A 144179-nucleotide genomic window follows, 5' to 3' on the forward strand; every position below is an offset into this window, starting at 1 on the left:
GGTACGAGATGGTATTTCATTGTGTTTTGATTTGCATTTCTCTAGTGATCAGTGGTGTTTAGTTTTTCTTCATATGATTGTTGGCTGCATGTATGTCTTCTTTTGAGAAGTGTCTGTTCATGTCCTTTGCCTACTTTTTAATAGGGTTGTTTGGTTTTTTTTTCTTATACATTTGTTTCAGTTCTTTTTTTTTATAATTATAACAAATAATCTTTGTGACTATCTATTTTCCTGTCCTACTTTTTTTAAATTTTTCTTCCCCCCCCCTTTTTTTTTTAAATATACTTTAAGTTCTAGGGTACATGTGCACAACGTGCAGGTTTGTTACATATGTAACAACATGTGCCATGTTGGTGTGCTGCACCCATTACCTCGTCATTTACATTAGGTATATCGCCTAATGCTATCACTCCCCGCCCCCCCTCCCCACAGTAGGACCCGGTGTGTGATGATCCCCTTCCTGTGTCCAAGTGATCTCATTGTTCAATTCCCACCTATGAGTGAGAACATGCAGTATTTGGTTTTCTGTTCTTGCAAAAGTTTGCGGCAAATGATGGTTCCAGCTGCATCCATGTCCCTACAAAAGACATGAACTCATCCGTTTTTGTGGATGCATAGTATTCCATGGTGTATATGTGCCACATTTTCTTAATCCAATCTGTCACTGATGGACATTTGGATTGACTCCAAGTCTTTGCTATTGTGAATAGTGCTGCAATAAACATACGTGTGCATGTGTCTTTATAGCAGCATGATTTATAATCCTTTGGGTATATTCCCAGTAATGAGATGGCTGGATCAAATGGTATTTCTTGTTCTAGATCCTTGAGGAATCGTCACACTGTTTTCCACAATGGTTGAACTAGTTTACACTCCCACCAACAGTGTAAAAGTGTTCCTATTTCTCCACATCCTCTCCAGCACCTGTTGTTTCCAGATTTTTTAATGATTGCCATTCTAACTGGTGTGAGATGGTCTCTCATTGTGGTTTTCATTTGCATTTCTCTGATGGTCAGTGATGATGAGCATTTTTTCATGTGTCTTTTGGCTGTATGAATGTCTTCTTTTGAGAAATGTCTGTTCATATCCTTTGCCCACTTTTTGATGGGGTTGTTTTTTCTTGTAAACTTGATTGAGTTCTTTATAGGTTCTGGATATTAGCTCTTTGTCAGAGGAGTAGATTGCAAAAATTTTCTCCCATTCTGTAGGTTGCCTGTTCACTCTGATGGTAGTTTCTTTTGCTGTGCAGAAGCTCTTTAGTTTAATTAGATCCCATTTGTCAATTTCAGCTTTTGTTGCGGTTGCTTTTGGTGTTTTAGACATGAAGTCCTTGCCCATGCCTATGTCCTGAATGGTATTATGTAGGTTTTCTTTTAGGATTTTTATGGTTTTAGGTCTAACAGTTAAGTCTCTAATCCATCTTGAATTAATTTTCGTATAAGGAGTAAGGAAGGGATCCAGTTTCAGCTTTCTAGTTTTAGACGAAGGGCTGTTGAATTTTGTCAAAGGCCTTTTCTGCATCTATTGAGATAATCATGTGGTTCTTGTCTTTGGTTCTGTTTATATGCTGGATTATGTTTATTGATTTGCATATGTTGAACCAGCCTTGCATCCCAGAGATGAAGCCCACTTGATCACGGTGGATAAGCTTTTTGATGTGCCGCTGGATTCAGTTTGCCAGCATTTTATTGAGGATTTTTGCATCGATGTTCATCAGGGATATTGGTCTAAAATTCTCTTTTTTTGGTTGTATCTCTCTCAGGCTTTGGTATCAGGATGATGCTGGCCTCATAAAATGTGTTAGAGAGGATTCCCTCTTTTTCTATTGATTGGAATAGTTTCAGAAGGAATGGTACCAACTCCTCCTTGTACCTCTGGTAGAATTTGACTGTGAATCCGTCTGGTCCTGGACTTTTTTTGGTTGGTAGGCTATTAATTATTGCCTCAATTTCAGAGCCTGCTATTGGTCTGTTCAGGGATTCAATTTCTTCCTGGTTTAGTCTTGGGAGAGTGTATTTGCATAGAGGTGTTTATAGTATTCTCTGATGGTAGTTTGTATTTCTGTGGGTTCGGTGGTTATATCCCCTTTATCATTTTTTATTGCATCTATTTGATTCTTCTCTCTTTTCTTTATTAGTCTTGCTAGCGGTCTATCAATTTTGTTGATCTTTTCAAAAAACCAGCTCCTGGATTCATTGATTTTTTTGGAGGATATTTGGTGTCTCTATCTCCTTCAGTTCTGCTCTGATCTTAGTTATTTCTTGCTTTCTGCGAGCTTTTGAAAGTGTTTGCTCTTGCTTCTCTAGTTCTTTTAATTGTGATGTTAGAGTGTCAATTTTAGCTCTTTCCTGTTTTCTCTTGTGGGCATTTAGTGCTATAAATTTCCCTCTACACACTGCTTTAAATGTGTCCCAGAGATTCTGGTATGTTGTATCTTTGTTCCCATTGGTTTCAAAGAACATCTTTATTTCTGCCTTTATTTTGTTATGTACCCAGTAGTCACTCAGGAGCGAGTTGTTCAGTTTCCATGTTGTTGAGTGGTTTTGATTGAGTTTCTTAGCCCTGGGTTCTAGTTTGATTGCACTGTGGTCTGAGAGACAGTTTGTTATAATTTCTGTTCTTTTACATTTGTTAAGGAGTGTTTTACTTCCAAATATGTGGTCAATTTTGGAATAAGTGTGATGTGGTGCTGAGAAGAATGTACATTCTGTTGATTTGGGGTGCAGAGTTCTGTAGATGTCTATTAGGTCCTCTTGGTGCAGAGTTGAATTCAATTCCTGGATATCTTTGTTATCTTTCTGTCTTGTTGATCTGTCTAATGTTGACAGTGGAGTGTTGAAGTCTCCCATTATTATTGTATGGGAGTCTGAGTCTCTTTGTAAGTCTCTAAGGACTTGCTTTATGAATCTGGGTGCTCCTGTATTGGGTGCATATATATTTAGGATAGTTAGTTCTTGATGAATTGATCCCTTTACCATTAGGTAATGGCCTTCTTTGTGTCTTTTGATCTTTGATGGTTTGAAGTCTGTTTTATCAGAGACTAGGATTGCAATCCCTGCTTTTTTTTGTTTTCCATTTGCTTGGTAGATCTTCCTCCATCCCTTTATTTTGAGCCTATGTATGTCTCTGCATGTGAGATTGGTCTCCTGAATACAGCAAACTGATGAGTCTTGACTCTTTATCCAATTTGCCAGTCTGTGTCTTTTAATTGGAGCATTTAGTCCATTTACATTTAAGGTTAATATTGTTATGTGTGAACTTGATCCTGTCATTATGATATTAGCTGGTTATTTTGCTGGCTAGTTGATGCAGTTTCTTCCTAGCATCGATGGGCTTTACATTTTGACATGTTTTTGCAGTGGCTGATACCTGTTGTTCTTTTCCATGTTTAGTGCTTCCTTCAGGATCTCTTGTAGGACAGGCCTGGTGATGACAAAATCTCTAAGCATTTGCTTGTCTGTAAAGGATTTTATTTCTCCTTCACTTATGAAACTTAGTTTGGCTGGATATGAAATTCTGGGTTGAAAATTCTTTTCTTTAAGAATGTTGAATATTGGCCCCCACTGTCTTCTGGCTTGGAGAGTTTCTGCTGAGAGATCCGTTGTTAGTCTGATGGGCTTCCCTTTGTGTGTAACCCAACCTTTCTCTCTGTCTGCCCTTAACATTTTTTTCTTCATTTCAACTTTGGTGAATCTGACAATTATGTGTCTTGGAGTTGCTCTTCTCGAGGAGTATTTTTGTGGTGTGGCGTTCTCTGTATTTCCTGGATTTGAATGTTGGCCTGCCTTACTAAGTTGGGGAAGTTCTCCTGGATGATATCCTGCAGAGTGTTATCCAACTTGGTTCCATTTTTCCCGTCACTTTCAGGCACACCAATCAGATGTAGATTTGGTCTTTTCACATAATCCCATATTTCTTGGAGGCTTTGTTCATTTCTTTTTACTCTTTTTTCTCTACACTTCTCTTCTCGCTTCATTTCATTCATTTGATCCTCAATCACTGATACTCTTTCTTCCAGTTGATTGAGTTGGTTACTGAAGCTTGTGCATTTGTCACATAGTTCTCGTGTTATGGTTTTCATCTCTATCAGTTCTTTTAAGGTCTTCTCTGCATTGATTATTCTAGTTATCCATTCATCCATTCTTTTTTCAACGTTTATAGTTTCTTTGCGCTGGTTATGTAGATCCTCCTTTAGCTCTCAGAAGATTGATCGACTGAAACCTTCTGTCAACTCGTCAAAGTCATTCTCCATCCAGCTTTGTTCCATTGCTGGTGATGAGCTGCGTTCCTTTGGAGGGGGAGATTCGCTCTGATTTTTTTAATTTCCAGCTTTTCTGCACTGCTTTTTCCCCATCTTTGTGGTTTTATCTGCCTCTGGTCTTTGATGATGGTGATGTACTGATGGGGTTTTGGTGTGGGTGTCCTTTCTGTTTATTAGTTTTCCTTCTAACAGTCAGGACCTTCAAACAGGTCTGTTGGAGTTTGCTTGAGGTCCACTCCAGACCCTGTTTGCCTGGGTATCAGCAGCAGAGGCTGCAGAAGATAGAATATTGCTGAACAGCGAGTGTTGCTGTCTGATTCTTGCTCTGGAAATTCGTCTCAGGGGTGTACCCTGCCGTGTGAGGTGTGAAGTGTCGGTCTGCACCTAGTGGGGGATGTCTCCCAGTTAGGCTACTCAGGGGTCAGGGACCCACTTGAGCAGGCAGTCTGTCCGTTCTCAGATCTCAACCTCCATGCTGGGAGATCAACTGCTCTCTTCAAAGCTGTCAGACAGGGGCATTTACCTCTGCCGAGGTTTCTGCTGCTTTTTGTTTAGCTATGCCCTGTCCTTAGAGGAGAAGTCTACAGAGGCAGGCTGGCCTCCTTGAGCTCTGGTGGGCTCCACCCAATTCGAGCTTTCTGGCAGCTTTGTTACCTACTTAAGCCTCAGCAATAGTGGGCACCCTTCCCCCAGCCTTGCTGTCACCTTGCAGTTAGATCTCAGACTGCTATGCTAGCAATGAGGGAGGCTCCGTGGGCGTGGGACCCTCTGAGCCAGGTGTGGGATATAATCTCCTGGTGTGCCGTTTGCTAAGACCCTTGGTAAAGTGCAGTATTAGGGTGGGAGTTACCCAATTTTCCAGGTGTTGTGTGTCTCAATTTCCTTTGGCTAGGAAAAAGAATTCCCTTTCCCCTTGAGCTTCCCAGGTGAGGCGATGCCTCGCCCTGCTTCAGGTCTCGCTGGTCAGGTTGCACCCATGGACCAATGCCAACTGTTTGACACGCCCCAGTGAGAGGAACCTGGTACCTCAGTTGAAAATGCAGAAATCACCCATCTTCTGTGTTGCTCATGCTGGGAGCTGGAGGCTGGGGCTGTTCTTATTTGGCCATCCTGGGTGTTCCCCTCTGTTTAAGTTCTTATAGATGCTGGATATTGGACCTTTTTCAGATGCATATTTTGCAACCATTTTCTCCAATTCTGTACGTTGTCTGTTTACTCTGTTGAGTTTCTTTTACTGTACAGAAGCTCTTTACTTTATTTAGTTCTCAGATGTCAATTTTTTCTTTTGTTGCAATTGCTTTTTGCATCTTTGTTATGAAAGGTTTGCCCATGCTTAAGCCCTGAATAGTATTGCCTAGGTTGTCTTCCAAGGTTTTTATAGTTTTGGGTTTTACATTTAGAGAAAAGGTCATAATAATTTACTGAGTGAGTCCCAGGCAGTGATAATATATAGTTTTCAATGCAGTTCTGTCAATATGATTGCATGTTATTCCACCAAAGCTATTAGGTTTCCCAATGATAATATGCGTCATTTTCTTGCAGCACTGTTAAGTCTAGTTTACTTCAGTATTGAGAACCTCTTCAGAAAGGGGCCAGCTATATTGCCATTGATCCCCTAGTAGTCTATACCCAAAACCCCTTCTCCCTGTTGACTTTCTTATCTCTTGTTGCTAACTTCATACTCTTTCAGATACAGATGTAAGAAGTAAAAGGGTGCTGTTCTATATCTTTCAGACATCACAGAAAGCTGTTAAGTTTTGAGCAGCTTTGGTCATCTTTTGTTAAAATGTTATTTGACTGAAGTTTTAGGTTCACAGCAAAATTGAGAGGAAGGTACAGAGACATATACCCCTTGCCCTCATATAGGCATAGCCTCCTTCCTTATCAACACCCACCACCAAGGTGGTACATGCATTATAGTTGATGAACCCACACTGACATATCATGATTATCCAAAGCTTATGGTTTACATTAGGGTGTACTCTTGGTATTGTACATTACATGAGTTTTGAAAAACATATAGTATCATACCGAATAGTTTCACTTCCAGAAAAACCCTCTTTTTATCCCCTAAACATCTGGTAACCACTGCTGTTTTTATTATCTATAGTTTGTTGTTTTCCAGCATGTCAAGTAGTTGGAATCATAGAGTATGTAGCCTTTTTAGGTTGACTTCCTTTACTTAGCAATATAGATTTATGTTTCCTTCATGTATTTTCATGGCTTGACACCTCATTTCCTTTATACCACTAAATAATACTCCATTGCCTGTATGTATCACAGTTAATTTATCCATTCACCCTCTGAAAGGCAGTTTGGTTGCTCCCATGTTTGGGTAATTATAAATAAAGCTGCTAAAGACACCTGTGTGCACTCTTTTGTATAAACAAAAGTTTCAATTCCCCTGGGTAAATAACAAGGAAAATGATTGCTGGTTCACACAGTAAGGATATTTTTAGTTTTGTAAGACACTGCTAAATGGCCTTCCAAAATGGCTGCACCATTTTGTATTCTTATCAGCAATAAATGAAAGTTACTGTTGCTCCACATCCTTGTCAGCATTTGGTATTGTCACTGCTCTATATTTTGGTCATTCTAATAGGTGTGTAGTGTTATTTCATTGTTGATTTATGTGAATTTCCCTAAGGACATAGGATGTGGAACATCTTTTCATGTATCTGTTTGCTATTTGGATATCTTCTTTGATGAGGTATCTGTTAAGGTCTTTGGTTCATTTTTAAGTTGGGTTGTTTCTTATTGTTGAGTTTTAAGAGTTCTTTGCATATTTTGGATAAAAGTCACCTGTAAGTTGTGTCTTTTGCAAATATTTTCTTCCAGTCTGTTGCTTCTTCCTTGTTCCCTTAACACTCTCTTTTACTGGGCAGACTTACTAATTTTAACAAAGTCTAGCTTATCAATTTTCTTTTTTCATGGATTGTGCATTTGGTGTTATGTCTAAAAAATCATCACCATACCCAAGGTCATATGAGTTTTTAACTATGTTATCTTTTAAGATTTTCTATAGTTTTGCATTTTACATTTAGTCTCATGATTCATTTTGAGGTTGTTTGTTTGTTTTTGTTTTTGTTTTTCCAAAAACTATAATGTTCTGTCCAAATTTCTCTTTTACTTTTTTATATGGGGTTGGTGGTGGGTACTGGGTATATCTAGTTGTTCCAGCATCATTTGTTAAAAAGACTAACTCTTCTCCATTGCATTACCTCCATATTTATGTGAGTCTCTTTTGGAACTCTCTATTCTGTTCTATTGATTTATTTGTCTATTCTTTCTCCAATACCACACTGTCTTGAACTATAACTTTACAGTAAGTCTTGATGTAGGATGATGTGAGTCCTCTAACTTTGTTGTGCTCCTTCAATATTGTGCTGGCTATTCTGGGTCTTTTGTGTCTTTACACACATTTTAGAATCAATTTGTTAATATTAAGAAAATAACTTGATTTGATTTTGTTTGGGATTGTGTAGAATCCATAGGTATATTTGAGAAGAACTAATATCTCAACAAATATTGAGTTTTCCTATCCATGAACATGGAATATCTCTTCATTTATTAAGATCTTCTTGGATTTTGCTCATCAGAGCTTTAAGTACTCTTTATATTGCTTTCAAACTCTGCATTCAGAGACTCATCCCGTGAACCTCAAACTTACAGTAATAATTGGATGTGAAATGGCTCTAGACTTTACGCTGGCAAATCTTCCCAAACTTCAGGTTATTCAAGTCAAGCTCTGCCTTGAATGTTTGGTCATTTAAAGCTTCACTCAGATAGAAGTACCTAAGTTGGTCACAGGGACTACATCTCAGCATCCAGCTAGAGAACTATAGTTAAGTTTTACCTTTTTACAGAAATCTATATTTTTAAGAAATGATTCTCGTTGATGCACCCCAAATATAATTTGGTGTACTTACAGTGCTCTCTTCTTATCTCCTTGTGAATCTTGCAATTCTATAACAGTTATAATTGCATCATTTTCTCCCTAGTCTTCCTCATGTACAAATGGGTACATATTGGTGTCTAGAGTGATTTTTCTAGCTTTTTAGTAAACCTAATAATTAGTGGCTTATTTTTAATTCTCTTTAGACTTTAAAATATCTATTTCCTTTTGCTTTGTTGTCATCTGATATTACTAAACAAGTGAAAAATATCCACTCCACACCTGTCACATATTTAAAACAATAGCCCAGTGAATATAACATTGACTTTATCATAGATAATTTTTAAATGCTTTAACATCTTAAAAACATGGAATAAAAATTGTAATAACAGGTTTTATCATTTTGGAGGTTTATGGAAGTCCTGACTACCGGAAATTTCTAGTACCTAAAGTAAGTTTGGTTGTGGAAATGGTTATGTTAAGTATTCTTAACATGAATGAGTTGAATGCTAGGCAGTTCTGAGAAGTACACATTTGTTAGGAAAACATCTCTTTGGTGTCCATAAGTTTTTATTATTTAAATTCCAAATCTACACATATCTGTACATTTTACAACAGGGTATTTTTTGAAGTTGCTTTTTGGAACCTCTCCACATTATTCTTTTTTTTTTTTTTTTTTTGAGACGGAGTCGTCGCTCTGTCGCCCAGGCTTGAGTGCTGTGGCCGGATCTCAGCTCACTGCAAGCTCCGCCTCCCGGGTTTACGACATTCTCCTGCCTCAGCCTCCCGAGTAGCTGGGACTACAGACGCCCGCCACCTCGCCCGGCTAGTTTTTTGTATTTTTTTTAGTAGAGACGGGGTTTCACCGTGTTAGCCAGGATGGTCTCGATCTCCTGACCTCGTGATCCGCCCGTCTCGGCCTCCCAAAGTGCTGGGATTACAGGCTTGAGCCACCGCACATTCAACAGCCAGTATCTATTTGCCTCTCATGATATGTGTAGCAATTATTCTTTAAACTTTTAACTTAGAGAGAAACTGCTTTAAGTACAAGCAATATAATATAACACAAAGTTTGGTAAAGAGATTTTTTTTTCATTTTTTCCCCTGGGAATTCAGTACCATTCTGGAATCCCAGGCGATTGGAGTCTAAGAATATTTGGAAACATTACTTCTGGCCAAAGCATTGATTTTGTAATAGTCTACTGAGTAAACAGCAAGAGCAAAGCTTTTCTATGTGGCTTTGCAAAGCAGCCAGGGTTTAGATATATGGGTACATGCACAGGTGTGTTACATGGGTATATTGTATGACCAAACTTATAAATCTTTCATTGAACATTTTTAAAAACAAAAGTTTGGCGTGTAATTCAGTAATGCACCATTTTTCACTTGATTGTTTTTGCCCAATATGACAAAAGTTTTCTTCAGTATGGTGCAAAGTTAATTATTTGGTATAAGTGTGAATGAAGATAGGCCAAATATGTTTTGTAACATAGTTTTTTATTGGAAGTGATTAGAGATTTATTTTACTTGTTTTAAATGTAGGTGTACCCAATGGAAGATTTTTTTAAAAGAATAGATTTTGGCCTGGTGCAGTGGCTCATGCCTGTAATCCCAGCAGTTTGGGAGGCTGAGGCGGGCAGATCACCTGAGTTCAGGAGTTTGAGACCAGCCTGACCAATATGGTGAAACCCCGTCTCGACTAAAAATACAAAAATTAGTCTTAGTGGCGGGTGCCTGTAATCCCAGCTACTCGGGAGTTTGAGACAGGAGAATTGCTTGAACTCAGGAGGCGGAGGTTGCAGTGAGCCGAGATTGTTCCACTGAACTCCAGCCTGGGCGACAGAGCGAGACTCCGTCTCAAAACAGAACAAAGCAAAAACAAAACAAAACAAAATTAGATTTTAACCTATTATACTATTATTTAGTTTCCTGGGAAAATAAGGGTTAAGGAATTTTCCTTCAACTTCTACAAATATAGGAAGTTTTTTTTTTATTTTCTAGAAAGAAGTAAAATTAGGAAATGGTGAACCTTCCTATCTAGCTGTTTGTTAAGGCTTCTGTACATGCATTGGTTAACCTGAAACTCCAAGGGCCTTTTTAAGGTTGTTTTTTTTTTTTTTTTTTTGCCTCCAAAGACTTATTAGAATTTTTTGAATTATTCCCACTGTGCTGATTTTTAACTGTTTTAAAGTTTATATTTATTTATAAAAGTTGCTTCTGCAAAAAAGATAGTGTAAGGAAATAAAGGGAGTTATTTACACAGTTCTGTTTGCTCATTACAAAACACTTCGAAGTGTCATGTTATTTCTCGATATTAAAATTACCTCAAAAATTCCAAGAATAAACAATCCCAAGGAATAAAAAAATTGCTTACTCCTTCCTGACAGTAACCATGTTAGACATTATAAGGTACCACTGACTGAAATAATACATGAATCATCATGTTGTTTACAATGTTCTCATAGTAAAATGAACCAATAGCCAAACAACTTAGGATATAAGACAACAATAAAATACATGCCAATTATCAGATGAATTTGATGTATTTAATTATTTAAAAATATTATTATGGAAATAAGTTTAAAATATTAACATTTTAAAAATCAGTTAAAAATAAAATTTAAAAATCATGTAAGTTTCATGAGCATGGTACATTTCTCTCACCAGTACTGAACCAAAATCTATCCCACAAAAAATACAAAAATATTATAGGGCAAATTAAAGTCTGTGTTCTTCACACAGCCCGGCATGTTAAAAGTTGCAATTCCAAGGGACTTGATCAGTGTGTCCAGTAGCCCCACCACAAAATATCTATTATTGAGAAATGCATATTCAATTGCAAATATGACTTACAGGAAATATAGATAATTGTATGAACATTCTGTATTTCCCCTGTGAGATAAAAGCAGTTGTTTAATTAACCATCGTCCTTTCTAGTGATCCAGGGATCATTTCCCCAAAGCCAGTCACACTTTTAAATGCAAATATAGCAACCATGTAGTGCCAGTGCAAGGCATGTTAGACTGTCTAAGGTATTAACTTCATTAGGAAGATTTGAGCTATCAATAGATTTCAAGATCAGTGAACATTTCTCTGAAAATACTGCATATCTTTAAAAAATCATTAAATTTCTAATTACCGAAGAAATATGAGGTTTCATTTGGTAAGATACATCCAGATTTTTTTATGATGTTATATTTCTCAATTTTGTTAAACATCTCCATTTATCTGTACATCTGTGTATTACAAAAGCATTCTCTGAAAAATAAATAATGAAATATTAATTATCAGAAAAGGAATAATTTTATACTTCACTAAATAAAAGAAAACAAATAATGAGACCTTCATTCTGGAAAGCAACAGAATGCTAAAGAAGAGAGTATTAATAAAACAGTAGCTATGTAATAACGAAGTGCTGTGGTTTATAACTACACAAAGTACTTTTAAGTTAGGTACTATGGCAGTTTATTCATTTACATGTAGGATTGTTAAAAGTGCTGCTCCATTTAGATACATTTCATAACAATCTCAGATTCCTGTTGTACTCCAAATACTGAAGATACAATTGCATTCGTCCATAATAATTTTATGAGAAAACATATATTTATAAAAAAGTTAGCTAAAATAAGAGGTAAAGTCTATTTTCTAAAAAAAAGGCCAAAGTTGGCCTGCTTAATGGGACATGAAAAAAACTATTTGGCCTCATTAAAATATTACCAACTAAATTAGTGAACTTAATTAAATGACATTAAGTTATCAAAATGCCATGCAACAAATAAGACAGTACATTCTCTAGAGTGATGTAGTAATCATGGCAACTCAACATCAGTTTGCAAGTTTTTTTTTAAATCAATATAAATTTGTGGTAGTGACTGCAACATCACTGCTGATTAATCTGTTTAGCGAATATATTCAAAGTAATCTGTAGGCTTTTTAGGATATAGAAAGACTGAGAGGAGTATTTAGAGGTACATCGTATGACATTATAAACCTCTAATTGTCTAAACTTTTGTTAAAATTTAAATGCCTCCAGGAAAGATGAAAAATGTGCAATGGTAATTATTAAAAATTCAAGAAACTGACCATTTTTGGATATCCTTATTCATATTTCACATGGATTGTACACTATAGAACTTATTACTCAATGAAAAGCCATTCATCCTAGTATTGCTTTCTGCCACTGTTAATATCAGAATTCTGAGAGGCAGTTGGTTGAGGCATTTTAGGATGTACTAGATATTGTAACTGCTATAAAATCTTGATGCCTTCATCAACTCCCATATTTTTTCAAAACAAAATATGGCATAATTTTAGACCCATAACAAGTTTAGAATTGTTCCAAAATGTAGGTAAGCATGATAATGCATATGAAGTTTTTCGTAAGTTTTGATGAATATAACAGGAATATGATGTTGTTTCTAATCCTGATGACAAGAATGATAGTGAAGCTGGTTTTGCAATAGCAGTGAGAGAGTAATGGTTGTAATCACTGTCACACGTTACCTATTATTTTGGGACTTACAAGGGCATGGGAAGCCTGAAATCACCAGAGTTGTTCCTTTCCTTTTGGTACTGAGGACATTCCTTTGAGAACTTACAATACGGAAAATACACAGGTAAGATGTTACATATCTTAAGAGTAGAATTAAAACATAGAATTACTTAAATAAGCCACAGTTTAGAAAGATTCCGTACACCATAAATTTTTACCTACTCACTTCAGAAGGGGATATCTATTTGAAATTATTTTGACTATAAAATGAAATATGCATTTTTGGAATTAAATTTAAAAAGTATATAAAATAATTGATACAATATTTACCCAACTCCAATTTTGAAAGAAATTATTTTTCTAACACATGCTCCTGTAATTGCTAAATTTTGGTACTAAGAATGACCTCTTGTAAAGAAAAAATTTGCATAATTTAATGTTAGCCAAAATATTTTGTTCCAAGTAAGATATAGTATTTGAGTTCATAATAGTTGAATTAGTGCTTTTGTGACTGGATCAGCTGACGTACAAAAGTAAGTGTATGTACCCTACTTCTGATAATGAAGTTCTAAAGAAGATGGACAGTCATGAGAGGAGCTATTTTGGGGGAGAAAAGTTGAGATGAGTGTTGGGAGGATACTTCTCTATTGTAAATCATATTTGTTTGGAAGTTTTAAAAAATATAACTTAAACAATGTAACTGTAACTCTGTGTATACTAAGAAATGGGGGCCCAGTGAAGTTGAATTATGGTTCAAAAGACAATATAAAAATGTCATAAATTATTAGGCTCATGGAGACTACAGAGAAGCACCAAAATCATAAGCATATGTTATGTTTATTTATTAAGTTTCTTGTGTATGTGTGTGTGTGTACTGAGCATGTTGGTATATGTATATATAGTGGATGAATGGTGTAAAATGCACTGTATTTAGTAGAAATGTGATTAACATAATTTAATATTAGAATGTCAAACTAGCCCATTATTTATCTTTATTGCATCCTGAAATCACTTAAAAATTGGTACACTATTCTATTTTAATTATCTACACTTTTTCTACTTTATCCTACAAAATAGCACGCCTATGATGAAGAATACGAGTGCAGACTATGACTACTCATGAGAGAAAAGTTACATCTAGGTGGTAAACAATGAGTAAGATTTATACAAAATGTTTATTTTTCCTTAATTTTATCTTATTGTAAACATCATTTCTGCTTCAGAGAAACAGAATGGTGAGACAAGTGAGAATAAAGATGTTTTATTGATGTTATTAATATTTTTGAGATTATCTCTATATTGATTTAATACCCTTTGATGTACATACTTCGATTTTTAGAGAGAAACTCATCTAAGATATGATCTGTGAAAATCACACCAGGGTCACTGAATTTATTCTTCTTGGTTTTACAAACAATCCCGAGATGCAAGTTTCCCTCTTTATTTTGTTCCTGGCCATTTATACAGTCACTTTGTTGGGCAACTTTCTTATTGTCATAGTTACCAGTGTGGATCCCGCACTTCAAACACCCATGTACTTCTTTCTTCGAAATCTATCACTTCTTGAAGTATGTTTCACCTTGGTTATGGTGCCAAAGATGCTTGTAGATCTAGTGTCCCCAAGGAAAATCATCTCTTTTGTGGGCTGTGGTACCCAGATGTACTTCTTCTTCTTATTCGGCAGTTCTGAATGTTTCCTTCTCTCCATGATGGCTTATGATCGCTTTGTGGCCATCTGTAACCCTCTCCGTTATTCAGTCATAATGAACAGGTCCCTATGCTGGTGGATGGCCATGGGCTCTTGGATGTCCGGTGTTCCTGTGTCTATGCTACAGACGGCTTGGATGATGGCCCTGCCTTTCTGTGGACCAAATGCTGTGGACCACTTTTTCTGTGATGGTCCCCCAGTGTTAAAACTAGTCACAGTGGATACAACCATGTATGAAATGCAAGCACTTGCCTCCACACTCCTGTTTATCATGTTTCCCTTTTCTCTCATTTTGGTTTCCTACACCCGCATTGTCATAACAATTCTGAGGATGTCTTCTGCCACTGGTCGCCAGAAGGCATTTTCTACTTGTTCCTCACACCTCATTGTGGTGTCCCTCTTCTATGGAACAGCCAGTCTGACCTACCTGCGGCCCAAATCAAACCAGTCTCCTGAGAGCAAGAAGCTAGTGTCATTGTCCTACACTGTCATCACACCTATGCTAAACCCTATCATCTACAGCCTGAGGAACAATGAAGTGAAAGGGGCTGCCAAGAGGACAATCATTCAAAAAGTCTTACAGAAGTTAGATGTGTTTTGACTTATTTTTATTATTTTTTATTATTTTATTTTTTAATGATACTTTAAGTTCTAGGGTACATGTGCACAACATGCAGGTTCGTTACATATGTATACATGTGCCATGTTGGTGTGCTGCACCCACTAACTCGTCATTTACATTAGGTATATCTCCTAATGTTATCCCTCCCCCCTCTCCCCACCCCATGACAGGCTCTGGTGTGTGATGTTCCCCTTCCTGTGTCCTAGTGTTCTCATTGTTCAATTCCCACCTGTGAGTGAGAACATGCTGTGTTCAGTTTTTTGTTCTTGCAATAGTTTGCTGAGAATGATGGTTTCCAGCTTCATCCATGTCCCTACAAAGGACATGAACTCATCCTTTTTTATGGCTGCATAGTATTCCATGGTATATATATGCCACATTTTCTTAATCCAGTCTGTCATTGATGGACATTTGGGTTGGTTCCAAGTCTTTGCTATTGTGAATAGTGCCACAGTAAATAAAATGTCAGGAAACAACAAGTGCTGGAGAGGATGTGGAGAAATAGGAACACTTTTACACTGTTGGTGGGACTGTAAACTAGTTCAACCATTATGGAAAACAGTATGGCGATTCCTCAAGGATCTAGAACTAGATGTACCATATGACCCAGCCATCCCATTACTGGGTATATACTCAAAGGATTATAAATGGTGCTGCTATAAAGACCCATGCACACGTATGTTTATTGTGTTTTGATTTCTATTGTGTAAGAATGCTTCCAAAGTAGGAACAGCAGAACCTACTAACTGAAGCTGAAAACAGAGTGGAAGAGTTGCTCTTATTTCATCACTAACTGGTGGGTGCATTTCTGTATATCATTCAGGGTCCTAGCAGGAAAGAGATGGTATTCCTGAATTGGAATAAGTGAGAAAACGCTTTATGAGAGGGCTATTTAAAAATTGTGAACAAGGTTAGGTAATAGCCACACAGATCATATAACAGAAATTTTACACTTCTTGGCCTGAAGGGGCAAGTAGAAGGAGTGTTAACTGGAACCAGTGGAATGCTACAACTATGTAAAAAAAAAAAAAAAGTCACCTAATAGGATATCTGTTCTTTAGTACAGCAAGGCAGTCATCCCAACCTTCTTTTGATCTGATTCTCTCAAATCTATTGCTGGCTTCTATTCTCAGCCAAACCAAATACAACATGGGGACAAAAATGTCTGTTGATGCAATGTATAAATGCCAGCCACCTGGGGCACAGAGCAAGATGAAAAAGGGTAAGAAAAGTTATGAAAGATAAGTAAAAACAGCCATCACAAACCACTGTATAATCTGCAGCTATTGCGATGTAACAATGAATCATGGCATCTAACCTTACAAAAATTATAAAAAGTAAAGTTTTGCAGATGCCAAGAGTTCAGAATACAAATTCTTTATATGGGTTGTATGCTTAAATAAAGTTATTTAATAAAATTACCTTAGTATTAATATTTCGTGACATGATTTTGGGCTTCTTTGGTCGTTGGCTAAATTGTCCATTAATTATTTAATAATAAGCTCTTCTTAGAGTTTAAACAACAAATATTTGCTTGACACCAGAGTAAAGCAAAGAGTAATAGTAATAGCAAACATGGTTTATTGAGGCATGAGGCATTGTCTTTGACACATGCCCTTGCAACAACTCAAGAGATAATTATTATATCTATATTTTTCATAAAAGATAAATTACAATTAGAAAATGGAAGCAACTTGGTAAGGCAAAAGCTATTGAGAAGTGGCCACAATAGTTTGAACAGACTCTTCTGAATTTGAAATTCATTATGTTAATCTCTTAAAAATATCTAGTCACATTTTTATTAAGGTAAAGTTGCCACCTACAAGGGAATTTGGCTTTCGAAACCATGGAGGAGACAAAATAAGATTGTCAAATTTAATTATGCAAAATTTATATTTCCAGTAGAACAAGCATATATTGGCTTTGAATATGCAACTTGAACAATAATATATGTTCCTGTAAGTCTTCCTTAGCCAAGGTTTCTGTTCATTGTACCGCTTCTTCTTCAAGCAGTAACTAACCTCCATGTGTATTTGTCAATTTTCAGAAAAATGTAAAAGCCACCACAAATTTGCAACTGGTGTTGACTATTTTAGTTTAATTTTGATTTGCTGAAGTACATATCTATTGCATGTAATGGGAGTTTGAGGTAAAAAAATCTATTCCTTTAAATCTTTCTCCTTCAATAATCTCTTAATTTTTAAGCCTAACCCAGATATTCTTGAATTAACATAACTAAGTTCAATAACCATCTCATAAGACTCCATTACAATGGTTTTCTACCAGCTGCATGTAACTCACAAGTAGATTGGGAGGCCATAAAATGAATTTAGTAGTGCATGTTAATGTGTCCAAGAAACTAGCACAGTAAAAATAAGTATATTATTGACAATTAAAGCTTGTATATATTTAGGGTGTACAACATGATGTTATATGTATAACAATTATGAGAACAAAAAATATATATTTAAGACATATATGCCTATGTATATACCCATACACACACATTGTGGAATGGCTAAATCAGCTATTTTAACATATGCATTACTTCACATACTTATCAACTTTTTGTGGTGAGAAAACCCACAGGCTATTTCTGGTTCTTTCATTCACTATCTTATTGTTTTTGGTTGAAACAGAAACTATTTGAAAATCACTCTAATAATCTATAAAGAAGGTTCTAGAACTGTAAGAAACTAAAATTTGACAACAATAAATAATAAGGAATGCTTTGTAATTGAAATGGGGACACTCATAGTGGAGGTCTAGTAGGACTTAATCACTTTGCAAGTTAACTGATGTTTCCTCTTTTTCTTACACACTTTCTTACAGATTCAGCTTTTACATCTTTCATAAATTTACAGGCTATATTTATAGCCTGTGTTATTTATGGTATTTTGTTTCTCTTAAGCATTTTTTATAAAATATACATAGTCACTATAGTGGACTGGATTGTTTTCCCCAAAAAGATATGTTGATGTTCTCATCCTTGATACTTGTGAATGTGACCTTACTTAGAAACAAGGCCTTTGCAGTGTAAGCAATTTAAGATGAAGTTAAACTAGACTAGGGTGGATCCTAAATCCAATGGCTAATGTCGTCATATAAAAAGAGAGAGAGAGAGATTTGAAGACACAGAGTCGTACAGACAGGGAAGACAGTTATGTGAAGATGGATGTAGAAATTGGAGTGATGACTGTGCAAACCAAGGAACACCAAGGATTGTTGACCACCACATCGAAGGAGAGGAACATGGAACAGATTTTCCCTTAGAGACTTCAGAAGAAATAGACATACTGACATCTTAATTCCAGACTTCTGGCTTCCTGAATTGTAAGAGGATAAATTATTGCTGTTTTAAACCACCCAGTTAGGTGATTAGTAATTGGGTGATTTTTCGTGAGCTGTGTGGTAGATGGATTAAAAAAGAAAAAAAAAAAAAAAACCCAGCCATGCCCTTTATGGTGTGACTCAGGAGTGCCTCTCATCAGGATTGTGTCCATTTCCTTATCTCTTGAATCTAGTCTAGATGTGTGACTTGTTTTACAAAATGAATGTGACAGAAGGAATATTCAGAGTGTAAGGGTCAAGAAACCATGCATGCCTCTACTCTCTCTCTCTCTGGCATACACGTGATTCTCATGAGAACAAGCCAAAGCCAGGATGCTGGAAAAAGACAGATGTTTTGAAGCAGGGTTGGATTATCCCAGAAGAGTCCATTCTAGATCAGCTTATAGCTAGGGGATTCCAAAAAATGTAGAGGAACCTAGTTCAGAACCCATCATATCTGCCTAGCCAACCTATAAGTCAAGAACAATTACAAATAATTATTGCTTGAATACACTATGTTTAATGGAGCTCTGTTACATAGAAATGGCTAAGTGATAAAAGATGCACTCCAAATAATAAGTTAAGGATCACATCTGTCAGACTCATCCTTAACTCAATAACTGAAATTGTTCCCACTGTGAAGCCTGGTGCAGAGAAGCCATAACAGATCTGGTACTTACTTTTCTTTTCTTTTCTTTTTTTTTTCTTGCATGAACTGAATAATATCTTGCTCTATTTATTGGTTCAATTAAGTTCAAATAATTTCCATTTAAATTTAAAGTGAAATATTTTAAATATTCTTTTCCATTAGAAATACATAAGCTCCCCAGTGTCACAATTCTCTATGGATGCCAGACATTTTGGTAGCTATTCTGAGCATTACAAATCTTATCAGAGCTTTAACTGGTCTCAGTTAAAGAAATTATTTCAAGGGTCATCAGGTTCAGAGAAGAGGTTCCTCCTGAAGAGTTCAAGGAATAAAAGTGCTAAAATTTGCAGTATCTCTAAGTTTTCAGTCCTGTGCATTTGTCACCAGCCTCTCAGAGCACAGCACATTTTTTTCTTTTTAATGTTTTTTTAAAATTGTATATATTTATGGTGTTTTGAGATATGTATACAATGTGTAATGACTAAGCTAATTAACATACACTTTACCTCACATTTTTGTGAGCACACAAAATCTACTCTTTTAGTTCATTGATTTCTTCCTTGAATATGTATTTATTGCATGCTTGCAATGGCCCTGGCACACTTCTATACCCTTAGCATAAAGCTGCCATCAAGATTTATGAATATAAATGTAAAATTGAGAATATGAAGGATTAAGAACAGGTACAGAGCACTTGGAGAGGACTTCCAGTTTTAGCACCTACATGTAAAGATCTTGGAAGTCTTCACTTCCATCCCTACAACAAAAAAAAGCAGAATAAACTGAAAATCAATGACTTTCCTTGTACCCATCTAAGAACTGAGGTCACAAGATAAACCATGACCCCCAAATCTGGAAACGGGCTCATCCATACAGACACAATCAAGATTTGCTTTCCAGGAGCAGAAGCTGCTGAAGCCATAACTTGTAGAAGCACTTCGATGGTAACTTTGATGAATTGCTGGAGGCTGAGTGTGGTGTAACATGAGTGTGAGAAACTCCTGGGGGTTGCAGTCTTTGGGGGGCAAACTTTCATGGATCTTGCTTCTAGAATCCTACCACATTACCTGGATGAAAAGTCAAGAAAAATCCCCTTATGGCCCTGGAAGGAGGAAAAGAGTTATTATTGTGAAATATGACCAGAGTATCCCCGATGACAAAGGCCTGTTCTCCATGGTATAAGACTTAATTAGAGAGGCTCACCCCATTGCAGGGAAGGGCATTTCTCACAATCCAACCCCCCTTTTCTTGACTCACCCAAAGGTGGGGGAAATCTGTGTCACTGGAGAAACACTTGTGAAGATCACAACCCTAATATATTGGCCTACTAAACACTGAGATTTAATCATAAATGTACAGATGCTTCCTCTACCCACACCTTGACACAACACAACAGGATGGCAGAATAAGTAGTGAATTACAGCTGAAAAGGCTGTACAATGCAGACTTTCTCTGAAGAGGTATACCTAGAGAAACCTAGAGTAGGCAGGGGCACCACAAAATAGGACACTGGAGGAATTTGAAACCATTGAAATATATAGCTACAGAAAACAGGAAGCACAACCCAAATCCTAGACAGATTAATATAAAACTTCACATTGAAGGCAATTTACTTTAGCTCCTATTACTTTATATGTTATGTCCAGCTTTTAAAAATCTTACAAGGCAAGAAAAAAAACACAATATATGCCAAAAGGCAAGAAAAAAGCCTAGAGAGGGAAGGCAAACATCAAAACCAGAATCAGAAATTATACAGATATTAGAACTGATTAATGTATCAAAGGTTATAATGAAAGACAAAGGTAACATGCAAGAACAAAAGGATAAATTATCAAGAAGGATGTGAATTACAAGAAAGAATCAAAAGGAAATGTAGGAAAAAGAGAAATAAAGAACTTCTTTGGTGGGCTTATCAGTAGATTACACATGGCCCAGAGAAGAATCATCACGTTGAAACTGGAATGCAAAGGGAAAAAAAAGAGTGAAAAACAAAACATCCAAAAATTATGGGAAGATTTCAAGAAATATAACAAATGCAAAATTGGAAAACTAGCATGAGAAAAAAGAAATAGTAGAGACGAAGTATTTAATGTAATAATGGCTGAGAACATTCCAAAATTCATGTCAGACACCAAATCACAGCTTCTGGAATTTCAAAGAACATCAAGCAGAATAAATAACCCCTGTTATTCCCCAATAATAAAACAAAACTTTATGAGTTATAACATATTCATACTGCAGAAAACTGAATACAGAGAAAAACAACTTGAAAGAAGAAGAAAAGTACTTATAAAGAAAAAGGATTAGAATTACAGTGACTTCTCATTAGATGCCATGCAAGCAAGAGAAGAATGGAATGAAATATTTTAAATTTTGAAATAAAAAGACAATCACCAATTTAGAATTCTATACAAAATAAATTATCCTCCAAAAGTGAAGGAGAAATAAATCCTTGCTCAGAAAACAAAACCACAGACTTCACTGTCAATGAACTTACCTTGCAAGAAATGTTAAGAGAAATTCTTCGGGGAGGCCAATAATATATATCAGAAACTCAAATTTACATGAAGAAAGGAAGTGTTTTGGAGAAGGAATAAATGGATAAGTGCATTGAATTAGATTTTTCTACTAACTGATATTTTTTGAGTAGCACCAAATACTATTATTTGCTATTTAATAACATTAATTAAAAATCCATTAGTTACTAGAATGCTTCTGTTGTTAAGGGATGGCAATATTCTGACATCCCTCGACTAGACTATCTCTGAATGTCTGTTTCTCTGCTCTCTCTGCCTTTGTCACTATTTGTTTTTCTCCTTCCTCTTTGCTTCCATTCTTCCTTTTTTACTACCTTTTTTTGGTCTCTTATTTATTTCTTGCTTGCTTAAATCAACAGACAGCTTTTGCAAAGCAATACTATTGAATGGACAAGACTGGCAATTAGGGTTCTGGAAATTTACACAATGCCTTTCATAGTGACAACTTGGAAAGTTGATAATTTGGAAGAATCCATGCCCCCAGTGTTTCCACATTTGATGAATGTCATTAATTTAAAGAATCAAGAAGTCAAGCTAACTTCAAGTGTGAAAAAAAAAAAAAAAATGCCTCAGCATTTTCAAACAGCCAAACAACAAAAATAAAGAGAATATCTTAATGTGGCCGGAGGAAAAAGGACCAATACATTCCATGAATGTGAGGAACAATGGCTTGAACAATTGCTGCCTTCTAATCACAGACTATGGATACTAGTAAATAAAGAGGAATTTTTAAAGTGCTAAAAAAAAAAAAAAAAAGCAATTGTCAACCCATAATTCTATACAGCAAAACTATTCTTCAGGAGTGAAAGCTTAATAAGGATATCTCAGATAAACTAAAATTGAGTATTTGTCAGTAAATACCTGCACTACAAGGAATGCCATGTAGCTGCAGTGCATGAATGCCACAGGAAGTTTTCAGGCTTAAGGAAAAGTAATCCAGCATGAAAGCTAGAACTATAAGAATAATCAAAACCATCAAAAACTTTAAATGTGTGTATAAATATTAAATACTTTTTTCTTTTATTCTTTAATAAATTTAAATTAAATAAGAAATAATTCTTCCCAGAGGTATTTAAATATGTATCTATTTTTTAAATATAAATGAAAATATTGTAACCCACCAAAAATGTTATCTAAAATTTCACTAGATAGACTGAACACCAAAAATAAGATTATAAGACAAAAAGGATGAGGGAAACTACATAGAGAATAATAAAAACCATTCAATTTGAAAAACAAAGAAAAAATGATAAAAAAAAAAAAAAAAAAAAAAAAAAACAGAACGGATCCTCTATGACCTGTAAGACAATATCAAAAGGTCTAACATATACATAAGGCGTCAGGAGCAGATAATGAGGTAACTGACTTATTTTTCAAGCAAGAGAGTGCCAGCAGTCTTTAATAGAGAGAATTAACCTGTTTAGCATGCCCAGAGTGTTCATGGAAATCTGGATATTCAAAATTTTTGAGGAGATTGGCTCAACTGCCCTATCCCATGTCTCAGGATCCCACATACCTTCTCAATCAGAGTCTCTATGTAGGCACTGCAGAGTTGCCAAAGTTGTCTCTCAGTTCTTTCTGCCTTTCAGCTGTTAGATATCTTTATTGGCTGTCATTGAGGCCTTCTGATTGTCACACTTGATCTTCAATTAGTGGTAAATCACTCTCAGTTCTCAACTATACTTCTCCAAGGCTTGAATGCTTTCAGTGGTGACTATCCAACTTTCGGGTCTTTATTATTATTATATGATTTGTACCTCCCAAAAAACTGACAACTTGCACATGCCAGTGCAATTTCTTCCAACAATATTGCATTCCAATTTATTACTGATGAAATTTTAACAATTTCACTTATATTGTATATGAGGATTATCAGTGCTTCTCCTGCTACCCAGTAGCTGGCTTGTGGGTTATCCAGCATAAAAAATTCAATTGTACAGTCTGCTTTGTCAGGTGAATCTTGGTGCCAAACATTTCAGATTGGGTCTCTCAAGACACAGACTCTTTTGTAGATGAACTTTAGTGAACAATCCAATAAGAATAAATACCTGTAAGGATGCGAAAGAAGCACAGGTGGGCAGAGGGAGAAATCTAACACTTAAATAGTCCTAACAAAGCCTCAGTCAATCCAATGGGCATCTATGGGGGTAGGATTGCCCTTCACAGTTGTTCCAAATTGAGGAAATATAGCTAAACATTTGTTCTTCTGCATGGACCAATTATTAGAAAAGGGGTATGGCTTTTGGTGAGTTGATGACATCAATTGCCAGGAATGGGAACTAGATTATCTGCTATCAACCAGAAAAATTCAACAGCTTAAGGAATGAGTGTGTATGTGTATGAAATATGTATGTGTGTGTTGGGGAAAGATTTGGGGAGAGGTGGGTAGTAGAGCATCCACTACATAAAACACTTGAGACCTTCCAAGGATGATGGATTTGTAGAGCAATGTGAATACTGATGCAGAAGATGCAACCTTAAAGAATAAATTGAAAGTTATTTGAATATATAAGATAATTATACACATTATTAATTCACTCAACAAATGTTTATTGAGAGTACACATTGTGAACAACATATTTAAAACTCGTTTTTTCCATAGGGCTTATATTCAACTTTTCTTCTAGCCTCCCACTCCTTTTGCTTTCTGTATTTCAATCATAATAAATGGCTCACTCTTCCCTGTTGTCCTTCATACACTTGTTTTTCTTTTTCGAGATTGAGTCTTGCACTGTCACCCAGGTAGGAGTGCAGTGGTGCAATCTCAGCTCACTGTAAACTCCACCTCCAAGGTTCAAGCAATTATCCTGCCTCAGCCTCCTGAGTAGCTGGGTTTACAGGCAGGTGACACCATGCCCAGCTAATTTTTGTATTTTTAGTAGAGATGTGATTTTGTCATATTGGTCAGGCTGGTCTCAAACTCCTTACTCAAGAGATCCACCTGGCCCGGCCTCCCAAAATTCTGGGATTATAGGCATAAGCCACCATGCCTGACCTGTCCTTCATACACTTTTAAACCTAGAATTGATGGATAAATAAACCTTATCTAGGTTATTATAATTATTATTATAAATAAACCTAGACAAAATTTATTTATCCATCAAGTTGCAACTCAAATATTACCTACTGTATTAGTCCATTCTCATGCTGCCATGAAGAAATACCTGAGACAGGGTAACTTATAAAGGGAAGAGGTTTAATTGACTCACAGTACCACATAACTGGGGAGGCTTCAGGAAACAAAATGATGGCAGAAGTCACCTCTTCACAGGGCAGCAAAAGAGAGAATGAGTGTCCAGTAAGGGGAGAAGCCCTTTATAAAATCATCAGATCTTGTGAGAACTATCTCACTATCAATAGAACAGGATGGGGGAAACCACCCCCATGATTTAATTGTCTTCACCTGGTCCCTCCCACAACATGTGGGGATTATGAGAACTACCATTCAAGATGAGATTTGGGTGGGGACACCACCAAGCCATATTATTCTGTCCCTGGTCCCTCCCAAATCTTATGTCGTCACATTTCAAAACATAATCATGCATTTCCAATAGTCCCCCAAACTCTTAGCTCATCCCAGCATTAATGCCAAAGTCCAAGTCCAAAGTCTCATCTGAGATAAGGCAAGTCCCTTCCACTGACGAACCTGTAAAATCAAAAGCAAGTTAGTTACTTTTTGGATACAATGGGGATACAGGAATTGGGTAAATATGCGTGTTCCAAATGGGAGAAATTACTCAAAAAAAGGAACCACAGACCCCATGCAAATCCAAAATCCAATAGGGCATTCATTAAACCTTAAAGCTCCAAAATGATCTCTTTTGACTCCCTTTTCACATCCAAGTTACACTGATACGAGAGGTGGGCTCCCACAGCCTTGGGCAGCTCTGCCTTTGTGACTTTGCCAGGTACAGTCTTCCTCCCAGCTGCTTTCATAGGCTGGTGTGAGTGCCTGTGGCTTTTTAAGACTCATGGTGCATGTTGTCAATGGATCTACCATTCTGGGGACTGGATTATGGCAGCCTTCTCCTCACAGCTCCACTAGGCAGTGCCCCAGTGAGGACTCTTTGTAGGGGCTTTGATCCCACATTGCCCTTTCCCACTACCCTAGCAGAGGTTCTCCATGAGGGCTCCACCCCTGAGCAAATTTCTGCTTGGACATCCAGGCATTTCCATACATCCTCTGAAATCTGGGTGGAAGTTCCCAAACTTCAATTCTTGACTTCTGTGCACCTGCAGGCCCAACACCACGTGTAAGCTGCCAAGACTTGGGGCTTGCATTTTCTGAAGCAACAACCTGAGCTTTATATTGGCTCCTTTTAGCCGTGGCTAAAGTTGAAGCAGCTGGGATGCAGGGCACAATGTCTTGAGACTACATGGAACAGGGGAGCCTAGGCCCAGGCCAGGAAACCATTTTTCCCTCCTATCCCTCCAGGTCTGTGATGGGAGGGGCTGCCATGAAGGTCTCTGACATGTCCTAGGGACATTTTCCCCATTGTCTTGGTGATTAACATTTGGCTCCTCATTACATACGTAAATTTCTGCAGCAGCCTTGAATTTCTCCTCAAAAGTTTTCTTTTCTATCACATCATCAGGCTGCAAATTTTCCAAATCTTCACACTCTGCTTTTTTTTAAATGCTTTGCCACTTAGAAATTTCTTCTACCAGATACCCTAAACCATCTTTCTCAAGTTCAAAGTTCCACTGATCTCTAGGGCAGGGGCAAACTGCCTCCAGTCTCTTTGCTAAAGCATAGGAAGATAGACCTTTACACCAGTTCTCAATAAGATCCTCATCTGCATCTGAGACAACCTTAGCCTGGACTTCATTGTCCATATCACTGTAGGCATTTTGGTCAAAGCCATTCAACTGTCTCTAGGAAGTTCCAATCTTTCTACATTTTCTTGACTTCTTCTGAGCCCTCCAAACTATTCCAATATTGGAATATTCCAAATTCCAACTGCCTTTTACCCAGTTCCAAAGTTGCTTCCACATTCGTGGGTGTCTTTATAGTAGCAACTCACTCTCTGTAGTATCAATTTACTGAATTAGTCCTTTCTCATGCTGCTGTGAAGAAATACCTGAGTCAGGGTAATTTATAAAGAAAAGAGGTTTAACTGACCCACGTGGCTGAGGAGGCCTCAGGAAACTTACAAGCATGGCAAAAGGCATCTCTTCACAGAGCAACAGGAGAGAGAATGAGTACCTACCAAAGAGGGAATTCCTTTGTACAATCATCAGATCTTGTGAAAAGTAATTGACTATCATGAGAACAGGATGGGAGAAACTGCCTTCATGATTCAATTATCTCCACCTGGGTATCTTTACATGATATGATTTGGTTGTGTCCTCACCCAAATCTCATCTTCAATGGTAGTTCCCATAATCCTCATGTGTCATAGGCGGGACCAGGTGGAGATAATTGAATCATGAGGGCAGATTTCCCCGATCTGTTCTCACAATTTATCACATTTTATAAAGGGTTTCCCTTATAGTTATCACATTTTATAAGGGGTTTCCCTCTTCACTGGGCACTCATTCTCTCTCCTGCTGCCCTGTGAAGAGATATCTTCCACCATGATTGTAAGTTTCCTGGGGCCTCCCCAGCAATATGTAACTGTGAATCAATTAAATCTCTTTCCTTTTTAAGTTACCAAGTCCTGGGTATTTCTTAATAGCAGCATAAGAGGATGGACTAATACAACTTCTCTGTGAAAACTTTTCTGATTCATCCAGACAATATTAATAACTCCATTCTTTATACATCCTTCACAATCAGATTTTGTCATGTTAAGGACTAAATTTGGCTTTCAGTATCCTAGTTAACATGTTATGAATCTCAATATGACATTCTACTCTATTTAATTACTTAGCACTGCTGTAACTTCCAGTTGCTCATGCCAAAAACATAGGCATTATCTTTATTATTATTTTTATCTCACCACCTGTTTACTATTCATCAGCAATTCCTGTCTCGCCTTTACATCTTAAAACATTTTGAACCTGTCCATTTATTTTTATCTCCACCAACATCATCCCAATTCAATATGCTCTCCTCTCCATAAGCTAGTGTCCTGAACTTCTAATTGAGCTTCAGCTTCTTGCTATTTTTCCACTACTATACGTTATTCAGAAAGAGAGAGATTTTCACTGAGCATATGTCAGACAATCCTCCCCTTAAAATCCTCCAGAACCCTCCTATAACACTGAAACATCCAAATGTCTTCAGTTTATCTTACAAATTATACAAAATTGTTTTCTTATCCCTCTGTCCATTGTCCTTTAGGGAACCCCTCTGGTCTTCCTTTGGCTTCGTGCCCATGACAAGATTTTCTCTGCTTTAATGATTTTGCACTAAGTATGCCCTCTTCTAATGTAAAATATTCCTTTCCTTTAAAAATAAGTTCTCACACACCCCAAAACAATGGCTACTCAGATAAAAATAAGAATACAGGCTAAGCATTCCTAATTTAAAAATTCAAAATTCAAAATGCCTTAATATCTAAGATTTTTTGAGCACTAACATGATGTCACAGTGGAAAATTCCACATCTAACTTTATGTTGGATTGCAGTCAAAATGCAGGTGGATTGCAGTCAAAATGCACACGGTTTATTATGGCTCCAGAGGAAAAAAAAATCTTTCTAGCCTCCTGTAACTGTTATATAATTTTTCCCACACACCCGGATTTCCCCACATAAGCATACTCACAAAGGGTAATAAAATGGCACATGCACAGGCTGGATGTGTTGTAGCAGGTTCCCCACGTGCCCCACATGGGACCAAGACCTATGTGCATTACTCACCGTGTGTTTTTTAAAACTCTTTCCTCTGTGGTGTAAAGATATTGATGAAAATTTCAAAAAGGCCTGTATATACCCCTAGGACTTTCAGTGATTAAGAAAGGGAAGTATTTATGTTCATCTATAGCACAGAAAGTGAAGCAGTTGGAGAAACTGGAGAGTGTTAGTGTGAGCCATCTTACAGAAGAGTATGGTGTTGGAATGACCTCTTTATATGACCTAAACAAACAAAAAGAGAAATTGTTGAAGTTCTATGCTGAAAGTGATGAACAGAATTTTTTAAAAAAGAATAACACTGCATAAGGTACAAATGAAGATCTCAATCATGTTTTGAGAGAGTGGGCCCATTAGTGTCACAGGAACACATGCCACTTAATGGTATGCTAATCATGAACCAATCAAAGGTACATCATGATAAGTTAAAAATTGAAGGCAACTGTGAATATTCAACAGGCTGGTTGCAGAAATTTCAGAAAAATATGCGGCATTAAGTTTTTAAAGATTTGTGGTGATAAATCTTTAAACAGATAAGCATCTGTTGAATACGAAGCAGCAGAGAAGTTCATTGACAAGTTTGCCAAGGTGATCACTGATAAAAATCTCCTGCCAGCATAAGTCTATAATGCTAATGAAATATTATTGGTTTGACATTATTACCCCACAAAAACACTGACTACAGCTGATGAGACAGTCCCTGTGGGAATTATGGATGCCAAGGACAGACTAACTGTGCTGGGATGTGCTGCAGACAGTAAGTGTAAACTTGCTGTGTTGGGCAACATTGTCTACTGTTTTCAAAGAGCGAATTTCTTACAAGTCCATTATTATGCTAACAAAAATGTATGGATCAACAGGGTTACCTTTTCTGACTGGTTTCACAAACCTTTGTACCAGTGGGTATTGCTAACTGCAAGGAAGCTGGACTGAATGATGACTACAAGATTTTGTTATTTCTTGACCACTGTTCTGCTTATCCTCCACCTAAAATTTCTGTCAAAATAATGTTCATTCCACATAAATGTCTCCCAAATATGACCCTTTTGATTCAACAATGTGGCCAGGATATCCTTGGATCAATAAAGAGTAAATATAAAAATGCTTTCCTCAACAGCATACTAGCAGCAATGAACATAGGAGTGGGTGTGGAAGGTTTCCAAAAGGAGTTTAGCATAAAGGATACCATATATTCTGTTGCCAACACTTGGAACATGGTGACTAAAGGCACAGTTGTGCATGCTTGGACAATCTCTGGCCTGTGACTATGTTCAGTGATGATGATGAATAAGGTGATAACTGTGAAGCATACCATATGTCAAGTGAAAACAAATGTCAGACCTCCATACATATGTGGAGTATACACCTTCAGAATCCATTAGTAAGCTGGAAGAAATGGATATTGAAAAGTTTTTAACACTGATAGTGTGGCTCTGATTGTTCGTTCATTGACTGATGGTGAAATAGCCAAAATGATTCTGAATCAAGATGATTTTGACAACAGTGACAATGAAGATGACATTGTTACCCTGCAGAAAAAGTATCTATAGATGACATGGTGAAAATGTATGATGAGCTTATTGAAAGACTAGAGCAGTTTCCATTCATAACAGAACAAGAAGTCATGCCAGTTTATAGAATCAAAGAGAGATTTCTAAGATAAAAATGATAGTTAATGAGACAGATGACTGTGAAAGAAACATTTAAAAAAAATCATCTAGTAAAATGCTTCCTCATCTATAGAAGACCCCCTGCCTGGTCCCTTAACTGCTTCTGATGTTTCTTCTCACCTAAAAAGTAAAATACAGTGTACATTAACCTTTGAATCAAAACAGCATTTTAGGTGAAGACTGAAAGCCTGCTATTGTTGTTGCTTTTAACAGCTGATACTGGCATTCTAGTGATGCTACTATGATGCATGCTGCCAAGTTACCCTGAACACATCATTTTCAACTGTATTAAAGGTATTAATTTTTTTCTGTTAAGTACTTTTGTGTGAATAAGTGTAAGAAAATAATTGCACCTATATGCAACATTTATATGCACCAATGTAGCACATAAATTTAGAGCCAGAAATGATGGTGATGCCAATAAGCACAGAGTGTCCACACGTTGGCTGAGACAGTGATATGCTTTCTGATGGTTCAATGTACACAAGCTATGTTTCATGCACAAAATTATTAAAACTATTGCATAAAATTAACTTTAGGCTATGTACATGAGGTATATATGACATAGATGAATGAATTTCATGTTTAGACTTGGGTCCCATCCCCAGGATATCTCACTATATACATGCAAGTATTCCAAAATCTGAAAAGAAATCTAAAATTTAAAATACTACTGGCCACAAGCATTTTGTGTAAGAGATATTCAATCCATAATAATAATAACAATAATAATTAATTTTAATTAGTATAGCTAACACAATTTTTGTCTCTCATCCTCCCTTTGCTCCAGTAAAAACTTCACCAAGTAAAGAAATTTATTTTACACTCTGTCTTTCCCTCTTTCCTTTTTTAGAGTTTCTTAGGAATTAATAGAAAAATAATTAGGGAAAGTCAAACCCAGACATTTTTTTCTCCTCTGAAAATGCTACTTCAAATGAAATAAAAGCAATAAAATTTATAAATCAACAAGAAAAAAGAGTGGTAGAAGAGATAAAATAAAAACTTGGAAGCTGAAGTAGGTGATAAGGGAATTATCAGAGAAACAAAAGGAGAAACTAAACCAGTAGAGAAATCCTAGAAGTAAGCAGATTTCCAAGGTCAAACACACATGAAAGGGCCACAAGGAAAATTATTTCTAATGAAGGCTTGAAAACTTGTATATAAATGAATTAGTTAGAATTTTTTCCATCTGAGAAATAACTTTTGCTCTTGCCAGCAACTGTTCCTTACTCATTCCAGCACAATGCTGGAGGGACTCTGAAATCAGACAGAAATGTCACAGTTTAGAGATGGTGTGGAGGAGGAGGTGCTTTACTAAAACCTGCAGAATTAAGTGGAAGGATATGTACTGAATGATGAGAATCCCAGATTCTTCTGCCACTCAGATCCAGAACATTAGCAGGCAATCGGCTGTTTACTTTAAAGGCTGAAATGTAGAAGATTTATTTCTGGAGAAACTTAGCAATCAGAAACAAAATACTATAGAAAAACTGGATAACCCTGAAGTACAACACTCTAACTGATGAGCATTTTCAATATACACAGAGATTCAGAGAGTATTTCCCCGCCTCACACTTAAATATAGACCAGAATTTGAGAAAATTTATAACACCAAAATAGAGACCAAAATACATAAATGAAAAAGGAAATTTAAGAAATATCAATAGAAGACAGGGAGTAGAAAGAATGGCTCTTCGAAAACCAGTAATAGTTTCAGAAATATGAGAACCTAAATCACCTTCATGAAATAAGAATAAAGGGGCATAAAAATAACACAGAGAAGTATTAAGAGAACTTTTGAAAACTGTGTATTTATTAGGTAAAAATTTAATAAACAGTTATGAATATAAAGGTGAAAAATTTTATAAACTAGAACAAGAATTTTTAAAAGACTAAAAAAGAAGAAAAATAGAGTTATCCAGGGAGTTCAGCACCTGAAAACTAAAAATTTCAGCATCTGTGAACAGAGAAAATAGAAGGTAACACCCTCAAAATAATATAAGAAAATTTAAATTAGGATTATCTAAAATAAAGGAAAAAAAAAAGAAATCCCATTTTAGCTAATGCAATAATAGAAAATAAAATAAAAGGTATAGTGATCAGAAAGGAAGCTATATAACTGTATATTTTGTCAGATGACATGATTGCCCATGTAGACAAAAGAATCAACAAAAAATCTCTTCGAACTAAGTGATTACAGCAAGTTTACAAGCTACAAGATTAATACACAAAAGTCAATCATTTTACTATATACCAGCAATAAACATTTAGAATTTGAAGTAGTTCAACCATTGTGGAAGACAATGTGGTGATTCCTCAAGGATCTAGAACTAGAAATACCATTTGACCCAGCCATCCCATTACTGGGGATATACTAAAAGGATTGTAAGTCATGCTGCTATAAAGACACATGCACATGTATGTTTATTGCGGCACTATTCACAATAGCAAAGACTTGGAATCAACCCAAATGTCCATCAGTGACAGACTGGATTAAGAAAATGTGGCACATATACACCATGGAATACTATGCAGCCATAAAAAAGGATGAGTTCGTGTCCTTTGTAGGGACATGGATGCAGCTGGAAACCATCATTCTCAGCAAACTATTGCAAGAACAGAAAACCAAATACTGCATGTTCTCACTCATAGGTGGGAATTGAACAATGAGATCACTTGGATACAGGAAGGGGAACATCACACACCGGGTCCTATTGTGGGGAGTGGGGAGGGAGGAGGAATGGCATTGGGAGTTATACCTGATGTAAATGACGAGTTGATGGGTGCTGACGAGTTGATGGGTGCAGCACACCAACATGGCACATGTATACATATGTAACAAACCTGCACATTGTGCACATGTACCCTAGAACTTAAAGTATAATAAAAGAAACCCCACAAAATCCATTTACATTAGTACTCCCCAAAATGAAATAGTTAAGTATAAATGTAGCAAAATATGCCCAAGAAGTATATGAGAAAAATTATAAAACTCCATTGAAAGAAATCAAAGAACTAAATAAAGAGAGAGAACTTCCATGTTAATGGATTGAAAGACTCACTACTGTCAAGATGTCCGTTTTTCCCAACTTTATCTATAGATTGAATGCATTTACCATCAAAATTCCAGCAAGTTATCTTGTAGATGACAAACTAACTTTAAAGTTTATATGGAGTGCCAGTAGACCCAGAATAATCAACTGACAAATTGAAGGATAAGAAAAAGGTTTGAGGATTGGCACCACCTGACTTCAAGACTTGCTGCAAAGATACAGTAATCAAGACAGTATAGTACTAGTGAAGGAATAGACAAATAGATCAATGGGATACAATATAGAAATAGATCCACATAAATATAGTTAACTGATCTTTGGCAAAGGAGAAAAGGCAATACAATAAAGAAATTTATAGCCTTTTCAACAAATTATGCTGTGTCTTAGTCTTTTCGGGCTATTATAACAAAATACCATAAACTGGGTGGTTTAAAAACAGCAGAGTTTATTTCTCACAATTCTGGAATGTTGGAGGCCCAAGATCAAGGTGCCAGTAGATTTGATGTCTGGTAAGGGCTCACTTCCTCATGAAAAGCCACTTTCTCACTGTTGCGTTTTGTGGTGGAAGAGGCAGATGAGCTCTCTAGAGTCTGTTTTATAAGGGCACTAACCTCATTCATGAGAGTGCTGCCCTTACTCATGACCTAGTCACCTTTCAAAAGGCCCCACATCCCAATATCATCACCTTAGGGATTACTATTTTACAGTATGAATTTGGGGTAAGACAAACACTCAGATTATAGCATTCTAAAGAATAAACTGGGCTCACATGCACATTACACTCTTCACAAAAGAATAACTCAAAATGTATCACAGACCTATATGTAAATGCAAAACAACAAAACACTTTGACAATAACATAGGAGAAAATCTAGATGACCTTGGGTATGGCAATGACTTTTTAGATATGACACCAAAGACACATCTATGAAAGAAAGAATTGATAAGCTGGACTTTATTAAAATTAAAGTTTCTTCTCTGCGAGATACACAGTCAAGAGAGTGAAAGCAAAGTTTCAGACTGGGAGAAAATATTTCCAAAATACATTTCCAATAAAAGACTGTTACCCAAAATATACAAAGAACACTTAAAAACAAAAATAAAGAAATCAACAACCTGATTACAAAATGAGCTAAAGGCCTGAACAGACTTCTCACCAGAGAAGATATACAGATGGTAAAAAAAGCATATGAAAAGATGCTCAAAATTGTACGTAATAAGGGATATGCAAATTAAAACAACAGTGAAATGTCACTACACACATATTAGAATGACCAAATTTCAAAATACTGATAACACCAAATGTTGAAAAGAATAAAACACAACCGAAACCTTCATTTATTGCCAATGGGAATGCAAAATGGTACAGTCACTTTGGAAGACAGTCTGGTGGTTTTCTACAAAACTAAACATTCTCTTATTATTATACGATTCAGCAGCAATCGTGTCACTTGATGTTTACACAAAAAAAGCTGAGAACTTATGTCCACACCAAACCTGCATGCAATATTTATAGACATTGTTTTATAATTGCCAAAACTTTGAAACAACCAAGATGTCTTTCAGTAGGTTTATGGATAAAGAAACTGTCATACATCTAGACCACAAAATACTATTCATCACTGAAAAGAGGTAAGCTATAAAGCCATGAAAAGATATAGAGAAAACTTAAATGCATATGACTAAGAAAGAAATCAATCCGAAAGAGCTACATACTATATGATTCCAGCGATATGACATTCTGGAAAAGACAAAATTATGGATATAATAAAAAGAGCGGTGCAGGGAGGGAAAGATGAATAGGTAGGTGGAAGACAGAGGATTTTAGCACAGTGAAACTACTCCATATAATACTATTATAGTGAATACATGTCATACATTTGTCCACACCAATAGAATGTACAACACCAAGAGTGAACCCTAATATAACTATGGACTTTTGGGTAATAACAATGTGTCAAGAAGGTTCATCGATTGTAATAAATGTTCCACTTTGGTGAGGATAATGATAATGGGGGAGGTTATAAATGTGTGGGGGCAGAATATATGTGAGATATATGTGAGACGGAGATATATGCTCCATCCTCTAAATTTTGCTGTGAACTTAAAACAGCTCTAAAAATAAAGACTTTAAAGATACAATACAATAAACATTTTCCTCTCAATTTTCAATATGATGAAATATATTTTGGCACATCATTGCATATTCCATTACACTAAATTGATAGAAAAATCCTTTGGTAGTGAGAAGAGAACATCATGATTGGAAGTACTTATAGTTTGGGAGAGTTGTTTTTATTTTACATTATGTACTTTATTTTTAAAAATTTTATTCAAGTTATCCATGTAAATAATGCAAAATATTTAATAATATTTATTATGACAAACAGCTGTGATTCTTTTACCTTTTCTTAGAAAATTTTTGGCCGATTCTTTTGGCGTATATCTCTATAGTTTTAGTTAATGTTCACGTATTAGTTATTCCTAAGTTTTTAGTGCAGGTATGATTTCTTGCCTTCATGCTACAGAGGTTGAAGATGTGGCTCTCATTAACCTATTTCTCACCTCCCAGCATGTGTGCACCTTTTTTATCTGCCCCATCATAGGTTACTTTTTAAAATATATATTTATGCAGTTTGCCATCATGTTTATTTATAAGTCCCTCTAGCCATCTCAGTGAAGAAATTGCTTTCGAGAAGAATTTTACTGCTTTCTTGAAAGATTACCTAAAATTGCGATACAATTCTAGTCAGAGACAGAAAGGACGTTTCAAAAAATAATGCCCCCAAGTTTTCTAATTTGATAAAATACATGAAACAACACATTCTGAAAGTTCAACAGACCACAAAGATAAATCTGAGATCCACAGAGACACACGATAATCAAACTGTCAAAAGCCAAAGACAAAAAGAGAATCTTGAAAGCAGCAAGAGAGAAGTAAGGCACACAGAAGACATCCTCAATAAGATTAATAGCTGATTTATCATCAGAAACCATGGCAGCCACAAGTTAGTGGGATGATGTATTTAAAGAGCTAAGGTAAAAAAAACAAGTAAATCTATCAACCAAGAGTTCTATATCTGGCAAAAAATCTTCCAAAAATCAATGAAAAATTAAGATATTCCCAGATAAACAAAAACTGAGGGAGTTTTTTGCTAGTGGACATGCCTTACAAAAACTACTAAAGGTAGTGTTTTGGGTTGAAATAACAGGATACTCATAAGCAACTCGAAACCATATAAAGAAATAAAGAACACTGATAAAGGTAACTACATTGGTAAATACAAAAGTCAGTATTATTGTATTTTTGATTTTAAACTCTACCTTTCTCTACATGATTTAAAAGACAAATATACAAAAAAAAGTAGTTATAAATCTGTGTTACTGGGTTTCCAATATATAAAGCTGTGATTTGTAACAACAGTATAAGAGAGAGAAATTGGAGCTGTATAGAAGTATATTTTTGTATACAATTGAAACTAGCATTGTATAAATTCAAAATATATTGTTATAAATTTAGGATATTAATCATAATCCCCAGGGTCAGCATTAAGTAAATAAATGAAAACATAACAGGATAGAAAATGAGAAAGAAATAAAAATATACTACAGAAAATCAATTGAACACAAATAGAGAAGTAACAAAAGAACAGAGAAACAAAAAATTAAAACACATGGAAAAACAATAGCACAATGTCAGAGATTATCCCTTCTTTTTATTTATTTATTTATTTATTTATTTATTTATTATTATTATACTTTAAGTTCTAGGGTACATGTGCATAACGTGCAGGTTTGTTACATATGTATACTTGTGCCATGTTGGTGTGCTGCACCCATCAACTCGTCAGCACCCATCAACTTGTCATTTACATCAGGTATAACACCCAATGCAATCCCTCCCCACTACCCCCTCCCCATAATAGGCCCCGGTGTGTGATGTTCCCCTTCCCGAGTCCAAGTGATCTCGTTGTTCAGTTCCCACCTATGAGTGAGCACATGCGGTGTTTGGTTTTCTATTCTTGTGATAGTTTGCTGAGAATGATGGTTTCCAGCTGCATCCATGTCCCTACAAAGGACACAAACTCATCCTTTTTTATGGCTGCATAGTATTCCACGGTATATATGTGCCACATTTTCTTAATCCAGTCTGTCACTGATGGACATTTGGGTTGATTCCAAGTCTTTACTATTGTGAATAGTGCCGCAATAAACATACGTGTGCATGTGTCTTTATAGCAGCATGATTTATAATCCTTTGGGTATATACCCAGTAATGGGATAGCTGAGTCATATGCTACATCTAGTTCTAGATCCTTGAGGAATCGCCACTGTTTTCCATAATGGTTGAACTAGCTTACAATCCTACCAACAGCGTAAAAGTGTTCCTATTTCTCCACATCCTCTCCAGCACCTGTTGTTTCCTGACTTTTTAATGATTGCCATTCTAACTGGTGTGAGATGGTATCTCATTGTGGTTTTGATTTGCATTTCTCTGATGGCCAGTGATAATGAGCATTTTTTCATGTGTCTGTTGGCTGTATGAATGTCTTCTTTTGAAAAATGTCTGTTCATATCCTTTGCCCACTTTTTGATGGGGTTGTCTGTTTTTTTCTTGTAAATTTGTTTGAGTTCTTGGTAGGTTCTGGATATTAGTCCTTTGTCAGATGAGTAGATTGCAAAAATTTTCTCCCATTCTGTAGATTGCTTGTTCACTCTGATGGTAGTTTCTTTTGCTGTGCAGAAGCTCTTTCATTTAATGAGATTCAATTTGTAAATTTTGGCTTTTGCTGCCATTGCTTTTGGTGTTTTAGACATGAAGTATTTGCCCATGCCTATGTCCTGAATGGCACTACCTAGGTTTTCCTCTAGGGTTTCTATGGTATTAGGTCTAACATTTAAGTCTCTGATCCATCTTGAATTAATTTTCATATAAGGAGTAAGGAAAGGATCCAGTTTCAGCTTTCTACTTCTGGCTAGCCAATTTTCCCAGCACCATTTATTAAATAGGGAATCCTTCCCCCATTTCTTGTTTTTCTCAGGTTTGTCAAAGATCAGATGGCTGTAGATGTGTGGTATTATTTCTGAGGACTCTGTTCTGTTCCATTGGTCTATATCTCTGTTTTGGTACCAGTACCATGCTGTTTTGGTTACTGTAGCCTTGTAGTATAGTTTGAAGTCAGGTAGCGTGATGCCTCCAGCTTTGTTCTTTTGACGTAGGATTGTCTTGGAGATGCCGGCTCTTTTTTGGTTCCATATGAACTTTAAAGCAGTTTTTTCCAATTCTGCGAAGAAACTCATTGGTAGCTTGATGGGGATGGCATTGAATCTATAAATTACCTTGGGCAGTATGGCCATTTTCACGATATTGATTCTTCCTATCCATGAGCATGGTATGTTCTTCCATTTGTTTGTGTCCTCTTTTATTTCACTGAGCAGTGGTTTGTAGTTCTCCTTGAAGAGGTCCTTTACATCCCTTGTAAGTTGGATTCCTAGGTATTTTATTCTCTTTGAAGCAGTTGTGAATGGAAGTTCATTCCTGATTTGGCTCTCTGTTTGTCTGTTACTGGTGTATAAGAATGCTTGTGATTTTTGCACATTAATTTTGTATCCTGAGACTTTGCTGAAGTTGCTCATCAGCTTAAGGAGATTTTGGGCTGAGATAATGGGGTTTTCTAAATATACAATCATGTCATCTGCAAACAGGGACAATTTGACTTCTTCTTTTCCTAACTGAATCCCCTTGATTTCTTTCTCTTGCCTGATTGCCCTAGCCAGAACTTCCAACACTATGTTGAATAGGAGTGGTGAGAGAGGGCATCCCTGTCTTGTGCCAGTTTTCAAAGGGAATTTTTCCAGTTTTTGCCCATTCAGTATGATATTGGCTGTGGGTTTGTCATAAATAGCTCTTATTATTTTGAGGTACGTTCCATCAATACCGAATTTATTGAGCGTTTTTAGCATGAAGGGCTGTTGAATTTTGTCAAAAGCCTTTTCTGCATCTATTGAGATAATCATGTGGTTCTTGTCTTTGGTTCTGTTTATATGCTGGATTATGTTTATTGATTTGCATATGTTGAACCAGCCTTGCATACCAGGGATGAAGCCCACTTGAACATGGTGGATAAGCTTTTTGACGTGCTGTTGGATCCAGTTTGCCAGTATTTTATTGAGGATTTTTGCATCGATGTTCATCAGGGATATTGGTCTAAAATTCTCTTTTTTTGTTGTGTCTCTGCCAGGCTTTGGTATCAGGTGTTGGCCTCATAAAATGAGTTAGGGAGGATTCCCTCTTTTCTATTGATTGGAATAGTTTCAGAAGGAATGGTACCAGCTCCTCCTTGTACCTCTGGTAGAATTCAGCTGTGAATCCATCTGGTCCTGGACTTTTTTTGGTTGGTAGGCTATTAATTATTGCCTCAATTTCAGAGCCTGCTATTGGTCTATTCAGGGATTCAACTTCTTCCTGGTTTAGTCTTGGAAGAGTGTACGTTTCCAGGAAATTATCCATTTCTTCTAGATTTTCTAGTTTATTTGCGTAGAGGTGTTTATAGTATTCTCTGATGGTAGTTTGTATTTCTGTGGGGTTGGTGGTGATATCCCCTTTATCATTTTTTATTGCATCTATTTGATTCTTCTCTCTTTTCTTCTTTATTAGTCTTGCTAGCGGTCTGTCAATTTTGATGATCTTTTCAAAAAACCAGCTCCTGGATTCATTGATTTTTTTGGAGGGTTTTTTTGTGTCTCTATCTCCTTTGGTTCTGCTCTGATCTTAGTTATTTCTTGCCTTCTGCTAGCTTTCGAATATGTTTGCTCTTGCTTCTCTAGTTCTTTTAATTGTGATGTTTGAGTGTCAATTTTGGATCTTTCCAGCTTTCTCTTGTGGGCATTTAGTGCTATAAATTTCCCTCTACACACTGCTTTAAATGTGTCCCAGAGTTTCTGGTATGTTGTATCTTTGTTCTCATTGGTTTCAAAGGACATCTTTATTTCTGCCTTCATTTCGTTATGTACCCAGTAGTCATTCAGGAGCAGGTTGTTCAGTTTCCATGTAGTTGAGCAGTTTTGATTGAGTTTCTTAGTCCTGAGTTCTAATTTGATTGCACTGTGGTCTGAGAGACAGTTTGTTATAATTTCTGTTCTTGTACATTTGCTGGGGAGTGCTTTACTTCCAATTATGTGGTCAATTTTGAATAAGTGTGATGTGGTGCTGAGAAGAATGTATATTCTGTTGATTTGGGGTGGAGAGTTCTATAGATGTCTATTAGGTCTGCTTTCTGCAGAGATGAGTTTAATTCCTGGATATCCTTGTTAACTTTCTGTCTTGTTGATCTGTCTAATGTTGACAGTGGAGTGTTGAAGTCTCCCATTATTATTGTATGGGAGTCTAAGTCTCTTTGTAAGTCTCTAAGGACTCGCTTTATGAATCTGGGTGCTCCTGTATTGGGTGCATATATATTTAGGATAGTTAGCTCTTCCTGTTGAATTGATCCCTTTACCATTATGTAATGGCCTTCTTTGTCTCTTTTGATCTTTGATGGTTTAAAGTCTGTTTTATCAGAGACTAGGATTGCAACCCCTGCTTTTTTTTGTTCTCCATTTGCTTGGTAGATCTTCCTCCATCCCTTTATTTTGAGCCTATGTATGTCTCTGCATGTGAGATGGGTCTCCTGAATACAGCAGACTGATGGGTCTTGACTCTTTATCCAGTTAGCCAGTCTGTGTCTTTTAATTGGGGCATTTAGTCCATTTACATTTAAAGTTAATATTGTTATGTGTGAACTTGATCCTGCCATTATGATATTAACTGGTTATTTTGCTAGTTAGTTGATGCAGTTTCTTCCTAGCCTCGATGGTCTTCACATTTTGGCATGTTTTTGCAATGGCTGGTACCGGTTGTTCCTTTCCATCTTTAGTGCTTCCTTCAAGGTCTCTTGTAAGGCAGGCCTGGTGGTGACAAAATCTCTAAGCATTTGCTTATCTGTAAAGGATTTTATTTCTCCTTCACTTATGAAACTTAGTTTGGCTGGATATGAAATTCTGGGTTGAAAATTCTTTTCTTTAAGAATGTTGAATATTGGTCCCCACTCTCTTCTGGCTTGTAGAGTTTCTGCCGATAGATCTGCTGTTAGTCTGATGGGCTTCCCTTTGTGGGTAACCCGATCTTTCTCTCTGGCTGCCCTTAAGATTTTTTCCTTCATTTCAACTTTGGTGAATCTGGCAATTATGTGTCTTGGAGTTGCTCTTCTCGAGGAGTATCTTTGTGGCGTTCTCTGTATTTCCTGGATTTGAATGTTGGCCTGCCCTACTAGGTTGGGGAAGTTCTCCTGAATGATATCCTGAAGAGTGTTTTCCTATTTGGTTCCATTTTCCCCCTCACTTTCAGGCACCCCAATCAGACATAGATTTGGTCTTTTTACATAATCCCATACTTCTTGCAGGCTTTGTTCATTTCTTTTTCTTCTTTTTTCTTTTGGTTTTTCTTCTCGCTTCATTTCATTCATTTGATCCTCAATCACTGATACTCTTTCTTCCAGTTGATCTAGTCGGTTACTGAAGCTTGTGCATTTGTCACGTATTTCTCGTGTCATGGTTTTCATCTCTGCCATTTCGTTTATGACCTTCTCTGCATTAATTACTCTAGCTATGAATTCTTCCACTCTTTTTTCAAGATTTTTAGTTTCTTTGCTGGGTACGTAATTCCTCCTTTAGCTCTGAGAAGTTTGATGGACTGAAGCCTTCTTCTCTCATCTCGTCAAAGTCATTCTCCATCCAGCTTTGATCCATTGCTGGCGATGAACTGCGCTCCTTTGCAGGGGGAGATGTGCTCTTATTTTTTGAATTTCCTGTTTTTCTCCCCTGCTTTTTCCCCATCTTTGTGGTTTTATCTGCCTCTGGTCTTTGATGATGGTGACGTTCTGATGGGGTTTTGGTGTAGGTGTCCTTCCTGTTTGATAGTTTTCCTTCTAACAGTCAGGACCCTCAAATGTAGGTCTGTTGGAGATTGCCTGAGGTCCACTCCAGACCCTGTTTGCCTGGGTATCAGCAGCAGAGGCTGCAGAAGATAGAATATTGCTGAACAGCAAGTGTACCTGTCTGATTCTTACTTTGGATGCTTCCTCTCAGGAGTGTACTCCACCCTGTGAGGTGTGGGGTGTCAGACTGCCCCTAGTGGGGGATGTCTCCCAGTTAGGCTACTCAGGGGTCAGGGACCCACTTGAGCAGGCAGTCTGTCCCTTCTCTGATCTCAACCTCCATGTTGAGAGATCCACTGCTCTCTTCAAAGCTGTCAGACAGAGTTGTTTGCGTCTGCAGAGGTTTCTGCTGCTTTTGTTGTTGTTGTTGTTGTTTAGCTGTGCCCTGTCCCCAGAGGTGGAGTCTACAGAGACAGGCAGGTTTCCTTGAGCTGCTGTGAGCTCCACCCAGTTCGAGCTTCCCAGTGGGTTTGTTTACCTACTTAAGCCTCAGCAATGGCGGGTGCCCCGCCCCCAGCCTCGCTGCTGCCTTGCGGTTAGATCGCAGACTGCTGTGCTAGCAATGAGGGAGGCTCCGTGGGCATGGGACCCTCCCGGCCAGGTGTGGGGTATAATCTCCTGGTGTGCCCGTTTGCTGCTTAAAGTGCAATATTGGGGTGGGAGTTACCCAATTTTCCAGGTGTTGTGTGTCTCAGTTCCCCTGGCTAGGAAAAGGGATTCCCATCCTCCTTGCGCTTCCCAGGTGAGGTGATGCCTCGCCCTGCTTCAGGTCTTGCTGGTCGGGCTGCAGCAGCTGACCAGCACCGATTGTCTGGCACTCCCTAGTGAGATGACCCCAGTACCTCAGTTGAAAATGCAGAAATCACCAATCTTCTGTGTCACTCACGATGGGAGTTGGAGACTGGAGCTCTTCCTATTCGGCCATCTTGCTCCGCCCTCGAAACTTATTTCAAATGAGTGAAAAGTTTTCAGTAATGTGGCAGGTAGGACTTATTTAACTCTGGACAAGAGAAGAATCTTTTAACATTCTTATAAACATGACTGATGAATTGGTGGATGGGTTCATTTTTATGAAATCTAAGTTGACTTGTGAAAATATTTGCACGTGGGTAACTTTCTAAATATGAAACTTTCCAGGGCTAAGAATGAAGTAATGTATTTTCTTACTTGTGATATTAGTTTTTATTTTCTGCAGATTTCACAGGACAAAAGAAAAATGAAGAACCAATCAATGGAGATAGTGTTCACTCTGCTTGGACTGACAAATGACCCTCTACTACAGACTGTGATTTTTCTGTTTCTATTTTGTAATTATATCCTGAGCCTGATGGGAAACTTAACCATCATTCCCCTCACCCTGCTGGATCCACGGCTCAAGACTCCAATGTATTTCTTCCTCCAAAATTTCTCCTTCTTAGAAATTTCATTCACAACTGTTTGCATTCCACAATTCTTGACAAGCATTCTGACTGGAGACAAGACAATTTCCTACAATGCTTGTGCAACTCGATTATTCTTCTTCCTTTTATTAGGAGTTACTGAGTTTTACCTCCTGGCTGCCATGTCCTATGACTGCTACATTGCCATCTGCAAGCCACTGCATTATCCAATCATTATGAGCAGCAAAGTGTGCTACCAACTTCTATTCATCTCTTGGGTAACTGGATTCCTAATCATCTTTCCCCCTTTGGTCTTGGGACTCAAGCTGGATTTCTGTGCTTCCAAAACTATTGATCACTTCTTATGTGACACTTCTCCTATTCTACAGATTTCTTGCACAGATACATGTTTTATAGAATTAATGGCTTTTATTTTAGCTGTGCTGACACTCATCATCACGTTGTTGTTAGTGATCTTCTCCTACACATACATCATCAAAACCATTCTAAAATTCCCTTCTGTTCAGCAACAAACCAAGGCTTTATCCACTTGTTCTTCACACATGATTGTTGTCTCTATTACTTGTGGGAGTTGTATCTTTATGTATGTGAAACCATCAGCAAAAGAAAGGGTGACTTTAACTAAAGGAGTAGTTGTGCTCAATACCTCTGTTGCCCCTTTACTCAACTCCTTCATTTATACTCTAAGGAACCAGCAGGTGAAAGAAGCTCTCAAGGATATGCTTCAAAGATTTTGTTATTTTCGAAACAAGACAAAATTTGGATATAAATAATATACTGTTGGAACATGAATGGGAAAATTGAATGCAGTCTTCAACAAATTACCTTAGTTCAGAGTTATTCCATTTCTCTGCTTGAATAATATCGTATTAGGTTTACTGCATCTCTGTGTTCTCTGCAGCTCTCTGTGTTGTTCTTTCTGAGTAGATCTTCCTACTCTCTAGTGATAAACTACCTTCTTCAATCTAAAATATTAAATTTCCTCTACGCCTAGAAATAGCTCTTCCATAAATAATAGTTTTATATACTGAATGTTTTGTACCCGTGAACATCGCTAGATATACTGAGACAATTACTTCAACATGTGTGTTAATTGCTAAGCATCATATCTGCTCTTAAGTATCTTGCATTCCTAAAACAGTCAAAAACACAGAATCTGATAATTATTATGTTATGTAATTCATGTTGTGATAAAATCGAGGTAGAAAACCTGATTAATTTTAAAGATCAAAGTAGCCACCCAAGAAATCATTTCTTTTGATGGACCCTGAAAGATGAAGAAAAAAATTAAAGGTTCCAGGATGCTGTAACCAGAGTATAAAATAGGCAAATAAATTAGTCTATTGTAGAAGATCCACCTGGAGAGTTACAATGATTAAGAATATTAAGAATATGATATTTGTAAACATTTTTGGTTGTTTTGGGGTTTAAAAATAATTTAACTTGGCCAGGCATGGTGGCTCATGCCTGTAATCCCTGCACTTTGGGAGGCTGAGGTGGGTGGATCTTCTGAGGTCAGGAGTTTGAGACTAGCCTAACACGGTGAAACTTTGTCTCTACTAAAAAGGACAAAACTTAGCCGGGTGTTGTGGCATACACCTGTAATCCCAGCTACTCAGTGGCTGAAGCAGGAAAATCACTTGAACTAGTCATTCTCCATCTCCCACCTCTAACCCCATCTGTCACTGGATTGAGGTATTCACTGGTGTTCTTTCAGTCACTATAGACTTGTTTTGTCTTTTCTGGAATTTCTTTATATATTTTATATAAAATATATATGTATATTTAAGACAATGTCTCAGAGGCTGGAGTGGAGTGGCATAATCATGGGTCACTACAGCCTCAAACTCCTGAGCTCAAGCAATCCACCCGCCTCAACGTCCCAAGTAGCTGGGACTACAGGTGCACACCACCACACACAGCTAATTTTTTAATTTTTGTAGAGATGAGGTCTTGCTGTTTCCCAGGTTGGTCTTAAATTCCTGAGCTCAAGCAATCCTCCTGCCTCTGCCTCTCAAAGTGTTGGCATTATAAGCATGAACCATGGTACCCAGCCTGGAATTTCTTATTAAAGAGGGCATACTGTGTGAACTTTATGTATGTCTGCTTTTGCTCAGCATAGTATTTTTTGAGTTTCATTCATGCTATTGCATGCATTCATAGTTCATTCCTTTTTGTTGATAGAATTTCGCAGAATATCTAGTGTCCTTATGTGACAGCCAGCATTCTCTCCTTTATCCCATACTTTGGTATTTTTATTCTCTGAGGAATATCTTCACATAACTGAACCATTTAGTTTGATCAGTGTGAAAACTGATTACATTCTATACTCTGAATTGCCAATCCCTGAAGGCCTCTATCCTCCTATAATGTCTTTTAGAAATAAGCTGATCCAACAAATGGGAGTTAGTTGGAAGGAATTTTTTGCCCTATATCTTGGTGACTCTACTTCTCAATCCTAGCCTCTGAGGCAGTGGAGCTTCAAAAATTGTCTCTAAAGGAAAAGAAAACGGATACACATGGAGGATCTCAGTTCCTCATTTTGTTGCTCATTTTAGTGGCCCATTTCAACCTAAATTAACTTGTACTCTTTTTTATGCAGCAGGCTCCAAGACTCAACCTTGTTTTGAAGAGTGGAAGGGAAGCAAAAGTCTGAGAACCAGAGATGAAGGTTGAGGAAACTAGAACTAGAGATTTCAGCTCAAGGCCCTACAGAGAATGATTCAGGAAAGCTCAGTGGGAAATGGCAGTGACTTTCAGTAATTTCTGGGAGAGTTCTAACCAATAGCCTTAGCAGTAAAGCATGTAGTTCTCAAACACTTAAGAAGTTAGTATGGATCTCACCTTGCTCTCCAGTTTGACTATAAATACCTCTGGAAAATAATGACCTCTGCTTCTCTTACAACTTCCAAATTTCGAGCAAAGTACTTTCACTGAAAAACTTTAAGATAGAACTATACCGATGAGGGGATTCTGGAAAATGGCCTCCCAGTGTCTTCTCTGCATTTATAGAACAATTAAAAATGTCAAATATGAGAATACTGGACAACCATAAAAAAAGAATTAAATCATGTGTTTTGCAGCCACGTGGATGCAGCTGCAGGCCATTATCCTAAATAAATTAATGCAGAAACAGAAAACCGAATACTGCATATTCTCACTTACAAGTGGGAGGTAAACACTGGGTACACATGGACATAAAGATGGCAGCAATAGCCACTGGGGACTACTAGAGAGGGAAAGGGGAGTGATGGTTAAAAAATGACCTATCAAATACTATGCTCACTACCTGGGTGATGGGATCATTTGTAGCCCAAACCTCAGCAACGTGCAATTTACTCATGTAACAGACCTGCACATATACCCCTTAAACCTAAAATAAAAGTTGAAAAAAAAGTCATATGTAGGGGTCACACCCAAGATGGCCGAATAGGAACAGCTCCAGCCTCCAGCTCCCAGCGTGAGTGACACAGAAGACAGGTGATTTCTGCATTTTCAACTGAGGTACCAGGTTCATCTCACTGGGGTGTGTCATGTCGGACAGTTGGCACTGGTCAGCTGGTGCAGCCCGACTAGTGAGAGCTGAAGCAGGGTGAGGCATCGCCTCACCTGGGAAGCCCAAGAGGGAAGGGAATTCCTTTTCCTAGCCAAAGGAAATTGAGACACGCAGCACCTGGAAAATCGGGAAACTCCCACCCTAATCTTGCACTTTACCAAGGGTCTTAGCAAACAGCACACCAGGAGATTATATCCCACACCTGACCCAGAGGGTCCTACGCCCACGGAGCCTCCCTCATTGCTAGCACAGCAGTCTGAGATCTAACTGCAAGGCGGCAGCAAGGCTGGGGGAGGGGTGCCCACAATTGCTGAGGCTTAAGTGGGTAAACAAAGTCCCCCAGAAGCTCGAATTGGGTGGAGCCCACCAGAGCCTTCACCTCCCGGATTCAAGTGATTCTCATGACTCAGCCTCCCAAGTAGCTGGTTGTCTTTCAACTAGTAAATTCTATCCGAGCATTTGCAAGGTCTAATCTAAATCAAAACTACCTCATGCATCATCAAGGATGGAGAGAGAGAATTACAGATCTGCTATTAATGCTTTCATTCTCAGCAATTTTGATTTTGTACAATGATCATTCCCTTTCAAAACCGATAATGTGTTATATGAAAAAAGTTATATTTGGAATCATTAGAAACATTACAGCTGAATATTTAATTTTTTCTTAATTTTCAAGGTGCCTATTTGATTCTGTAATTGAAACAGAACTATAAAAATACTTTATTAAATGTCATCTACATGCTTAAGATGTTATCATAGCTATCACTTCATAATTTTCTAGCAATGTATTATTAAAACTGAGTGGTAGAATAAAGGAATTGAACATAAATTAAGATTTGATACAGAAATGTGGTAAACAAGAATAGCTTTCGCCTGCTTTTGTCTATATACAGGAAACCGGAGAATGAATAAAGATGATAATAACATTCCTATGTCAATAAGAAATATAAATCAGTTCTGTTCATACATTTGAATGTTTTAGATATGTGATCATGACAATGATGACAATGGCAAAAAAAGATGAAGATGGTGATGAAAATGAAGATACAATGATGGTCCTGGGGATGAAAGTCTTATACCATTAGCCAATTACATCACCTGAAGAAAGTTATCTGAAATCATGGGGCCTGAGTTTTCTCAGAGATAAATGAATACATGAAAGGATATTTTCATACTGAAAATCAAGTGATACTATAATTTTGTATTATAAAGATACAGTCTAGATTTTCAGAAAGTGGTGATGAGATTTGTATACAGAATAAGAATTAACGCCTAAGCATTAGGCTGTTTCAGAACTTCTGAAGAAAAATAAATCTCATTTCGTTGGGATCAAATCTCTCTCTCTCCCTCTCCCTCTGTGTGTCTCTCACACTGTCTTCCTCTTTCTCTCTCTCCTTATCTCTCCCCACACTGTTTTTATCCAGATGCATGAACATAATAAGATTAAAACTAGTGGGCAAATTGTTTCTCTGGAGGACATCAAAGGATTATCTTAATTCAAAAGCAAAATGCAAAAGTCTGAATTGCTATATACTGTGGAGTAAAATGACCTTCCTTAAAATCATTTACTGTATATATGGTTGGGAGTGAAAATGGAGAATTAAACCCAATCCCTTCCATTCAATTATTCTCACAATCCAAAAGTTTATTAAAATCTCTAATTTCTTTCTTGCAAATGTATTTGACTCTTTACCTGTATTCTAGTCCCACTGTCACATTTATACTCTAAGATTTAAAATTTATAAATAGTTTAAAGTAAAGGCCCCCTCACCTACTCCCTGTTAATAAGACAGCCCATATTCCATATGATTTCCAGGAGTAATCTCCCTAAAAACAAGAGGTTAATGTTAAAATTTTCATCTTAAATACACTTTCAATGACTTCTCTCTAGTTGGAAATGTCAATGAGATTGTAGTCTTTACTTGACATTTAACATGCACGTTATCTACAGTAACCTGGAGTGCTTTCCTTTTTTTTTTTCAGACAGAGTCTTGCTTTGTCACCCAGGCTGGAGTGCAGTGGTGTGATCTTGGCTCACTGCAACCTCCACCTCCCGGGTTCAAGCAGTTCTCTGCCTCAGCCTCCTGAGTAGCTGGGATTACAGGTGCCCGCCACCACACCCAGCTAATTTTTTTGTATTTTTAGTAGAGACGGGGTTTCACCATCTTGGCCATGCTGGTCTTGAATTCCTGACCTCATGATCCACCCGCCTCAGTCTCCCAAATTACTGGGATTACAGGTGTGAGCCACCATGCCCAGCCTCCTGGGGTGCATATTAAACATAGGCCACATTAACTCTATCCCAGAAATATTGACTTCAGAAGCAGTAAAAACGATAACTCAAAATTACATTTACAAAACTCCCTAGGTCAAGCTTGTCCAACTCACCACCCAGGGGCCGTATGAGGCCTTGAATGTGGTCCAACATCAATTTGTAAACTTTCTTAGAACACTGTGAGATGTTTTTGCAATTACTTTAAACTTCATCAGCTATCATGAGTGTTAGTGTGTTTTATGTGTGGCCCAAGACAATTCTTCTTCCACTGTGGCTCAGGAAAGCCAAAACATTGGACACCCTGATCTGGGTGATTCTTGAAAATCAAACCTTTGAAAATTTCTGATATGATAGATTTAAGTCCAAAATACTATCCTGGCAAACAGGGCCCTTTATGCTTTCACCCTTCAACCTCCCCAAACTTATTGTTGACTTTACTTTCATCAGCACACAAAAATATTAGTTGTACCACATTCTTGAATTGTTCAAAAATGTAAGTGCTATCCTTTATTGAGTGGCAAATAGTTCTAATAGCATATATTTAATGAGCAATGAGGTATGGGGTACATTTCTCCCACTCTACATATGGAGAAACTAAGGCATAAAAAGTGTGCATGATCTGCGTAGTGTTCCAGAGTTGTAGAAAAACTTTTACTGAACCTAATTGAATATCCTGAAGCCATTTTCTAAATGTGGTTATCTAATACCGCTGTGTTATTTGCATATATTTATATCTCAGTCATCTTTCCTTATGCATATTTTTAGTCTTAGCATAATTATTACTTTCTCCTGAAAGGCCTCTCTTATCTCCAAAATTCCATGGAAGCCATCCTTTCTGCCCCATAAGTGTTTTTGTAGACCTTTATTACAACACGAATTAGCTGCTATATATCAATACAGTCATGTCCCACATAATAACATTTTGGTCAATGACAGACTGCATGTACAATATGGCCCCATAATATTATAATACCTTATTTTTACTGTACCTTTTCTGTATTTAGACATGTGTAGATGTATAAGTACTTACCATTGTGCTACAATTGCCTACAGTATTTACTACAGTAACATGCTGTACAGGTTTGCAGCCTAGAAACAACGGACTACACTATATGGCGTAGGTGTGTAGTAAGCTGTACCACCTAGGTTCCTGTAAGTACACTTGGATGTTTGTACAACAGAATTGCCTAGCGATACGTTTCTCAGAAGTATCTTCATTGTTAAGTAATGTTTGATCGTATTTTATGTGTTTATGTTCTTTAAACACTGAAAGTTTCTTAAAGGTACTGATTGAACAGTTCACAATGTCTGCAATAACATAGATTAAAATAAATACATGGTGAGCTAGTTATCAAATTACATATGCCAAGTTACATTTATACAAGGCATATTTTATTCGAAGTCATGGTTTCTGGAAACTGATACACCATAAAGATGTATTATTTAAAAGTTGGATTAAAGAATTGAAGAAAGTTATTGTAGCAGTGTGAAACATTTCATGAGAAGGAATATAATGTAAGAGTGGAACTGAGCTATAAAGTTCTTCGAGAGACTATCCTATGTGAGATAACTCTTAAGGTGGGAGAACATGATCAAATAAATGTACCAAACATGTTTTCCAGTTTTTCTACCTTATCAGTTATCAGTTATAGGATAGTCTCTTAAAGAACTTCACGGTTCTCTTAAAGAACTTCACTCTAACTTTCTTCGATTTTTTAATCCAACTTAATTAATTAATTAATTTTTGAGACAGAGTCTCACGCTTGTCACCCAAGCTGGAGTGCAGTGGCGCCATCTGGGCTCAATGCAACCTCCGCCTCCCGAGTTCAAGCGATTCTCCTGCCTCAGCCTCCTATATTCTTTATAACACCTTTGAAAATCCCTGAAGAAATATTACTTTCGATCCTTTCTACATGTAAGAATTCTATTTAGTCCCAGTTTGTATTATTTTTCTGTTATATTAAATGCATCAGTCTACTTCATTATATTGATGCAACAGTATATTAATAAAATAGATTTCAACACTTATTAGTATATAACTATAAAATTAATGTATTAAAACACATTTATAAAGCATGAAAATTCAGTAGCCAAATTTAACTCCCTGAATTACATTTACTGTGCATTTGCCTTAATTTCTGATTTTAGACTAAGTTAAAATTATAGCTTACCTTTTTGGATCTATTATTCATTTCTTTCTGTATGCACAGAAGAGACGCATGCTAACATAATTAGTGACAATTTTACTCATTTTATGACCATATTTTGTTATCCAATAGGCAGATTTATTACCAATGATTTTTGTGGGAGATGCAATGGGTACATATTGTGTTTCTGTAGAGAATTTCCACATTTCCTCAAGTTCATCCTCACTATGAAGATTGAGACTCAGGTATTAATAATTTTAATGGGCATCTATCTTTCATTCCAAATAAGTTAAACTTGGTGAAATTTTGTTATTACAATTGGGATTGCCATCACTCAAAGCCTCAAACAAGATAGACACATATTCTTTGAAATACAATAAAATTAGGAAGTGAAAATTAAAATCAAGGCATTATTTGATGAAAGATAAACAATTCTTGCAAGAAAGAGATATTGTATATTACCAATTGTACATTTATAAAATGCTGCAGTTTTGTTTTTATTTACTACAGACTCAAGGGAATCTATTGAAATAAAACAAAGACAAACTTGTCTCTGGGGGTCAGTGTTACAAAAGCACTAATTATCGGCAATAAAAGGCACCACTCTAGGCTACCTTAGCTGAAGAGAAAGTATCCCAGAGGAGTCCTGTAAGTGATTTAGAAAAATCAAAGAGATATTTAACAGTAACATCAGCAGTTCACTGTCCAGGGCAACATCGGACAATCTTAAACTGGTTTACACATATATCGGAATAAACTACCTACACATAAAAAAACACTAATCTTAAAAATGGTATTCTAAGTGAAAGAAACAGATACAAATGATCTGTAATCATATAAAAGTACTATATGGTTTCATTTATATGATTCTGGGAAAGACTAAACTACGGGAACAGATATTTGATCAGTAGTTCCAGAGGCAGAAAATTAGCTACAGAAGAGATTAGCTACAGAAGTTAAAAAAGGGAACGTTTTAGGATAATGAAAATGTTTTATATCTTGATTGTGAGGGAATTACATGACTATATTTAGCAAAGCACATCAAGTGATGTACCCACAAAAGGTGAACTTTTTCATTAAATTCAACCTCAATCATTAACCATTAAAATTGTTTTGATATTATTTGCCTCTTTTTTTAACAAGCTATTTAGAAGACTACTTGGGTCCACACTGGCCCATAAGATAGATATATTAGATATAGATATAGATATATGGAGAGAGAGAGAAGAGAGTTGATTTTATACATGCTATGTAAATAATGATGCAATGAACATGGGAGTGCAGATATCAATTTGAGATCCTGGTTTCAATTCTTTTGTATGTGTACCTAGAAGTGGGATTGCTGGATCTTATGATAGCTCCATTTTAATGTTTTTCCCCATGACTGCACTGTTTTCCATTCCCAACAACAGTGTGCAAGAGTTCTAATCTCTCCACATTCTCACGAACAATACCATTTATTTTTAAAGGAAAACATTTATTTTAGGTTCCGAGGTACACTTGCAGGTTTGTTATACAGGTAAATCGCATTTCATGGGGCTTTGGTGTACAGATCATTTTGTCACCCAGGTAATAAACACAATACCCAACAGGTAGTTTTTCAATCCTCACCCTCCTCCCACCCTCTACCCTCCAGTAGGCATTGGTGTCTGTTGTTACCTTCTTTGCGTCCATGTGTACTCAATGTTTAGTTCCCACTTATGAGTGAGAACACGAGGTATTTGGTTTTCTGTTTCTGCATTAGTTTGCTTAGGACGGAGGGGGCGGAGCAAGATGGCCGAATAGGAACAGCTCCAGTCTCCAACTCCCAGCACCAGCGACACAGAAGACAGACTCCACCTCTGGGGACAAGGCACAGCTAAACAACAACAACAAAAAAAAGAAAAGGCAGCTGAAACCTCTGCAGACGCAAATGACTATGTCTGACAGCTTTGAAGAGAGCAGTGGATCTCCCAACACGGAGGTTGAGATCTGAGAAGGGACAGATTGCCTGCTCAAGTGGGTCCCTGACCCCTGAGTAGCCTAACTGGGAGACATCCCCTACTAGGGGCAGACCAACACCCTACACCTACACCTCACACGGTGGAGTACTCCCCTGAGAGGAAGCTTCCAAAGCAAGAATCAGACAGGTACACTCGCTGTTCAGCAATATTCTATCTTCTACAGCCTCTGCTGCTGATACCCAGGCAAACAGGGTCTGGAGTGGACCTCAAGCAATCTCCAACAGACCTACAGTTGAGGGTCCTGACTGTTAGAAGGAAAACTAACAAACAGGAAGGACCCCTACACCAAAATCCCATCAGTACCTCACCATCATCAAAGACCAGAGGCAGACAAAACCACAAAGATGGGGAAAAAGCAGGGCAGAAAAGCTGGAAATTCAAAAAATAAGAGCGCATCGCCCCCTCCAAAGGAACGCAGCTCATCGCCAGCAATGGATCAAAGCTGGACGGAGAATGACTTTGACCATATGAGAGAAGGCTCCAGTCCATCAAACTTCTCAGAGCTAAAGGAGGAATAGGTACCCAGCGCAAAGAAACTAAAAATCTTGAAAAAAGAGTTTGCTTAGGACAATGACCTTCAGCTCCACCCATGTTGCTGCAAAGGACATGATCTTGCTCTGTTTTTTATAGTTGTGTAGTGTTTCATGGTGTATATGTACAACATTTTCTTCATCCAGTCTACTGTTGATGGGAGTTTAGGTTGATTCCATGTCTTTGCTATCCTGAATAGTGCTACAATGAGCATACACATGCATATATCTTTATGGTAAAACAATTTGTATTCCTTTGGGTATTTACCCAATAATGAGATTGCTGGGTCGGTGCTGGGACAACTGGCTAGTCATATGCAGATTGAAACCGCATCCCTTCCTTACACTATATACTAAAAACAACTCAAGACGGATTAAAGACTTAAATGTAAAACCTAAAACTACAAAAACCCTGGAGGATAACCTAGGAAATAACACTTTGGACATAGGCCCTGGCAAAGATTTGATGATGAAGACACCAAAAACAATTGAAACAAAAACAAAAATTGACACGTGGGACCTAATTAAATTAAACAGCTTCTGCACAGCAAAAGAAACCATCTTTTGCTTTTTGATAATAGCTATCCTAACAGATGTGAGGTGATAGCTCATTGTTGCTTGAATATGCATTTCCTGATGATTGTGATGCTGAAGATATTTTCAAATACCTCTTTGTTATTTGTGTGTGTGTGTATGTGTGTGTGTGTGTGTGTGTGTGTGTGTGTGTGTGTTTTTGGAGTCAGGTCCTTTGCCCGTTTTCTAATTGAGTCATTATTTAGGGTTGTTTACCTAAATGCAGGGTTGTTATTCAATTGTAGAAGTTTAATTTATATTTTGGAGATTAATCTTTCATCAGGGTTTTACAATTACAAATACTTTCTCCAATTCCATAGGTTGCCTTTCCACCTTATAGATTGTTTGCTTTGCTGTGCAGAAGATTTTTATTTTGGTGTAATTCTACTTGTCTATTTTTTTATTTTAGTGCCTGTGCTTTTGGTGTCATATCTAAGAAATCATTGCCAAGACCAATATCACAAGCTATCTTCCATGTTTTCTTATAAAAGTTTCTTCTAAGAGGTTCAGGTTTTATGTTTACATATTTAATTTATTTTGAGATGATTTTTGTGTATGGTGTAATATATGCCTAATTTCATTTATTTCTATGTGGATATTCACTTTTCCCAACACTATTTGTTGAAGAGACTATCCTTTCCACATTGTGTGTGTGTGGCACACTTGTCAAACATTCACTGTATATGTGTGGATTTAGTTCTGGGCTTTCTATTCTGTTCCATTGTCTACATGTCTCATGTCTGTTTTTATGCCAGTCCAGTACTCTTTTAATCACTGTAGTTTTGAAATCTATTTTAAAATCAAGAAGTGTGATGTCTTCAGCTTTGTTTCATTTTCTCAACAGTGGTTTGACTATTTGGGGTCTTTTGTGGGTCCATGTAAATTTTAGGATTGTTTTTTCTATTTCTGCAAAAAAGTCAATGAAATTTTGATAGAGTTTGTTTTGAATGTGTAAATAATTTTGCATTAGTATAAAATGTTTGATGGAATTGCCCAGTGAAGCGATCAGGTCCTGAGCTTTCCTTTGTTGGAAGAGTTTTGAATACTGATTCAATCTCCTTTATCATTACTGTTCTGGTTAGGTTTTCAATTTATCCTATGATGATGTTTATGTGGGCAATAAGCACATGAAAAGATGCTCAAAATCATTAGATATTAGGGAAATGCAAAATCAAAACCACAATGACATACATACCACTTTACAGCCACTAGAATGGTTACTGCGTGCGCGCACACACACACACACACTCATACATATATAAATTGTCTTGTGTGTGTATATATGTACATATATATATATAATTTCTCTACCAGCAATGTATAAAAATTCCAATTTATCTATATCACCAATGCATGCACACACACAAATATATATAACATATAATATGTAAATATATATAACACACAAATATATATATTATATATGTGCATGGATTGCACACATATATGTGCATGGATGGTGATGTAGAGAAATTGGAACCCTCATACATTGCTGGTGGGAATGTAAAATGGTGCCAATACTATGGAAAACAGTGTAGCAACTTCTTAAAAAGTTAAATATAAGGGTCGGGCATAGTGACTCACACCTGTCATCCCAGCACTTTGGGAGGACAAGTCAAGAGGATTGCTTGAGCCCAGTAGTTCAAGACTAGCCTGGCAACATAGCAAAACCCCCATCTGTACAAAAAATAAAAGTAATTATCCAGAAACAGTGACATGAATCTGTAGCCTGTTACTCAGAAGACTGAATGGGGAGGATCCCTTGAGCCCAAGGACTTGAAGTTGCCATGAGCTATGATCACACCACTGCATTTCAGCCTGGGCGACAAAGTGAGACTCTGTCTCAAAAAAGAGAAACCAATGAACAGTTAAATATAAACTTACCTATGTCCCACAAATTGTATTTCTAGCAATTGAAAACATGTTCACAAAAAAATTTGTACATAAACATCAATAGTTTAGTGAAGAACAGGAATGACCTGATAGAGCTGAAAACCATAGCACAAGAACTTCGTGAAGCATACACAAGTGTCAATAGTCAAATCGATCAAGCAGAAGACAGGATATCAGAGATTGAAGACCACCTTACTAAAATCAGGTGTGAAGACAAGATTAGAGAACAAAAGAGTGAAAAGGATGAACAAAGCCTCCAAGAAATATAAGACTATGTGTAAAGACCAACCCTACGATGGATTGGTGTACCTGAAAGTGATGGGGAGAATGGAACCAAGTTGGAAAATACTCTTCAGGATATTATCCAGGAAAACTTCCCCAACCTAGCAAGAGAGGCCAATATTCAAATTCAGGAAATACAGGGAACACCACTAAGATACTCCTTGAGAAGAGCAACACAAAGACACATGATTGTCAGATTCTCCAAGGTTGAAATGAAGGAAAAAATGTTAAGGGCAGCCAGAGGGAAAGGTCAAGTTACCTACAAAGGGAAGCCCATCAGATTAACAGTGGAACTCTCTGCAGAAACCCAACAAGCCAGAAAAGAGTAGGGGCCAATATTCAACATTCCTACAGAAAATAATTTTCAAGCCAGAATTTCATATCCAGCCAGACTAAGCTTCACAAGTGAAGGAGAAATAAAATCCTTTACAGACAAGCAAATGCTGAGGGATTTATGTCACCACCAGGCCTGACTTACAAGAGCTCCTGAAGGAAGAACAAATATAGAAAGGAAAGAGCGGTACCAGCCACCACAAAAACACACCAAAACATGAAAACCAATGACACTATGAAGAAACTACATCAGCTAATACATAAAATAATCAGTTAGCATCATAAAGACAGGATCAAATTTACACATAACAATATTAACCTTAAATGTAAATGGGCTAAATGCCCCAGTTAGAAAACACAGAATGGCAAATTGGAGTCAAGACCCATCAGTGTGCTGTATTCAGGAGACCCATCTCACGTGCAAAGACACACATAGGCTCAAAATAAAGGGATGAAGGAATATTTATCAAGCAAATGGAAAGCAAAAAAGAAATCAGGGGTTGCAATCCTAGTTTCTGATAATACAGACTTTAAACCAACAAAAATAAAAAAAGATAAAGAAGGGCATTACATAGTGATAAAGGGATCAATGCAACAAGAAGAGTTAACTAGCCCAACTACATATGCACCCAATACAGGAGCACCCAGATTCATAAAACCTTCTTAGAGACCTACAAAGAGACTTAGTCTCACACACAATAATAGTGGGAGACTTTAACATCCCACTGTCAATTTTAGACAGATCAACGAGACAGAAAACCAACAAAGATATTCAGAACTTGAACTCAGCTCTGGAGACATCTACAGGACTCCCTACCCCAAAACAACAGAATACACATTTTTCTCAGGGCCACATAGCACTTATTCTAAAATCGACCACATAATTAGAAGTAAAACACTCCTCAGCAAATGTAAAAGGACAGAAATAATAATAAACAGTCTCTCAGACCACAGTGCAATCAAATTAGAACTCAAGATTAAGAAACTCACTAAAACTGCACAACTACATGGGAATTGAAAAACCTGCTCCTGAAAGACTACTGGGTAAACAACAAAATTAAGGCAGAAATAAATAAACACGTTCTTTGAAACCAATGAGAACAAAGAGACAATGTACCAGAATCTCTGGGACACAGCTAAAGTAATGTTAAGAAGGAAATTTATAGCACTAAATGCCCATATCAGAAATCTGAAAATATCTGAAATTGATACCCTAACATTGCAATTAAAAGAACTGGAGAAGCAAGAGCAAACAAAATCAAAAGCTAGCAGAAGACAAGAAATAACTAAGATCAGAGCAGAACTGAAGAAGATAGACACACGAAAAACCCTTAAAAGAACCCAATGATTCCAGAAACTGATTCTTTGAAAAGATTAACAAAATAGATAGACTTCAGCTAGACTAATAAAGAAGAAAAGAGAAGAATCAAATAAATACAATTTAAAAATCATAAAGGGGATATCATCACTGATAGCACAGAAATACAAACTAACATCAGAGAATACTATAAACACCTCTATGCAAATAAGCTAGAAAACCTAGAAGGAATGGATAAATTCCTGGACAAATACACGCTCTCAAGACTAAACCAGGAAGAAATTGAATCCCTGAATAGACCAATAACAAGTTCTAAAATTGAGGCAGTAATTAATAGCCTACCAACCAAAAAAAGCCCAGAACCAGACAGATTCACAGCCGAATTTTGCCGGAGGTATGAAGAGGAGCTGGTACTTCCTTCCAAAACTATTCCAAACAATAGAAAAAGAACTCCTCCCTAACTCATTTTATGAGACCAGCATCATCCTGATGCCAAAACCTGGCAGAGATACAACAAAAAAAGAAAACTTCAGGTCAATATCCCTGATGAACATTGATGCAAAAATCCTCAATAAAATACTGGCAAACTGAATCCAGCAGCAGATCAAAAAGCTTATCCACCACAATCAAGTTGGCTTCATCCCTGGGATGCAAGTCTGGTTCAATGTATCCAAATCAATAAACATAATCCATCACAGAAACAGAACCAATGATAAAAACCACATGATTATCTCAATAGATGCAGAAAAGGCCCTCGATAAAGTTCAACACCTATTCATGCTAAAAACTCTCAATAAACTAGGTATTAATGGAACATATCTCAAAATAATAAGAGCTATTTATGACAAAACCCATAGCCAGTATCATACGGAATGGGCAAAAGCTGGAAGCATTCCCTTATAAAACTGGCACAAGACAAGAATGCCTTCTGATACCACTCTTATTCAGCATAGTTCTGCCCAGGGCAATCAGGCAAGAGAAAGACATAAAGTGTATTCAGATAGGAAGAGAAGTCAAATTGTCTCTGTTTGCAGATGACATGAATGTATATTTAGAAAACCCCATCATCTCAGCCCCAAAACTCCTTAAACTAATAAGCATCTTCAGCAAAGTCTCAGGATACAAAAACAATGCAAAAATCACAAGAATTCCTGTACAGCAACAATAGACAAGCAGAGAGCCAAATCATGAATACACTCCCATTCACAATTGTTACAAAGAGAATAAAATACGTGGGAATACAACTTACAGGGGACGTGAAGGGCCTCTTCAAGGAGAACTACAAACCACTGCTCAGTGAAATAAAAGAGGACACAAACAAATGGAAAAAAGTTCCATGCTCATGGATAGGAAGAATCAATATAGTGAAAATGGTCATACTGTCCAAAGTAATTTACAGATTCAATGCTATCCCCATCAAACTACTATTGATTTTCATTACACAATTAGAAAACTCTACTTCAAATTTTACATGGAACCAAAAAAGAGCCCGCATAGCCAAGACAATCCTAAGCAAAAAGAACAAAGCTGGAGGCCTTATGCTACCTGACTTCAAACTCTACAAGGCTACAGTAACCAAAACAGCATGGTACTGGTACCAAAACAGATGTATAGACCAATGGAGCACAACAGAGACCTCAGAAATAACACCACACATGTTGTACAACAATCTGATCTTTGACAGAGATGACAAAAACAAGCAACAGGGAAAGGATTCTCTATTTAATAAATGGTGCTGGGAAAACTGGCTAGCCATATGTGGAATAAGACTTAAATGTAAAACACAAAATCATAAAAACCCTAGGAAAAAACCTAGGCAATACCATTCAGGAAAGACTTCATGACTAAAACACCAAAAGCAATTGCAACAAAAGCCAACATTGATAAATGGGATCTAACAAATCTAAAAATCCTCTGTACAGCAAAAGAAACTATCATCTGAGTGAACCTAAATTTTCTCCCATTCTTTAGGTTGCTGCAATCTACCCATCTGACAAAGGTCTAACATCCAGAATCTACAAGGAACTTAAACAAATTTACAAGAAAAAAACAAACAACCCTGTCAAAAAGTGGGCAAAGGATATAAACAGACATTTCTCAAAAGAAGACATTTATGCATCCAGGATATATATGAAAAAAAGCTCATCATCACTGGTTAGAGAAAAGGAAAAAAACACTGCAATGAGATACCATCTCATACGTTAGAATGGTAATTATTAAAAAGTCAGCAAATAACAGATGCTGGTGAGGGTGTGGAGAAATAGGAATGCTTTTACACTGTTGGTGGGAGTGTAAATTAGTTCAACCATTGTGGAAGACAGTGTGGGGATTCCTCAAGGATCTAGAACCAGAAACACCATTTGACCCAGCAATCCCATTACTGGGTATATACCCAAAGGATTATAAATCATTTTACTATAAAGACACATGCACACGTATGTTTATTGCAGCCCTATTTACAATAGCAAAGACTTGGAACCAACCCAAATACCCATCAATGATAGACTGGATAAGGAAAATGTGGCACATAAACACCATGGAATACTATGCAGCCATAAAAAAGGATGAGTTCATGTCCTTTGCAGGAATATGGATGAAGCTGGAAGCCATCATTCTCAGCAAACTAACACAGAAAACCAAACACTGAATGCTCTCACTCATAAGTGGGAGTTGAACAATGAGAACACATGGACACAGGGAGGGGAACATCACACACCAGAGCTGGGCCTGTTGGGGGGTGGTGGGAAAGGGGAGGGAGAGCATTAAGAAAAATACCTAATGCATGCAGGATTTAAAACACAGATGACAGGTCAATAGGTGCAGCAAACCACCATGAAACATGTATACCCTATGTAACAAAACTGCACGTTCTGCACATGTATCCCAGGAAAAAAAAAAAAGAATGCCCTGTAGCATTGTAACTAATGAAAATAGTAACAATAAAATTCCCTAAATTTTAATCAATAATATTATTAAATTACATATAAGTATTTCTCTGGTATTCTATGCAACTAATACACAAAGATGACTCTGTTTAGATAACTTGAGAAGGAATGATATTCATTATATCTGGTTAACTAAAAAATAAAAAAATACAGCATATTTTCTGTAATAAAAATTGCATAACTGTACAAAGAAAAAAAACTCTTCTCTCTGAATTTGTTACTGTGACTGTTTATTGATGAATATACAGAACAATACCTGGTAGAACATACTATAAATGCTTAATACTGGTTTATTTGAAAACTTGAGGGAAAATGAAGGTTTGGTGGGAAACATAAGGGCCATTCCATGTACATGATATACTGCTGTGACACTTGATTCTCATAACCTTAATCATAAATTAGTTTTAAAATTAAAAATGAAATGCTGAAGTTTTAAATACTTTCATGATTTTTTGTAATATTAAAATGTTTTATTTAGTCATTCATTCTGCTCAGTGCATGTAGAGATGTATGAATGAATAAAGCATTGTTGGTACTACCCTCAAAGAGTGGTCCACTGTTGAGTAGTTCAGCTCTGGAATTAACCAGCCCCGAAGGAATGGAGAATAAATTATCTCCTGAGTGTAGACTCTGAGTGCCATGTGGGTATCAGGAAATTTAAGCATAGCCAAAGGGAAAGCAGATTGACTGTATAAGCTGTTAGTACATTTTTATCTTGTTACATTGTTTGGCTTTCCAAAATGGTATGTGATGACTCATTACTTCTTTTGAATGTATCTCTCCATGCATCCTTCCTTTCTTCACTCTAGTCTCCCAGGGATCTATATGGTGACCAGAGAAGGTAAAATAGTGTTATCTTGGTTTAGTATTCAATCTTTATCTTATTCACAGACCTTTGAACTGTTTTATCTTCCAATTTCTTAAATATTCCCTGAAAATTTACTTAAAGTCTCAGAATTACAATAATAGTTTCTTGGAGTTCAGGCCAGAGCAACATTTACATTTGTATGCAAAGATAAAAGATAAATTTATTTTTATTAATAACAGAACCTGCTAAAAATCTTACATGTAATTCGGCCTGTATTTTCTCAATGTGAGAGATTTTTACATAATAGTGACAAGGGTAAACTAATGACAAAGAAAGTCTCCTGAAATGTATTATAAATGCATTATAGTTCATATTTTTAAATAAAATAAGAAAAATGTATAATTATATTTATGACTAGCATAATTATACCTATCACAAAGTATTTTTCTTATTTGTCAATAAATAGACAAAGTTTTATCTTTTTTATCCAAAAGTTTATTTTGTTGCAATAAATACCAGGGATTCCCAAATTATCATTTTAACATCTTTACTACTCTTAATTTTACATTTAATATGTTTCAGCATTGTTCAAATCACAGTAACAATCTCTATCTTTGATCTGCCAGTTTTGCTGATATGCTAATGAACAAACATGTATTTTCTTGAAAGAAAAGAATGCTAATTAACAGAAAAATAAAACGAAAAGTAGGAAAAAATGCACAGTAACAGCTTTGATACTTATCACCCCCTGAGTGACTCAGTTCATGCTACAGAAAGAAGGTAATACAACAAATATTCAGAACTCATATCACAGACACAATGCCATTTGCTAAGGATAAGGAGAGAACAAGACAGGTAAAAGTCATATAGATTACATTTTAGAGATTTGTGGTTTCTATAAAGTAAATCCTACATAAAATTTATTCAATTATTTAGTCTTCAAAGAAGGAAGCCATGTGATTGTATGGCATCAAAAAAACTCCCTTATGAGTTGCTTCTTGTCATCAGGCAAGTTTAAGATTAAAAAGATTAAGTTAATATAGTTTTTTTTAAAGTCAATTTTTAATTTAAATAACAATCAAGAAAATTATACACATGGATCATCAGTATGTTTAGAACTATATTATTGAACTATATCTATGTGACAATCAATTTCTCTGGCTTGTGTTTTCTTTCCCATAAGTTAAAAACTTTACTCTTGTTTGCAACCACAGCAACTCTAGTCTTATATTTCTGTGACTGCAAACACATTTATTTTTGTTGATCATATTTAGAAGAATATAAGTTAAGGACAAAAATAATCATAGCTACTATTAAGCTCAGAAATTGTGATTAGGTAATAAATTTAGACCAATAAAATTTATGTTTGTAAATAACATTGGAATTCAAACTAAAATCAGATATTTCAGTCCTAAAAACACTGGAAACTGAAAAATCGTATGTAAAAATAAAAATGACATATATAATTTAAAAAATTGCTGTAGAAATCTGTAATTCAAAGGTATATTGCACATGTGGAAGATTTTATTAGACGAAGAGGTTTTATATAAAGTCACCAATAAGAAGACTTCATATATGTGAATACATGTTTTCATTTTAATAGAGGCTACGTAGAATTTTTCTGCTTTAATAGGAATGAGTGGATATTGCAAAAATTACTACAAGGAAAAGCATCCATTGCTTCATGTCACTGAAGCCAGTTATAACCAATATTTAAATTTTAATTCCTTTAAATTTCACTTATTCTTTTTGTGTGTTTTATTTTTCACCAACAGATCTTCTTGAAAGAAAAAAATCTCAGCATGAGAAACCACAAAACAATTACAGAGTTTGTACTCTTAGGCATATCAGACAGCCCAGAGCTTCAGATTGTAATTTTTATCTTTTTATTTATAACTTATGTATTAAGTGTGACTGGCAATTTAACCTTTATCATATTTGCCTTGATAGACTCTAGTCTAAAGATTCCTATATATTACTTCCTCTGGAATTTCTCCTTCTTAGAAATTACAGTCACCAGTGTTTCCATCCCCAAATTTTGGGGGGCAATTATTACTAAAGTCAAGACCATTTCCTGTAACAACTGTTTAGCTCAATTATTTTTCTTCATCTTCATGGATGCGTCTAAATTTTTTCTTCTAGCTGTGATGTCTTATGATCGTCATGTGGCCATCTGCAAGCCTCTCCACTACACCACCATCATGAACAAGAAAATTTGCACCCTGCTTGTCTTTAGTTCATGGCTGGGAGGATTTCTGACCATTTTTTCACCACTCACACTTATCTTCAAATTAGATTTTTGTGCTTCCAATGTCACTGATCACTTCTCTTGTGACTATTTCCCCATCTTACAACTTTCGTGCTCAGACACGTGGCTTTTAGAGATGATTGGTTTTTACTTTGCCTTTGTTACTCTGCTGATTACCTTAGCATTAGTAATTCTGTCCTATGTGTGCATCATTTGCACTATTCTGAGAATTCCATCTGCCAATCAGAGGAAAAAGGCTTTCTCCACTTGCTCCTCTCATATGATCGTCATCTCCACCTCTTGTGGAAGCTGTATATTCATGTATGTCAAGCCTTCAGCAAAAGAAACAGCATCATTGACCAAAGGAGTAGCTATTCTCAACACTTCAGTTGCCCCCATGCTGAACCCTTTTATTTACACCCTGAGAAACCAGCTAGTAAAACAAGCTTTTAAAGATTTGGTTCACAAAGTAGTGTTTTATAGAAACAAATGAAAGTATGTACTAACACGAATGAATGTCATCATAAAGATTCAATAAAGGAAAAATGAAGTTTTAACTTGTCCACTATCCTCCTATACCCATCTCACAACTACCAGAAATGCTGAGTTCATTTGCTTCCGTTTTCTTTTTAACTTGAAAGTGACTGTGTTGTGTCTTCCTTTAAAACCATCTATCAGTTCCATGTAACCACTAATTTCCAATTTTAGTTAAAAAGTCAGTGGCTATTGAACATAAATCACCTCGTTGATTATTCTGAACAATAAAAATGGTTTATACCATAATGACTTAAAGAAGTAAACACTTTTAATCAACTTACTCTTAAAATTTCTCTTCTTGGTTACTAATATAACAATTTTTTTCAAATGTTCTCCATATATGATATATGAAATGATATACGAAATAAATTACTATCTGCAACAAACGTTTTTTGCAAGCAGTTTTCATCCAATTCTTCCCACTCATCTGATGGACTTGAGTATTTATTTTCCTACTCACGAGTAATTGGAAGTTCATAATATACTCTATTCTCTAGTTATGCTGAAAGTACACACTATGTCTAATTTATATGTTCTCCTATTCATTGTGTTTTTGTTTTTGAAAATGTATAAAAAGATAAATATTTAGGCAGCCATCATTGCTCTCGGGCATGCTGAGAGTCTGATATAAACTTCCTAAATAATAATAGCTCCTCTATAGAGAGTACTTATTCTGTTCCATATGCTGGAGTAGGTATGTTCCATCTCATATCTCATTTAATCTTTATAGCTACATGCAAAATAGACATGGTTATCTGCTTTGTATAAATGTGTAAATCGATACTTAGAAAAGTTGTGTAATTTGCCTAAGGTAACTGAGTTATAGTACACAATATAATAGTCTATTTTAAAAAACAAACCAAAAAACTGATCTTTGCTCTATTTTTACACATAGTGGAAACTCTGCAAGGACTTGCAAATTTTGCATAGCTTTTACTAAGAATCTGCACAATTTTGTTGTGTTGTTCAGTTATACTATCTCATTTGGGCATGATTATACTATTATAGTCTAGACAGACACTAACTCCTAAAAATATATTTGGTATATAAATGGTAACATTAATCAATCAAAACAAGAAACTCTTCAACTGCCATTGCTAGTGAGCAATATAGTGAGCAGAGAAAAAGGGGGGCAGTATTACAGTAGTAAAAGTTACTAGAAGGCAGATTAAAAATAGTGGAGGTAAGGAAGTATGTAGTACAATGCAGTAGTTTCCCAGTTTTACAAATGGCATAGAGTATTGAGTAGAGATCTGCATTAAGAATTAAGATATTTGATTGCTATCTCTATATGCCATATAATGTCAAGGGAAAAAAATCTTCACACTTAGTATTGTTTGTTTGTTGTTATTTTCTTTTCTGTCTCATTGGACACTGTCCCCCAAGCTTCCCTTTCCAATTTAAATACTAATGTGTATTATGTTTTATATTCCTTAGTGTTTCATGTACATTTCTCTTCTGGCAATTTTGATTCACTGAATTAGTCCCCTTGAGCCAGTGGCAGAGAGACTAGATAAAACATGAAGTACCTCGTGGTGTCTAATATCTATGTAGAAACCATGCCAGACAGTTCTAAAACACTTTCAGATACTTTCTCTATTTTGTATTTTTGCTCCTTTCTCACTCTCTACTATCAAAGAAACATATCCCCTCTGGATAAAATGGGAAAATTAAGACAAAAACACTGAAAATAGGAAGAACATTTGTTCAATGAGAAAGTGAATGTTTTCAGAAATCCTGGTTTTACTGGATAGCAATGGCATCTGCTAATATTTTTACTATTCCAGCCATTCTGAATGTTAGTGAAACTATATGAAAATCAGAGGTAAGTAAAACCTATGGAAGGCAATGGAAATCTCTCAAATCATAGCATTGAATCATTACATAACAGCTCAACTTTTAATCAATGTAAATAGGTGTTATACTTTGAAACCTGACATATTAACGTGTATAAAAAGGATTAGCATGTCCTAGTATACCAGCTTATTCATTCTCTAATAATTAAAAGCAGGAAATTACTATCTCTGTCTCTGTGTTTTTAATCAAATATAGCTATACAGTACTGTGCTTAAGAGAACAGGCTAAGTAGTCTGAGACTCTACTTAATTTTTGCTAGCTATATGAATTAAGTTATATAATTTCTCTGAGCCTCAGCTCTTCATTTGGGAATAAGGATAAAAACTTCAGAAATATGTTGTAAAGGCTAAGTGAGATAAAGAAAAAAAGTCCCTAGTTCCGAATAGATAGTGCCTTTAATAAATCAAAACTACAATGAATATTTTCCCAAATTAATTTCCAATAAACAAAAAATAAATAATGTAACTATTCCTAGAGCCTACTAAATGCTGCATGATTTATGGAACACTTATTTATAGTATTTCAATTAATTCTCAAAAACATCCTTGAAGTTTCAACTCTGTTTTAAACAGAGAAAACTGAAGTTTAAAGACATTAAGTAACTCACCCAAAGTCACAAATCCATTAAATGTCTCATTCATATCTCTCTAATGTTAAAGCTCATACTTTCTGTGATAATAAATTGGCCTTATAGGTCATAAATAAAAAATTAATAGTATGTTAATACCACAATTTTCTGTTAATTAATGTCCTTTTCCTATCTTGTTTAAATTATAAATGGCTAGCTCATGAACCGAAGGAATGAGGTTATGAGTATTTGTTTTCCAGAAAACTTGACAGAAATGAATGTTACTATTTATGAAAGTAAGTGCGATTTGGTGACATCTCTTTTCCCTTGATTTGTTTCTATGCACACTTGTATGAAGGTTGAGAATTAAACCTGCCCATCATTATCGAAAGGAAGAAATATAAATTTTTCATATTTCTCCAGGGAAATAGTCATCTAAAACTATAATAAAAACAGTCAAAAACAGATTTAGTAAAATAATTCTTTCAACCACTCAATGACTTTTCCTGAAGAGCCACTGTTTCATTCAGGCCTACAGAATTTCTCAAAGTAATCCTTGTGTCATGGCCCAGAACCTAGAATAACTGAGCGGTACCGAAGTGTATTTTAGCATAATTATAAAACTGAGCTATATATTGCCCACAACATTTAGCTAAATAATTTTCTTTTTCATTAGTATATTAACCTAAGCTCTAAATAAATCTTTAAATTTATAAAGTTGAAAAAAACACCAGGGTGATACGAGTAATAAAGGTTTTGAAGATATGCTCTGCAAAATTTTTTCAGTGATCTCTATTAAGGTAAAGGAGAAATAACTGAGTAAACACAGAAAAATTTAAAAACTAGATTTTCAAAGTATTTGCATTGCTAAGGGAGGTCTCAACTCAGTGTAATTTAAAACCATATTAAACAGTACACACACACACACAGAGAGAGACAGAGAGAGAGAGAGAGAAATAAAATGGAACCAGTCAGCCCCTTATCTCAGTCTCTTAAAAGCACATCCCTAGATTCTTCAAACTGATTTACTCTCCAATAGTCCCTTTCTTACCAGGCACATCAAATAATTACCAATATCTAACCTAGTTTATTTAAAGGGTCATCGTTAATATTTACTTGATGGCTGACCAAGATACAGGGTTGTTTTTAGAAAGCTCTGAAGATGCTTTGTAGTCACTTTATTCAGCAATTATTAAGCATCACCCTTAATTTTCATTTTAAATGGCTCAAAGGATTTGTTGCAGGAATCTTTAGAAAACAAGTAAGTAATTTGTTGAAATGGTAGAAGGAAGTGAAAACTTAATAAACTAAGCCATATTCTTCCAGGAGAAAATATGGATTTGTATTCAGATATAAAAATCCAAGATAATGAATTAAATGCTTGGAGGTATTCCTCATTATCTGTATGAATACGTCCTGAGATCTTTTAACTCTCTAGGAATTGATTGCAACTTGTTAAACATTGAGGTTGAACCCTCTCAAAGGACTATGGATACTGATAATTTTTATCAAGCTTGTTTTATATTGGCAAATGAATATAATTCATTAAACTTTCATAAACATTTCTACATAAAAGCATGATATACCACATCCAGTTCTTGTTATTGGATCACATACGACTAGAGCTTCTTTAAGCCTGTTTCCCTGGTCTTTGAAGACCAGCTATAGAAGTGTCTATTTTTTTGTGAAGTATCTCATGAACCCTTCAAATAAAGACTTACACCTTCCATCATAGCTTTTCCTATGTTCCCTCACAGCTTTCATCTGAAGCAAAAGAATGAGTCATGGTATTGTTATTGAGTAAAGTGTTAAAAAATAGCAGGGAATTTAAGAGGAAAACAGACATACAAAAAAGTTGAAATAAGGTGAATAATACAGTGTAATAGACCAGTAATAATCTGATATATATTTTTTTAAAACTTGAGTCTCTCATGTCAGTAAGTTGTTGAATAAAACCGAATCTTCAGATCGAATCTAAATCTTGTATATTTGATATGAATATATTTTGTGACTTCAAAGTGTTAAGAAAAACGCATGCTTTTAATGAAAAATAAACCCTGATGAAATAAGAGTGATGTTGCTGGAGCTGGAGTGAAGTCAATTGAAAGGATGAATTGTAAAAAAATTTAAAGACAGTAATTCGAAAATAACGTTTCTTGAAGTTTTCTTTAAACTTATGTATCAATGAAATGTGATTCCCTTTACATATCTTTTGTTTTAAATTTTGTCAATACGGTGAACTTGATCCAAATATGTAAACACATCTCACAAGGTAAGACATGTAAGAAAATACATCTTGTAAAACAAAGATAAAAAACTAAGTAAAATCCAGGCTAGAATATCAGCATAAAATAGCAAACTGCACTGATGGCAGCATGTGATTCAATAACAAACTCAACTTTAATTAATTAATTAATTAACTAGATGAGTGTTTCCTTTAAACCTACCATAACTATACTAAATACTGGATTATGCTGAAATAGCTTTGAAGATAAAATCCTGTTCTAACTCTCAAGAATGCATAGAATAACGGAGGAGTTAACAGGAGATTTCAGCCTATTGTAAGTGTGATGAGTTAGGAAGAATGAGCATAAGATTCTCATGCTATGCACACAGCGGGTATTAAACCTAGTGTTGTAGAAATAAGGACAGAGTTAATTTGGGATGTCATTACAATGTATTGCCCACAATGCTTATACACACACACACACACACACACACAAATACACACATTCATATATGTATGTGTAATATATATGCACATATAATTTACTGCAAGCTTCAAGCACTTTTAGAAGGGTTATTACTAACGAAGAGCAGAGAAAATAACTGGCTATGAGTAGCAATGTTGATAAGCTATGAACATCACAGTGATCAAATTCTGGTTGAAGATAAGAGAAGTGGAGTGTGTGTGTGTGTGTGTGTGTGTGTGTGTGTGTGTGGTGGTGGTGGTGATGAGGTGGAAGAGGCAGATACACCATGGTGGGAGAGGTCAGCGCCATGTAGACAAGGAAGAGCAAAGATTTATTTGCCTAGAATGCCTGACAGGTACTATGAAACCTGGTGACTTTTTTCCTATTGCTTTATTGTTACTGTTCTCATGTGACTCTCTTGGTGCCAAATATAATTGTTACTACTCATTTAAGACATAACCTTTTGGACAGGACACCTTCCCATTCCCAAAGATTTTCAGCTCAATGGTTAGGAAATACTTTCCCCATAGAACAAAGCCTCACACAGTTTTCACTAAATGCTTTAGCTTTCACTAAATTTCACTAAATAAATATATTATATATATTTATTTATATAACTATATGAAAATATAAATATAAATTATATAAATATACATATTTATAAAGCATTTAGAAAGGTCATAAGTAAGCTAATACATATTAAGTTATATAAAAGTTATTAAGTTAATATACATGTTAACTTAATGCTCACAATAGCTCTATGAGATGCACTTGTATACAGTGGAAGAAAGTACAGGTGAAGCTACTGAGACAGAGAAGTGTTAAGTCATTTTCAGATATAGTAAACAGATTGGATTCATAACTAGAAAACCTCACTCTTTTCTATGGAAATGTTTATGTCAATATAATTTGTACTTTATTTTCAAAAAGAAAGAATTAAAAATTGTTATTTCAAAGCATGAATAAATAATTAAACAAATCTTGGAGAATACTTATGTATCATCTTTTTAACTGAGGGCATCCTTCTCAAATTAATAATATTATATCATTTACTTATTTATTTCAACTAGGAAGCAAAATGGCTTCTATAGGAATAAAAGTCATAAAATGACACATAGGTAGGCTGAAATATCATGAAATATTGTAAGATATTCACATGCAATAAACTTCAGTTTTGGGCTCTTCCAGCTTACATTATTCTATACTTCTTCCTCTCCTGTATTCCAGACATCTGAAGTTGTTCATGGCAATGGCTTAAGTAGGCAGATCACCTGAGGTCAGGAGTTCGAGACCAGCCTGGCCAACACGGCAAAACCCCGTTTCTACTAAAAATACAAAAATTAGCAAGGCGTGGTGGCACATGCCTGTAATCCCAGCTACTTAGGAGGCTGAGGCAGGAGAATCGCTTGAACCCAGGAGGCAAAGGTTTCAGTGAGCCAAGACTGCGCCAGTGCACTCCAGCCTGGATGACAGAGTGAGACTCCACCTCAAAAACAACAACAACAAACAAAACAAAACAAAAAACAAAACAAAACAAAAAACCTCAAGTATCTTCTCCATATTGAGAATTATCAGAGTAATCAAACTTTTACATAACTTGGAAACTTGTATAGGGATTGGTACAAGGATACAAAGGTGGTTCTGATTACAGAGGAAACTTGTAGGCATGTCTCTGAAAGATAACAGGTGTTAAGTGGAGTCAGCAAAGTCTGGTTTCAAATTCCTCCCCTACCATTTCCAACTGTGATACCAAACTTTTATTTTTAACCTGTCTTATGTGAAGAGTTTTCACCTGTAAAAGAGTGGAAATTAAAGGACCACTGTTATTATCGGGTGGTGTTAAATTTCCCCTTGAAGTAGAAATGGCATACTACGTCAACCAAACTCCAGCTCTGTATTTGGATATTTGTTAATCCATAACTCTTCAAGTGTGTTATTTGTGCTTTCTCTTATAGGTCTGGCAGGGGGAAAAAGTAAGCAACTGAAGAATGAGAAATCATACAGAAATAACAGAGTTTATTCTTCTGGGATTGACAGATGACCCAAAGTTTCAGGTTGTGATCTTTGTCTTCCTGCTTATCACCTACATGCTCAGCGTCACTGGGAACCTGACCATTATCACCCTCACCCTGCTGGATTCCCACCTGCAGACCCCCATGTATTTCTTCCTCAGAAATTTCTCCATATTAGAAATTTCATTCACAACTGTCAGTATACCCAAGTTTCTGGGTAACATTATTTCAGGAGATAAAACCATTTCCTTTAATGATTGCATAGTTCAGTTATTTTTTTTCATTCTCTTGGGAGTCACAGAGTTTTACCTTCTGGCTGCCATGTCCTATGACCGCTATGTGGCCATCTGCAAGCCTCTGCATTACTTGAATATCATGAATCGAAGAGTCTGCACACTGCTTGTTTTTACTTCTTGGCTGGCTTCATTCTTAATCATATTCCCAGCACTCATGTTGCTCTTAAAGCTTGATTACTGTAGGTCTAATATTATGGACCATTTTACCTGTGATTATTTTCCCCTGCTGCAACTTGCTTGTTCAGACACAAAATTCCTAGAGGTGATGGGATTTTCTTGTGCTGTGTTTACTCTAATGTTGACTTTGGCATTAATATTTCTGTCCTACATATACATCATCAGAACAATTTTGAGAATTCCTTCTGCTAGTCAAAGGACAAAGGCCTTTTCCACATGTTCTTCCCACATGATTGTCATCTCCATCTCTTATGGCAGCTGCATTTTTATGTACATTAAACCCTCAGCAAAAGATAGAGTGTCCTTGAGCAAGGGAGTGGCAATACTAAACACCTCAGTAGCCCCCATGCTGAACCACTTTATTTACAGTCTAAGAAATCAGCAAGTCAAGCAAGCTTTCATTAACATGGCAAGGAAGACAGTATTTTTCACAAGCACATGAAATGGTATGACGTGACGAATTAGAGGCACAGGAAAGGATAATACGAGTTTTCAGTAGCTTCTTCCAATCAAAATGGCCTCTTTGCACTCTTCTGCATCATTTTCTTTTTCCTAAAAGTTTGCAAGCATATTTATTTAATATATTTCTCATTCGACTGAAAATAATTTTATTGTGTCTTCCTCACACCCCCTCCTTTGAACAATTTTTTAAAATTGCAAGATTCAAAAATATTTTGAAAACTAAAATTATTCTTGAGTTTTCTTCAAGAAATAAAATTATACCTAGATACATTGGAATGGCTTTATAAATATCAATCTGATATTCTACTTGTTTTACACAGAACATACAGTTTTATAATTTTAATTTATTCTTATAGAAATTCCCTTCACTATGCTACTGGTGTTCTAGGAAATATGTAAAAGATATGATATAATTTTTTAAAAATGTAAATGAATTCATTTGAAAAGCAAAAAAACTTTCATTACTCATTTTAATTTGGTATGTTTGTGACATTAATCTATTAGTAAAGAAAAGAAGCCTAGACCATTATCAATATATACTTTTTTGTTATAAGTGCTAAGTGGATCTCCATATTTGTGAATCCCATAATATTCTCTCTATAGAATGACAGATGATGAATAGACACATACACCAATACCTATACAGATTTCATCAAACATAGAAAATATATAGTAGATTCCTAAGATATGTTAAGTTTCTGTGGGTGGAAAATAAGCTTCTTTCTATCATTACCTAAAAGTAATATGTAAATCTTCTTAAATTTTAGACTAGTTTAAAACAAGATATGTATTCGAATTATTTTATACCTGAACAAAATTATGTAAGGTTTAGTTTTATACAAAATAAAAGCTTCACAACGAAGCAAAAGTTTTCTAGTATATCTAAAATTATGATTTTTATCTGTTAAAATTTTGCTTCCTTTACTTAACATATTAATAAATGTCTAAAGTATGCAAGCAAGATGAGTGTGTGTGTGTGCCCATGATTTCAAAAGCTGAAATAACAAGTAATGATACTAAAATACTGTAAATTTTATTGATCACATTTTTAAGTAATAGAAAATAAATTATAATTTTAATCAGTGATACAAATTTTTTAAAGATTTTTGTGCAATATATTCAACTGGGAGACTAAGAACAAGGTTTGCTGAGGAAAAACTGTCAAAGAAAACTGAAATGAATTCAAAATGTTAAACAGAAGATAGAAATGGTTTCTTAATTTTATTACGTGCTATTAGAAATAACATTTTCATGTTAAACAAGAAAAATGATAGAAAGCCTGTGGCCTCTACGCCCTCTGAGCATATATTTTCTCATGTGTAAACCAAACATAACATCTTAAGTTACTATAAGAATGGAAATCAATCTGTAAAGCATGTAAAGCATGTAACATAATGAGCTATCAATATGTTAGTAACAACTATTTCTATTGTTATCTTTACATATAGTACATCTACAATTATGTTCAGATTTAAATTTTAAAAAATTTTATTTCTTTAGGATTTCAAGTCAATAATACCTGACAGAACTAACAGATGCATTTATAAAAAGTAAAACTAAATGACATTATTATCAACGTTTGAAAAGATGCATAAACTAAATTCAGTAACAGATGAGGAGGAGAAAGTTTTACTTGGGTTAGCTATGGAAACCTGATAAAGATGATTGTATGTTTATAAAATATTGAGAAATTCATTATACAGTAACATGATTGACATGAAAAATAATTACAGAATTTTGGAATTTTTGAGAGAGAGAGGTGAGAGAGTCATTGGAATACTGACATTGGTGCATACTGTATTGTTACTGAGAAACAGAATATGTACATGTACTTAGCCAGAAACAAATTACAGAATCGCTTGAAGACCAGTCTGAAATATTTGTATTTTTTTTTTAGCTTTTTTTTTTTTTTTTAATTATACTTTAAGTTCTAGGGTACATGTGCATAACGTGCAGGTTTGTTACATATGTATACTTGTGCCATGTTGGTGTGCTGCACCCATCAACTCGTCAGCACCCATCAACTTGTCATTTACATCAGGTATAACTCCCAATGCAATCCCTCCCCCCTCCCCCCTCCCCATGATAGGCCCCGGTGTGTGATGTTCCCCTTCCCGAGTCCAAGTGATCTCGTTGTTCAGTTCCCACCTATGAGTGAGAACATGCGGTGTTTGGTTTTCTGTTCTTGTGATAGTTTGCTGAGAATGATGGTTTCCAGCTGCATCCATGTCCCTACAAAGGACACAAACTCATCCTTTTTTATGGCTGCATAGTATTCCATGGTGTATATGTGCCGCATTTTCTTAATCCAGGCTGTCACTGATGGACATTTGGGTTGATTCCAAGTCTTTGCTATTGTGAATAGTGCTGCAAGAAACATACGTGTGCATGTGTCTTTATAGTAGCATGATTTACAACCCTTTGGGTATATACACAGTAATGGGATGGCTGGATCTTATGGTACATCTAGTTCTAGATCCTTGAGGAATCGCCATACTGTTTTCCATAATGGTTGAACTAGCTTACAATCCCACCAACAGTGTAAAAGTGTTCCTATTTCTCCACATCCTCTCCAGTACCTGTTGTTTCCTGACTTTTTAATGATCGCCATTCTAACTGGTGTGAGATGGTATCTCATTGTGGTTTTGATTTGCATTTCTCTGATGGCCAGTGATGATGAGCATTTTTTCATGTGTCTGTTGGCTGTATGAATGTCTTCTTTTGAGAAATGTCTGTTCATATCCTTTGCCCACTTTTTAATGGGGTTCTTTGTTTTTTTCTTGTAAATTTGTTTGAGTTCTTTGTAGGTTCTGGATATTAGCCCTTTGTCAGATGAGTAGGTTGCAAAAGTTTTCTCCCATTCTGTAGGTTGCCTGTTCACTCCAATGGTAGCTTCTTTTGCTGTGCAGAAGCTCTTTAGTTTAATGAGATCCCATTTGTCAATTTTGGCTTTTGTTGCCGTTGCTTTTGGTGTTTTAGACATGAAGTCTTTGCCCATGCCTGTGTCCTGAATGGCACTACCTAAGTTTTCCTCTAGGGTTTTTATGGTATTAGGTCTAACATTTAAGTCTCTAATCCATCTTGAATTAATTTTCGTATAAGGAGTAAGGAAAGGATCCAGTTTCAGCTTTCTACTTATGGCTAGCCAGTTTTCCCAGCACCATTTATTAAATAGGGAATCCTTTCCCCATTTCTTGTTTCTCTCAGGTTTGTCAAAGATCAGATGACTGTAGATGTGTGGTATTATTTTGGAGGACTCTGTTCTGTTCCATTGGTGTATATCCCTGTTTTGGTACCAGTACCATGCTGTTTTGGTTACTGTAGACTTGTAGTATAGTTTGAAGTCAGGTAGCGTGATGCCTCCAGCTTTGTTCTTTTGACGTAGGATTGTCTTGGAGATGCGGGCTCTTTTTTGGTTCCATATGAACTTTAAAGCAGTTTTTTCCAATTCTGTGAAGAAACTCATTGGTAGCTTGATGGGGATGGCATTGAATCTATAAATAACCTTGGGCAGTATGGCCATTTTCATGATATTGATTCTTCCCATCCATGAGCATGGTATGTTCTTCCATTTGTTTGTGTCCTCTTTTATTTCACTGAGCAGTGGTTTGTAGTTCTCCTTGAAGAGGTCCTTTACATCCCTTGTAAGTTGGATTCCTAGGTATTTTATTCTCTTTGAAGCAATTGGAATGGAAGTTCATTCATGATTTGGCTCTCTGTTTGTCTGTTACTGGTGTATAAGAATGCTTGTGATTTTTGCACATTAATTTTGTATCCTGAGACTTTGCTGAAGTTGCTTATCAGCTTAGGGAGATTTTGGGCTGAGACAATGGGATTTTCTAAATATACAATCATGTCATCGGCAAACAGGGACAATTTGACTTCTTCTTTTCCTAACTGAATCCCCATGATTTCTTTCTCTTGCCTGATTGCCCTAGCCAGAACTTCCAACACTATGTTGAATAGGAGTGGTGAGAGAGGGCATCCCTGTCTTGTGCCAGTTTTCAAAGGGAATTTTTCCAGCTTTTGCCCATTCAGTATGATATTGGCTGTGGGTTTGTCATAAATAGCTCTTATTATTTTGAGGTACGTTCCATCAATACCGAATTTATTGAGCGTTTTTAGCATGAAGGGCTGTTGAATTTTGTCAAAAGCCTTTTCTGCATCTATTGAGATAATCATGTGGTTCTTGTCTTTGGTTCTGTTTATATACTGGATTATATCACCACCGACCCCACAGAAATACAAACTACCATCAGAGAATACTATAAACACTTCTACGCAAATAAACTAGAAAATCTAGAAGAAATGGATAATTTCCTGGATACTTACACTCTCCCAAGACTAAACCAGGAAGAAGTTGAATCCCTGAATAGACCAATAGCAGGCTCTGAAATTGAGGCAATAATTAATAGCCTACCAACCAAAAAAAGTCCAGGACCAGATGGATTCACAGCTGAATTCTACCAGAAGTACAAGGAGGAGCTGGTACCATTCCTTCTGAAACTATTCCAATCAATAGAAAAAGAGGGAATCCTCCCTAACTCATTTTATGAGGCCAACATCATCCTGATACCAAAACCTGGCAGAGACACAACAAAAAAAGAGAATTTTAGACCAATATCCCTGATGAACATCGATGCAAAAATCCTCAATAAAATACTGGCAAACCAGATTCAGCAGCACATCAAAAAGCTTATCCACCATGATCAAGTGGGCTTCATCCCTGGGATGCAAGGCTGGTTCAACATTTGTATTCTTTATGGTAATAGATTTAGAATTATTTTAGACTCTTTAGAAAGTAACAATATGATTACCAGGAATAAGTGCTTAGATTCTAAAGAATAATAACTCAACCATTGTGTTCTTTATATGCAGATAAGTGATCCCACATTTACAACACATAATCACACTGTTAGATTCTTTTTTTTATTATTATTATACTTTAAGTTCTAGGGTACATGTGCATAATGTGCAGGTTTGTTACCTATGTATACTTGTGCCATGTTGGTGTGCTACACCCATCAACTCGTCAGCACCCATCAACTCGTCATTTACATCAGGTATAACTCCCAATGCAATCCCTCCCCCCTCCCCCCTCCCCATGATAGGCCCCGGTGTGTGATGTTCCCCTTCCCGAGTCCAAGTGATCTCATTGTTCAGTTCCCACCTATGAGTGAGAACATGCGGTGTTTGGTTTTCTGTTCTTGTGATAGTTTGCTGAGAATGATGGTTTCCAGCTGCATCCATGTCCCTACAAAGGACACAAACTCATCCTTTTTTATGGCTGCATAGTATTCCATGGTGTATATGTGCCACATTTTCTTAATCCAGTCTGTCACTGATGGACATTTGAGTTCATTCCAAGTCTTTGCTATTGTGAATAGTGCCGCAATAAACATACGTGTGCATGTGTCTTTATAGCAGCATGATTTATAATCCTTTAAACTTTGCTTGTCTATAATAGAGAGATTAGCATTCATTTGTCAGGCACTTTTTGAAGAGAGAGACACAAAAATATATATATAACTCATGTAACTAGAGCTCATTCACAGTATTATACAAGAAATCTAAAAGATAACTATCATCAAGGCCCTGGATGATAATGCAGCCAGACTTCTATCAGAGACAACATTAAAATATCCACCAAAAGAAGCCTTTTTAGGCCAGGCGTGGTGGCTAAAGCCTGTAATCCTAGCACTGTGAGAGGTCAAAGCAGGCAGATCACCTGAGGTCAGGAGTTTGAGACCAGCCTGGGCAACATAGTGAAACCCCGTTTCTACTAAAATACAAAAAATCAGCTGGGTGTGGCAGCATGTGCCAGTAATCCCAACTACTGAGAAGGCTGAGACAGGAGAATCACTTGAACCTTGGGAGGCAGAGGTGGCTGTGAACCAAGATCGCACCACTGAACCCAAACACATGCCACCCAGCCTGGATGACAGAGCATGGGTGACATTCATCCTAGGTTAACAGTTCTGAACTAACAGATTAACATCTCAAAACAATTCAAATATATTATTGTCCTGAGAAACAAGTATAAGTTACATAGTTACAACCAACAGTATAACTCCACTAGTGTCTCCCAAGTAAGATTTCACTTTCTGAAAGTGCTTGTAGACACTCAACAGTTAATTCATATTACAGGTTTCTACCCAATAGGTATCTACTGATATACAGACATTTTACGATGGTGTTGAATGGATAACTCTACCTTCAGATAGTTAGGTTTGGATCATTTCCCAGACTAAACTTCTATACTGATTTTACTTAACAAACAAACTTTATTTAAAGGAAGTCTGTAATAGGAAATTGGACAGAACCTATACATATGGACACTTTGGTTTTAACCATAAATTATTAGAGCAGTTTAGAAAGAATACAGGTGTAGTAAGTGAACTGTATTACTGATGAAAAACTTAGCCTGTTTCCAGAAATAGGTTGTTCTCTGCATAGTTTGAGACCTGAGATTCCTGAAATCCCATCTATCTTACCAACCAGACAGTCTGCAACAGTAGGGCTGCGTTTTTCATTTCCAATGTCTTTAAGAATTGGATAAATGTCTTTAAGAATTTGAATAAACTATAGTATAGCTGTACACTGCAGCTATAAAAGGGATGAGAGATATACACTGTTGTAGCATGGTCCTCAGGACATATATTTATTAAATAAAATAGGGAAAATATTTGTATGTTTTACTAAGAAGGGGGAATATTAATGTGCAAATTATTTATGACTGAAGGTAACAAATGAGGTCATATGTAGTGGCTCACGCTTGTAACCCCAGCAGTAGGGGAGGCCAAGGCAGGTAGATCACCTGAAGTCAGGAGTTCAAGACCAGCCTGGCCAACATGGTGAAACCCAGTCTCTACAAAAAATACAAAAATTAGCTGGGTGGGGTGGTATGCACCTGTAATCCCAGCTACTTGGGAGGCTGAGGCAGGAGAATTGCTTGAACCCATGAGGCAGATGTTGCAGTGAGCCGAGATCATGCCACTGCACTCCAGCCTGGGTAATACAGCAAGACTCCATCTCAAAAAAAAAAAAAAAAGAACAAATGAGCAATAAGCCATAATATTTTTTAAAACTGCCTATAGAGAAGGAAGTAAAGAGGTTGGAAGAATCAATGTTTAAATATAGACTTTTTGAAATGTAATTAGGTTTGATTATTAAACTTTGGGCAAATATTAGTATTTAATAATTACAAATGCATTAATTTAAAAAAAACCCTGAAAAATAAAACTCAAGTGAATTAAATATAACAAACTGTGTATTAAGTTGGTGAAGTAACCACCTGAACAGAATTATTCCAGCTGGTTTTCAGTATATCAATTGGTCTGTACCTCCATATGGGCTTTAATCTAAGGGCACAAAGAGAAGAGCTAAAAATAAATCTGAAACTGTTCTCAGGAATGGCATTGCAGGTGACAGTGGCATCATTATTATTCTAATACTGTTGTATGTGCAATGTGAGGAAAAGAAACAAGTGAAAATTAATGTGATAGCTAGGGTACTCAATATGAGAGAAAGAAGACACAAATGAATCAAAGATAGAAAGGATTATGTAAAAGTCATGTAGTCCTAAAGTTGAAAAATATTAACATGTTTTAGTGATACAAGACATAGAAAGAAATTATTTAGGTAGTGAAGGTAAGAGAGTCCTTGGCAAGGTTTCCCTTTTAATAAAAAGCAGCCCCCAAGTCATTTCTTTTCTCACAAAGAGCAGCCTGAAAAATCAAGCTGCAGACATAGAAAAGCAGGCTAGATGCTTGCATGGGTGAATGCCAGCAGTTGTGTCAATAGGAAAAGGCTATCTGGGGGTCAGGCATATTCAACATGGCCACCCCATCTTCCCTTTTGTTTGTCAACCACATGTACAATAAAGAAGCAGGCAACATGGCACTGGCCAGGTAGAGAACTCATCTGCATAATAAAAGATTAGGGTGGGGCGGCCATCTTCTTTGTGGGCTATGCAAATGACACATCTGGTCTGACCAATCTCTCGTCCTCTATGTAAATCAGACACTACCTCCTCAGGCTCATCTGTAAAACCCTGTACATTTCACCATGGAGCCAGAAGACCCACTTAGAAGCCCCTCTCTCTGCAGGAGAGGGAGCTTTTCTCTTTCACCTATAAAACCTTCGCTCTTAACCTCACCCCTTGTGGGTTCACATCCTTGATTTCCTTGATATGAGGCAACGAATCTCGGGTATTACCCCAGACAAATTATGTTGTTTCATTAGTATGCTCTTCTAAAGATTTTTTTCAACAAGCTATTGTCCAAAGAATATTATATGTTAAAAAAATATGTTTGCTTGTCCTTTCCACTGAAAATAAATAGAAGAGATTATCGACTTCATGACAATTATTATAACTAGTGCTCAGATTCTTATCTTAATTTAATATTTTCCAATCAATGCAAAGAGGACTTTTTGGAGAAATTATTGATTCCAGATGTAATACAGGAAAGTGTAACATGAGCCTGGAAAAACATACTACTTAAGAAGGAAGCTATCTAATACTAAAAGTATAATGTTCATGAGAGTCAGAAGACAACTTGAAGACTTTCTCCCTCGTTAAATCACTCCAAAGAGGTAGAGATGTTAATTTAAATCTTCCTTGAAATGCATATGTCAAACACTAATATGACCAAAAGATGATTTCAAAATTGTGAATCTATGTGTTTATAATGATACCAACAAAAAAATACTGGTGAATCAACTTGGAATACTGAATGAAGAACAAAGTAAGCATTCATCTGAGATTTTCTATATGAATTGTAACAATGTATAAGGAAATGGTAAATGTTAGATTAAGAATATAATCATTTTGTAGCATAGTGAACAAATGAATCCAGCCATTGATCATCAATGAAACCACCACAGCAGGATTGTAACTGAGATAGTGAAGGAGATCCAACCTAGCCAATTCCATCTTGCTTCTAACCTCCCGGTTGTCCTTGTTCATTCTAGGCGGCTGAACTGACTTTAGGAGGAACTTAGTTTTCCAGGGCAGGCCTTTGTCTTGCCTGGGGACCAGACTGCCTTTGTAGAACTAACAAATTAGCCACAAGATTAGAAATTATGGTTTAGGAGTCATGCAGCTGGAGGCTACAGGATTCTGACCCTCCCTAAACTACTCCTAAGATAGTACTTGAGATATTTTGCAAACCCTGCACTTGACAAATCAGCGGCACCACCCAAATGGATAAACTGGCTCATCTGATCTTGTGATCCCTACCAAGGAACTGACTCACTGCAAGAAAACAGCTTCGACTCCCTGTGATTTCATCTAGGTCCTGATCAATCAGACTCACGGCTCACTAGCTTTTCCCCACCCACCAAGTTGTCTTTAAAAACTCTGATTCCCACACCTTGGGAGGCCAAGGCAGGCAGATCACCTGAGGCCAGGAGCTTGAGACTTGCCTGGCCAACGTGGTGAGACCCAGTCTCTACAACAAATGCAAAAGTTAGCCAGGCATGGTGGTGCGCACCTGTAGTCCCAGCTACTCAGGAGGCTGAGGCAGGAGAATCACTTGAACCTGGGAGGCCAAAGTTGCAGTGAGCTGAGATCATGCCAATGCACTCCAGCCTGGGCGACAGAGTGAGACTCTGTCTCAAACAACAACAACAACAACAACAACAACAACAACTATTGTGGGATCTGGTCAGCAGCCCACAATGCAACAGGGCTCTCTTTTTGTTCCCAGGCAGATCAGCAGGTCAAGAAATAATAGACACACACAAAATAGTAAAAGTCGGGTCCAGGGGGTCACCGCCTTCTGGTCCCACGATGACACCAATGCACTGGATATGCCAGCATTTTTTATTAAGTTTAGTGAGGGCGGGGGTAGCTTAGTGAGGGATTAATGTCGTTTGATTATGAGGTGAAATGGTCACATGGGGATGAAGTAATTCCTTAACATCTGTATGCAGAAGTATAGTATACAAAGGTAAGAATTTACAGTATAGTATGTGCATCAGTAATTTCTAACAGAGCCTTAAAAAAGAAACACGGTCTTTCCATAACCTATGACTAGCAAAATATTAACCAGTAGTAACAGTTGCAGCAAGATATTCATCAGCAGTAACAGTTGCAGCAAAAGCTGGTTACAAACAATCCATAGAAACAGGATGTGAAGCTAGACAACCGGTAAGAACAGAAATTCTCAGAAGGGAGTATGCCTTTACCCTAAAGAGGCCTAGAAGAGCCATGGCAAGATGAGGGTGTTTATAGCCCTATCTTACCCATATGAAAAGGTGCCTTCATGCATCCGTTTATAGGCTCTCCACAAGGGTAGCATTCCATTCCCAGAGCTATGAACATCTGCTTTTCTGGGATAGGAATCTTGGTGATGTGAAATCTCCCTGACTGCATGTCTGTTCGTAGGCTCTCTGCAGGGGGAAGCACATCATGCACTGTTGGCTCATTCTGGCAGTCCAACCTGGCATTGTCTTTACACAATCCTGCATGCAACTTTGTATTTACAATAATCAGGAGCATTTCATCTTTTATTCCATAGCAATAGTTTCAGGAGGTCTCCCTACAAACAACAACAACAACAACAAAACACCTCTGATCCCCGATCCCAGAATCCTCAGGGAGACTGATTTGAGTAATAATAAGACTTGGGTCTCCTGCACTGCCAGCTATGCATGAATTACAGGATTCGTTCTTTCTCTATTGCAGTTCTCCTGTCTTGATAAATCGGCTCTGTCTAGGCAGCAGGCAAGGTGAACTCACTGGGCTGTTACACCAATAGCTGCTAATTATTTTTTTAATCAATTAAACATGTATCTGTTGAAAGTATAAAATTCTTTTTTGAATTAGTTTTGAAAGGAAAAAAATGCCTAAGCCTAAACCTCAATTAAGCCTTTACATCTAAATAGCAACAACAGGATATCAATAGGGCAAGGATGCAATCAAGCGAGGCATTAATGCACTTTTCCCTCTGTGAATAATGATAGAATTTCCTGCTTATTAATTGAGTTATTATAATAAAAACATAACATCATTTTTATGATGGTCACAAAAGTGATCAACAAAAATTAAGTGATTAAGGGTAACACTCCTTATGATATGGAAACATATCTGCCAAAATGTTCCTTTACTAAATGTTCCTTTACTAAGTGAAATACATCTTAAGTATATATATTTTTGATTTCTAAATTATACCACAATAAAGCTGGAAAAGAAAAACTAAAACATTATTTGATTACTTAAATTTATTATTGTATTTTTATATATTAAATACACATTTCATAATTTTATTAAAACATATAATGCCTATTTTGTGTTAAATAATCTGTATTATATAATATGCATTATTAGTTTAAATACATTAAATGTTAACTAAATGGCTTATCTGATTATACATTTTTTTGCCAAAATATTTGGGAAACATAAAAAGAACACTAAGGAGAATAATTAGTTATAATTCACAAACCAGAATTTCACATAAATAAAAGCATATTTTATGGGTTTTTTACTAGAATGTTGAAGGGATAACAGATGTAAAGGCCAAGATAAACAATAAGATGGACAAATTGACACTGTTATTAAATATTGCAATTTATAATGATAATTGAGTTAGTTAACCTGATAGCATTTTTTAAAAACTTGTAAGCACAATACTTGCATTATGATAGTTATTCCTTACTTAGCATTGTGAAATAACCTTTTGCTTTTTGATGCCTTAACACTTAACCAAGCCTTAGGATAAAAAACAAAAATGGGGTATGTAGAAAATTTTTCTAATCTCAAAAAGATGATTAAATATCAATTAGATTGTGCTCTAGTTTTGTAAGAAAATGGATGTCATAGCTATTTTTATTACTCATGAAATATTAAGTATGCATAAAATATTAATTGCAATTAATGGAAGTAAATATTTCACAGAAGACAATATTTGAGGTCCTCTGTGGGCTAAAAGATGAACTTAACTGCTCTCAAGGGAGATAGACTACAGATAAGAGTTAGGAGGCTACTGAGAAATCCAAAGGCGGATTTCCGAAATCTCTCATGGTCTACAATACAACAGAGGTGTGGCCTGGACTTTGCTTTGTTCCCAGATCAAATCTTTTGAGGTCAAAACAAAGAAACTTGAAATGATTTAGATATAAGTATGACCAGAGGGAAGCCAGACACCAGAATCTAACTCATAATATCCAATGTGTCACATATTTATCTGTTTTCTCTTTAAATGTTTTTTCCTTTTTTGAACTTCTAGCTCAACATTATTGAAGAGGAATGAATTTTTTTTAACTTCTAGTTCAACATTATTGAAGAAGAATGAATTTTTTTTAACTTCTAGTTCAACATTATTGAAGAGGAATATAATGTGTTTCCACATCTTCCAAAAGTTTCTGGCATTCCATTTTTATTTCCTGAAGTATTTCCCTTAAACCATTATAAAATAGAGAAAAACATAAAATAAAATTTGGTAAGTGTGAACTTTGGTAGTGTCCAGAAGAGAAGCAATAATTTTACATTCTATCCATCATAACAGAAATTTGACAATCTAAAATATGGAGGAGACAACTATTAGGATTTTAGCAGACCACGTCTATAGAATACCAGCAGTGCTTGAATAGCTGGAAATTAACTGACTAGTTTCAAATGAATGTGAGAGGGTTTCCTATACAATTCTGGATATCTTTATGAATGAATGGTTACATAAGGATGAATGGTCTTATGTGGGACGAAATTTACTAGGAAATAAAACTTTTTTCCATAAAACTCTGAAAGGAAGATGTTCAAATGGAAGATGCACTAAGTTATAATCCAAGTGAGAGAGCTGCTGAGATCTAAGGCAAGTAGTTACTTTTCCAATTTATGCTTCAGAGCAAAATGAAAAATAGATAAATACCACATGTTCCCTTAAGCTCAAAATTAAAAATATCTGTATGTATAATATATACACACATTTCTTGTGAGTCATAGAAGACATCAAACATTAAAGATTTTGACGGAATTATAAGACAAACCAATAAATAAGTGAACATGTTCCCTATTTGTTAAGTAAAATAATTACATTATTTACTCTATCTTATAGTAAGTATAAATCATATAGAGGATGTTCTAGTATCTTGACAATTAGACCAAAATATTAATATTAAAAATAAAATGAATAAATAAAATAACATTATTAAAATAAAAACATATGTTTTATTTGCTAAAAATCTTTAATTTGTTTCTCATATCGTAAAAATAATTATGGGTTGTAACAATCTTGTAATTTTCACTTTTATCTTTTGATGGAATTAAGAGCATCCATTTTGTATTTAGGTGGTAATATCCTTTAATGTATACATCATGGAGAAAAAGAAAAATGTATGTTTCTTGTGATTGTTTCAACAAAAAGATAATGATATTTTGCATTATTGGGACTCAAAGCAGGAATTACACATTTTATTAGCTGTTTCTCAGTTATGTGGCTTATTGTATGAAAATATCCTAACTTCTGCTAGATTTAAAGTAAGAGAACCAGTAAATAGGCTGGACATAGAAAAAAAATTAAAACATAATGCAAAAAAGATAGTCAAAATAATACTGTCATCGACTGTAGGAGATTTTTAGAATTGTATTAATGATGGTTATATGGATCATGATGAATTATATCTCTTATCTATTTTTCCTTAATTGTCATTCTACCAAAATATCTTTAAAAGAACAAAAAGGAGAGTAGAGGAGGGAGAGAGAGAAAGGAAGAGACATGAACCACACAATGGTCACAGAATTTGTCCTTCTGGGCCTTTCTGATGATCCTGACCTTCAGATTGTGATTTTTCTCTTTTTATTTATCATGTATATATTAAGTGTTACTGGAAACCTGACTATCATCACCCTGACCTTTGTGGACTCCCATCTGCAGACACCTATGTATTTCTTCCTCCGGAACTTCTCTTTCTTAGAAATCTCATTTACAACTGTATGCATCCCCAGATTTCTGGGGGCAATTATCACCAGGAATAAGACTATTTCCTATAACAACTGTGCAGCCCAACTCTTTCTCTTTATATTCATGGGGGTGACGGAATTTTACATATTAACTGCCATGTCCTATGACCGCTATGTTGCCATCTGCAAGCCCCTTCATTACACAACCATCATGAACAGGAAACTCTGCACCCTACTTTTGTTGTGTGCCTGGCTAAGTGGGTTTCTGACCATTTTCCCACCCCTTATGCTTCTCCTCCAGCTGGATTACTGTGCTTCCAACATCATTGATCACTTTGCATGTGACTATTTTCCCCTCTTAAAACTATCTTGTTCAGATACATGGCTCCTAGAAGTAATTGGTTTTTACTTTGCTTTGGTTACTTTGCTGTTCACTTTGGCATTAGTGATTTTATCTTACATGTACATTATCAGGACCATTTTAAGAATCCCATCTGCCAGTCAAAGAAAAAAGGCTTTCTCCACTTGTTCCTCTCACATGATTGTCATTTCCATTTCTTATGGAAGCTGTATATTCATGTATGCTAATCCATCTGCAAAAGAAAAGGCATCATTGACAAAAGGAGTAGCTGTTCTCAATACATCCGTTGCCCCCATGCTGAACCCTTTCATTTACACTCTGAGAAACCAGCAAGTAAAACAAGCCTTCAAAAATGTGGTCCATAAAGTTGTGTTTTATGCAAAAAAATGAATTTTTGGTCAAAGAGCCCTATAGAAAAACAATTAAGCAAAATTTTGAAATTTCTCAGTATCTCTGTAAGTATCCTTGCTCTCCTAGTTTCTTTATATGCTGCATTATAGTTAATTTTATGTTTTCCCAGTCCATTTCTTCCACTTGTATACAAGTTTCTCAATTGCATTGTTTAATGACTTACTGGGAAAAAAAGTAAAATTTATTTTCCTTACAAAATTGTTTGGAAATTATATATATTTATTTAAAACTCAACTTGTGTATGATTCTATAGTAAAGTAATTTTACTATAGTAATTTTAATTCTGTATATCACTTCCTTAAAGGCACATATGTCCTCATGTTATACTTCAAATGTAGTTTCAAACTTTAATTTCTTCTGTATTTTCAACATAAATTTGATAATGTCATAACACTTTTAGACTCTACGTGTTCTCTATCATGTTCACTAAATTCAGTGCCTGGAGGTACTATGATCTGTTGCATTGTACTTTAAATGTAGAGATTTATTTCATGAAATTTAGTGCATGCCACTTTTATTTTCTTTGTAAATTAAGTTCCTTATTTAAAATACAAGAATAAATTTTAAAAGCACCATAATTTTTTAATTATACAAATATCAATTCAATTATTAATCATTAGGCTTGAGGTATAAGTCACTGATAAATGGTTGGACTATAGGAGAATTCCATCTTCAAATGTTCATTTTACTTCCATGTTCTCCCAAATGATGTTGGTAAAAACAACTTTAGGTCTAGCACACTTCATTTATAAATTTGTATACTGCTGTAACTTACAAAGTAAAATGTAAAAAAAAAGATTTCAAATAATTGTAAAATAATGAAAACTTTAATTTTATAGATTTTAACATATTTCAAATAATTTTGAGTCTTTTATGTCTCAATTATTTGCTGGTAAGATCTGGAAACCAAAGTCTTCCAAGAAGAGCAACTAACATGGAGACATCTCTGAGGAACTTAATCTTTAGGAATCTGTGATACTTTAAAAGTTAACATATGCCTATATTTGAAATAATTTTAAATACCTTTCACATGTGCCTTTTGTTGTTTGTTCACTTATTTATTTATAAATGTATCTACTAAAGAAACCATTCAGTGATTAAAAAGATTTGTTCTTGCTCTCACACAGATCTAGTAAGAGAGAAAAACATTAAAAAATGAATGATCACAATGCAATTTTATATGTTGTACCTCTATAAAGAATATATTGTATAGATATGTACATATGTTGAGATCTAAATGATAATAGTCTTACAACATTAATAATATTAATAATTTGAAAAGACATATGGATAAGGAAGTTAGAATAATTGTTATTTTTATTTATTCTATCAGGATAGCCATGATGAAGATAACAGGTAAAGAAAAAAGTACAATATCAGAAATCCTTAGATAAATAGACATACCACTCAGATCTAACAGTTAGTACTTACAATGGCAGACACAGTACTAAGTGCATAAACTTAATTATTTCTTTGCACTGCTATGACATATATAGGCACATTTTTTTCAGTTGTTAAACGACTTGATCAATGTTATCACATAAATGATATGAATAGATTTTATTCTTTTAAACTCTCCTGGCTTATTCAAACAAAAGCTGTAATTCTGATCAACTTCATTACATTAAAATATTTTTATAACTATAATATTTGGTCTGCGCAACTCTAGCAAAAAGAAAAAGTTGTGTTCATATATGTGTATTTTGGTTCCATCAAAATATTAGATTTTAATTGCGTGGCTTTTTATCTATAATTACTCAACAAACTATAAGCAATGAGAAGCATGCTTCTCTTTGGTTAAATGAGTTGCAGACCGTTTGTTGAATTTTTGAGTTATGATGCTTGACCTTCCATTTGCCATCAGTAAGAACTTAAATTAGATCATGCTATCTTTTTGAAGCTAATCCTTCAGTTTTGATATTATTTTCTAATTGTGAGATCAATTACAAAATACATGGAAACTATTTTTTTACTAAGAAATGTTATTCAAATGCAACATTAGTATGTGAAGAGCCTATGAGATGAAAGTCTTAGATTTTGTTGCAAGTCCATGACTTGTTTGGCTGTTAGGAAGGTGGAACTGCCTCCCTAACAGGTAGAGACAGTACTCCTTGCAAGCAGTCATCAGTCAAGTTGCCTGTGAAATTTTTGGATTAAATAAATATTAACAGTAAGGAGAATAGTGCTAATTGAATTCATGTTGAAACAATATGTCTTCATTCCCATTTATTTGGATTTAGACCAAGGTAATTTGCTACTCAACACAAGGAATTGAGAGTAGACGGATTCACTGTGAAAATGATGCTTTCACTCTCATCGTGTGGGTGTTTTATGTTAACATGCTGAGTTACTCCTGTAATAAGAACTTTGGCTATCAGGAAAAACTCTGTCTCCTTGAGAAAGTTATTTTCTGTGCCTCATTTTCCACATAAACTTATGAACGTTTCATGGCCTAATACATATAGGAAGCTCCCCCTTATATGCAGTGCAGGGTGATTTTTCTGTTGTTACTGGTTTTGTTTTGGTTTTGGGTTTTGGTTTGGTTTTTTTTTTTTTTTTTTTTTTTTTTCCAGGCAGGGTCTGGCTCTGTCCCCCAGGCTGGAGGGCAGTGTCGCAATCTCAGCTCACTGCAACCCTCGCCTCCTGGGCTCGAGGGATCCTCCCATATCAGCCTCCTGAGTAGCTGGGAATACAGGTCTGCCCGAACCACAGCAACTGGCTAATTTTTGTATTTTTTGGTAGAGATAGGGTTTCGCCATGTTGCCCAGTCTAGTTTTGAACTCCCAGGCTCAAGGGACCCACCTGCCTTACTGTGCTGCTGGATTTGGTTTGCCAGTATTTTGTTGATGATTTTTGCATTTACATACATCAAGGATATTGGCCAGAAGTTTTCTTTTTTAGTTGTGTCTCTGCCAGGTTTTGGTATCAGGATGATGCTGGCCTCATAGAAGGAGTTAGGGAGAAGTCCTCCCTCCTCAATTTTTTAGAATTCTTTCAGTAGGAATGGTACCAGCTCTTCCTTGTACAACTGGGAGAATTCACCTGTGAATCTCTCTGGTCCTGGGATTTTTTCTTTGGTAGGCTATTTGTTACTCACTCAATTTCAGAACTTGTTATTGGTCAGTTCAAAGATTCAATTTTTTCCTGATCCAGTCTTGGGATGGTATATGTGTCCAGGAATTCATCCATTTCTTCCAGATTTTATCATTTATGTGCATAGAGGTATTTATAATATTTTCCGAGGGTTTGTATTTCTGTGGGGTGAGTGGTAATATCCCCCTTGTCATTTCTGACTATGTTTTTTGAATCCTCTTTCTTTTCTTCTTTATTAGTCTAACTAGTGGTCTATCTATTTTATTAATTTTCTCATAAAAACATATATTGGATTGCTAATCTTTTGAGTGGTTTTTCATGTCTCAATTTCCTTCAGTTCAGGTCTGATTTTGGTTATTTCTTGTCTTCTGCTACCTTTGGAATTTGTTTACTGTTGGTTCTCTACTTCTGTCAGTTGTGATGTTAGGTTGTTAATTTGAAATCTTCTAATTTTCGACTTGGACATTTAGTGCTATAAATTTTCCCATTAACACTGTCGTAGTTGTGACCCACAGGTTCTAGTGTGTTGTATCTTTTTTCTCATTAGTTTCACAGAACTTCTTGATTTCTGCCTTAACTTCATTCTTTATGCAAATGTCATTTAGAAGCAGGTTATTGAATTTCCATGTAATTGTATGAATTGAGTGAATTTCTTAGTCCTGATTTCTAATTTGATTGCACTGTAGTCTGAGAGATTGTTGTGATTTCAGTATTTTGCATTTGCTGAAGAGTGTTTTATGTCCGTAGTTGATTTTACAAGTGACCGATTTAGAGTATTTGCCATGTGGCAGGGAGAAGAATGTATGTTGTGTTGTTTTGGGGTAAAGAGTACTATAGATATACATCAGGTCCATTTGATCCAGTGCTGAGTTCAGGTTCTGAATATCTTTGTTAATTTTTTATATTTATGATCTATCTAATATTGTCAGTGGCATGTTAAAGTCTCCCACTGTTATTGCATGGGAGTCTAAATCTCTTTGAAGATCTCTAAAAACTTGTTTTATGAATCTGAGTGCTTCTGTGTTGAGAGCACCAGTATTAATCCTTCTGCCACTTGCTTTAGTTTCAGTGTTCATATCACAGAGTGGTTCATGTCATAAAAGAAGTCAAAAGAATTCTTGAATAATCAGAACCCTTGTGCCAGATTGTCTAGTGTAAATATGTTTTCTAGCACTGCTTCTTCTGTATCTTCTTCCTCATCATCTGGCTCTGGTTTGGGAGCACTTATCTCCATTGGATTATCTGCTGTTTTCTTCTTTAGTGGTGTCTATTAGCTCTTGAAGTTCTCCAAGATGGATATCTTAAACTCCTTCACCCGCCTCCTTTTTTTTTGCCATATCCACAATCTCTTCCATGATTTTCTTGATTGTTTCTGTCTTAAATCCTGTGAAGTCATGCACAACATCTGGACAGCTTTTTCCAGCACAAATTTATTGTTTTGGGCTTGATGGCTTTCACAGTTTTTTCTGTAACAATGATGGCATCTTAAATGGTGTAAACTTTTCAGACATTAATGATGTTCTCTCAGAGATCTATTCTATAATATTGACGATCCTTTCCATAAAGTACCATGAATAATGAGCCTTAAAGGTCCTTATGACCCCTAATCTAAAGGCTGAATTGGAGACTTGTGTTTGGGGGCAAGTAGATTACTTTGGTGCCTTCTGCATTGAACTTATGCGGTTTGGGGGACCAAGGGTATTGCCCAATATCAAAAGAACTATAAAATGCAGTCTCTTACTGGCGAGGTACCTCCTGACTTCAGAGATGAAGCACTGCAAAACCAATCTAGAAAAAGGATTCTTGTTCACTCTTTCCGGTTATACAACCAAGACTGGCAGGTGGTGGTTATTTTTTCTTTCAAGGATCAGGGATTGGAGACTTTATAAATAAGAGCAGTTCTGATTATAAATCCAACTGGATTTGCACAAGAATTAGAGTTAGCCTTCCCCTCTTTCCTTAAATCCTGGTGCTCATTTCTCTTCCTGACTAATAAGTGCCCTTTGTGAAAATTTTTTTCTAGAATAGTGCACTTTTGTCCACATTAAAAAAACTGTAAGGGCAAATGTCCTTTCTCCTCAATGATTTTCTTAATAGTGCTTGGGAATTTGTCTATGGCCTCTTGGTCAGCAGAAACTGCTTCTTCAGTTAATTTCCTTATTTCATTTTTTACGATGGTCCTTACATTGGATTCATTTATTTCGAAATAGTGGGCCACCACAGCTGCAGACTTCAATCTCTGGTACGTATTAAGCAACTCAAGTTTTTCTTGCAATGTCATATTTTTCCACTTTTTGGGGGCACTTTCACCACCAGTAGTGACACTTCACATGGGTCTCATATTTCTAGGCTACATAGTTTACCTGCAAGTTTTTTTAAATTGTTGCAAATCTCCAAAAGTTTTCCCAATATAATTATTGAAAAAAAGTTCATATAGAAGTAGACCTGTGCAATTAAAACACATGTTGTTCAAGGATCAACTATACTATAAAATTATGTATAATTTATTTTCACTTTATATTTAAAATTTTCCTCACAATAACTCCATGAAATATTATTTTGATTTTAAAAATGAAAAAAGCTAAAATTCAGAGATATTAAATAATTTGTTCAAAGTCACAATATTGTATGTAGCTAAATTACATTTATAATCCAAAACCCATAGGTTGCTCCATTAGTCCCACAAATTATAAATTAATATTGTTATGGTTTTCATAAGAATATTTTAATGTCCTACTTTTCAGGAGAACTTCTGATTTTTAAGTTAAAAATCATCTTCAACTACAGATGGCTAGTTAACAAATAGAGACACTTGGAATATAAATAGAACGTATCTGAAAACCTACAGATTTTGAGAGTAATTTAGATGATTACTATTTTCGATTTCTGTTAGAAAAAAAATTAAAAGTCATTTTCCCCCGTTGAGGACTCCAAGGAAACAATTATGTACTAAGTATAGGAATATCATAAGACAATTCCAAAATAATAATCTGTAAGGTAAAATCTGAGAAAAGTTTAAACTGATTTTTATGAAGCTTTTTGCATTTAACCAGATTATATTATTGCACTCTGTATGTTAGTGTGTACCCATTGTTTAACTTCCACTTATAAGTGAGAACATATGGTGTTTGACTTTCTGCTTCTGAGTTATGTTACTTAGGATAATGGCCTCCAGTTCTATCCATGTTGCTACAAAAGACATTATTTTATTCTTTTTATGGCTGAGTAGTATTCCATGGTATACAATTTATGCATATATATACCATATTTTCTTTATCAGTCATCTGTTGATGGACACTTAGATTGATTACATGACTGTGCTGTGGTAAATAGTGTTGTGATAAACAAACGAATGCAAATATCGTTTTGATTTAGTGGTTTATTTTCCTTTGCGTACTCAGAAGTGGGATTGCTGGATGAAATGGTAGCTCTATTTTTAGTTCATTAATAAGTCTCCAAATTGCCTTCCATAGGGGTTGCACTAATTTACATCCCTACCAATAGTTAAGAAGCATTCCCTTTTCTCCCTATGCTTGCCAGTATCTGTTTTGTTTTGTTTTGTTTTAATACTAGTCAAATAAATGTGACTTTTAGCAAATATTGCTCTGACACTGGTAGTGGGACTTGGGAAGGGTTTCCCTAAATTCAAAGGACCGGCCGGGCATGGTGGCTCATGCCTGTAATCCCAGCACTTTGGGAGGCCAAGGCGGGTGGATCACGATGTCAGGAGATTGAGACCATCCTGGCTAACACAGTGAAACCCCGTTTCTACTAAAAATACAAGAAATTAGCCGGGAGTGGTGGCAGGTGCCTGTAGTCTCAGTTACTCGGGAGGCTGAGGCAGGAGAATGGCGTGAACCCGGGAGGCAGAGTTTGCAGTGAGCCAAGATCGTGCCGCTGCACTCCAGACTGGGCAACAGAGCGAGATTCCATCTCAAAAAAAAAAAAAAAATTCAAAGGACCAATACAGGCATAAAACTCCCCATAGGTCCTTAATATTGTCCATTTCAGAAGACAATTAAGCCATACTGGAAATCCAAAGCTGTGTTTTCTACTATCTCATTGAAATAGAAAAGTCTCTTTTCTGGGTTGCCAAAATTCAAGAGATACACTTATATAAGTATGCTAATTCTCCTGAAGATAGGTCCAGATTTTCTGGAAGAAATGTATGGATTAGTACAGTTGCAGAATAATCAAATTCTAAATCAAAGTTTCACACATTCATTATCACATGTGGTTTATATATTTGCCTCCTTTACACTAATAATTATGTTCTTATACTTTCTTATCAATATTTGTAAAATGACTAATACCAATGATTCATCTGTATTTTCTACTGATGCCTCACCTTGGCACACTTTGCTTACATAATGAATTCCCATGAGCCAACAAGAAAGACACATAAAATAAATCTAACTCCATTTGCGTAGCGTACATAGAGAGGGAGATTCCTTATTTTCTATTGTTCAAATCAGCATTTTCAGGAAAATGTAACATTGTCTGAAGCCTAAGGAAAGTATTAATTAAATTTTATGAATATATAATTATAAGGTTTTAAAATATTATTTTAAATATTTTCATAAATTCAAAGAAGAATGTTTTAACAAGTGTTTGTGTATTACATGGAAAGGAGAAAATGGAAGACTACTAATCAATCCAGGTATAACTATGTTTATAAATGGATCTTGGGTAAGAGAGAGGAAAAGCAGGAATTCATTGTAACATAATAAAATGTTCCAACAATTTTACAATATCAGGAATTAAGAGTATTGTGGGTCAAATATTACTATTCTAGGAGAGAACTGTAAGGTCTAAAAGCCATGAAAAATAACTACATTTGTTTCACAAGTACAAAAGAAACCAAATAAATTGATAAATCGATTTTCCAGCTCTGAAATTACATGGTTATTTAAGAAAGCTAGATGGTAGAATTTGAGATAAAATTACTGAGAAAAACCAAGGAGTAAGTAAGTTTGTTACTTTTAAATTTCATACATATTATTCCACTTTATTTACATATTTTAAAAGATTATTTGCACCTACGATTGTGGACTTACAGCCCTTACAGTAGTAAAAGTTTTATAGTTGTTTATTACTGAGAAGACTATAAATGTAGTCCCAAAGCAGAAACACAGCAGTAACTCTTGGTTTGTTCACTTTTCTAAATAAGTTTGGATGTTATGCTGTGATAGAAATAGGATTTTAAAAAGGCATTTGCTATTTGAAATACCTATTTCCCATTAAGTCTTATTTTGACCATCTACTTGTTTCTTTGCTATAACAACATTGTTTTAAAAAGAAAAAACTACAAAAACAAACAAACAAATTGTATATGATATGAATTAAAATGTTTTTAGGCAACTATTTGTTTTATCAACAGATGCTTTCCTTTATTATTCTTCTCATCTTTTTGCTAAAAAAGAAAAAAAAAAGTGGATCAGGGAAGGTGCTAGCATCAACCAAGCCCATAAGTAATACCAGGAGGCAATGCCAGCAAAACTATCTATCCCAGGAATAGACATGCATTATTTTTTCTAAAGTGAGATGGTTTACTGTGGTGACGAGTTGTTTAACCTCATGAAAGTCTCCTAACCTATGTGAGACTGAGTTTCTCAAAATGTGACACTTCAAGATAGAACTAAATAACATCAGTAAATTTTTTAACTGAATATTTAGATTGTTCTACATTCCAGATTGATTTAAGTAACTGGAAGGTTAGTTTTGAAGAAATATTAGAAGAAGTGGCTTCTGTTTAAATGTTAGCATCATAATTTTTTATTCATGGCCTGTAATAATGTATTTTCAGTGAAGAAAGATTGATATTTCACTTCTTATATTATTTGTTACTGGAATGAAAGGCAGATTGGAAACCACAGAGGGTTGCTAATGGGGAACCCTTAAAATTTTATAGATTATTCATTAATTATGTATATTTTTAAAATGTTATGCTTGTCTTCAACAGTTTTAATTTTTTTTAATATTCTGTAGGGGAAACATACATTTTCCTTTCTAAAGGGGAAAATAAAGATCTGCAATGAAAAACTACACAGCACCCACAGAATTCATTCTTCTAGGACTATCAGATGACCCGGAGTTTCAGATTGTGATTTTTCTCTTTTTAATTATCTTGTATATATTAAGTGTCACTGGAAACTTGACCATCATCACTCTCACCTTAGTGGACTCCCATCTACAGACCCCCATGTACTTCTTCCTCAGCAACTTTTCTGTATTAGAAATAACTTTTACTACTGTCTGTATCCCTAGATTTCTGGCCACCCTTATCACCAGAGACAAAACGATTTCATACAATAGTTGTACAGCTCAGTTATTTTTCTTCATCTTTATGGGTATAACTGAATTTTACCTTCTAACAGCCATGTCCTATGATCGTTATGTAGCCATCTGTAAACCGCTGCATTATATGACCATCATGAACAAAAGAGTCTGCATATTGCTTGTTTTTTGTGCTTGGTTGGCAGGGTTCTTAAATATCTTCCCACCAGTTATTCTTTTTCTCCAGTTAGATTACTGTGGCTCTAATGTCATTGATCACTTTGCTTGTGACTATTTCCCCCTATTGCAATTATCCTGCTCAGACACATGGCTCCTAGAAGCGATTGGTTTTTACTCTGCAATAGTAATTCTGTTTTTCACTTTGGCATTAATCATTCTATCCTACATGTTTATCATTAGGACAATTTTGAAACTTCCTTCTGCTAGTCAACGAAAAAAGGCATTTTCTACATGTTCCTCCCACATGATTGTCATTTCCATTTCCTATGGAAGCTGCATATTCATGTATGCTAATCCCTCTGCAAAAGAAAGAGTGTCGTTGACCAAAGGAGTAGCTATTCTCAATACCTCCATTGCTCCTATGATGAATCCGTTTATATACACCCTGAGGAACCAGCAAGTGAAGCAAGCCTTTAAGGGCACCATCCAAAAGGTTATGTTTTTCTCTGGTAAATGAAAGTATTAATAAGGTTTTAAAAAATCAAGTTACAGTAAATGTTTTCTATTATACATATCCTCTCAACACCCTCTTTCCTTCATTATAGTTAAACATGCATTTTTTATTTCCATGTTAAAATTTCCACCACGTTGTATTCAATAAATTTGATAAAGCTGAATATTGCTTCATAGTTTTCTGAAAATTAAAGCATTTTATTCACGTGTATTTGGATGAAGTAGAAAATCTGGGTGAACGATTATGATTTTGAATAGGGGTGGTTAGCTTTGGAAGAGACTTAAGGCATTTAGTTTGATGATGTAAGTGTCAGGATAGATGTGGACCTGGGAACTATTCATTCTTACCAGGTACTAGATATGAATGTTCTTAGGAAATGTGATTCTACTTGGCATTTCTGTCAAATCAAATTCTCACAATAACCAAGAGTTTGGAAGTAAAATATAAATACCCATGTAAATATTTGAAAATATTAGAAACCCATTTGTATATAGCATTTTTATGACATTAATAAGTATGATAATAATGAGGAGAAGTAATAAGAGGAGGAGAGCAGAAGATGAAATAAAGACTTTTAGCAATTATATTGCAGGACTATTTTAATTATTTTCTATGTATTGGCTCATTTAATCCTGCCAACAACTTTATGAGGTACCTACAATTATTATTATCTCTTGTTCAGGGGTATTTTTAGGTAGATTAAATAACTCTAAAAGTGAATAACAAAAACCAGAGAACAGAAACTATAAAATAATATCAGGAAAATGCATGGATTATGGTAAACTGGTGAGAGTTCAACTTTCTATAGAACTGAGTTTTACTCTGAGGGTCCAGAAATAACTTTAGAGTTTCTGGAAATAGAGAAGCAAAATGAAATCTGCCGCGATAATGTTCTACATCTCTACTTTGCACTACACAAGTCATAAGCAATAGCATTTTACAAAACCCCATAGAGAGTATTATATACTGGCTTTCATTTCTAATAATTAATAGTTCATGTTAAATTGTTAAAGGACTTTGTAATGTACGATTAATTCATTCAGGTTATACTTATGTATCTTATGACACATATTGTGGATATAGTGATGAAAAAAGATGACTCTTACCCTAAGTTTTCTAAAATTCTAGTGAGAAAAAAAAACACATAATTAAAATTTAATTCAACAAATGCAACAATTTGGATCTAAACTGCCTGTAGGTCAAGTAATGTTACCATGATCAAAGATAGAATATCAGTTTTCCTGACTTTTCTCTTAGCAGAATTATTTCCAATTTCGCAGTAATTACTAAATATGGGTTCATTTTAGCTCTAAAATCACAAGCATATAAAAAATCCTTGGCTGTCACCTTAGTTTTCACTCATTATCTTTCTTGATTACTTTGTGTGCTGTAACGAATGGCATTTTTTCCTAATTTTAAAAAGTTACTGGGAATAAGCTGATGATGGTCTCCAAGCAGTGACAAAACTCCCCCTAGTAGCTCTCTGTGGCTCTGATTGGTATCATTAATCATCAATTGATCTTCCACACAGTTTGACCTGTGTACCCTGCCACATCTATTATGCTCCAAGTCTATTTGAAAGAAGTTATGTATATACAACCATGTCATAGATTTCTAGAAGATGCCAAACTGTTTCAAGCACTTTTAGTTTGCATCCAGGAAACACTGAGTTTTATTTCTCATTTTTAAATCCATGCACAAGGAAACAGAAAATCCATAATAATTAATAAATACTGAATAGTCTAAGGTAATGTCTGGTAAATAATTGATTTGGTAAATAATATCTGGTAAATAATTGAGCTTAAAGTGATTATGCATGCACTATTTTTTCTAACTCAATATCTGTATGTGAATTGTTTCCTATAAAGAGAATAAGAATTTCACAAATGTAAATTCTTCCCAATTCTTATATGATTATGAAAATTCATTCATATATTATTCTAAAAATATTTTTTAAAGCAACTAAGTTGCAAGTATGTGCTAGCCATTTGGGTTAATAGAATAATACTATCTTCACCTTCTGGGATTTCAGATGACAGTTAAAAAGGTAGATATTGACATACAGAATAACTTTTTTCATAAAAACATATACCACATGCTGTATCAATGTAAAAGACGGGGTTGCTCACAACACCTGCATTATCCAAGAAGTACTTCCAGTAAATACAAGAAATTCAATTATATGAATAGTCTGCGCAAAAAGAATCATGATTGCAAATACCATGGAGTTGTAAAAGTGAAGGAAGTAGTGTACAGTGAATTATGATGAAACAGAAAGCAACAAATAGCAATTGATTTCTTTTTATGCTTTTCATGAAAGAGCTAATTTTATTGGTTCAATTTATTATGCAAAGCAACATAAGGCTATAAAACAAATATTTATGTCACGTGAATGTTATATTCTAAACTCTAGTAAATTTTTTATCTATCCCTCTAAGATTTTAACAGCCAATTTGTTTTTCTCCTCCTTCTAAAGAATGAAGCATAAAGAGTCATAGGAAATAAGTAATCACATACAGTCAATACGTATCAGAACAGTGATTCAAATCAGGGCTATGCCCCAACAAATAAGCCCTGTACCAACTCCTGGGGGAGGGGAGAAATCTTGCAAAATAAAAATATCCAAGGGAATCTTAGAATTTCAGAATAAGTACTATGATGTCATTTATTCCTTCACAAAGTATTAAGTGAGCACATCAAAAATGTCAAGCTTGGCTTATAGGGATTTCTTTCCAAATTATCATACTCTGAAAAATTAAACATTCAGGAGACAATTACTCTTTCGGAATTAAACTTACATTCTTGGACAACAAAGAAAACACTTTAGCTAAAGACACTCAGAGTCCTCCAACTCTTCTATTACTTATTTCTTATGTAATATATACTTGCATGATAACTGTGGTGCGCTTTCTGTGTATCCTTTCTTCTTTAGGGTTTCATGGGCAAGACTCTGTTACTTTTTGATTGAACACTGAATTATCCACAACACCAACATCAACCACAGTTATAGAATATGTGGTTGATAATTTATTATCTCACTCTTAGATATTACTTAGTCATTCTCCATCCAATTGATTTAGGTCACAGTAAACCTTTGTATCCTCAAATAATTAAAAGGCATTCATTATGTCCTACATCTCTTTCTGATGTTAGGTCTCTTGTGGTAACTTTCCCAAGCTCAAGTTGACTTTTTTTTGCCCCATTTATATAATTGGACTTTTATTGCTATATTTTATGATCACATATGATCACATAAGCATCCTGGAATGGAGAAGTGGGCTTATCAATATGATAACAATTTTTACAATGTACTAGAACTTTATTTTTCTTGGCTATCTCTACTAGTAACCTGTAAACATTTTTTAAGCAAAGGAAACATTTTGTTCATTATTGCCTACTAAAGGGTTTATTGTAGTGTAGCAATTCAATAAAATATTTGTTAATCAACAAATGGATGGAAGTCTCAAAATGCCTAGTTTCTATTTACATTATCAATATATTTTGCCTTTAAATTACCGTTGCTCTGCTCTGACATCTTTTTTGAACAAGTTTTTATATCAGGGCTTTCTAGGACTCCTTGCTTTTCATAACTATGAAAACCTCTATATCCCATCAACAATGCTGGCTACCTCTTAAACTCCTTATTCACCCAACTGAACCTCTCTGATTTTAGGTCTATGTCCCAGGATCTCCACTGTGGACATATGTGGGGCAAAATGTGTCTGTGACTCATTAAGCTACTAAATAGACTTCTATGATCAGATTTCCATGGCTATCACACTTCTGAAGCTTTCTTGACTTCAAATGTTTTCATATACACAACAGTAAAATAGCACAGTAACACTCAACCATATTATTAAATTAGGAAAGTTCTTTATCACTCCTTGATAACAGTGGCTTCTATGAGGTGAAGTTATTCAAGTATGAGTAGCAGCTTTTGTACTCCCTCATTCACTGTATTATAGTCTCAGAAATCACAGTCCAATTGTATGACCTCGGGCAAATTAGGGAAAACTCTCAATGACTCAGTTTCCTTGTATGGAAATTAGGAGAAATAATAGTAATTTTCCCAGAGTAGTTGTGAATATTTATTAAAACAACACTTTAAAAAGTGCTTACAAACATGTCTGATACCTTCCAAGCACTTTAAATAAAGTGTGACTATTACTATTATTATAATGCCAGTTTTAATTTAATAACATACAACCATCCACATATAATTTACTCAAGGATAATTCAGCTTTATGCAGCACAAGAATGTCAATAGAACAACTGCCTTGTATAGTATATTATATGGAATTCCCTTAATCACAACTGAAGCATCCCAGTTGTCTCATCTGTAAATTCAGGATTACAGTAAATTTTAGTTAATTTATTTTTATAAATTATTTAAATTTCTTTTCTGGGTATTACTACTCTAAAAATGTTGTGTATTTGCTCATTTTGCATCTTTCAAATACCTTCAAATAAGCCTATCTATGTGCACAGACTGTAAGCACCACATTTTCTGTGGCAATGTGATTTGGTTCTGCTAATCAGATACATTCATAAAAGAACTTTTAACTCAGTCATCTATATTGCTGATGCAGATCATAGTAAGTGCAGGTGACTCTGAAGCTTGTGGCAATAGTGGTAAATTCCTGAGGAGCCATTCTCATGGAGACTCATGACTTATGCATTAGGCTGTGCTTCTAAGTGCATTAAAGAACTTAAAGGGAGAAAATGTAACTTTAATGTTTCAATTATATTTTAATGTTTTAATTATCTCATTATTTTAATATTTCAATTATCTCATAACTGCAGAGATGACATAGCCAATAATAAATCCTTAATTTATTAAGTTTTATTAATTTATTAATCCTTATTAATTAAGTTTCCTTAATTATAAAGTTGATTTAATTCACGTCTACACCTATGTAAATGTTAGTGTGTTGACTGTGAAAGAGTTGAGATTGAGTATTGGAATGAAAGACTAGTGTCAGAAGATTTCGAGTACCTGAATTTGAAAGTACTACCAGCCTCCTTACCAATACAAGAATCTATATTTCTCTGTCTCATGAAGGTGGCCATACATTGTTTAGAAACCCTGTTATTTGGCCATCTTTCCAGCAATTCATCTGCTTGCAAGATATCCAAATTACAGGGTTTCTAAACCAAATAGGAACAGCTCTGGTCTGCAGCTCCCAGCAAGATCAATGCAGAAGGCAGGTGATTTCTGAATTTCCAACTGAGGCACCCAGTTCATCTCACTGTAACTGGTCGGACAGTGGGAGCAGCTCACAGAGGGTGAGCCAAAGCAGTGGGAGATGTTGCCTCACCTGGGAAGCGCAAGGGGTTGGGAAATTCTCTCCTCTACTCAAGGGAAGCCATGAGGGACTATGCCATGAGGAATGGTGCACTCCAGCCCAGATACTGCACTTTTCTCATGGTCTTCAAAACCCGCAGACGAGAAGATTCCCTCCCATGCCTACCTCACCGGAGCCCTGGGTTTCAAGCACAAAACGGGGTGGCTGTTTGGGCAGACGCTGAGCTAGCTGCAGGAATTTTTTTTTTTCCCCATAACTCAGTGGCACCTCGAACACCAGCAAGACAGAACCAGAAAGGGGCCTGAAGCCAGGGACCCAAGTGGTCTGGCTCAGCAGGTCCCACACCTATAGAGTCCAGCAAGCTAAGATACATTGGCTTGAAATTCTCACTGCCAGTACAGCAGTCTGAGGTTGACCTGGGATGCTCGAGCTTGGTGGGGGAGGGGCGTCCGCCGTTGCTGAGGCATGAGAAGGCAGTTTTACCCTCACAGTGTAAACAAAGCCACCAGAAAGTTTGAAATGGGTGGAGCCCACTGTAGCTCAACAAGTCCCCTGTGCCCAGACTGCCTCTCTACATTCCTCCTCTCTGGGCAGGGCATTTCTGAAAAAAAGGCAGCAGGCCCAGTTAGGGGCTTATAGATAAACCCCTGATCACCCTGGGTCAGAGCACCTGGGGGAAGGGGTGGCTGTGGGGGCAGCTTCAGCAGACTTAAATGTCCCTGCCTGATGGCTCTAAAGAGAACAGCAGATCCCCCAGCACGATGCTCAAGCTCTGCTAAGGGTCAGACTACTTCCTCAAGTGGATCCCTGACCCCCATGTAGTCTGACTGGGAGACACCTCCCAGCAGGGGCAGACAGACACCTCATACAGGAGAGCTCTGGCGGGTGCCCCTCTGGGATAAAGCTTCCAGAGGAAGGAACAGGCAGCAATCTTTGCTGTTCACCAGCCTCCGCTAGTGATACCCAAGCAAACAGGGTCTGGAGTGGACTCCCAGCAAATTCCAGCAGACCTGCAGCAGAGGGGCCTCACTGTTAGAAGGAAAACTAACCTAACAAATGGAAAGAAACAGCATTAACATCAACAAAAAGGACGTCCACTCAGAGACCCCCAAAGGTAACCAACATGAAAGATCAAAAGTAGATAAATCCACAGACAGGAAGAAATCAGCATAAAAAGGCTGAAAATTCCAAAAATCAGAACGCCTCTTCTCCTCCAAAGGATCACAACTCCTCACAAGCAAGGGAAGAAAACTGGATGGAGAATGAGTTTGACGAATTGACAGAATAGGCTTCAGAGTAGGTGGGTAATAACAAGCTCCTCCGAGCTAACGGAGTATGTTCTACCCCAACACAAGGACGCTCAGAACCTTGAAAAAAGGTAAGATGAATGGCTAACTAGAATAACCTGTTTGGAGAAGAACATAAATAACCTGATGGAGCTGAAAAATACAGCACGTGAACTTCATGAAGTATACACAAGTATCAATAGCAGAATAAATCAAGCAGAAGAAAGGATTTCAGAGATTGAAGAGCAACTTAACGAAATAAAGTGAGAAGACAAGATTAGAGAAAAAAGAATGAAAAGGAATGAACAAAGCCTCCAAGAAATATGGCATAAGACAAGAAATAACTAAGATCAGAGCAGAACAGAAGGAGAGAGAGACACACGAAAAAACCTTCAAAAAATCAATGAATCCAGGAGGTGTTTTTTCGAAAAGATCAACAAAATTGATCTAGCCAGGTTATATTTCCCAAAGAAATATAAACTACCATCAGAGAATACTATAAACACCCCTACACAAATAAACTTGAAAATCTAGAAAATCTAGAAGAAATGAATCAATTCCTGGACACATACACCCTCCCAAGACTAAACCAGGAAGAAGTTAAATCCCTCAATAGACCAATAACAGGCTCTGAAATTGAGGCAATAATTAACAGACTAACAACCAAAAAAAGTCCAGGACCATACAGATTTAGAGCCGAATTCTACCAGAGGTACAAAGAGAAATTGGTACCATTCCTTCTGAAATTATTCCAAGCAACAGAAATAGAAGGAATCCTCCCTAACTCATTTTATGAGGCCCGCATCATCCTGATACCAAAACCTGGCAGACATACAACAAAAAAAGAAAATTTCAGGTCAATATCGCTGATGAACATCAATGCGAAAATCCTCAACAAAATACTGGCAAACCGAATCCAGCAGCACATCAAAAAGCTTATCCACCATGATCAAATCAGCTTCATCCCTGGGATGCAAGGCCAGTTGAACACATGCAATTCAATAAACTTAATTCATCGCCTACACAGAACCAATGACAAAAACCACATGATTATCTCAATAGATGCAGAAAGGCCCTCGGCAAAATTCTACAGCCCTTCATGCTAAAAACTCTCAATAAACTAGGTATTGATGGGCTGTATCTCAAAATAATAAGAGCTGTTTATGACAAACCCACTGCCAATATCACACTGAATGGGCAAAAACTGGAAGCATCATCTTTGAAAACTGGCACAAGTTTCTCTCTCACCATTGCTATTCAACATGGTATTGAAAGTTCTGGATAGGGTAATCAGGCAAGAGAAAAAAAGTGTATTCAGATAGGAAAAGAGGAAGTCAAATTGTCTCTATTTGCAGATGACATGATTGTATATTTAGAAAACTCCATCGTCTCAGCCCAAAATCTCCTTAAACTGATAAGCAACTTCAGCAAAGTCTGAGGATACAAAATCAATGTGTAAAAATCACAAGCATTTCTATACACCAATAACAGACAAACAGAGAGCTAAATTGGGAGTGAATTCCCATTCACAATTATTAAAAAGAATAAAATGCCTAGGAATACAACATACAAGGGATGTGAAGGACTTCTTCAAGGAGAACTACAAACCATTTCTCAAGGAAATAAGAGAGGACACAAACTAATTGGAAAATATTCCATCCATGCTCATGGATAAGAAGAATCAACATCATGAAAATGGCCATACTGCCCAAAGTAATTTATAGATTCAATGCTATCCCCATCAAGCTACCGCTGAATTTCTTCACAGAGTTGGAAAAAACTACTTTAAATTTCATATGGAACCAAAAAAGAGCCCACATAGCCAAGACAATCCTAAGCAAAAAGAACAAAACTGGAGGCATCACGCTACCTGACTTCAAACTATACTACAAGGCTACAGTAACCAAAACAGCATGGTACTGGTACCAAAACAGATATATAGACCAATGGAACAGAATAGGGGCCTCAGAAATAATGCCACACATCTACAGTCATCTGATCTTTGACAAACCTGACAAAAACAAAGGGAAAAGGGTTCGCAATTTAATAGTGTTGGGAAAGCTGGCTAGCAATATGCAGAACACTGAAACTGGTTCCCTTCCTCACACATTATACAAAAATTAACTAAAGATGAATTAAAGACTTAAACGTAAGACATAAAACCATAAAAACCCTAGAAGAAAACCTAGGCAATACCATTCTGGACATAGGCATGGGCAAAGACTTCATGACTTAAAACACCAAAAGCAATGATAACAAAAGTCAAAATAGACAAATGGAATCTAATGAAACTAAAGAGCTTCTGCACAGAAAAAAAAAAAAACAAAAAAAAAAAACACTATCATCACAGTGAACAGGCAACCTACAGAATGGGAGAAAATTTTTGCAATCTATCCATGTGACAAAGGGCTAATATCTAGAATCTACGAAGAACTTAAATAAATTTACCAGAAATAAACAAACAACTCCATCAAAACATGGGTGAAGGATATGAACAGACACTTCTAAAAAGAAGACATTTATGCATCTAACAAACATATGAATGGTCATTAGAGAAATGCAAATCAAAACCACAATGAGATATCATCTCACGCCAGTTAGAACGGCAATCATTAAAAAGTCAGGAAACAACAGATGCTGCAGAGGATGTGGAGAAATAGGAATGCTCTTACACTGTTGGTGGGAGTGTAAACTAGTTCAACCATTGTGGAAGACAGTGTGGTGATTCCTCAAGGCTCTAGAACCAGAAATACCATTTGACCCTGCAATCCCATTACCGCATATATACCCAAAAGATTATAAATCATTCTACTATAAAGACATATGCACACGTATGCTTATTGCAGAACTGTTCACAATAGTAAAGACTTGGAACCAACCCAAACGACCATCAATGATAGACTGGATAAAGAAAATGTGGCACATATACACCATGGAATACTATGCAGCCATTAAAAAGGATGAGTTCATATTCTTTGCAGGAACATGGATGAAACTGGAAACCATCATTCTCAGCAAACTAACACAGAAACAGAATATCAAACACCACATGTTCTCATGCATAAGTGGGAGTTGAACAATGAGAGCACATGGACACAAGGAGAGAAACATCACACACCAGGACCTGTCAGGGGGTGTGGGGGGCTAGGGGAGGGATAGCATTAGCAGAAATACCTAATGTAGATGATAGGTTGATGGGTGCAGCAAACCACCATGTCACGTGTGCACCTATGTAAAAAACCTGCATATTCTGCATATGTACCCCAAACTTAAAGTATAATAAAAAAGACAGAAAAAGTGGGCAAAAGGCAAAACATTTTATTTTTTTAACTGGCAAAATTGTACATATTTATAGGTTACATAGTGATGGTTTGATAATATAATGTGTAGTGATGAGATCAGAGTAGTTAGAAAATTTGTCATTTCAGGCATTTATAATTTCTTTATGTTGGGAACACTTGTTTATTTATTTTTTAGAGACTGGGTCTCACTTTGTTACACAAGCTAGAGTGCAGTGGCGTGATCACAGCTCAATGTAACCTTGAATTCCTGGGCTCAGGCAGTCCTTCTGCCTCAGCTGCCTGAGTAGCTGGAACTACAGGTGTGCACCACCACATCTGGCTAATTTTTAAAAAAATGTTTTCAGAGACAGGGTCTCATGATATTGCTCAGGTTAGTCTCAAACTCCTGGCCTCAAGGGATCTGCCTGCCTCTGCCTGCTGAGTTTCTGGGATTACAGGTGCAAACCACCATACCTGACTGCATTGGAAACATTCAATATCCTCTTTCTAGCTATTTGAAACTGTATAGTGTATTATCATTAACTATAACCATCCTACCATTGTATAGAACACTAGAGCTTATTCCTCTTATCTAGCTGTAATTTTCTTGAGATATGAAAGTCCAGGGGAAGCAGCAGTGACCTATCCCTTGAAACAAAGGCAATGGGTAAAACCAGAAGCAGCAGCTCCTGTGGGAACAGGTTCAAGATATCCTCTGACAGGACAGTTATGGACATGACCCCTGGACAAGGAGCACAGCAGGAAGAACTCAAAGGACCTGTGAGGATGCATGAAGTTAGCACCCCCAGGAAATTCATAAGTTACCCAAGGACGTTAAAGGAGAGTACATTCCTATCTGGGGACATAGACATTTGAAGTCTTTAAGTGTTTTTTAATGAAGATGCAACCTTATTTTATACTTACAAAAAAATGTAGAATTTTCACACTTTTCTGCAAGAAGTAAAAATTATGCTAAGAGCTCTTTATCCTCTCTGCGTTCTCACAACCTAAGCCTGAGCCCAACACTTTACAAGCTTTAAAAGGTAAATATTGAATGAATAAATGGTAGTGATTATAATCACAATCTGGTTTTCTATGTTATCCGTCAATTGAAAAATTTAAAACCTTAAACACAAGTCTGACGTCTTTTATGATGTGGAATATTGGAGACCACTGGCCCATTCTAAAACATCAGAATGAATTCTTAACATTTCCCTAAAATAGAGAATCAACTCACTAACAATTTAATAGTTGACCATTTAAAGACTATGAATCCTTTTTACTTCATTATTTATTTTCTTCTATTACTGCAGTTTTGGATTATTATAAAAAAGTAATTTTTTCTATATATTTTTCTGCTCTAATTTCAGGCTTCCGTATCACCTAAATATTTTATTCTACATTGTATACCAATTTGGACTATTATTTAGTGGTTGGTGTCATGAGAACACCAATCTTCATGGTACCTTTTATTTATTCATTTAACTAATCCCCCTGAGTCCATTGTAAACAGAGCAGATAAAATCATGACTAACCTGAATAACATTGCTTCTGCACAGAAGATCATTTCTTCTTACCTTTCAAGCTTGGAAAGACACTATATTAGCCTTCATTTCAACTAAAATTTATAGCAAGATAATACTTTTTAAAGTGGCAATAGGTAGGATATCCTAAGACCTCAGATCCTTGATGAAATTTGGGTTGATGTATAAAAATGTATTTATGTATGCCGTTCTTGTAAACATTACAGAGAAGCTCTTGAAATTGTTCTTTATTATCAATATTTTGGATATTATGTTACAAATACAAGATGATAGAGGAAAAACAGAGTGCAAAAGCTCTTGAAAAATCCAACAGCATTTATGTTTCAGCAATGAATAAACCTTTTGAAATAAGATACCCTAAGCCATTCATATTTACCGTAAAAGTAAGTATGTTTTTTCAGGAATATAATTTTTGTTTTAATGGCTTATATTTATGTTTTATATAAATTCAGTTATTCACATTACATATAAGTCAAATTAAACCACACAATTTAAATGAAATACATAAAGAAAAGATAATGTAAAGAATATGATACTCTTCTGTCCACTAAACACTTCTATATACCGTTATCAGGGACATTTCTCTGATAAATTTCTCTGAGTAAAGACAACTTAGTCAATTATAAAAAGTAGATTATAAAAATTTGAATGAGGGTGGAGAAAGAGATGCTTTCTTTTTTTCTTTTCTTTTGAATAAGCGTCTCTTTCTCCACCCTCATTCAAAAGAAAAAGAATGAAACAGATAAAGAGAAAAATAATAATAAAAAATTTTCAAAGACTACCATAGTAAGCTAGCTATGAATTCTCAGGAGCTTCATTTGAAAATGTCTTAATCTCAGAGGTTTTAGTTTCTTTTTTCTTGTTTTCAGGGAATGTACTGAAACATTTAGAAGACAGAGATTTATTCTGAAATATGTAAAAATATAATGAAGGAAATATAGAGATAATTGATTTATAAGGTAACAACAGAGTTTTTAAAATGTATTTGGTATCTATGTACTACAAAACCATTTTTCTGTAAAAGCAAAAAGCAACAATGAGGTTTTTTAAAGGGGTGTGTGTGTGTGTGTGTGTGTGTGTGTGTGTGTTTGAGACAGAGTCTCCCTCTATTGCCCAGGCTGGAGTGCAGTGGCACAATCTCGGCTCACTGCAGCCTCCACCTCCTGGGTTCAAGCAATTCTCCTGCCTCAGCCTCTGGAGTAGCTGGGACTACAGGCGTGCGTCACCATACCCAGGTAATTTTTTTGTATTTTTAGTAGAGATGAGGTTTCACCATATTGGCCAGGCTGTTCTCGGACTCCTGACCTCAGGTGATCCATCTGCCTCAGTCTCCCAAAGTGCTGGGATTACAGGCATAAGCCATTGCATCTGGCCTAAAGTTATTTTTTTTTACATTTAGTTTCTTTTCCTTTTTTATTTATTTATTTATTTATTTATTTATTTATTTTTGAGGTGGAATTTCACTCTTATTGCCCAGGCTGGAGTGCAATGGTGGAATCTCAGCTCACTGCAACCTCTACCTCCCGGGTTCAAGCAATTCTCCTGCCTCAACCTCCCGAGTAGCTGGGATTACAGGCCCCTGCCACCACACTCTGCTAATCTTTTGTATTTTCAGTAGAGACAAAGTTTCACTATGTTGGCCAGGCTGGTCTCAAACTCCTGACTTCAGGTGATCCATCTGCCTTAGCCTCCCAAAGCACTGGAATTACAGGCATGAGCCACTGCACCCAGCCTACAGTTAATTTCATTGTGTATACGTAAGGTATATAACATAATCTTTCTATATGTGTATATACAGAGAAAGGATTACTACGTCCAAGCAAAATTATTCTATCCATCACATCCCATAGTTATCTTATACAATACATTATTAACTGTAGCCTTTGTGCTGTACATTAGCTCTCTAGATTTATTTATCATACATAGCTACAAGTTTAAACCCTTTGAAGACATTGAATATATACATATGTATTAAATAGATAGATGCATAGGTGGATAACTAGATACAATGGAATGTTATCCAGTCTCATAAAAGAAGGAGATACTGCCACACTGCCATTTGTGACATCATGGATGAACCTGGAAGGCATTATGGTAAGTAGAAAAAGCCAGACAGAAAAAAAATACTAATTTTCTTTACTGGTGTCATAGCTTTCTGGTTTCTTCACCTATTTTACAGCTAAAATACAGAATACTTTTCTAAAGAAAAAAATAATGAGAAATTCCACAGCAGTAACAGACTTTATTCTTCTTGGATTGACAAGTGACCCACAGTGGCAGGTTGTACTTTTCATATTTCTTCTTGTTACCTACATGTTAAGTGTGACTGGGAACCTGATCATTATCACCCTCACACTTTCAGATCCCCATCTGCAGATTCCCATGTATTTCTTCCTTCAGAACTTCTCATTCCTGGAAATTTCATTCACATCTGTCTGCATTCCCAGATTCCTTGTCACCGTTGTGACAGGAGACAGAACCATTTCTTATAATGGGTGTGTGGCTCAGCTATTTTTTTTCATCTTCTTGGGAGTGACAGAATTTTACCTTCTGGCTGCCATGTCCTATGACCGCTGCATGGCCATCTGCAAACCTCTTCGTTACACAACCATCATGAACACCAGGGTTTGTATCCTTCTTGTCTTTAGCTCCTGGCTTGCAGGGTTTCTGATCATCTTTCCACCAGTAATGCTTCTGCTCCAGTTGGATTTCTGTGCCTCCAATGTAATTGATCATTTTATCTGTGACTCCTCTCCAGTGCTGCAGCTTTCTTGCACAAACACTCACTTTCTAGAATTCATGGCATTTTTTTTAGCTGTGGTAACATTGATGGTCACCTTGACATTAGTTATTCTCTCCTACACAAACATCATCTGGACAATTCTGAAAATTCCTTCTATGAGTCAAAGGAAAAAAGCCTTTTCCACTTGCTCCTCGCATATGATAGTTGTCTCCATCTCTTACGGTAGCTGCATCTTCATGTACATTAAGACTTCTGCCAGAGAAAGGGTGACTTTCAGCAAAGGAGTAGCTGTGCTCAATACCTCAGTGGCTCCTCTCTTGAATCCCTTCATATACACACTGAGAAATCAGCAAGTTAAGCAAGCCTTCAATAGCTTGGTCCAGAAGGTGATCTTTTCTTTAAATAAATGAATGTGATTATGTAAAAAATGTACACCTAAAGGCAAAGCTGAATGAAAAACTCTCTACCCTTCTCTATATAAACTCTTTCTAAACACCTTATTTCACTCTTTTGGTTAGACGTAGTTACATATCATCAACACTTCTTTACATAATTGGCCTAAAAACCAAGATTTAACTCTTTTAAACTGTATAGAAAGTGTTTGTTCTCTCACTTATGTAATTAAATTTTAGGTAAATTAATAATCACTATTGTTTATTATATAAAGGCAAAATAGATTATGAATTCATTCATAAAAGAGAGAGCTATAAATTTAAAACTTACTAAAAACCACATTCAACTATGAAATTAATTTTATGTGAAATATATAAACTATGTATCTTAATTAATATATCTAAAATCTTTTCTTCAGTGTAACCAGGAAAAACATGTTATAAAACTAAAAGCATTATTAAAACGTTTCCTTGTATTTGTCAATGAAATGTAGTTAAAATGTGTGTAAACATTAAATAGAAGTGTAAGACAAACGTGCAGATATTATTTCTGTCGTTTGAATTAAGGTTGTATTATTTTTTGTCTTAGCTTTCCTAGAAAAAAAGCAAAGCATAATCAAAGAGTTGATATTATTTATGTTCTATTTTTCTTTGGTGATTGTTCCTTAAAAATAGGTTACTTAACAGAGAACTTTTCTGTTTCTGCCAATATTTTAAATGAAAAACTATGGTCTATAGAGGCAAGTCATATTTGTGTTCAGATTCCTTAAATTGATACAAAATTGCCTTTCTACTGATACGAAGAAAATGACAAAGTAAGGTCTACAATGGTGTGATACTGCCTTTTTATAAGGTATTTGGCTAATGATGACATGTGAATTATTAATGTCTTGGTTTTTCCTTTATTAGTAAACCCATAATATTTTCATTATCTTTCCATTGTCTCTTTCACAGAAGGTTTCACTCCCTTCACCTATACCCAAGAAAATGACTTTTAGAGGTATTTGAGAACTGTAAAAAATGTGTTCAAGCCCAGTTCCTATAGTTAATGAGTCCCTCAACTCCCATGTGTCATTAAGAAGACTGGTTGTCAAATCCAGCAGCACATCAAAAAGATAATTCACCACGATTAAGTGGGCTTTATAACTGGATGCAAAGATGGCTCAACATACACAAATTGATAAATGTTATTCACCACTTAAACAGAATCTTAAACAGAATTAAAAATAAAAACCATATGATCATCTCAATAGACACAGAAAAAGTAGTCAATAAATCCAACGTCTCTTCATGACAAAAACACTCAACAAACTGCGCATTGAAGGAACATAGCCCAAAACAATAACAGCCATCTATGACAGACCCACAGCCAATATCATACTAAACCAGCAAAAGTTGTATGCATTCCCCCTAAGAACTGGAACAAGACAAGGATGTCCCCTCTCAGCACTCCTATTCAACATAATACTGGAAGCCCTAGCCAGAGCAATCAGGCAAGAGAGAGAAATGAAAGGCATCCAAATAGGAAAAGAGGAAGTCAAATGATCTCTGTTTACTGAAAATATAATTCTGTACCTAGAAAACTTTAAAGATTCCTCAAAAAGACTCTTAGACCTGATAAATGACTTGAGTAAAATTTCAGGATATAAAATCAACATAGAAAAGTCAGTAACATTTCTATACACCAGTAACATTCAAACTGAGAACCAAATCAAAAATGCAATCTTGGCTGGGTGTGGTGGCTCATGCCTGAAATCTCAGCACTTTGGGAGGCCAAGCTGGGAGGATTGTTTGAGCCCAGAAGTTTAAGACCAGCCTTGGCAACATAGTGAGAGCCTGTCTACACACAAAAAAATTTAAAAATTAGCTAAGCATGGTGGCACACATCTGTGGTCCCAGCTACTCAAGAAGATGAGGAGGGGGAATTGCTTGGACCTTGGAGGTTGAGGCTGCAGTGAGCTCTCATCGTGCTACTGCACTCTACCCTGGACAACAGAGTGAGATCCTGTCTTAAAATAATAGATAAATAAAAATTGTCCAAACATGGTGGCTCACGCCTGTAATCCCAGCACTTTGAGAGGCTGAGGCTGGTGGATCACTTGAGGCTAGGAGTTCAAGACCAGCCTGGACAACATAGCAAAACCCTATCTCTATTTTAAAATAATAATTAAAAAAGATGCCTGTAATTCCAGCACTTCGGGAGGCCAAGGCAGGCAAATTACTTGAGTACAAGAGTTCAAGACAAGTCTGAGCAACATGGTGAAACCCCATCTCTACAAAAAATACAAAAATTAGCTGGGCATGCTGGCATGCACCTGTAGTCCCAGCTACTTAAGAGGCTGAGGTGGGAGGATCGCTTGAGTACAGGAGGTGGAGGCTACAGTGAGCCAAGATCGCACCTCTGCACTCCAGCCTGGGCGACAGAGCAAGACTCTATCTCGAAAAAATAAAACAAAATAAAAACGTTATTTTAAAATTTCTAAAACAAGAAGAGAAAATTGATTGTCTTGGAATAGTAGCTGTGAATCTGACTAGACACAGGATAAATGGATTTTAGTTTGGTTCCTTGGTTTTCAGCTTCATCTGATATACAGGTGAATGTAAAGAGCTCTACAGGTTTTCTAAGTCCATAACAAATACTTTTTTTATAGATGTGAGGGTCCTTCAGCACTTGTCTATTTCTTACCATTGTGTTTTATGGAATGGCATACTTTTTTTTTTCAAACAGATTCTAATATCATCACAAAACAAAAATTACATGATAATGATTACATAATTATTTGATTATGAATTCTTTATTGTGGCAATTTGTAAAGAAATGAGACATTGTGGGTTGGGCGCGTTGGCTCACACCTGTAATCCCATCACTTTGGGAGGCCGAGGCGGGTGGATCACGAGGTCAGGAGATCGAGACCATTCTGACCATCCTAGCTAACACGGCGAAACCCAATCTCTACTAAAAATACAAAAAAAAAAAAAAAGTTGCCGGACCTGGTGGCGGGCGCCTGTAGTCCCAGCTACTCGAGAGGCTGAGGCAGGAGAATGGCGTGAACCCGGGAGGCAGAGCTTGCAGTGAGCCTAGATCGTGCCACTGCACTCCAGCCTGGGTGACAGAGCGAGACTCCGTCTCAGAAAAAAAAAAAAAAATGAGACATTGAAAGTTTGCTTTTATTAAGATTACAACAAGTAAGCAGAAATGCAAAAGTGAAAATTAGGAGTGTGGAAACAACATGCAAATGTTAACTAAGTGAAGATAAAGTATATGTACATATATAATCTACATGATAGATAAAGAGAGATAGAGGGAAAGAGAGGGAAAGACGAAGAGAGAAACTGGAAAATTAGACAGTCAGGGAAAGTAGATTTTCTTAATCAACAAAAATTTATCTGAAGAAGTTGACTTTAATGTTCAATAAATGTAAACCCATGAAAATCACTATGAATCTTTCCTACAGTAGTAGTATCATGCTGTAAGGTGAAATATTATTCACTATTATTTATTATTTATTTTTATATAAATATTTTATACATAAAATAGGTCAGGTATTTAGAGGTTTTTTATTAAAAATTTATACTCGTATTTAGTGTTCATACTGTACTATTTCAAAAAATACTTTCAACAATGTGAAAAATTACATTTGTATAATGCTTACAGAAAATATGTCTGGGTCATAACCATTTTTAAATTACATGGCAATTATTGTCACTATTGTTTTGAAGTTATAGAAATCATAAATAATTATTAAATTTCATTGGTAAAAAATCATCTTGGAAATTGATTCTAGCAAATAAATGGTTAAGAATGAAAATGTCAATATTACTGTAATTTGGCACTTCATTAATTCATGTTCTCTTGGAACATTACTCAAGTCTCAGATATTAAAAATGCTCTCAACGGAGCAATAATCATTCATAAACCACTGATTCTCTTGGGATCAAAATAATAGTTACTGATAAATAAAAATGTTATAATCATTAATCATAAAAGTGATCATAAAATCTAAGTAAAATCATACAATCAGACAATTTTAGTAAATGCTTTACTTTTTGATATATATATATACACACACACACACACTCAGAAGGAAAGATAAATTAAATTAATAGATAATTAGGATAGAAAAATAGGACACCAGTAATTTTTATCTTTCATGACATTTCTGTCTTGATTTTAATTTGAATTTAATCAAGTACAGATGCTTGTAGTTAAATTTCTTCTTTTTTTTTTGAAGGAAAATTTGTATTTTAATTATTTTTATGTACAGAAAACTCAACAGTGTACATTTAACCCAGTTTAGTGGCAAGTTCTTTAGCCTTTGCCTTTCTGAGCTTGGGGATATGAGCCACAGACTTGGGACCCAGGACATTGCCGCCCCAGTGACGGCGGATCTCATCGTATCTGTCGTTGTAATTGGTCCTGATAGCTTCCACCAGCTTAGCCAAAGCGCCTTTGTCTTCAGAGTTCACTTGTATGAAGGCGACAGTGGTGCAGGTCTTCTTGTGGACTAGACGGCCCAGTCTGGCCTTCCCCTTGATAATGCAGTAAGGGACCCCCATTTTACCACACAGGGCAGGCAAGAAGACAACAAGCTGGATGGGATCCACGTCGTGTGCAATCACCACCTGCTGAGCTTTCTTGTTCTCCACCAAGGTGGTGATGGTGTTAACTCCTGCTCAAAGGACAGGTGGTCTGTTAGTGGGGACGTCCCTTTTGCCAGCAGCTTTCTTCTCCGCCCGGGCCAACAGCCTCTGCTTCTTTTCTTGCTTTGTCTCTGGTCTGTACTTGTGGGCCAGCTTAAGCAGCTGAGTAGCTGTTTGGCGGTCCAGTGCCTGGGTGAACTGGTTAATAGCAGGAGGCACTTTCAGCCGCTTATAGAGGATGGCTCTCTGCCGCTGCAACCTGATAAAGCGAGGCCATTTCACAAAGCGGGTGAGGTCTCTTTTGGGCTGGATGTCCTGTCCAATGCCAAAATTCTTAGGTCTTTTCTCAAACAGGGGATTCACCACTTTCTTGGCCTCCTGCTTTTTCAGGACAGCAGGGGCGGGAGCCACCTTCTTTCCCTTGGCCTTCTTTCCTCTCGGCATCTTGGGCGGAGGGACGAGAGAGCAGTTAAATTTCTTTAAGTAAGACTAGAGTAAATGTCTTAACATTTTTCTGATATTCCACCTAATCATGTTTTTATAAAAGACAAACCATGTTTATCATTTGTTCAAAAACAACATTGTAACTCAGGAATGGTGGTGGTGTTTTCTACTTGTTTGAAACTACTTTTGATATGATCTCTATGCCTTCATAAAACTTCAGATACTTTCTTTGTGTCTAATTCACAAGATGCTAAGTGAAACCTTTAAATAGTCATTCAATGATTCTACCTTCAATCCCTTTCTGAAATTGAAATCATTCATACAGATCACTCTATAAAGAGAGAGAGAGAAATAGGTAAAAAGACAGGGGAGGAATTGCCTAAGAGCACAGAAAGGTTGTCAGTTTTGCCATCAATAAGGATTTTAGTGTGATGTACAAATGAGATTATTAACAACTTAAAATAGTGTAGAGAAAATTGGACAAAGCAGTCTGTTTACTCTCTTTCTGTGGCCAAAAACACTAATAGGCAGAGCTCCACATGAAAAGGATTACTGTTAGGAATGATGTGTTATTTAGGAATTAGGTAAATAAATTTTATAGCACATTCAATTACTTAAATTTCCCTCCAGTTATTTTTATGAGGCATATTATTAAAAGCCATTAGATATATTTTTATTTTTGTTTTTTATTTTTTAAATTGACATAAAATTGTATGCATTTATTATGTATAACATTATGTTTTGAAGTATACATACTTGTGAGATGACTAAATCTAGTTAATTAACATATTCATTACCTCACATAGTTATTTTTTGTGGTGAAAACACTTTACATACGCTCTCTTAGCACTTTTCGAGAACACAACATATTGTTATTAACTGGAGTTGCCATGTCATAAAACAGATTTCTTGAACTTATTCCTTCTTTTTGACCAACATCTACCCATCCAATCCATCTACTCCCAACCCCAACTACCCTAGACTCTGGTAACCACCATTCTGCTCTTTCCTTCTAGAGATCAGCCTGGCCAGCATGGTGAAACGCCATCTCTACTGAAACTACACAAATTAGCTGGGCATGGTGGCAGTGGCGGGAACCTGTTGTCCCAGCTACTTGGCAGGCTTAGGTAGGAGAATCGCTTGAACCCAGGAGGCAGAGGTTGCAGTGAGCTGAGATCGTGCCATTGCACTCCAGTCTCGGTGACAAGAGTGAAACTCCGTATCAAAAAAAAAAAAAAAAAAAAAAAAAAAAACCAACCCTCATGTACTCCATAATTACATATCCGTACTATGTACCAACAAAAATTAAAAAAGAATTAATGAAGTTGAAGACAGGCTATTTGAAAATACACAGTTAAAAGAGACAAAAGAAAAGAGAATAAACAGAAATGAAGCATGCCTATGAGATCTAGAAAATAGCATCAAGAAGCCAAATCTAAGAGTTATGTTTTTTGACTTTTTAATAATAGTCATTCTGACTGGTGTGAGATGTTGTCTTATTACGGTTTTGGTTTGCAAGAAATTTATTTTTTCACAGTTCTGAAGGCTAGCAATCTGAAATCAAGGTGACAAAAGGGTCATGCTTCTGAAGCCTCTAGGGAAACATCCTTTTTTCCCTTTTCTAGCTTTTTGTAGTAGAAAACAATTCTTGGCATTCCTTGGCTTGTAGCTCCGTCACTATAATTTCTGCCTCCATCTTCACATGTCTTTTCTCTGTGTGTCCTTGTCTCCTCTTCTAAGGACACCAATCATATTGGAGGGATAACATTAGGAGAAATACCTAATGTAGACGACGGGTTGATGGGTGCAGCAAATCACCATGGCATGTGTATACCTGTGTAACAAACCTGCACGTTCTGCACATGTATCCCAAAACTTAAAGTATAATAGAAAAGAAAGATACTACAAAACTTCATTCTTTGTCCCCACATTCAGAGGATAAGTTCTTTTCTTTTGTTTTGTTTTGGCTTTTAGTTAACAGCCATTTTTTTCTCCCTCAATAGGTTCTGATACTAGAAATAAAGTGATGTTTGAGTATATTATGATGTATGCCTTAAAGTATAAAAGAAATGCATGTTGTGTGGTGAGTAGTGGTGGTGATTTATTGGATTTTCATAGATATAATACACACATACACAAATTTTTTGGGAAAATATCTGTCATACACCCTGTTGATAATTCTGGTTTTTCAATTTTTTTTTTAGCGCAGAAGAAGAGAGGATACTGGAATATGTCACACGCCCAAAACAATGGTAATGGGAGTTGTATACAAAACTCTGCCTTTAGAGATTTGGCTGTAACAAAACAAAGTTTAAAATATAAAAGAAAAACATAATATAAAACCTATAAAAAAAGAGAAGAAAGAAAATATGTGGAAAATAATTGTCATTCAATACCCTCAAAAAATAAGAAAGAAAGAGGAAGGAAGGAGGGAAGGAAGGAAGGAGGGAAGCAGGGAGGGAGGGAGGGAGGGATGAAGGAAGGAAGGAAGGAAGGAAGGAAGGAAGGAAGGAAGGAAGGAAGGGAGGGAGGGAGGGAGGGAGGGAGGGAGGGAGGGAGGGAGGGAAAGAAGGAAAGATCAATCTTCAGTAGACCAACTCAAAATGTAAAGCCTACCTGTCCCTGATTAAAGTCAAATTCTGTTATATGGAGCTTGTATTTTCTAGGAGTATCATGTTTTGTTATTTCATTTTTATTCTATTTCTGTATTTTTGGGTTTTTTGTTCGTTTGTTTGTTTGTTTGACACCAAGTCTCACCCTGTCGCCCAGTCTGGAGTCCAGTGGCGCAATCTCAGCTCACTGCAATCTCCACCTCCCAGCAAGTGATTCCTCTGCCTCAGCCTCCTGGGTTGCTGGGATTATAGGCATGTGCCACCACACATGGCCTATTTCACTCTATTTCTGACAACAATTTTCCCTCATAAAAATATCAAATTTATCAGTAAAACAAATTTTAAATGAGAAGCTTACACGCAACACTCACACAATGAGAAAGCTATTTCTGAAAATTCCCAAATCCACAAGAGAGTTTGAAAGATCATCAGTATTTTCAATGCCATTTTTAAAATTATGTAGTTGTTTGGCTGGGTGCGATGGCTCACACCTGTAATCCCAGGAGTTTCGGAGGCCACAGTGGGCAGATCACCTGAGGTCAGGAATTGAAGAACAGCTTGGCCAACATGGTGAAAGCCCATCTCTACTAAAAATGCAAAAAAACTAGCCAGGCATGGTGGCACACACCTGTAATCCCAGCTACCCGGGAGGCTGAGGCAGGAGAATCGCTTGAACCCAGGAGGCGGAGGTTGCAGTGAGCCAGGATTGAACCACTGCACTCCAGCCTGGGGGACAGAGTGAGACCCTGTCTCAAAAACAAAAAAAAAATGTAGTTGCTATTTTAAAGCAAAATAAAGTAAAATATAAAGTCATGCAAAAAAGCAATCAAATTATGACAATAGCAGTAAAAGTAAAATAAATCAAGGGTTTAAGAAAGGCTTAAAAGAAAGATAAAATAACAAAGCTCTAAAGAGATATAAACTGATAAATTGATAATGGAAAGATAAGTCAAATCTATAAAAATTCATAAATCTGATGTTGCAGCAAATCAAAGCTGTGATGAGACCGAAAAACATTAAAATTCAGAATATTTTTAAATGACCAAAAATAATTTAGTGGAAATGTGGAAAACAAATAGCAAGAGACCAAAATGTAGAACTTGGGTTTGACTTTAATAGAAAAAATAAGTGATACAAAGGTAGAGAAAACACAGATAACTACCTGGAAAAATGAATCATAAAAGCAAAATATAATTACAAATGTAGTTAGAAAGACATATGTTAGAATACATAGATAATAAATGAATGATAGACACAGATATACATACAAATATCTTATGACTGACTATGATAAGCTATGTATAATAATTAAATACAACATTAAAGATAAGTATTATTAAAATGAGTTTTTAAAGATAATTAAAAAGAAATACTGGTAATTTCCATTAAAATATAAACTACAATCTTTTTAAATAGAGAACATGTCTTATTGTTTACATTAACAGAAAGCATGAAATGATCCAAAAAATTCTGACAAATATATTCAAGTGTGATGTTAAACAAGTATTTGAAGGATTGGGGGAAGTGGGAATGGTTAATGGGCATAAAATTTGTTAGAAAGAATAAATAGGATTTAGTATTTGATAGTACAACAGGGTGACTACAGTCAGTAATAATTTAATTGTACGTTTAAAAATAACTAAAAGTACAGTTGGATTGTTCATAACACAAAGGATAAAAGCTATGGATACCCCATTTAGCATATTATTATTATTATACATTGTATGCCTGTATTAACATATTTCATCCCATAATGTATGCACGTACTATGTACCCACAAAATTTAGAAATTAAAAAAATTTTAAAACAATTATTTTAAAAGAATTTAAAAGAATTAAAGATACAATCATTCTAGAGTTGGCGTTTATTTATTTAACAAATATAATTTAATATCCCTTTGTACCAGATAGTGCGGTAGGCCTTGAAAATAGTGTATTGAATAAATTAGAGCCCCTACTTTAACTGAGCTTCTATTCTACATGTGAAACAAATAATTAATAAATAATTTGTATTACTATAAGCCATAAAGACAAATTAATTCAGATAAAGAGAGAATAATGAAGTTGCTATATGAGAAATTAAATTTGGAAAGTAAAATGCCATGGTTTAGTCAGATGGTTTAATTATATATATATGCCCCCTTTTATTATTGTGTCTGAACACATAAATTCACATATACTGAATAAAAGTGTCTCTTAAGAGAAAGTGGACTCAAGACTAGAAGAATATTAACAATTATTCAGAGCAGAACATTTGGAATACAAAGGAAGCAACTGCAGAGCAAGAAAAGGGCACGTGTAAAGACACACCAGTGACAGAAAACATAGCACATTACAAGATATAAAACAGTTCTGTATGAGTTAAGGCATATGTTTTAAAAATCTCAAACAGAAGATTGAGTTGTGTTCCTAGAGTCATACAGAGCCAATCTTCTCTGCTTCCTAGGATGGCTTTTTAAATATTTTAAAATAGCTGTTTTTTTTCAAGTGTTTTTCAGATTAATGCCAATTGATAAAAACTCAATATTCCTTGATAATTACTTCATAGGATTTGAATTTTAAAATCTAGATACAAATTTAAGATCTAACATTTACTTGCTGTGTGACACTGAGATAGTCTACCTAGGATCTTTAAGTTAGTTTTCAACACAAGCTCTCTTTCCTAAATGAAAAAGGCTCCTTTCATTTACACTAGCATAGAGATTTGGAGATTATTTTTTTGCATTTCTTTTCTTTTTTTTTTTTTTTTTTTTTTTTTTTTTTTTTTTTTTTTGCATCCAGATAGTATACTTTTCTTTTTTTAATTATGCTTTAAGTTTTGGGATACATGTGCGGAACGTACAGGTTTCTTACATAGGTATTCACGTGCCATGGTGGTTTGTTGCATCCATCAACCTGTCATCTACATTAGGTATTTCTCCTAATGCTGTCCCTCCCCTAGCCTCCCATCCCCTGACAGGCCCCAGTGTGATGTTCCCCTCTCTGCGTCCATGTGTTCTCGTTGTTCAACTCCCACTTACGCGTGAGAACATGTGATGTTTGGTTTTCTGTTCCTGTGTTAGTTTGCTGAGAATAATGGTTTCCAGCTTCATCCATGTCCCTGCAAAGGACATGAACTCTTCCTTTTTATGGCTGCATAGTATTCCATGGTGTATATGTGCCACATTTTCTTTATCCAGTCTATCATTGATGGGCATCTGGGTTATATTATTAAGCCTGAAAATAAATACTTATTTTTGAGACGGAATATCTCTCCTGTTGCCCAGGCTGGAGTGCAACAGCATCGTCTCGGCTCACTGCAACCTCCGCCTCCTGGATTCAAGCAATTTTCCTGCCTTGACCTCCCAAGTAGCTGGGATTACAGGCATGTGCCACCACATTCGGCTATTTTTTTTTTTTTTTTTTTTTAGTAGACACAGGGTTTCACCATGTTAGTGAGGCTGGTCTTGAACACCTCAGGTGATCCACCCGCCTTGGGCTCCCAAAGTGCTGGTGGTGATTACAGGTGTGCGCCAGCACACCTAGCCCAATAAATACTTCTATTTAAGTTCACTATTATGTTTCTGGAAACATCACATACTTTAATAAAATAATATTATTATTTGGTTTTAAGAAATAAATCTTTCTTAGAGATTTATAAAATCAAATAAATCAATATTGAAAGAGTTCACAAGTAATCTATATTCTGGGCACATTTATGCTAGAAAAACAGAGAGCTTTTAGATTTCCAAAATGAATTCATAGTGAAATATTTTTAGGGTGAGCAAAGTCAGATTATTAAGTTAGAAGAAGAAGTAATTCCAGCAATGCCTAAGAGAATATCATGGATACAGAAAATACCATTGAAATGATAAAAATTCACGAATAGATAAAATGGCTCTTTATGGGTGACTTCAGTTACTATCATGATATAAACATAAAATAAAGGGGTATGTCAAAAACTCAGCTGATTCAGGCTACAATTTTCAATTAGTTTGAGTGGCATTCTATTATAATACCCCAAACTATTATTTCAAAGTAGTAAAGATATACTTTTTTCCTATATTCTTCATGGCTTGTTTCACTTGCTTATTTCTTAAGGTATATATAAAAGGATTTAATACAGGTGCAACTGAAGTATTGCTACTCCTTTGTTTAAAGCTGCCCTTTGTTATGCAGAAGGTTTAATATACATGAAAATACAGCTGCCATAAGAGATGGAACAATCATACGGGAGGAACAGGTAGAAAAAGTCTTCTTCCTCTGCTGGGCAGAAGAAACCTTAAGAATTGTTTTTGTGGTATTTGTGTAGGAGTACATTACCAGGGCCAATGTAATCAGGAGTATGACAGTGGCTAAAATAAAGCTTAACAGTTCTATGACTTGTGTGTCTGTGCAGTAGAGTTTCAGAAGAGGAGAATAGTCACAGAAAATGTGGTCAATAATATTAACATCACAGAATTCCAATCTCAGGCCCATGGTAAGTCCAGGAAAGATTGTTAACAAACCAGCCCACCAAGAGGCAACAGCCATCTGGTTGCAGACTCTGTTGCTCATAATGGTTGCATAATACAGGGGTTTGCAGATCATAGGATCACAGGACATAGGTCACAGGACATGGCAGCCAGCAGAAAAAACTCCAATACACCCAAAAGAATGACAAAAAATATTTGTGTCCCACAAGCATCATAGGAAACAGTTTTATCCATAGTCACTATGCTGACTAGGAATCTAGGGATGCAGACAGATGTCAACAAGATTTCTAAAACAGAACAATTCCGAAGGCAGAAATACATGGGTGTTTTGAGGTGAGAATCCAGCAAGGTGAGCAGGATAATAATCAGATTTCCAATGACACTCAATAAATATGTTAAAAATAGAAAAAGGAAAATTACAATTTGCAGTGTAAATCATCTGTCAGTCCTAGAAGAATGAAGGTTCTCACCATTGTATGGTTTCTCATGATTAAATCCTTCTGAATTTCATCAGATCTGGAAAAAAATAAATAATATATGTTAAAAAGCCTTCACTGAGCATAGGTTTAAAAGTGATATGAAGAACCAAGTAACTCAATTGAGAAGCATACACTTTATTCCCTTCTATGATTTTAACAATTTTGCCTAGTGGTCAGAACCCCAGAATCTCTTTTCAGATCTTTTTTACTTTGAGAAAGAATGGTTTTATTAGTTCCTGTTATGTGTACATTTTTCCAGTTTAAAGTTTTGTCTAAAATACGAAAATGTTAACTCCTGCAATTTCATTCAATCCATAAGAAAACATCTTTCAGATTAGATTGGTTAATCCCCTGATTGTTAACATAATCTCAGGTTTTTTTCAGCTAGATATAGCTTTTCTGCACATTTCTACATCTTAAAGAGCTAATGAGAACTGAATTTTTGTAATTAATCTTTTTACAATTGCTCTTTTCTGATCATATATTTCTGGTTAGTCTTTGGGTTGTTTGGTACAGCCAATGAAAACATTTTCAATGGAAAGAACATTCATGAATCTCAAAATTATGCAAATCTCAAAATTAGTATGTAAATATGAAGGTAAAATTTTACATGGAATTTGGAATTTATTTACTCAATTGTTCAGTAAACTTCAACTTCATAAGTAGCTTTATCAATGTAGAAAATATTTTATAGTCAATACTGTTAGAGTAGTCAATCCTTTACTAAGTATGAAGGGATATATACATTCTAGTCAAATTTTTAATAAAAATAACTATAAATCATTGTTCATGATACCATTCTAATAGACAAACTTAGAGACTCTTTTAAATATATATATAGAATCTTTAATCAAGAGTTACATAAATATTTTCTTTATTTTTCTAATTCTGAATTTAATGAGTTTAATCTATGGACACACATTCAGAATAACTTATGTAGCAATTATGTACAAAAAACAACAATATACTGAAAATATTACTTTCCATAAATTTCACAAGGTTTTTGTTTGCTGAGGCATTGTGAAATTTTTTGGTATCATTAGCCAAAAATGTAATATTAAATGATTTTTTTTAATATTTATTTCTTCCTAACCCATATTTTTTCTCTATTTCCTCACTCTTAACAGAGAGATCTGTTCACACTAAAAGCCAGGGATATTTAAAACCATTTGTGGATCTTTCTCTTTGTCTCTCTCTCTTCCCTTGCTTCCGTCCTTCCTTCCTTCCTTCCTTCCTTCCTCCTTCTTTCCCTCCCTTCCTTCCTTCCTTCTCTCCCTCCTTCCGTCCTTCCTTCCTTGCTTCTTCCTTCTTTCCCTCCCTTCCTTCCGTACCTCCCTCCTTCCGTCCTTCCTTCCTTCCTTCCTTCCTTCTTCCTTCTTTCCCTCCCTTCCTTCCTTTCCTCCCTCCTTCCTTCCTTCTTTCTTTTCTTTTCCTCTCTCTCTCTCTCTCTCCAATCAGCTTACATGTGCCATTTCAAACACATTTTTCTGACTTTTCCTATAAATGAAATGAATAATGTCTGGATTCAGTCTAACTTAAAATCTGAAAATCTGATTTACTTATTAGAATCAAAATAGGTTTTTTTGGTTTTTTTTTTTAGTTGTCTTTTAAGAACTCTGGTCACTACTTAGAGTTTCTCATTCTCTCTGGAATAAAAAAGGTTTTGTCTCCACAGTGCCATAGATTTATCTTTGTTCTTTAATAATGAATATGTTTACTCAGAACTGATGAGGAGCTCAGGGGATTCTTTTGGAGAAGATACTAATTGGCTATTTTCTTCCTTAACTCTAAAAAGAAAAACAAAATCACAAAGCTAATTGAAAGTCTTGTTATGGCATCTGTAGAAAAATCAGAAATGTTGATGTTAAAACGAAGTCTAATTCCTGTAGTGGGATTAAAAGGTTGTATAAAGTACTTTAGGCTTTTCAGAGTGTCTGAGCTAATACTAGTCCAAAGAAAGAAGAAAACTAGAGCTTTTTCATTCTTCATTCCAAAAAAAAATCAATCTATCTAATGGCATCTGTCTAATTACCTTATTTTTTAAAATAAGGTAACTTCTAATTCACTGAATCTTCACAAATTGACTCATATGTTTTTATGAATCAAACATACTCATTTCTTATTCTCTCTGTACAACTTCATAGCATTAAATATGTATTATATACTAATATAACAACTAGGAAAACAATGGCATAATTAGAAAGTAACAAATAATAGAAAAGTCATTAATAAAACCCCTTTAGAAGAAAACACACGTAGATTTTTGCCGACATGTCCCCTAAACCAAGGAGATGACTTATTATGACATGAGATATAACGTAAAATTAGAGGAACATAAGAAGAGCAAATCTTTTACTTTTATTCTTTATTAAGAAAACTAAATTAAAATTATAAAAATTGATGAAAGAACAAATTGAATTGGTAACCAAGAAGTTAGAGAGATTTTATATAGACAGTAATATCAGTAACTGATTTAGGTATATAGGAATGGTAAGATATTTTCCTTGCAGAGGGTTGGTTATATTTTAGAAAATATCTAAAATGTAAATATTAAATTAACAAGCAAAATGCTTCACTTTTTATGTGTTAAATATATTATCTTCACATGAACTTTGAAAACAGCAGAGGAAGATGGAATGCTTATTAGAGTTCTATAAGGCAAGCAAATCTATTTTGAGGGACATGAAATAAAATAATTTTTAGAGAATATGAATGTATTAAATCATGTATGATTGTGTAATTGATGAAGAAATATATGAAAGATTGTTGCTTTAATTTCTGGTGATACTCCTGAAGTTTTTTGCAGAAAGCAAGGTAGTCAGTTTAGAAGAAAGCCAGAAGTGAAGCGGGGAGACATCTTACTTTTAAAGAAACAGATTACTGCAGAAACAGTGATGATTAGAGAGATTAAAATTCCAGAAAGAAAAAGAAAAATCTTCAGAGATAATATCAATATACATACAGGTGTTTTATTCATTATTTGTTTTACACTGGAATTTTTTGTTATATATGACTTTTGGTCAGAAATGAGAATTTTGGCTTGACCCTGGTAGAGGGCTGCTTTTTTGGGTCAGATACATCAAGAAAATTATTCATAGTACAACAGAGTTAAGAGTGAAAAAATGGAAACATTGATGGACTTTGAACAAATGGTCAACTGTACCATTAAAGATCCTTACTCAATTTCAAAGCTGTGTAGATTTGGAAGCTAACTACTTAAGCGGATCCAGCAGGCTTCTTCTCAAGATGTTTGCCAAATTTTGAAGATGAATAGAGCAGAAGTTTGAAGAGATAATTTCTGCATTTCTAAAATGCCCAGACTCGTAGTGGTAGGAAGACACATATCTCACCTCCCACCCCAAGGTATTAACTGGAATCTTGAAAGAACCACACACTATGTACTGAATTAAGCCAAGGGTACATTGAATCTATCTATATAAATCCAGCTTCAGTTCAAAATCTAGCTTAATTCCAGTTCAGGTTAAGTTGTTCTCCTCATTTCTCTCTGCATAACGTTGAAAACAATAACCTATCAGAAGCATAAAAGAGTTTTTAAAATAAGGTTTAGTGCTCAGCAACACAAACAAGCAAGCAAAAATGTAGGGTTGCAAGACCAATAAAAGCAATAAAAATAAAACCACAGATGATCCAGACATGGGAGTTAGGACACAATGATCATAAAATTGTTATTACTTTTGTATGCTCAAGGGAATAAAAAAATTGATAAAATAATTAAAATATGATATTGCAATAGATTTGAAATATATAGAGAAGGATCAATAAACTTAATAGCATTAAACAACAATATCTAAATTGAAGGATGCAGTAAATCACTTTAATAGCTAAAAGTATACATTTGAAGGTAGGCATGAATAACAAATATCCAAAGTAAAGAGAGAAAAGAAGAACATGGAGAATAAGATACATGTGGAACCATGATCAAAAGTTCTAGTACATGTAATTTGGCATCCCAGAAGAAAAGTAGAAAGAATATAGGGGGCAGCAATATTCAAAACAATAAGTGCAAGAGTGTCCTAAAGTGCTAAAAGACATCAATCCAAAGATTCAAGAAGCTCAGTGAACCCCAAGTGAAAAACCACACTCAGTGGTATCTTCATTGGTACCCACTGAAAATGAATATAGGCAAAATCATTGTGAGTTCAAAACCTTAGATATGAATTTTTGTGTCTCTTCAGCTAGTAACTAAATGCACTCTTGCTAACGTCTGAGCCAATGCCATAGGGGAAATAGAATAACTAACAGAAGAATGATGCATAAATACTACATATGGTAGTCACTTCTGCTATTTATCAATATCCCTTTCTTCTCAATTAAGATTCAGAAAGGAAAGGGAAAATATCACCAGGGTAAATTTCACACAAGAAATGTTTAATTCAGGTTGGAAAAGGTGAAAGGAAAAAAAAAAAAAAAGAAGAAGGAACACTAAGGTCACCCAGAGATAAAAACTATCCCATGAAGGATAAGGTTTAAAAAAAGGAAATATAATGTATAACTTCTGAGAATAGATCATAAAGGGCATTGATACTTTTGCCTTGGTCTCTTGAATTACCTGTTCTGGGGAAAGAGCTGGATTTCCAGAACTCAGGATCTTAGAGTAGGTGCTAGATGGAATTGGTGCTCTTATGAGGCTGTAATACTGCATGGATTCCTTCAGTAGCTAGGAACTCCTTGCAAAGCCCCCACAGATTTTATACTCCTATCTCTGAAAAGGGGGCACTGTCTGTTACTGCTTACACATCTGAAGGCCATGATGCAGCCAGTTCTTCGAATGAAGAAATAAGCTGATCCTTGGGGCTAATTGCCTCTGTAAAGTCAACTGCCACTGTTAGGACCATCAGACAGATACCCAGACTCCTCCCCGCACACACGAAAAAAGGGAAAAAATAAATTATCTCATCTTCTCCCACTTCTGATTTTGCTGTAGTGCCTCTTACTGGAAGTGCATATTAGGAAATCTGATGGTGAAAGAGACTGTAGTTTGCAGTATCTGATCCCTGATATTACAGAGTTAAATAATAAATGTTGGTTTTGGAGCTGAAAAATAATCAATAAAAATTAATATTTTCTGACATTTAGTATTATTTCTTTGTATTCATTATTATAGACATGTCTATTTGACTATTTTAGGCCATGAAATGTAAGTAGAAATCCTGTGTCACTTATTAATGGCAGTATATAATGGCCTCTATGTTTATTTTCTACCTTATTTTCCTCCTGACAGTTGTTGATTATGTTTAAATTAGATTAACTTGGGTCCTGACCGGAGCAAGATGTAGAACAGAGTCTTTAGCTGGCCTTCACTTTATATGTGTTGGGAATGAGAAATAACTTTGGTTTAAGCCATTGAATTTTTTTTATATAAACCAGTAACATAGGTGTTTATTATCATTATCAAATATGCACAGTACATAATTGTATGTGCTATACTTTTATCCAACTGGTAGTGCAATAGATTTGTTTATACCAGCATCACCATAAACACATAAGTAATGCATTGTCACACAACCTTACAGCAATGTTGTACTGCATGCAATGAATGTGGTTCAGTAGTGATGATGGCGACATTCCTGGGTGACAGGAAAATTTCAGCTCCATTATAATATGATTGGGACCATCATATATGCAGTCCATCATTCACAAACATTTTATGCAGTGCAGGACTTTTATACACACACACACACACACACACACTTATAGTTAGCTATTATGTATTTTCAAATGTGTTTTCCTTTTTCTTTTCTTTTTTTTTTTTTTTTTTGTTCTTTTTTTGAGACAGAAACTCACTCTGTTGTCCAGGCTAGAATGCAGTGGTGCAATCTTGGCTCACTGCAGCCTCCGCTTTCTGGGTTCAAGCAATTCCCTTGCCTCAGCCACCTGAGTAGCTGGGATTGAAGGCGTGCACCACCATGCCCAGCTAAGTTTTGTATTTTTAGTAGAGATGGGGTTTCATGTTGACCAGGCTGGTCTAGAACTCCTGATCTCAGGTGGTCCACCCACCTCGGCCTCCCAAAGTGCTGGGATTACAGGTGTGAGCCACCCCGCCTGGCCTTAAATGTTTCAACTTTAATTATAGAATAAAGGGTCCATGTGCTGGTTTGTTACAGGGATAAGTTGTGTGACGCTGATGCTCGGGGTGCCAACAATCCCGTCACACTGAGGTAAGCACAGCACCCAACAGGTAGTTCTCCAGCCCATGCTGTCCTCCTGGCTACCCCAAATAGTGACTTCTAGTGTCTGTTCTTTCTTTATGGTTAGTCAATTACCCCAACACCATTTTTTTGAACACGGAGTCCTGTCTACATTGCCTATTTTTGTTGATTTTGTTGAAGATTGGATAGTTGTAGGTGAGCAACTTTATTTCTGGGTGATCTATTCAAGATTACTCGGTTGCTGGCAGAATCACATTTTCTGTGGCTGTAGAATTCATGGAAGCTGTTTACTTCAAAGTCAGCAATGGAGAGATACACTATAGCAAATTGGCAAGCAAGAGTCTTTTATAATATAACATAATCATGAGTGTCAATGCATCATCTTGGCCATGTTGCATTGTTTAGAAGCAAGTCACAGGCCCTGCCCACACTTCTGGAGAAGAGATTATACAAGGCCATGAACACAAAGAGTTGGGTACTATGGGGACTACTTTAAAGTCACCTGCTACACCTTGGAAAAAAGATGTGTTCCTAGAAGCTTGTTGGTGAAAGTAAACAAACAAACAAAAAAGTATCTGAAACACTGAAATGGAAACATACTGAATATAACATGGAGAAAATATTAGAAAAGAAATGTATTAATATTTGGTTAGAAAATATTGTCCTTCTTTGAAAGTTCTCTTGAAATAAGACAGTCAGCCTAAGCCTCCAATATTTTTCCTTCATTCTAATAGATTCAGCTCCTATAGCAAGTCCAGGTAAATACAAACATATAATCCTAAAAATGAAAATAATTTGAATCCAGTATCCATAACAAACATACTGTAAGAAAAAGATTAAAAATGAGAATGAATTCAGTAGTTGTAAACAATGTACTAGGTCCAAATTGTCTAATATAAACTTTGCTTTCTTTGTTTTCTAATGTGAAAGAAACAATACTTAAGGAAGTCTTTAGATAATCAATTTCATGAGATTTATGTTTACATTATACTTTCTATTTTTACTGTGTCTTAATGGTGTGCCTATATACTAGTTAAAATATGCCATATTTTCTTTATTAACAAATAAAACACTTGAATAGCACATTTTATATCCTAGGGTCCTTTTCTTGTTCTATTTTCTGCTTCTTCACACGCTTACATGTAATTGAATTATATTATCTTGGCAGACATTTATTTCAGGTTAAAATAAAACTATGTTGACAATACATCCAAAATAATTATAATACTGTTATATCCTCACTGCCGTAGTTTTCATTATACACCTCCCTAACATTTAAAGATTAAAAATAATAATTTCCAAAGGATGCTTAATTAAAATTATTCAACATAACCTCAATGTGCATTCATCACTACCATCTCTCTCCAGAGACATTTTAATTCTGTTTTACTGCAACAGTCTCCTATGAATATTTTGAAGGAGAAAGAAAAAGGCTGCTAAAAACAGTCTGTGTTGAGAGAATACTATAAAAAAACAAGTTTTCCTGCGGGAAGGTGAAGAAAGGAAAAAAAATAGTAACAACAGATCTTTTTTTTCACAAGAGTTACTGAGAGTCACTTAAAATATTATATTAGAAAGTTTTCATAGTATCCAGGCTCAGGACATTGTTATTTTCACGGAAATTTTGGGGAGAAAAAAGAGATACTGAATGCCTAGTTGAAGAATCCTTTTACACTTCAAGGATATTCCGTCCCAAAGTTCCGTCCCAACGTTCCGTCCCAACTGTTTTCATTCATATGCCATGCAGTTCATCTTTTCCACTGGTGGTGTTTTTGGATTCTTACTTGTGATTTGAACCCTCTCCTTCTGATGATCTAAGAACTTCACTTAATTAACAAGTAAAACACACAACTTCATCATCTCTGTTTACCGATTTCCCTGTAAGTATTGTCCTGATTCTAACAAGGATCCACATTTCCTTCCTTCCTTCTTTCCTTCCTTGCTTGCTTCCTTCCTTCCTTCCTTCCTCCCTCCCTCCCTCCCTTCCTCCCTGCCTCCCTCCTTCCCTTCTTCCCTCCTTCCCTCCTTCCCTCCTTCCCTCCTTCCCTCCTTTCTTCCTCTTTTTGTTTCTGAGAGTCTCATTGATTGACACTCCAGGAAAGCTTGATCTTTCCTGGAGTGTCAGCAGAGTCTGCATCCAGAGTCTGCTGTAACCAGATGCAAACTGCCCATTTTGCTACTGCCCTTTCCCACTTCCACAGCCTCTAGCTTTACTACTAACAACAAACTAGTACTAGAGACGTTGTTACTCAGTGAGTTTCAGACTTTCAGACTTTTGCCGCTGATTGAGACACCCAGATTTTTCACCGTATTGTCAGCTCTTTCCTGGATCTCCAGCTGCAGGACCTTTTGGATACTTTACCGGTTGTAGCACCTCTGAACAGCGACTGGCACTATGTCACCTATCAGGGCCTCTCCTACTTCTGGAAGAGAAAACAGAATTTTCAGCTGGACTTATTCCTACATTATGTTCCATCCCACTGTACATAACCAGGTTCATCTTTCCAAATTCCATCTCCTCATTATATAAGTATGTTATTATGTAAGAAAATTAAAGGCAGAAACGAGTTGTGAAGCTTATGAAATGTTCCCAAAGTAAAGCATCAAACACTGATGCCAGTTAAAGTAAAACCACATAGCATTTGGGTTTTAGCAGTTAAACTGCTGCCACGTGGAATTATATTATTGTAAGTATATTTTCAATTACTTGCCTCATTTTTTTCCATTTTTCTAATTAATTTATAACTTAGATGACTTAACTTTGGCTGTTAGAATATCTTCTATAGAATAATATTTAATTAGAAAGAAAAAACTTTGAAAAATTCTGTTGGTATTTTAGTATTATAGAAATATTAGTTTGATGGTCCTGATTTATTTATAAATTATTAATTCTCTAGGCAAGACTGAAATTAAATATCTTGAAATATTATGGAAAATAACTTTTAAAAACACTTCAAAATGTTCTATTTTCAGACAATCAAGACATGTGATCCTTGGTGTAGTATCTTAATAATAACAAAAGAATATTTTACATTTTGATGTTTTTTGTGTTTCTAGTTTTCGTATACATATGATCAAATTTTTTTTTTCTTTTTGAGATGGAGTCTTGCTGTGTCACCCAGGCTGGAGTGCAGTGGTGCAATCTTGGCTCACTGCAACCTCCGTCTCCTGGGTTCAAATGATTCTCCTGCCTCAGCCTCCCAAGTAACTGGGATTACAGGCACCTGCCACCATGCCAGGCTGATTTTTATATTTTTAGTAGGAACAGGGTTTCACCATGTTGGCCAGGCTGGTCTCGAACTCCTGGCCTCAAGTGATCTGCCTGCCTCGGCCTTCCATAGTGCTGAGATTACAGGTGTGAGCCATTGTACCCAGTCAATCAATTTTTTTAAGAGAAAGTAAAACACAGTTGGTAAGCATATTTTTCTTATTTATTAAATCTATCAAGTAACACACTCAATATTAAATGGCTAGTGACCAGCAAGGCAAGTACCAGACATAGATTTATTTTTGTTATGGTTAACACATATTGTTATAATTCAGTATAACTTGGTTGGCTGATTTTTCTTTTGGTTTATTATAGGCCTTATATGTTTTCTAACCCAGCAGATGTAATAAAATGTGACCCTGAACTCACTAAATCATTGTTTCTTGTTTTCCTTTATAGACCTGGTAGCAGTCAACAATAAGCAATGAGAAATTACACATCTGTGAAACAGTTCATTCTTCTGGGATTATCAGATGACCCAAAGCTGAATGTTTTGATTTTTATATTTCTATTTTCTACATATATACTGAGTATAACTGGGAACCTGACAATTATTACCCTCACTTTGATAGATGTGCACCTAAAAACGCCCATGTACTTTTTCCTTAGGAATTTCTCTTTTCTAGAAATCTCATTCACAACAGTTTGTATTCCTAGGCTTCTGGTCAGCATCATAACAGGGGATACGACCATTTCTTATAATTCTTGCATGGCCCAGGTGTTTTTCTTTATACTCCTCGGTTCAACAGAATTTTTCCTTTTGACTGCTATGTCCTATGATCGTTACGTTGCTATCTGTAAGCCACTGCACTACACAACAATAATGAACAGCAGAGTCTGCATCCAGCTTGTAATTAGCTCTTGGCTAGCTGGATTTCTCATTATCTTTCCACCTGTGATCATGGGGCTTCAACTGGATTTCTGTGACTCCAACATCATTGATCACTTTACCTGTGATTCCTCTCCTATGCTACTGATCTCCTGCACAGACACAGCCTTTCTAGAGTTCATGGGATTTTTCCTGGCCATATTCACTCTCATGGTAACCTTAACATTAGTGACTCTTTCCTATGTATTCATCCTTAAGACAATTCTGAGACTTCCTTCTGCTGAACAAAGGAAAAAGGCCTTTTCCACTTGTTCTTCACACATGATTGTTGTCTCCATTTCTTATGGAAGCTGCATTTTCATGTATGTCAAAACGTCAGCAAAAGAAGGAGTGGCTTTGACCAAGGGTGTAGCGGTGCTCAATACCTCTGTTGCCCCAGTGTTAAATCCTTTTATTTACTCCCTAAGGAACCAGCAGGTAAAACAGTCCTTTCAGAACTTGATCAACAAATGTTTTTCAAATAAATTTTAGTCACAAAGGAATGTATAGCCTGAACTTGAAATGGAAACTTATCTGTAACATAATACTGACATTGTTCTATATCTCCATCCAGTACCATTAATATATTCAACTATTTTTCCTTCACGATTTTTTCTTCTATCCCATTTTGACCTCACTTGGCTTGATAACCCATTTATATTTACATGCTGTGAACATTTAGGTGTTGTGTTTTCTTGTTTGTTTGTTTGTTTTTTGAGATGGAGTCTCACGCTGTTGCCCGGGCTGGAGTGCAATGGTGCGAACTCGGCTCACTGCAACCTCTGCCTCTTGGGTTCAAGTGATTCTCCTGCCTCAGCCTTCTGAGTAGCTGGGATTACAGGCACCTGCCACCATGCCCAGCTAATTTTTTGTATTTTAGTAGAGACATGGTTTCACTATGTTGGCCAAGCTGCAGAATTTAGTTTTAAACAATCATTGAAAGACTTTCCCTTTGATTACCAAGAAAAAAACTTAAAAAAAAAATTACCATCAAGCAATTCTGAAAGATTATTTATCCCAGTGCATTAGCACAATGTACCAAAATAAGTTCTTCTGTGAGGTGAAGTCTTCTACCTCTAGTATATTTATATTTCTCCTTTAATCTCCTTTGGTTTTTGCATTATGTTTACATATGCTATGTGATACATTGGCATTCTATGTCTTCAATGTGAATTCCATTCTTTAATATTATAAAATATCTTGCTCAATGTCTTTTCTTGGCTCAAATGCCAAAAGTACTTCAAGTCCGGTTCTGATATTTCTGTTAGGCCCCAGTACTCTTACCACAAAGCACCCTTAATGAACTACACTGATGATAGCCCATTTCTTTCTGTTAATTTGCTCATGCTGGGTCAGGAGTTTACCTGCAGCTCCTTTGAAAAGAATCTGGCTTGCCTTTCTCTCTTTCGATTTTACTAGCCCTTTAAACCCCTGTGCTTTCTATCTCCCAAGTGGTTCTTAAAATTTCTAGTATACTAATGACACTCTCGACTGTATTTATATGGTTGCATTCTTTTTAAAAAGTTTTGATATTTTTATAGACAATGCAGAGTATGGGATTAAGTATGTTTACACTGCCTGCACCTTGATATAAACTTTTCCTATAAGAGGTTCTTAATGATAGTTATACACTTGTAAGAATAAAAATGTGTTTAGTATTTATCAATTTGCTTTTTTCCTATCTTCTTCCACAAGCAATGCATGAACACATGAAATCATTCAATTTACTATCAGATCACTTTTCCTTAATATGTATTCAAATTCCTAGTTCTTGGGTTCTCTTTTCTCCCCCATTTAAAAAATGAGTTATTCAAACAAGTGTTTGTAGAAACAAGGTTACATGTAATCAAAAGCAGATGAACGAAGACTAACACATTCAATCTGAGAGAGAGTATGAATGTCATTTAGTCTAAAATAGCCATATGATATTTGCATCTGTGTATCTGAGCAAAATGATTTACTACATCTGCTTATACGAAGTGTTTTGTTAAATTGGTAATAAGTTCAGTTAGAATTGATAAGAATACTGGACTCCTTTAGGCATCATAGAGCTAAATATTCCAGCTAATCAAAAATTACATTTTTATTTCTCGTTGCTTTACAAAGCTTTTTATTTTTCTGGTAGTTGTTTAGCATATTCTATGCAAATCTGAATTTGCTTTGCATCTATTGATGTGGATATGGCTCAAGCAATGTGATGCTCAATAAAGGCCAGATCCTTCAGTGCATGTGGGCAGAGAGAAAGGATATGCTGTGTAATGTTTAACATCCAGTCCTCCAAAAAATAAAAACCTGACATAATTATAAATTTTAGTGTCAATTCTATATACCCAATTGATTTTCATGCAATATTTTATTGACTTTTACCAAACTTATGTTCATAAGCAATTTATTTTTGCAATTCAACCGCAGTTTGACAAATGGAATTGTACTTCAATCTGCGAACTCTTTTTCTATAAATTTACTGTTATTAAATCTGAGAATTAATGAGTTTTGAATTACATTAATTTTAAATATAATTTATTTAATTACTAGTTTTTATAATTTATATTAGAATTATGTATGACTTTTAAAAATAACTGCCTGCCAAAAGTCCTAAAAACTAAATGTAATGGAATCTTTAGGGTGTCACTTTTCTGGCTGGAAACTTCTGTGGCTAGTGGCACCTTTGCCTGAGTTCTTGCCGTGAGTCCAGGAGAATGAGGTACGCATACAAGTGGAGGGTGAGCAAGATGAAGAGAAGCTTTATTGAGTGATAGAACATCTCAGAGGAGACCAGCAGGGGGCAGCTCCTCTCTGTAGGCAGGTTGTCTCATCCAGGGTTCAACTCTCAGCAGAGACGAGGCCCTGAATTGGGAGGCTCCTCTCTGCCGTCAGGTCGTCTAGTGGTCTCTGCAGCTCTCAGCAGAGTGGGTAGCTCCTCTCTTCAACTGGTCCTCTAGTCATCTCCAGCTATCAGCAGAGAGGGTAGCTCCTCACTTCAACCAGTCCTCTGGCCATCCTCTCCATCCTCTGCCCCATTCTGGCTGAGCCCGGGGCTTTTATGGACCCCAGAGGAGAGGAAGTACATGCAGATTGGTCCATGGGCAGCCATCAGCAGCAGAAGAGGCACGACAAGTTCCCACTCCAGTCTGCCGTCTACAGGACTGGCAGCCCGGTGCCCAGTCTTCAGGCCATCCCTGGCCTGAAGGTGGGGCCTTACAGGGGCACCACCCCCTTCCTCCCAGTAGCCTGTCTGCCTACAGTAGCTATCCATGGCACCCAGACTGGTGGCACCAAGGGGCACCTGCAAGCCAGCACCCAGACGCCCCCACCACCCCTCAGCTTCTCCTCCTGTGCTACTCTGCACCCAAAGTCCAGAGGGGGCCCAGTCCACTGGGGGCTGGCATGTCAGCAGTGCTCCCAGCATGAGCATACCCGGCCAGACTGTGACAGCGCCTGGGTCAGCCCCAACACCACTCCGAGATCTGAGCGGGCATTAGGAGCGGGGAGAGGACAGGCAGCAGGAGCAGGCACCTCCTAGCCTGCAAAGGCAAAGAGAGCCTTCCCAGGCCATCCAAGAGTGCGGGGATTGCTGGGCGTGCAGCCCAGGTTTGGACGGCTACAGCCGCGCTGAGGGACCAGGCTCCTGCCTGCTCCGTGGAGCCAGAGTCCCAGGTCTACAACCCTGGTTTAGGCGGGCACCCGGGAAGCTCCTGCCCCAACTCGGAATGGGCGGGGCTGTCACTTGTCCTGGACTCCCGCCGGCTCCACTGAGCGTGTAGCCCGCTGTGGCACCTCCCTGCTGCAGCCGGCTTGAGGACAGCAGCTGCTGCCATCATAAACACTGTAGCATCATCCTCTATACTCAAAATTCAGAATAGAAAGGGTTATATTAGGTCATCGACTAAAAAGTGTACCCACCCTACACCTCAATTTATTTTTTGTTCACTATGCACATTAAACCAATTTTCCATCTTTCTTTATATCATGCTACTAAATGTACACTTTAAAGTAGTATTTTGATCTGCAAGTAACCATCTTCCTATAATAAATAATATTATAACAACCTCTTTATTAAAGCATACTTACAATGTTTTCTCAAGTTCTTGGCTTTAATCGTGGCTAATTAAATATTATATACTTCGAACTTAAAGTAGCTGTTATACTTTAACAATTTTTTCTTCATATGCCATCTGTATTATTTAATTATATACCTTTAATAGTTTTGTTGTAACTTTATTTTACAAACATTAAACATCTTGAAATCTTTAAGAAGTATCTAACATCTTATGACCATTAAATAATCTTAGTTCTGATTTAATTTAAAATACTTATAAGTTTGATGGAGTTCTTGGATTAAATATCAACTAAATATGTCTCAAAATAACTAGTGTAAAAGGGATATTATAGATGTCTTTTTATATCAAAGCAGAGGATAGTGAATTGACATCTGTGGGAAAATTGTTGACTGGAAATAGGAAGAAGGGATTATGAGATTTAACAAATAATATAGCCTTCTAATGGTATTCCAGAAGATGTAAAAACTATGCAAGCAGCTAACTTTATCATGACTGTGTTCTATTACCCAAGAGTGAGCTCAATACGTAATAAATATTTTAAAAGTTATCTAATAAATAAGCAGTAATTTTTATTACAATCATATTTTCTACATTTTCAATCAGTGGGAAAACATAAAACCTTAAAGACAATCTTGACATTTGATTCAGTGTAATGAGAACCTTGGCCTAAGTCTAGAACATCACAATGAATTTTTGACATTTTCCTTAAGATTAAAGATAGACCTACTTGTTCACAGCATAGTCTGTGTCATCTAGAGGCTGCCAATATCTAGTACTCCACTATTAAGTTTCTTCTCATTGTAAAGTTATAAGATATTTATGAATCTGTAAATCTTCCTACATCTTCTGCTTTGTTTTTAGGCCACTATTACCTAAGTATTCTATTCTAAAATGTGTGTTAATTCAGACTATTGTTTAGCTCCCAGTGTCTTGAGAACACTAATCTCCTTTTGTTTATTCATTTAATAAATCCTGAGGTAGTAATATTATTATTCAAGCCAGCCATTATTCTGTTTCCTCCATTCAGAGGAATATTAATAGGAACATTAAGAGAATATGCTAGCCATTATTGTTTTCTCTATTTAGAGGAATAGTAAAAGGAATATTAATAGAATAAGCAAGCCATTATTCTGTTTCCTCCATTTAGAGGAAACAGAGCTTAAATAATAAGCTTTGCAGCTATCCTCCATGTAGAGGAAACAGAATAATAGCCAGCTTGAATAATAATATTACCACACCCAAAATATGATCTTGCGTATCAGGCTTGGGGAGATGTTACCTTCACCTCTACTTCAACTATAATTTATTTCATTTTAAATGCCAGGATAATACTTCCTTCAGTAGAAATAGGTAGAGTATCCAACGACTTCAGACCCTTAGAGAAATTTTACTGGATGTGCAGAAATGGGTGCCCTTCTTGTGAACATAGTAGAGGTACTCCTGGGATTTTTATTTTCTGTCCATATATTGAATATTTGGTTACAAATGCAAGGAAATGCAAGGAAGAAGAAACAGAACAATATGCAGAGATTTTTTGAAAAATCTTGAAGCTTTAAGTAAATTTAAAAAGCACCTAGAAATGACATTTTGACTAATCCAGTCATGTTTACCTTAAAAGTATGTATATTCTTAATTGTTATTTCAGGAATATAATTTTTCTGCTTAATAGTATATGCTTATGCTTTATACAAGTAATCTCAATTATGTACAATATTAAGTATTAGTGCGTTTAAACCACACAATTATGACATTTCATAATATCAAAATATATAAATAGCAGGAAAATTTAAAAACCATTACATTCCTATAGTTTTAAGCAACAAGTTTCAAGTTTCTTCTTTATAGCATGGGTTGCGACTCATGGTACTGAATGACATTTTGTGTTCTTGTGGAGATATCCTGTACAGTTGTTTGTAATATCATCAATATCAGAAAAAATATAATTATTTTTGCACAAGATTCAAAACAATATGATGCATTTTTAACACAGTAGATATACCTTTTGTATTTAGTTTTACACAGTGTGAATTTTACATGTGGTGAAGGTCAGTACCCATAATATAAAGGCAAGAGACTAAAAGAAACTGCAACTCTGGGTTCACAAAGAACATAGATAATAGGAAGGGCAAATATCTCCCTCTTAGGAATCTTGTAGGTAAAAATTGGTGACAAATATATTCACATAATAAATTATCTAATCCTGAGAAAATATTCCGTTTGAAAGTGCTAAAGTCTCTGAAGAGTACCAGAGCCAGATGAGACTTTACAAACTCAGAAAAGCTGTCCGGATCTTTAAGTATTTTTAAAAATTATGCTAAGTGGCAGCACATTTAAGCTGTTGTGGAAAATAACTAAACTTGAACAAAGAAGTAAAGCATCATAACATCAAGGATGATATCAGAAGAAAAAAAATGAAGGAAAAACAACCTTGCCTCATCTAAAATGTATCTTGAGTATCAAACTAATTTATCACCACTGGAAAAAAGAACACACAGTAATGTGAATACATGTTATATTGGTCTAGAAATAGGATGAATAAAACACTTGCAGCTTACTAAAATACAGTTAGAATTAAATAAAATATTACTTTACATAGCAAACAGTAGCTTTATGATAGGTAGCTGGTAAATAAAAACATATTCAAGAAGAGTACATTTTACAATCTTACAGGAGATTATCATAGATGATTAAACTAGAATGTCTTCCATTACAACATTAGAATTAGAGTAAAAACCACTTCCAGGGGGCGGAGCAAGATGGCCGAATAGGAACAGCTCCAGTCTCCAACTCCCAGTGCGAGCGACACAGAAGACCGGTGATTTCTGCATTTTCAACTGAGGTACTGGGTTCATCTCACTACGGAGTGCCAGACAATCGGTGCTGGTCAGCTGCTGCAGCCCAACCAGCTAGAGCTGAAGCAAGGCAAGGCATCGCCTCACCTGGGAAGCGCAAGGGGAAAAGGAATCCCTTTTCCTAGCCAGGGGAACTGAGACACACAACACCTGGAAAATCGGGTAACTCCCACCCCAATACTGCGTTTTAAGCAAATAGGCACACCAGGAGATTATATCCCACACCTGTCCAGGAGGGTCCCATGCCCACGGAGCCTCCCTCATTGCTAGCACAACAGTCTGCGATCTACCGGCAAGGCAGCAGCAAGGCTGCGGGAGAGGCGCCCGCCATTGCTGAGGCTTAAGTAGGTAAACAAAGCCACTGGGAAGCTCGAACTGGGTGGAGCTCACAGCAACTCAAGGAAACCTGCCTGTCTCTGTAGACTCCACCTCTGGGGACAGGGTACAGTAAACAACAAAAGCAGCAGAAACCTCTGCAGACGCAAACGACTCTGTCTGACAGCTTTGAAGAGTGCAGTGGATCTCCCAACATGGAGGTTGAGATCTGAGAAGGGACAGACTCCCTGCTCAAGTGGGTCCCTGACCCCTGAGTAGCCTAACTGGGAGACATCCCCCACTAGGGGCAGTCTGACACTCCACACCTCACAGGGTGGAGTACAACGCTGAGAGGAAGCCTCCAAAGCAAGAATCAGACAGGTACACTCGCTGTTCAGCAATATTCTATCTTCTGCAGCCTCTGCTGCTGATACCCAGGCAAACAGGGTCTGGAGTGGACCTCAGGAAATCTCCAACAGACCTACAGCTGAGGGTCCTGACTGTTAGAAGGAAAACTATCAAACAGGAAGGACACCTACACCAAAACCCCATCAGTACGTCACCATCATCATCAAAGACCAGCGGCAGATAAAACCACAAAGATGGGGAAAAAGCAGGGCAGAAAAGTTGGAAATTCAAAAAATAAGAGCGCATCTCCCCCAGCAAAGGAGCGCAGCTCATCGCCAGCAACGGATCAAAGCTGGATGGAGAATAACTTTGACGAGATGAGAGAAGAAGGCTTCAGTCCATCAAACTTCTCAGAGCTAAAGGAGGAATTACGTACCCAGCAAAGAAACTAAAAATCTTGAAAAAAAAGTGGAAGAATTGATAGCTAGAGTAATTAATGCAGAGAAGGTCATAAACGAAATGAAAGAGATGAAAACCATGACACGAGAAATACGTGACAAATGCACAAGCTTCAGTAATCGACTCGATCAACTGGAAGAAAGAGTATCAGCGATTGAGGATCAAATGAATGAAATGAAGCGAGAAGAGAAACCAAATGAAAAAAGAAAAAGAAATGAACAAAGCCTGCAAGAAGTATGGGATTATGTAAAAAGACCAAATCTACGTCTGATTGGGGTGCCTGAAAGTGAGGGGGAAAATGGAACCAAGTTGGAAAACACTCTTCAGGATATCATCCAGGAGAACTTCCCCAACCTAGTAGGGCAGGCCAACATTCAAATTCAGAAAATACAGAGAACGCCACAAAGATACTCCTCGAGAAGAGCAACTCCAAGACACATAATTGCCAGATTCACCAAAGTTGAAATGAAGGAAAAAATCTTAAGGGCAGCCAGAGAGAAAGGTCGGGTTACCCACAAAGGGAAGTCCATCAGACTAACAGCAGATCTCTCGGCAGAAACACTAGAGCCAGAAGAGAGTGGGGGCCAATATTCAACATTCTTAAAGAAAAGAATTTTCAACCCAGAATTTCATATCCAGCCAAACTAAGTTTCATAAGTGAAGGAGAAATAAAATCCTTTACAGATAAGCAAATGCTTAGAGATTTTGTCACCACTAGGCCTGCCTTACAAGAGACCCTGAAGGAAGCACTAAACATGGAAAGGAACAACCGGTACCAGCCATTGCAAAAACATGCCAAAATGTAAAGACCATTTAGGCTAGGAAGAAACTGCATCAACTAACGAGCAAAATAACCAGTTAATATCATAATGGCAGGATCAAGTTCACACATAACAATATTAACCTTAAATGTAAATGGACTAAATGCTCCAATTAAAAGACACAGACTGGCAAACTGGATAAAGAGTCAAGACCCATCAGTCTGCTGTATTCAGGAGACCCATCTCACACGTAGAGACAT

The 144179-nt window shown here is 36.1% G+C and overlaps 9 protein-coding genes and 1 pseudogene across 9 annotated transcripts in view; 9 read left to right on the forward strand and 1 right to left on the reverse strand.

Annotated features, from left to right (window-relative positions):
* Nucleotides 1-14006: 14006 nt before the first annotated feature.
* Nucleotides 14007-14957, forward strand: LOC103238457 (olfactory receptor 10A7). The gene has a single exon (XM_037988507.1). It carries the CDS (start codon nucleotides 14007-14009, stop codon nucleotides 14955-14957), a length of 951 nt encoding a protein of 316 aa, XP_037844435.1.
* A 28192-nt stretch (nucleotides 14958-43149) lies between these two features.
* LOC119620700 (olfactory receptor 6C6-like) lies at nucleotides 43150-44161 on the forward strand. Its single transcript, XM_037988503.2, has one exon. The coding sequence runs from the start codon at nucleotides 43205-43207 to the stop codon at nucleotides 44159-44161; it is 957 nt and encodes a 318-aa protein (XP_037844431.2). The 5' UTR covers nucleotides 43150-43204.
* A 19692-nt stretch (nucleotides 44162-63853) lies between these two features.
* Nucleotides 63854-64807, forward strand: LOC103238458 (olfactory receptor 6C3-like). The gene has a single exon (XM_008003545.3). It carries the CDS (start codon nucleotides 63854-63856, stop codon nucleotides 64790-64792), a length of 939 nt encoding a protein of 312 aa, XP_008001736.3. The 3' UTR covers nucleotides 64793-64807.
* A 1596-nt stretch (nucleotides 64808-66403) lies between these two features.
* LOC103238459 (olfactory receptor 6C1) lies at nucleotides 66404-73708 on the forward strand. The gene is made up of 2 exons (XM_008003546.3): nucleotides 66404-66661; nucleotides 71910-73708. Exon 2 carries the CDS (start codon nucleotides 71943-71945, stop codon nucleotides 72879-72881), a length of 939 nt encoding a protein of 312 aa, XP_008001737.2. The 5' UTR covers nucleotides 66404-66661; nucleotides 71910-71942; the 3' UTR covers nucleotides 72882-73708.
* Nucleotides 73709-85651: 11943 nt separating this feature from the next.
* On the forward strand, nucleotides 85652-87552 carry LOC103238461 (olfactory receptor 6C3). The gene is made up of 2 exons (XM_008003547.2): nucleotides 85652-85713; nucleotides 86573-87552. Exon 2 carries the CDS (start codon nucleotides 86617-86619, stop codon nucleotides 87550-87552), a length of 936 nt encoding a protein of 311 aa, XP_008001738.1. The 5' UTR covers nucleotides 85652-85713; nucleotides 86573-86616.
* Nucleotides 87553-96594: 9042 nt separating this feature from the next.
* Nucleotides 96595-97639, forward strand: LOC103238462 (olfactory receptor 6C3-like). The gene has a single exon (XM_037988489.2). The coding sequence runs from the start codon at nucleotides 96701-96703 to the stop codon at nucleotides 97637-97639; it is 939 nt and encodes a 312-aa protein (XP_037844417.1). The 5' UTR covers nucleotides 96595-96700.
* A 13628-nt stretch (nucleotides 97640-111267) lies between these two features.
* On the forward strand, nucleotides 111268-112288 carry LOC103238463 (olfactory receptor 6C75). Its single transcript, XM_008003549.3, has one exon. It carries the CDS (start codon nucleotides 111268-111270, stop codon nucleotides 112204-112206), a length of 939 nt encoding a protein of 312 aa, XP_008001740.3. The 3' UTR covers nucleotides 112207-112288.
* Nucleotides 112289-116434: 4146 nt separating this feature from the next.
* Nucleotides 116435-117273, reverse strand: LOC103238464 (large ribosomal subunit protein eL8 pseudogene; annotated as a pseudogene).
* A 17406-nt stretch (nucleotides 117274-134679) lies between these two features.
* LOC103238465 (olfactory receptor 6C76-like) lies at nucleotides 134680-135679 on the forward strand. The gene has a single exon (XM_008003550.3). It carries the CDS (start codon nucleotides 134680-134682, stop codon nucleotides 135613-135615), a length of 936 nt encoding a protein of 311 aa, XP_008001741.1. The 3' UTR covers nucleotides 135616-135679.
* A 3154-nt stretch (nucleotides 135680-138833) lies between these two features.
* The window catches only part of LOC103238466 (olfactory receptor 6C65-like), a 16242-nt gene continuing 10896 nt past the window's right edge, over nucleotides 138834-144179 (forward strand). Inside the window, 1 exon segment of the mRNA XM_008003551.3 lies at nucleotides 138834-138883. Within this exon segment, the coding sequence (XP_008001742.3) occupies nucleotides 138834-138883 (50 nt within the window).

Source organism: Chlorocebus sabaeus, chromosome 11 (assembly GCF_047675955.1).
Source record: "Chlorocebus sabaeus isolate Y175 chromosome 11, mChlSab1.0.hap1, whole genome shotgun sequence".
Lineage (NCBI taxonomy): Eukaryota > Metazoa > Chordata > Mammalia > Primates > Cercopithecidae > Chlorocebus > Chlorocebus sabaeus.

Bases quoted from the DNA above. Each gene is read 5' to 3' on its own strand.
- LOC103238457 (XM_037988507.1), top strand. From the start codon at position 14,007: ATGATCTGTGAAAATCACACCAGGGTCACTGAATTTATTCTTCTTGGT.
- LOC119620700 (XM_037988503.2), top strand. From the start codon at position 43,205: ATGAAGAACCAATCAATGGAGATAGTGTTCACTCTGCTTGGACTGACA.
- LOC103238458 (XM_008003545.3), top strand. From the start codon at position 63,854: ATGAGAAACCACAAAACAATTACAGAGTTTGTACTCTTAGGCATATCA.
- LOC103238459 (XM_008003546.3), top strand. From the start codon at position 71,943: ATGAGAAATCATACAGAAATAACAGAGTTTATTCTTCTGGGATTGACA.
- LOC103238461 (XM_008003547.2), top strand. From the start codon at position 86,617: ATGAACCACACAATGGTCACAGAATTTGTCCTTCTGGGCCTTTCTGAT.
- LOC103238462 (XM_037988489.2), top strand. From the start codon at position 96,701: ATGAAAAACTACACAGCACCCACAGAATTCATTCTTCTAGGACTATCA.
- LOC103238463 (XM_008003549.3), top strand. From the start codon at position 111,268: ATGAGAAATTCCACAGCAGTAACAGACTTTATTCTTCTTGGATTGACA.
- LOC103238465 (XM_008003550.3), top strand. From the start codon at position 134,680: ATGAGAAATTACACATCTGTGAAACAGTTCATTCTTCTGGGATTATCA.